Raw genomic sequence first — 112,530 nt, 5'->3', positions numbered from 1 at the left:
TGACCACTGAAAATACTAATATATATTAGATAGAACACTTTGGGTATCCCTTACTTTGGAAGATTGCAGTTTTTATATGACTTATTTTTCTAAGATTTGTTTCCTTGTTGATCTGCACTACATATTTCACTTGAGACAAAAGTGATTTCCCCTGAAAACCTAAGTGGGAGATAATTTCTCTGTTTACTGAACTTTGCTGAAGTTGAATCATTTGTCATCCTGATCGCGTTTCACCTGTTTTCCTCTCCTCACAATACCAACAGCAGCAAGGAAGACCCAAAAGATTTTCACTTGTAAAACTACCCTGGCATCTAAGCAGACAGGAGTGTCTTACTCCAAAGAGCACAACTCTCTTCATGCTCATAACCTGCATCTAGGGATTGAGAAGATGCAGGCACAGCAGCAAACTGTACATAAAAGACAACTGTATCCATCTCAATTAATATTCCTGCCACTATCAGTAAAGAAGTTGAAGCTCTTCTAGGTCCTCAGCTCATCATGTCAGTGCTCACCTATGAGACTATTCCAGGGGGTACAGATCACACCAAAGGGGTCATCATTACAGGGCAAGTCAGGAGAGCTCAGGCACTGTGGGTGTTTCTGGGTGGGGGCATAAGCCCAGATTCCTCAGTCAAGACTTGTGGAAAGTGAAACCCATTTGATAATAATCTGGGAGATAGAGCGAGATAAACAAAACATGTTTGTCTCTCGTAATAAAGAAAACACATGCAAAGGCCACCTTCATGCAAACATATGCCAATGACACACCTCCTCTAGCAACCTGTGGTGCCACTGGGAACTGAGGTCTCTACTTCTGGGGACATTTGCAGTCCAAGACACAGAATGGCTTCCCTTGCCCACACCACATCATTTATAAATCCCAGGGATCTCACAACAGACCTGGCCCAGCTCCCTGAAGCAGCAGGGCAGACCCAGCACTGGCACAACAAACACTGTACCCCATACAGACACGGGCTCAGGTCTGAAGGGAGGGGGAGTAGGATCCACAATTCCAGCTTAGGCAAACAGGAGGAGAGGGCCTCTCTGAAAGATCTGGCAGCAAAGCCCTTCCCTCTGCTCTCATTCACACTTCTGCAGCACCACCCAGCATTCAGACAAGGTACACAGGATGAACCTGACAGTGTGACTCTGCACAAAATGTACAATGAAAGGAGGGAAGAAAACAGAATCACAATCCCAAACACTCCTTTCACCCTCACCAGAGGTGCCTTTTCCCAGCCATAACATCAGGGCTAACCATGAACTAGAACTGATTCTATGAACGTGAACCAGAGCACACAGCTCTGGTGCAGTGGGGACATAAAGCAGTGGGGACACAGTGCCCCTTCAGGGAGGTGAAGGAAGGTGGATCTAGCAATTCCTCAAAATATGGTTGTATGGACACTGGTCTGAAATTAAGTTTACTCATCCTGGAAGCAGCCACCCAGGGCTGCCCCAGGACATCAAGTTCAAACTTTTCTAGAGCATGCTGTACAACTTTTCTTCTCATGCTGTACAAGAAGAACCAGCCACAGGCACACCTTGCAAGAGGCTACAGGGAAACATTCAGGTCACTGACCAACAGTTCTTGGGAAAGAACACCATGTGCAGTGTCTTCAATACTGAACACCTAAATCAATCTAATGTTCAGCCTAACTTCACCTCTGACATAACTGAGTTTTACAAAAGAATTGCCAGTTTTTCTAACAGTAGACAATTTCCAAATACCAAGCTGATAGGCTCTCTATTTACCAAAGCTTCCTGCAACCAAACTTTATCTTCTTATTGCCATCCATCAGAAATGTAGCTCTGGAATGCACAGGGTCAACAGGACAACAGGACATGGGCAACAGGAATGCCCTTTCTTTACAGTTCTCCTTGGAAAACCATTAGCTATCCAGACAAAATCCTTGCAGCACTGAAAGTGTCCCTTCCATGTCTGCTTCAGGATAGGATTGACTGAACAGTTCCCCTGAAAACCCTCCATGGCATAGACTCTATTTCATAACTCTCTCAGCCAAATCCAAGATAACAAGGTTGGTGTTTAAACACACTGGATTTTTGTTGCTTGCCCAAATCAGTCCCTCTTGTTCTTAAAGCCAGGACCAAGACCTGTTGTCTCACTCCACAGCCACTGGCACCAAGAGTGGTACTTCAAGGCTGGGAAGCCAAGCAGCCAGAATAGCCTCACAATGAAAGGCGGGAAGGAAAATTACATTACTGCGTTTGGGGGTGCAGGATGAGTGCAGGATACAAGTATCTTAGACCATGTCTAGACTTCCATGTCTAGGTTTGGGGTGCAGGAAATGCATCAATATGATCAATACCTGCCAAGAAAGTTGAGCAGAATGACAAGAAGGCCATCCAAACTTATCACGGAGTGAATAACTGCTGCATTGGCTGAACATTCCCAGCAGAGATCTAGGCCAGCTCAGAGCACTGCCCTGCCTCCTCAGAAACCCAGCCTACCTCCTCTGCTTTAGAGGAGGAAGGCCCTCCTGTCCAGCATGCCTCTTTCCAGGTACAACAGCCGCACGTTGGCAACCACACCTTCAGTTAATTTACGACCTTTTCTTCCTTACCCACAGCTTTCTCCGCAACGGTGCTAACATTGCTTCCCCTCAGTTAGCCCTTCCCAAAGTTCAGGAGAGTCCAGGTGAGGTGTGCATACCCTCCGGTACCCAAGCAGATAAAGACTGACTTAATGATGGCCGGGCTGACAGCGGGACCGTGGGAAATGCGGAGGGGACACATGCCAGGTGCGCTCGGACCATGCTGCACCCCAGCACCCTCTGCCCCGGCCTGGCGCCACCCACGCACGGCACCTCCCGCTGCCCTCGCCCCCGGAGCTGCGGGGCTGCAGCGGCGGCCGGACCCCGCAGCGCAGAGCGGGACGCGGCCCCGCCGCTCGCCCGGCGCGGCGCAGGCTCCTCCCTTCGCCCCGCACCGTGACACGGCCCGGCTGCGGCGGCGCAGGGCGCTCGGTCCCCGCCGCCACCTGCCCGCCCGGGGCCGCTCCCGCGCAGGGCGCCCGGGGCTCCGCGTCCCGGCGGGGCGAGGCGAGGCGAGACGGGAGGAGGAAGAAGAGAACGAGAAGCAGGAGGAGGCCCAGGCCGCCCCGGCGCTCCCGCCTTCCCCCCGCCCGCGCCTTGTCCACGGCAGCGGCCGCGCCGCCGCTCGCACGGATGCGAGACCCGGTAAGCAGCATCGCCCTTCCCGCTGCGGGCAGCGCGGAGCCGCGGGGCGCTGCCTCCCGCCTCCATCCGCTGCTCTGCGCCAGCGGCCCCTGCGGGCAGAGCGAGCAGGGGCCGGTACCCCTTCCGGGGCCGTGGCGGCGGGCGCCGGGACCGGCTCCATCCGCTCCCCGGCCCGGCCAGCGTCCCGTCCCCGCCCGCCCCGGGGTCAGGTGCGGCGACCCGCGGAGGCCTCTCGGAAGCAGCCCTGCTCCGGGCAGGGCGGAACTCCGGGCGGGAGCGGCCCCGGGCGGGAGCGGCTGGCGGGGCCGGGGAGCAGCGTGGGCAGTGCGGTGGCACCGGGGGCTGGGCGGGGGGCGGCGGGCAGCGAGCCCGGCCGGCTGAACCTGCTGACTCCGCTGCGTCTACGCAAAGAGCTGGTGGCAGCGTGGTGGGGAGTCCGGAATGTTGCCGTGTGCCAGAGACAAATCAAACTGATAACAATATTCTGGTTTTAAATGATTTCCATATATATGTGAAAGATGATCATCGGAACAGAAAGTGAAAGATTCTAAACCAGTAGAAATTGTGGCTGCTGAGCATCTGTAACTCTCTGATGAGCTTTTTCTCTTCATGTACTTGGTTTTGTACCTGCCTCCTTTTGACCTCTGTAGGATCTCAGGTGTCCTTCTGAAGTGCACTGAGGAATGTACCTCGCTCTTGCACATGCAGCCCGGTTTCAGAAGGATGCCAAAAAATCTCTTCTGGGGGAATTCCTCTTGATGTGGAATTATTTGTGTTTAATATGTACATGGTTCTGAATGCTCTGAGAAGTCATGGGCAGGAAAACCCCCACCTTCTACTGAGAATGGGAAGTAGTGAGAATATGAGATCTTGGATACACTGTGCTTCCCAGGACATTCATTCCCCAGGTGAAAACCAGCTTTGAGAAAGTTCTGCCTTCACAGAAATGAGGTTGCTCCTCATTGCAGGCTTAAGTGGATTACTATCCAAAACTGTAGTTAGCGTATATTGATTACTTGCCTTAGACAACCAAGTCCTAGAAAATAAGATATAGACCCAGAACTTCATTGAATATTCCCAGGAGAATGGAGCCCAAGTTCGTTGTTGTGAGTGCTGCTCAGGCAATATGCTCTGAAACAGACGAGTTTTCTCACCTACTAAATACATTGTGGCTGGTATATTGCATGTCTAAGTGCTAAATGTTTGGATAACCAAACCATAGGACAGTGTTCACAAGTCTGGAGTTTCACAGATCACAGGATACTGTAGGACTGCAGGAAGCATTCATCCAAAATTCTGTGTAATTCTGTGGGTACGAATTTCGTAGCTGGGGGTCCTTGTGTGGGTGTGTGTGTACAGTATTTTAAATGGCTGTAAGTGCAGGGGGGTATTTTGTAGCATTATGTTTAAAAATTGTTTTGATCAATCCTGCAGTCATTTCTATTACTTGATACTGCTCTGCAAACGCTGTGAAGGCATTTCTTGTGTGGGTTTCTTTATGAGCATTAAACATGCTGAAGGTTAGGCCTTCAGGCTTTTTCTGGAAGTTAATCACCAAGATCAGGAAGAGTATAGCTCTAGGTGAGGGATGTTGTAAAATCTTCAGCTGCTGAGGGAATGGCAAGGTGACTTGTGCATGAAGGCACTGAACAAATACTGTATAAAACTAAGTATTTGGTCTCTGCTTTCTGGACATGTATGTATAATGATTTTTCCTGGTTTTATCAGACTCCTGAAATTTTATTTCTGCACAGAAGGTTACACTTCCAGTTTGTGTTCTGAAAATTAGTTTGCTGCCATGTAAAGGAAGTCTTTGTCTACACAATTTTAATAAAATTAGAACATTTAGATTGTCATGCCAGGAAACATATTTTCTGGCCATGCTTTCCATTATTAATCGAAGTATCAGTCCATGAGAGAAAATGATCTTGCTTGTGCAGTTCCTGAACAATCCATGTGCAGTGGCTTAATACTGTTGTTGCAAAGAAATTCCTATTATAAAAATCCAGCCTTTTCAATCTTGCCCAGCTGCTGATGCCTCTCAGGAGTGCTGTGAATCAGGCAGCTCCTCAGACACAACCTGCTGCCTACCACTTCCTACTGGCAGCTCTGGATGAGTCACAGCTCAGCACACAACATACGGAATTGCGTTATGGAAGCTGTGGGCTCTCCACATAATCAGCGTAGGAAGTATCTTCCTCTTTTAGCATCTCTGAACCTTTAGCATCTCTGAACCACTGTCAAAAAGCCTTCAGAGACATCTACGGCTCTGTGTTGATATAAAAAGGAGCTTGTATAGGCTGCAAAGATCAATGGGCTCATCCTGAGGGGAAAAGCAAATAATATGAAAGGCTCAAAGGTGGACTGTGCATAGCTTCACTGGGATGAAGCTGTTGGCCTGCAGGGGTACAAAATATTAACCAGAACCATAGTGCTCGGCTTTGATAGTCTGGATAATTCAGCTGACTGTCAAGCAGCCCTGTGAGCTGACTGTGTTACAGCCAGTGCTGCTATAAAACATGTGCTTACCACTGTCAATCTTAGAAACTTAAGTAAGAGAAATTAAATATTGTATCTATCCAAGTAGGACAAGCAGTCTAAAGCTCACAGAATTCTTCTCATAGAGCCAGACATTCATCTTGTTTTTCCTGGGTTGTTCTTTGCTCATAGCATGTTACACCCTGAATCATCTAGAATAGGGGAGAAGGTCAAAGATTCCCTTACAAAATCAGCTGTGTTATTTTAATATAAACATTGTACAGTAGAATCATGCCAGATTGGTATTGTTCATACTGAATGGTAGTTGTTCATACTGATTGATCACACTTCATCTTCTAGGTAATCTCACTATCCATTTCTTACCTGACCTTTCCTTACTTAACCATTTGTGTACAAAACAGTCAGAATCCTTTGAACTAATGCCTCAAATTATTTTTCCTAAATTTGAGGCAAAAAAAAAAAACAAGCTTCATTCTTTATAGACACTTCAATAGGCTTCAAATAAACTGTGAATTTGTTTGTCAGAAATGTCAAATAAATTTGGCTCGCCTTTATTTTGTCCCCCATATTTCGAGCTATAGAAAGTAAGACAGCATAAAAATTTGTCATGTGATAGAGACAAAAATTGATTGTTGCAACCAGTTAGTCACTCCATCAACAAGTGTCCTTGTTAGATGCTATGGAGTCTGAAAGTGTTCTAAAATTACGCAGGATATATTTTGCCAGAAAAAAATAATTGCATTTTATAGGAAGAACCAGAAGATTCTTAACCCCTCTAGCCTAGTGGGACCTTGCCCCTGAGAGAAATAGGGATACAGACAGAAAAAATCTGTGAAACTTAAGGCTTTGCAAGGAATCATGCTTTCTTTGATTCTTGGAAGTCTATGAAGTTGCAGACCTCTGTGCTGGTTTTAACCTCTCATTTGTTTCCCTTAGCAACACAGCTTCTTGCCTTCATGGTGGAAGTTAGTTTTATTGCTGATGTAATGGACTGCAAATATCTCCTTTTTTTCGGTATTTCAGTAGAATCATCAAAGAACAAGCTGTGTACAACCAGCTCTTTCTTGTACTTCTGTCCTCTCCCTCTTCTGTACTTCCACGGTTATTGTGCCCTGGTGCAATTTTCTTGGGGAATTGTTGTGGATATCCCAAGGGAAGGAAATAGCACTGTTTTTCTACACCATGTCTAGAACATCTTTTTAGTGGGTCACTGGAAAGATGCTGTTCTGTGTTGCATAAGTATATTTCACTGACTGCCTAAGAAAGATTTCTAAATCCCAGACATTCTACCATGGTTGATATTTATCCATTATGTTAAAAATGCTTTTTTGCTAAAACTGAACTGTGTCACTAAAGAAAGGAGGGGGAGGAGGGATTGTGTTTTGTTTTAATATAAGAATCCACAAGAGAAAGAACTGTCAATTCACGAATGCACGTTTGAATGTTTAGTATTTCCAGTCCATTTTTGAGAACTTTCTCTTAAAAGTCACAATATTGTTGTAGGCAGAACTTGTTAATAAATGTGGTAGTGACCCGTCATCTATGTGTACAGCTCAGACACATAGGGTTGTGTTGTAGTAACACAACCATACTAGATGTTGATTTCAAAACAGCCTGCATAAAAAAGAATGAGAAAATAGTTGACAGTCAGAGGTCTCCTCTGTGCTTTGAAGCAATAGGAGAGAGAAGCCTGTAGGCTCTGCATTCACATACTCTGTGAAGTCAGGTTCTTGCACGTGCCATGCTGGACATCATCTGCATATTGTAGTGGTTTATCAGAGTCTTAGCAGAACTAGTAGCAATCTAATTCTATTAACGTACTTCTTCATGCACTAATGTTTGTATCTATGCCAAGAGGAATGCTGTCCTTAGAAAACAGGTAGTCAATGATATTCAAATAACTATGCTGACTAATTGCAGTAGTCCAAATATTTGCGGAACAACTATAACAGTCTTCAGACAGTTAATTCAAACTCCATTTTGAAGTGGGAAAACAGACCCTTGTGTCACCCATTCTTTTTTCAGATGAAAATAAAGCTCAGTTTCGTGATGCAAGGTACAGCACTGAGTGGCCTAAGCATAAGCAAGGCTTGGGTTTGGCAGTCCCTGTGCATGGAGGATCTTCCCTGCCCGTGATTTCTCCCTCTCAGGGCCCAAGCAGGTGAAGGTGCTACTGTCAATCCTCCACTGACACAGTTTGCACAGAGGCCTCTGGGCAGTGTGCTGGGGCATGGGAGGCACTTCACCAGTGAGAAAGAGGAAATGTTCTTGACCCACTTCTAGGAGAGATGGTTGTATAGCTCAGCAGCTGCTTCTGGGAGTTAGTGGTGCTTGGGAGGTGGTCTTGGAACTGCTGTTTCAATGGAGCTGTGGAGCTAAGGAGCACTGTCAAACTATGAACTGTTACTGAGATGGGCTTTTCTGGAGCTGAGCTTAGTAGTAGCTGTAAAGAGCAACTTCTCCGTTGAAAGGCACAGGGTTTTCAGGAACTGGCTCCCCGCAGTGATTCCTTTAATTGAAAGGCCATTCTGTTGAGTTTTGTTGATTGGGTATTTCCTGTTCACAAGAGAATCGTCTTGCCATGACATTCAGCGCTTTGTTGGGTTTTTTTCCAGAAGAGACTGCTTACTATACCAGCTGAATCACTTGCTGTGATGATGAATGCTTGTTACAAAAAGCATGTTGACAGATGAACGTGCTGTTTCTTTTTGGAGAGAACCAACAGAAGGCAGTTTGCTATTTAGGCTGGTATTTGGCATATTTATATATCAAACCTAAGTGTGTGTGTATAAATAATCATGTGCTGTGCCAATACATGGCCTGGTATTCCAAAAATAGCTGAATGAGATAGGTGCCTGTATTTCTAACCTGATTTTCACCAAATTCACTTGAGTATCCACTTCCAAGTACAGAATTTTAAGTATCTGCTTCATGGGTGACTTATTGGAATGGTTCTTTAACTTCATCTGGCAGTCACTGGTGTGACCTATTTCAAGTTTGCTGAGACAACTTAGTTCCATTATGGGTAATTGAAAGGTGTTATTTGCATTTGCTAATTTGGCTATTTTAGTGAGGACTGACCTCCTTATGGTTTGAGATGCATCTTTATTCTAGGATTCTGTAATCATCACACTTCCTAGTATAGTAACATGAAGTATGATTGTGTTAACTTCTCATGGTAATATTAAAGGAAGCTTTTTTCTTGCCATGGGATGGCTGCAGAACAGTTCTCTCAAGAACAGATTCAAAAAGTAGAACTATATTACATTTTAGCTTCTATATTAGCAAATATTTCTAGATATACTTTAAGAATCCTGATCCCATTGGAGTGAAGTGAATGATTTTGCTAGAAACCTCATCTAGGTTTTACATTCCACAAAAATATCAGACAAAAGGATGAGTATTTCTGGAATAACCCACCATTAAAAATATTCAGAGAATAAATCATTGCATAGATTATTTTTAACCTAATCTTTGAATGAAGAAAGTGCTTTGGAAAATTTTGCCAGTGATCTTTTTAACAAAGATTTTTTTCATAAGGCAAATAATCAAAATATTGATAAATGTTACAGACAGCAGTAGAGTCCGTGTTATGATTAATTCCCTTGAAATTTAAAAATGTGTTACAAAGAGGAAACTAATGTTACAAAGTAACTAATGTTACAAAAGGAAAACTATATATTTAACTAATTTTATGGAAGTTACTCAGTTACTTGTTTAAAAATCCAAAAAGCTCATTCAACATTTCTTGTAACCTCTTGAGAAGGAGCAACATTGCTCGTTCAACCTCTTGTAAAGAACTGAAGCCTCCAGACGATGACAAGGAGTAGAAATTCAATGCTAGCACTCTGCAGTCGGTTTCTGGGAGGTCCTGACACCCTGAGCTTCTCTTTGTGTCCTCTCTGAAGAGCTGGAGCAGCGCAGCTCCTGTTGGGGTGCCACAGTCCCTGTGGGCATCCTTGGGCAGAGCATGGTCCTGATTGGTGTCCCTGGCCTGGCTGGGACAGTCATCTCCCGGAGCCAGGTTCTGTCAGGGAAGGACATTTCAGGGTTTGTCCCAGCAAGGCAGGGAGACCCGCTCCTCGCGCCGGGCTGCGCCCTGGCTGCGCTGCAGGCATTGCAAACACCGCTGTGCGGCTCCAACCGCGCTGCAGCCGCGCTGTGCAGCCATGTGTGTCACCTCTGTGTCACAGCGCGCTTCTGTAACGGGGAAAGCCCATGTGTGTCACCTCTCTGTCACAGCACGCTTCTGTAACCGGGAAACCGTGCCTGTCGGGCTCTGAGCACAGCCAGGCTGCCTCGTTTGGCCACATGCAGCCAGCCTGGCAAGTGTTTGAAATGCCAGCGTGCAGCAAAGCGTCAGGGCGTTGGAGAATCTGTGGTGAATTGTGATAGTGCAGCTCTCAGAAGGGTTTGTTTGTTCATGCGTTCCCCGAGCTTCTCACACCACCTCTGTCTCATGAGCCTGCTCCTGAGGTACTTTATATGCTTATTCTGTCTTCGTGTACTACTCTTGGCATATACTTTCACTTAAAATTGCTCTCTCTGCTTTTCACTTCCCTGGTGCTTGGTACCATGCTTGTTAGCCTGAACAGAAGGAATCACTTTCAATGCCATTTAAAATGCTGCTTTTCTCAGTTTGCTCTGTTTTCTTGTGGCTGAATGGCTTTGATTTAATAAATCTGGATTTTTCAAGGATTAATACACATGATAATAAGATGGGACATATGCGAAAACAAATGCTTTTTGGGGAGGAAATGGGATTTGATGAGTAGTGCTATTCCCAATGAAATCAAGTTCCTTAACCATTGAATTGATGTTAGATTATTATTATTATCTGGTAATGACTATCAGAAAGCTCTTAATTAGAAAAAAAACTTAATTTGAATGCTAAAATCCTGGCATTTCTCCTCAAACAAACATTACCTAAGTCCATGTAAGTTAACTGGAATGCCTGAAATAGTGAAGTAGAAAAATGCATCTTCACTCTCAGAATTTTGAGCACTTTAGAGTATAATAGATTAAGACAGCTCCAAGCTAGCATTGGTATTTATCCCCTGTGGTTGAGGTTGGAGTATAGTTCACTGTATTAGTAAAGTATTTTGTATATTTAAGTGTAATTAGTTTCAGCTATATAGAGAGATTTGGTGTTTGAATTTATTTGAATTGCCAGAACTGGGCAATTTTTGTAGGAGCTATACAAACTCTTAGGGTGCCCTTTCAGAGCCAGCTCATACCAATCTAGGGCAGCACTGCCTCAGAAAGTGACAAACCTCTCTGCTTTGCTGGCTTTGTGGTTCTGCCTGCTCCTTTGCATTTTGATTTTGAGAAGGAAGTAAAAGTCCATTTAATTTTAATTTGGATCAGCTACAACTTGCCTTGAAGTCAGTGGAGGCAGCAAAGTGAGAGTCCAGAGAAGGATGGTGAGGGTGAGGGGAGCCCCGCGGCAGTGCCGTGCCCTGCTGAAGGTGAGTGTGAGGCTGTGCCGTGAGGAGCATTGTGCACAGAGGCGTTCCAGGCAGCTGGCAGACATGCCTCTGGTGGTGGTTTTAGTAAAGCTTAACTCTCAGCATTTTAATCATTCATAATTCTGCCAGCGCGTCCACGTGTTAAGGATAATATATGGGAGTGCAGTCATAAGTCAGCCCACATTCTTTATAGGAGTTCTTTTTCCTTAAGTTACACTGCCAGCTGCAATAGTGAATATATTGGAAATCTTAGATGACATTTTTGTAAAAGGGATACAAATTCATCTTAGTATTTCTTCCTTATTTACAGTGTCTCATTTTTTAGTGTGTTCCTGAAACTACATTTAAAAAGCCAGTTTCTTCTTTTATTTGCAGACATTCTTCTGCTAAACTCTTGCACTGTGACATGTCTTACGTTTTTTTGCAGAGTTTCTTCATCTTTTCCAGGCTCTGACACAATTTTGAGGAAGTGTGAGTTTCTGCTATTACCAGATGTCTCCTCTTTAAAATACCTGGTATTACACTTTAAAAAATTATATTAACTAATGCTTCTTTAGTTTAAAGTTCACTGAATTATGCTTATAACTTTAATATTAGAGTAAGTCAAGAAATATTTGCAAGTAAAGGGTTCCATTATGTCTTCCTGTGGCATTTCCAAAGAGATTTTGATGGGGGAACACCACTGGCCTCTTTAACAAAGACCTCTTTGGGAGTGCTGGCCCCAAAAAAACAAACCATACCCCTTATTAGTGGCTCTTGTGTTTGCCACTTGCTGCAGTAACTTTTTTGCACTTACCTAGCAGCTAGATTGAAAGCTCTCCAAGGAGTGGTAACAGCTGAAAGCATTTGATCTATATTCCATGTCTTCAGTGGGAAGCATCTCATGAGCCTGGTCCTAAATGTCCATTTCCTCTCTAGGCTTTGCAGAAGGACTGTTAAGGGAGAAAGCCTTGAAAAGCAGAATGAAAAACTGCTACAGAAAAGCTTTTTTTGCCAGAAGCTACTAAATTAAATACGAAATTGGAGAGAAATACATTTCTGCACCTTTACTTTTGAACAATTTTTCTTATATACATGAGTGACTAGAACATTTTGCAGTTTGCTATACTTGGATGCATACGTACTTTAGACCAAATCCATTCTTCCATTCAAGTATTTTAGCTGTCCCAGATGCTTCTAGGGGAAATAAAATTAACAATTCACAAGTGGTGGGTAAGTGAATGGATAAATATTTATAAAATATATGCTTTTTACATCTTTTTTTTGTTTGGCAGGTTGGTTTGGTTTTTGTTCGAGTTCCACAAAGCATATGAATGCAGAGTCTCTCACTGAAGATTTTATTTTTGCTTAGAATCTGTGCTGCAAATTGCACTGGGCAAACTTTTAGCTCTCTCCTTTCACAGCCTTCCACATCTACAGTGCTTCAGTGAAGAAGGGTTTTGGGTGGAACAAGCCCTAAAGCAGAATGTTTCTTGGAGTAGGCTAAAGCAAAAATATTTCCTTATCATTGTCCCATGGGGCCTTTCTACAGTTTGTGAATAGGCAATGAATAGGCTCTCCTGCCAAGGTGATAATTTACACCAGAGCTCCATGTCCATAAAATTAAATGGTTTGGAGAACTATTTTTATTAGCACTGCAACCACAACTAAGGTTGTTTTCTCAGATGTATAAGTCTTGCTTATATTTTTTGGTTACAAATTGTGCAAGCAGTTTGAATACCTTAATTAGCAAAACCTCTTGAAAATGAATTGCAATAATGGTTAAAATTAAGGCCTGATCTAATAGATGGTATTGCTCTTTGGAAGAAAAATGAGGAAAAAAATCAATACTTGAGAAATACAGCCATCTGAAAACACATTAGGGTTGTTTTCTTCAACCCAGAGTCCTCTGGCCTCTGGAGAGAGCTGTGCTGAGAAAATATCTTTGCTGAACCCACTCTATGCTTTTACAAAATCATGCATGTTTACATATTTTTGCAACATTTTTTACATGTTTATTGCAACATATAAAGCGCCTTTGACATGCAAGATCAAATCTGTTTAGACTGAGCACACCAAAGTGAAAAAACACGTTAGAAACTTAATTTTCACATTTCCTGTGTAATTTGAGTATTTCATTCCTCTTTCAGAGTTGGGTTTTCTTGTTTTGGTTTAGTTTCCTTTTGAGGGTTTTTTTTTTTTTTTTTTGATGACCACAACATCTACATTTTTTCTCTTAAGTTCAAAGCTGTGCAAGGAGGAATTTTTGTTAGTTGACCCATCAGAGTTGATTGTATTTTGAGTTTAGAAATCAGCAAGCTGTGCAGGTAGAACACATGGTGTTGGAAGTTTTTTCTTTCTGCTTTATATTACTGATACAAATTTGTATATAAAGTTTTATTTCTCATAGTCTTAGCAGAAAATAAAGATACCAGATTCATATTTTTATAAATAGGTTTGTAAACATATGCTCAAGGAAGTACAGATTCTGTAATAAGTCCTCAAACTTCTGTCTTTTTCATTTAATACTTGAAAGTTAGGGGGTTTTTAAGTTGCTATAAAAGTTGTAAAATTAATATATTGTGTTCAAATATGCTGAAATAACCTTAGTACACGTCAACTAGTCCACAACTGCACTCTAAGCCATTATGCATTCCCAATTTAAATTCTAGACATCTGGTAAGTCTTAAATTATTATTAAATGTGTAAGTACTGTGCCACCAAAGTAAGAGTGGGTGCTGGCATGCAAACTTACATGACATTTGAATGTATTTCTAATCTGAATGACTTATTTTTTCCAGCACACGACCACAATCAACATATCTATATTCCAGTTTCCCTTGGGCTATTAAACCCTGAGACAGCTGGTGGCAAATATTGAGCTCAGGATTGATACTGCCCTTTTTGTCAGATGGAGACTTTGGAGGAAAAGAGCAATCTCCTTGGTTTACAGGCAGACAACAGCATGGAGCAACCGTTCACTGTCAGCTCATTGGTATGTATTACAGAAAAATGTTTCAGTGACTGAGCAACTTCTCTTTCAATTAGGAAAAATTTCAAAAGAGCTGTTTAGCAGTGGTGGCTCTCAGCCCCATGGGTCTCTTCCTGCATGCTGCCTGACAGTTTTGTTGGAATTTATTATATTTCTGTATGTGTGATTTATGGGGTGTCAGCGACCAGATTTTTAAGAAGTTGAAATGAGCATTTTGAATAGAAAGAGTAAAAAATTTCACCAAAGTAAGAGGAAACAACCTGCAGTAGCCATTTATTTATTTATTAATTACCGGGAAGGTAATGACCATAATAAGCAGCTATGGTTCTTCTTCAGTAATTAGTTCGAACTTCTTAGTCTTTAACTGCCTCATTTAAAACTGGAAATGAAGATTTGAAATGAACTGTTGACTGACCAGAGGAGCTTATTGCTCTTTGTTTCCTGAGCTATTTCTAGAAGTCAAATGCTGTCGTGTAATAGGAGTCTGAGTATTCAGCACATCTATCAAATTATTTCAGTAATTTAAGACAGAACCTTGTAGAATTCATGTGTGGGATTTTTTTAAGAGGACACACTTTATACTGCCTTTGATAATTTCTACAGCAATTTACTTAATTGTTTTCCCCTCCAGGTGTTTTCCTAAATTTATCTTTTTTTGTTGTTGTTTTTGGAGGGAATAAGATCACTTTTCTTTTTGATCACAATTTACTTGCAATTGAGAAATATGTTGGAATGTTTCAACTGTGGCTAGAGGTGGGGAAACCAATGCCTATTTTCAGAAAAGACTAGCTGAGTATTTCCCTTGAGCTTCTTGACTGGGACCACTTACTGGAAGTGAAACGGAATATTCTCTTCGCTAATGAGACTGTTCTTTTTCAGAAAAAGCTGGTAGCTATTCCTGACCACACAGACATCTCTGTGACCCCAGAGGAGAGAGTACGTGCCTTAAGCAAGCTTGGCAGCAATATCACAATCAATGAGGACATCACTCCCCGGCGCTACTTCCGATCTGGAGTGGAGATGGAGCGAATGGCGTCGGTGTACATGGAGGAGGGAAACCTGGAGAACGCTTTTGTGTTTTATAACAAGTTCATAACGTAAGAAAGCAGTTGTAGCCATTACAGCTTATAATTCTGAGTAAACTGAAATGGAGAGCTGCACCGAGAACCCCTTTAGATAAGGAGAAATTTGGTTAATGTTCTTGCAGAACAGCTTTGTTCTCTGGAGATATTTTACCCTGAGCGTGGGCTTTGTTAAAACTTTGTTAAAACCCTACCACTTTTTCATGTGGTTGTCCTACCCATGTGTGAACAGCCAGGCATGAATTAACCTAACATACAGAGGTTTAAGTTTACTCTGCCAGGCCATACCATGAGCACTGTTGCCCCCAGATTATTCTTTACATGTCAGCATGTTGGTTAAACACAATTTTTGACTTTAAAAGCAATGTTTAAGTAAGATTTCTAAGCCTTTAGTAGTTATGTCCTATGAGCATCTGCTGATCTTAAGGATGGTAGTATTGCACAATACTTAAAAAGCATGAGAAAAGGGTTTTCTTGCATCCTTTTTACTTTATTCCCCCAAAAGGATTAAGTATATTTTATTGTTTCTTACAGGAATAAATGCAAAATCTACAATGTATGTTCATGATTATTCTCCTTACCACAAAAGAATAAATCTGGCCAGCTTTCATTACAACTCTCAAAATAGACAGCTGAAAAATATATCACTGGCAGATTTAAACTTTTAACCTAGCTAGTTTTGCTGTAGGATTGATTGGTTTGTTTTATTATTTCAGAAAGGTTTGGGGTTTTTTTAATGTGCATATTTTAAAATTTTTGTAAAGGAAACATCCCTCCTCCCTCCTTATTTTCCTCATACTTTGAAAACTAGACCAAACCTTTCTTAGCCCACCTGTTTTCAAATGTACCTATCTCTTTTATAAAAAGAGGGTCTGGAGGTGAATATTGTGCGAATTACTGAAAGAATGATACTAGCTGTACATTACAAACTCTTTGCAGCTGAGTATTGCCATAATTTATCTGTGCAGCTTGGTCTGGTAAAAATACCTGCTTTAGTGATAGTCAGTGTATCATTCTTGTCTTCCATTGGAGAGTCAGCATTTTGGCTAAGAACAGATAAAGAGAGTAGAAATAGGATTTACTAGCACTGACTAGAGTGGAGGATGTTTTTGAGGGATATTTTTAGATGCTGGCTGCTAGCTAGGCCTTTTTTTTAACCTAACCCAGTACTAATGGAAACCAAAATATATCAGATGTGGAAAATAATCTCCTGTCCTTATCCTGTGTGTCCCATACAGGTCCATACCATAATATGTTAGTTTAAACATGTGTATAGAGCCCTGGTCCAAGTCATCTGGAATTCAGTGTTTAACAGTTATGTGAAACTGATTTTTCTGCCAACATGAAAGCTATTGTGGGTATTCTACTGACTAAACACATGCATGTTTAATTTTCTAGGTTGTTTGTAGAAAAGCTGCCCAGTCACCGAGACTATCACCAATGTGCAGTACCAGAAAAACAAGATATTATTAAGGTAGGGTTATGGTTTCCTGGTATTTATGAAATATTTTACTCAGAACCTCTTCATTTTTCCCAGCACATATAAGCAACAGCTTCTTTTTCCCCAGAGCACCCATACCAGCCATCGCAGCTTCAATTTCTGATACTTTTCTCCACTACTCATACATGTTTTATTTTGGAAATTAAATTATTGATCTAAAATGTGAATGAGAATGGTCTCAGTAAGGTGGTAGGTTGTTGGGAGCCCAGGTACATCTATTTCTGAAAGCTTGCATATTAAAAATGCACATGTTAACAGTACTTAGTTTGATTCTGGTCCCAGTTATGTGAATGGATAATGGTCCAAACCGACTATTGCAAACAGAAGGAGAAATGTGTGGCAAATACTGTGCAGTATTTGCTTACTCTGCTAAATAAGTAAAGTATATATTTTCTTTCTTTATCACCAAATATATATTTGCTTCATTTTTACCAGATTTTTTTTCCTCCTCTTCCATACAAAATAGTTTTACTGTTGGTTTTTTCCCCTCTAGAAAATAAATCCTAAATAAATTTTAAGTATAGCCTTATACTGAAGTTAAAACAGCTGGAACTGCCCAGTGAGAATTGCTAGTAGGACCATGTCTCTTGCTCCATGCCCCCATGTTTGCTTGCTTTCTCTACTGTTAAACTGAATGTTTTACTCAAAACCAAAACAATTAATGCCAGAGTTTTGACTGTGGTCCACTAGGAGAACATCCCTTGGAAATGAGCATATTCAAACATATTTCTGACTGGGAAGTTTCAGAGAAAAATGCAAGTATTCTACCCGAAACTCTCTAAGTTGGCCTTGGCATTTTTTTACGATTTACGCCTACAACAAAAACATTGGTCATCACACACACCTATTAAGCAAGACAGAGATAACAGACTGCTAGCAAAAGGGCTAATCTTTGCTTGAGATAAGAAGCAGCCATGTCACATGTTTCACTAATGTAAATCAATATATTTATTGAAACCAATGTATTATAGAAGTTTCATAAACTGATGGTATAATGTGTATTTTCCTCTTTTGCTTTTTTTTTCCTGAGAAGAGCAGGTTTTTTCTGTTTTGTATTTTTTAAAAATCTGTCTTACAGATGAGTATGTTTTCCAGGTGGCTCTTTTTAAAAGTGAAAAATAAACTTATTTATCTTTTTCCCCATTCTACCTCAAAGAAATTGAAGGAGGTTGCATTTCCACGGACAGATGAATTGAAAAGAGATCTTTTAAAAAAATATAACTTAGAATATCAAGAATACATGCAACACAAAGTAAGTTTTATATGATTATTAAATGTTGACATGAATATTTTTCTGTCATATAAAAATTAAAAATTAAGCAGTAAAATACCAGTTTTATGAGAACCTAATAATTTCCCGAGCTACTTAGGAATGACTTTTCATTTCTTCTTCAGAATCAGCTGGTCGTTTAAAAATAAGTAATGCAAATGCACAAATGTGCTGCCATATTTACTTAATAAGTGTCTACAAAGATCCAAATAAGTTTTTGGTATGCTCTGAATCTGACTTATAAAGAAAATGAAATTGATACTCATGTCAATAAGTGGAAAAGATTCCTTGGCTCCAAATGTGCTCTAATTTGAATTGAGATTGAAGCTACTGAAAACAGGATCTATAACCCAAAAACTTGTCTTGGAAAAAGCATCCAAGAAACATCTTTTTTGTTCCATCCATCAGTGCTATGTTTTCTATCCTACCTTTGGGGATATAGTTGTATTTTCCAGTTCAGTAACCAGGTTCCAAGAGTTCCTTTTTAATGACAGGATTTTATGGTTTTATTGAACTGTTAGATTGCTCCTTTCCTACCATTTGTCGTAGCATTTTTGGTGTTCTGAGAATGTCACTATGTTGTGTATGTTTCAGAACAAATGTAAAACTGAATTTCTGAAGAAATTGGAGCACCAAAAGCTAATAGAGGCAGAGAAGAAACGAATTGCACATATGCGGCAGCAGCAGCTCGAGTCAGAGCAGTTTCAGTTCTTTGAGGATCAACTTAAGAAGCAAGAACTAGCTCGAGATCAGAAAATCAAAGAGAGTGTGGTTATGTCTGAACAGATAGATGGAAGTATGCTGTCTTGTATTTCTGTACCAGAGAACAGTTCCTTATCTGCAGCGCTGCTGGAGAAAAAAGAGAGGCGCGGCAACTCTGGCTGTGCTGGACATTCGCCGCCAGTGGAACGGGTCTTAAAGCCAGCAGCTACTCTAAGTGCTGTTCAGAGTAAGTGCAGATATTTCTTTTATCCCCTATTTTATTTTATCTACCTGCATATGTCTTTATTCACTGTGAGGCTGCCCATACTGAAATAACCATGAACAGGTTTGTGCAAATACAACAGTTCCTTGTAGTTTCTTCATTTTAAGAGAGAGTTGCACAGTTTCACATTTTCCAGTTGAGTACCAATGGATGGATATAGAGATTGAGATTTAGTGTTCCTGTGAAATGAAGTCTGAATCTTGCCATGGGTTTCAAGGGAAGAGAAACAGAACCTGCAGTGGTTCCACCTGGAAAACCCTGGCCTGGGAGAAGGTGGCAGCTAACTGTCACCTCAGGGACAGGCTAATGAGCATATCTTATGGCTTGTTGACTTCAATTTAGATTAAGTGCTTGTCCTGTAGATTAATTCTCATTAGAAGTCTATGATGTGGTAAGTATAATTATTCCACTTGTAGTAATATAGTATAATATACTGTGTGTATTTCCTTATTTTAGGGATCTTCATTGTGTTAGCTGTAAATGCCTTTTTATCTCTCTCTCTTTTTTCTTTTTTTTTTTATTCTTGGTTAGCTCAATTGGCCGAAGCACTCAGAGGTGTCATTTTGCCCAGGGATCTCTGTCACAAATTTCTGCTGCTGGCAGAGGCAAATACAGTAAGAGGAATAGAGACATGTGGAATTCTCTGTGGAAAACTGGTACAGTTTAACCCTCACATTTGTATGGGGAAGACATACTTGATGGTGCTGTAATATCCTGTGATGTATTGATTTCAGAGCAAAAGCAGATATAAATGGTTAGCCTTCCATGTAATGAATTCATATTATAACCTGAGTGGTCATTTCAGCACTGTGGGCTTGTTTTATTGGGGAAACATCTGCTCAAAGTACACTGCTATTGTTGTAAAGCCTAGCAAGTCTTTCAGCATGCTGTACAATACAGGCTTTTTCAAGTACTTTCTCTGGCATTCATCTAAGGTAAGTGAGGTTTAGTTACAGGACAATGAAATATAAAGACTGCCAGAATCCACTGGAGTCATCAAATTAATAATGGCACAACAGAACAGAAATCTCCCCATCAGGCTGTAGAACATCTGATTTTTTTTTTCTCTTTGACCTAGATAACATTTAATGTCCTTTGAGAGCAGGGAAAGATGTCATGGCTGATGCTGACACGAAGAATTTTAAAGATTATCCCAAGTGTATTTGAACTGCATGAAGGGAAAGAACAGCAGTATTAGTCCTTTTCCAAGTTTCACAGAAAATCATGATAGTTTTCTCAAAACCGTTTTATGTGTTTTTAATTATTTTAAAGGACAGGCTTTTCACACTGATCTCTGAGAATAGTTCAATACAACAGTCTTGTGTTGTGACTAATACTACCCTGCATGCTTTCATGATAAAATGCTAAGGCATATTTTTATGTACAGTATGTTGGTGAGCTGCACTGGAATCAGTGGAGCTGGAATCAGTGGAGCTATACTGTTTTGTTTTAGCTGATAGAATGATATCTTTCAGATTTTGATTCAGCATTTATTCCTTAGGCACTCTGTACCACCCTAAGTCAATGTTTGTTTTGCAGACTCATAATGAATTTACTATTACACATGTAATAGTGCCAAAGCAAACTGCAGGACCAGACTACTGTGACATGGAGAACGTGGAAGAATTATTTGGTATTCAGGATCAGTATGATCTCCTCACTTTGGGTTGGATCCATGTACGTATGACTCATAGATTCTGCTTTTCCTATGTTGGCTCTACATACTATGTGGGAAAAAAACCACAAATAAAAAAAAAAAAGAAACAACTGGAGTAATACAAATTTGCTTACTGAATTCAAATTGTAGTGACGTAAATAAGCACTCTTCTCCACAGAGAACTCCTTAATGCAATTGAGGCATCCTGTTGACACAATGGGCCTACTTTTGCTGGTGCAACTTTACTTGTGTTGATTTGGGGGTATTTTATTACTTTCTAATGCCATATTCAAAAGTCAGGGAAGGGTATACTGTGTTGTTTAAACTTTATATTAATTTTTCTCTTAGTGATTTTGGACAATTAAGTAATTTCCATTTGTCTTGTGCTTTTTCATTCCACTCTTCTCCCCATGATCAGAAAATTGCTTGTATATCTGATTGTGAACGTGCCTCCATGAATCTGATCCTGAAAAGCCTTCTTTTCTCCAGGTTGAACAATGTAGAACAATATAGACCCTGGGCTAAGAAGAACTTTAGAAACCAGCCTGGGGAAGTACTGATGCTTTCACTTGTAACAAATTATTTTTCCTTATGTTGACCTTGACCTGTAAGAAATATTTCATGATGTTGAGTTTTGCCTTTCTTTTTTGTAGACACATCCAACACAAACTGCATTCTTATCCAGTGTTGATCTTCATACTCATTGCTCTTATCAACTAATGTTGCCAGAGGCCATTGCAATTGTTTGTTCACCAAAGCATAATGAGTAAGTTCAGATTTTTTTAAGTAATATTTTGGTATTTTTCCCTGCTTCTTGTCATAGAATCTGATCAAATGCAAAGGCTACATGTCAACTCAGATGAAGGGCATGAACACTGTGTTGTGACTTTGTTTTCTGTAAGTTGCCTAGACTTGCATTTCAGTCAGTCTCTGTGCACAGCATTGTTTCTGGCTTCTCTCTCCTTCCCCCTTGACAGACCCAGGTTTTAAATTTTATATTTTTTTTGTATATTCTGCTCAACAAAGTAATAATTACAGGCACTATTCTTTTGGAGTACTCATTGCCAATGCCCTACCACAGATCTATCTTCATTCTGTCTGCTTAAGAATGTGGAGGGAGGTTAGGCTTATTTCTGTAGAATGATATGAAAATTGCAGTTTGCAAAGCAGAAGGGTAAAAGTCACTTTTTTTGATAATAAGGGTCTATTTTTGTATTTCGTAAGTTACAAACTATGTATCTGGAAAAAACTAGAATAGTACAAATATTAAAGTGAAGGTTTGTAATGGAACAGGTTTCCCAGAGATGTCATGAAGTCTACATCCATGGAGATATGCAAAACCTGACTGGACATGGTCCTAGCAACCTGCTCAAGGTGATTCTGCCAGAGCAGGGGGACTGGACCAGACAGTCTTCAGAAGTTCTTTCCAAGCTGAACAAATCTGTGATTCTCCTTTGGTGTGCCTGGCATTTCAGGTTGCCAGGGCTAACTCCATTGTTTAGAATGTGCATGTCTTCAGCCTTTCCTTTTGGCCTTCTGCCTCAGTAGAGTGAATCCTGTCCTGGTTGCCTAACTTCCTAAATGGGCCCTTCAGATTACAGAGCTGTGAACACAGATTGAGAGGCAAGGGCACAAGCACTAGCATTTCTAACCCTGAGCATGCCTGCTTACCTTTCCAAATTTCTGCTCTTACAAGCCTCTCTCCCAGTTGCTGCTGATACCCTGCAATCGACTCTAACCTGTAACATTTGTATTGTCAGGTGCTGCCCTGTGGTTAATAGGTCCTCTTTACAGAAGGATGGCTTTGTAAGGTTTTATTCAATACCTAAAGAGTTGCAGCAGTGCATTTTCTAATGCTTTGTGTTACCTGATTACCTAAAAGAGTGGGGAGGATGTACTCCTACTAGTCATTTACACAGCTGGTTTAAAGGCTGTTTTTAAGTTGCCCTGGGTGAAATGCAATCCAGAACACGTAAGTTTCTGGTTTGCATCTGTTCCTGTGTGAACTAGCCTTATCCTTCAGTGGCCTAACCTGCCTAACAGGAGCAGCACCAGTACTGTGATCCCTTTTCTCCCCTTCCCCTCATCATCTCTTCCTTTACAGGAATACAACTCCCCTTGATTTAAAATACCTTTAAAAACCCAACTCAGCTGGAGCTCCTGTGTATTGAAGGTCACCAAGCACCTTTCTGTTGTCCTTCTTTTAAGCTAAGCAATTTGTATGTGAAACCTTGGACATGTACTATGGGAGCAGTGTGTAACAGGAGTTTCCTGTTCTGCTTTTTAGCACTGGCATCTTCAGACTGACTAATGCTGGCATGCTAGAAGTTTCTGCTTGTAAAAAGAAAGGATTCCATCCACATACAAAGGACCCTAGGTTATTTAATGTAAGTATATAATTCAACTAAGTTTTTACTATTCAAACTCCTGACCATGGTTCTGCTGCAAACAGAAACTTGAGATTATATTTCTTAATAATTTTCCCCCTGTTTTACTAATCTATTACCCTTAGTTCACTGACCAAGGTAGGCATCAGGAGACTACTTAAGCAGTCATTAGAACCATGTTACAAGCTGCCATTCAAGTGGTGGTTAACCAGAGGTAGTTACTATCAGTCACCACTTTTACCTGCTTTCAGAAGGAGAAAAAAATACATTTTCAAATGGGATTTATTCTTGAGCTCTTCAGTTTTTAAGCAATGAATCAGTTCATCTCTCCAATTTTAGTGCCCCAACAAAACATTCCAGCTGCTTTAAATTGCAGCTATAAGTAGGTTAAGTCCTATTTCCTTCATTGCCAAAAGTTTGCCTTGGTTTCTCTAAGCATTTCTCTGTAACTGCTGTATCTTTTGATGTTTCAGTAGCATAATGGTGCATGTATGGCTGGGCAGAACTGTCTTCCAGCTAACACTGGCATTTCTGATAAGAGCCTTTACCTTTGAGTATTAAGGGTTTGGGTTTTTTCAATGGGGTTCACTTCAAATACAGAAGCATCTCCTATAGCTCAAAATAAAATGATCCAATACAGAGAAGTCATGCTGAGAGACCTTGGAAATTACTGTGTTGTCAGGCTCTCTGAATGTCAGCATTAGTCCTCAAAAGGAGAGGTCAGAGTTTTTTGTTTTGTTTTGTTCTTTCATCACTGAGTGTAGGGATAATTAAAAGGTAGTCCAACTCTGAAAAGTGTTAAGATTTTTTGTTCCATGTAGGCTCTTTTCAGTGAACTTTTACAGACGTAGTTCATGGATGAAGTTACTGGGTGTTTTACTGAGATTTCTGAGAGTAATGGGTTGACTTCTTCTGCAGCCATGTACCCATGTGGTTGGGAAAGACATAAAGATAATCGTGCTGGATCTGAGGTGATACGGATGAACCACACCAATGTACTCTACAAAAGGCCAAAAGAAAAAAAAGGATTCCTGTTTTTTCCTACATTTTCAGAAATTACTTTTATATTTATACATTTTAGATTGAATGGTTTGATATTTATTGCTCTAGCTTGTTTTGAAGTTATTTTGTTGCTCTGTCAAGATGGAGTTCAGTGGCATTAACCCTAAATCTGTAAACAAATCTCACCCATAAAACACAACAATAAAATGAACTTCAAACTACAGTAACTGTGTTGAAATAAGTAATGTTTCTTTTGTCACTTTTTCCCATTTACTGCCTTCTGAGAATTAGGTATTTTTAGCAGTGGTTGGCTTTTTGTGACTTCCATCTATGTACGTCTCTTACAGCTTCAGTAAATTTATGTTATATGTAGTAGAGGCAAATCAATCAGTTTAGGTGATTTTTTTTCATCTTTTTCTCCTGTACAACTTCTATAGCTCAAGTTTCAGCTGTTAAGGAGACGATACTTAGAAATATCCAAATCCTTTACCTGAGAGCTGATCCTCACCATTTTGGGATAACAGGGATGCATCAGAGTCCCTTGGAGAAATGTGAGACTTTAAATTGAAAGACACTTCTTATCCTGAAAAGGATTTCCTCAATCTATCTAGAGTTAGATAAAAAGATCTAGACAGAGTTAGAAGGAAGAACCATACAAAGTTATTTGCTTTTACAAGAGTTTATTTAGTCACTGTTCCAAGAACCTAGATGACTTATACTTTAAATAATAAGGTTAGTACAAAGAGGTTTGCAACATGTGCTAACAGTCAGAAGCTGGACAAGATCTGGAACCCTGGCGTTATGAAGACATGGTAAATAACAGGTGCTGTTGCAAAGAGCTTACAGTTTGAAAGGTAACAAGTAACAGGCAAGTGAGGTAAACTATTGAGAGAGGAAAATAGGTTAATGAAAATAAATAGCATCCTTTATTCTGAACTCTAATGAATATAGATTGCAGCAAGTTCCTTAGAAGTGACCTTTTCCAGGTCTGTCTCAGTTAATTCTTTATTCATATATATATACTTCTAAGACAGTATTACTGGCTTCAGCTTCTAAGCATATTCTAGCTGATGTGTTGAAGATTATAAATGGAATCAGAAAAATCACAGGAAAATAAAATTGTCTAAATTATTTTAGCTGCTTTGAACACATTACTCCCCCCCCCCCATTTAAAAAAAAAAGTTCTGAAGAAAAAGTATATTAAGCCAGCTTAATTATCCTTCATATCTTGCTAGAAATCACAAAATAAAAATAATAGGCTGCACTCATCCTGAGGGCATACAATAGGAAAGTCATATGTTTGACCTAGTGTTTAGATATGCTCCCAAAGGAACAGGTTTTATTTCTTTTAAGAAAACACAGGATTGTTGTGGTACGTATCATACACCCCTGGGCCATGCACTGTAAGAAATTAGCTTTTTCAGCATGACAGCTATGAAGTAAGAAGTGATGTGGATAGATAATATTTCTGGATAGAGCAGATACAAAGCAGCGTGCCCATGCTCATCCTGATATTGAAGAGATGCTGTACTCCTTTGGTACTGCCTAGAACTTTGTAAGAACCACAGCTGGTTCTGTCTGCACATTAAAATGTTTTCTGAGGCTAAACTTTGAGAACATGCAGCCTGACAGGTGAGCATCTTCTGGCATTGGTATCATCGAGCTAAAAAGGTATCACCATTTCTGTTAAGCCCAGTAGAGTGTAATAATAAATTCATGTCACAAGATGGAGCTTCAAGCCAGCTGTAATGGCATCTCCACACATACTCATGGCATGGCTTTTGTTTTTGTTTTAAATAGGAGCAGCAATTTCATAGCATATTTAAAATTTATTTTAAGAAATACACAGTATCCAATTAATTAGATTAATTATGATGAAGGATTTATGGAATGAAATTATAAGAATGTACTTTCCTGAATACATTCACACAAAGGAGACATATAAAGAAAAAACAATTTAAAAGCATTTGCGGTGAACAATGGATGGGCCAGCTTCATCATATTCCTGTTTGCTGATCCACATCTGCTGGAAAGTAGAGAGGGAAGCAAGAATAGAGCCTCCAATCCAGACCGAGTACTTGCGTTCAGGAGGAGCAATGATCTGTTTAAAAATAAAACATTAAGTATGACTGTTTACTATGAATACAATACATTTTTATACAAAAATACTAAAGCAGTGATCTGTGATATTAACAAAAACACTGCATCTATGTGCTAGTGCTATCCATTGCTGCAAGCAGGAAAGTTTAGAATTTGTTATATAAATCTATACCCTCAAATTCTTTGCCTGACTCAGCCTCCTCAGTGACCCCTGTCCCTGGTGCACTCATGTACTCCTGAGCATATATGAGAAAAGGGGAGATAATTGCTCTGAAAACACATAATGACAGTCCAGGTGGACTTGAAAAAAATCAATGACGTATGGAGTACTCCTTTTGGTATAGCTGATAAAATGTTCGTAAAGCAAAGAACAGAAGATTTGAAGCAGCAGAGCAAAGATTAGTTTGTCAGGGTGTCATTCTTTTTCAAACTTGTAAGTCAAAGACAAAAACAGCATTTCCTCTCTTCCATGTCCATCAGACTAGAAGGGCTGAAAAGCTCACATACAGCCCCAGAGGAAAATTTATGCTTCTGGGTTCATGCTGTTCTTTGGCCACATTAGGACATTTGATCAAAATCAGCATGAACAAGGAAATGAGAGAGGCTCTCTTCTTCCAGCACCGAAGTTACCAATTGGTGATTGTTTGCTAAATAATTCAGATATAAGTCAAAATATGTTAAAATCACTTACTTTGTAAAGTGTTGCATGTTTCACTAGATCTTTGAGGACTTTGTAAATGCCAGCTCATATAGTCTACAAATGACTGCACCATACATACCTTGATCTTCATGGTGCTAGGAGCCAGAGCAGTTATTTCCTTCTGCATCCTGTCTGCAATACCCGGGTACATTGTGGTGCCTCCAGACAGCACGTTGTTGGCATAAAGATCCTTTCTGATGTCTATGTCACATTTCATGATGCTGTTGTAAGTGGTTTCATGAATGCCAGCAGACTCCATGCCTGGGGAAGGTACAGAAGAACACTGAGGAACCAACTCCTCACAGAGACTTAAAATTGTTAATGCAGAACTGACATGCTGTTTAGTGACTCTTTGGAAGACATCATTCTCAGAGCTTTGGAAATCTGGAAAGTCATTTTGCAGTTGCCTAAATTATTTGCTTAAGAAGTTCCTTGGTGTACAGCCCTCCTCTCCCCCTTACACACAAGAACTCCTCCTTAACAAGAAAGCTGGGGTGTGGAATAGTAGTTTCCACTAGGCTTCTGCAGGCAATCTCAATTGTCCTAAGAATTCCTTATATGGTCTTGGAATAATTTGTTGGGGTTTTTTTTCCTTTTTTTTTTTCTTTTCAAATGTAGTCAACTCAGAGACAGAACAGTCAAAATATGTCCTAATACCTCTAGGTATGCAACTGCTTTATCTCTGAGTTGAAATTGTGCCTATTGGCAGAACTGACACTGGATTTCTGTGTGACCTAGTTGCAAGTCTGCCTTCATGGATGTTGATTAGTATGGCATTGTCTTGGCTTTGTTCCAGAAAGGTGATGAACCGTGGATTCAGGATTTGGAGCAGTCTTTTGGAAAAGTAAAAGTAGGTCTCGCTGCCTGCATGCCCCTCCCACCTCTTCCCACTCCTGGCAAGCACATTCACACATACAAAATGGCACAGGCACAATGCCAGAAGGCAGGAATAAACATAGTGGGTTTATTTTGGGAAAGCATTTTGGCTAATTGTTTAACGTGAAGTTCTTCCCACCACATTAATAGACCTGTTCTAAAAGATTGTTTTGAGTGCTAGGATACACTCATGTGTAGGTCTGTGTGAGTTAGTAATGGAGCACAAGCAAAAGGAAATAGGGACTTGGTATTTCTGTGCAGTCTACCAAGGCAGAACAGTCACTGAACCTACCAATGAAAGACGGCTGGAAGAGGGTCTCTGGGCACCGAAAGCGTTCATTTCCAATGGTGATCACCTGACCATCAGGAAGCTCATAGCTTTTTTCCAGAGAGGAGGAAGATGCAGCAGTGGCCATCTCATTTTCAAAGTCCAGGGCCACGTAACAGAGCTTTTCCTTGATGTCACGGACAATTTCACGCTCCGCTGTAAAGAGGATTCGATCTTTAAAATGGCATTCAGGAAGGACCCAGACCTGTTGACTGGTTGTTCCCTTTCATCTTCCAAAACCCTCCCCATATTTTAAAAAAATCCTCTGCTAGTCTTTCAAGGGACTTTCATGTTGGAGACCTTCTCATGCCTATTCAGCTGCAGAACCGCTGCTAGTCTTTCTGAGGACAACACTCCTTTTTGGCCAGCAGCGTGTCCTTACCAGTGGTCACGAAGGAGTATCCCCGCTCCGTCAGGATTTTCATGAGGTAGTCTGTCAGGTCCCGGCCAGCCAGGTCCAGGCGCATGATGGCGTGTGGCAGGGCGTAGCCTTCATAGATCGGCACGTTGTGGGTGACACCATCCCCAGAGTCAAGCACGATCCCTTTGAGATGGTAACACACGGTTCATTCCCATCATCCCCACGGAACTATTTCAAACATCTCTGCCGTGCTCCCCTGAGGCTTACCTGTGGTACGTCCAGAGGCATAGAGGGACAGAACAGCTTGAATAGCTACATACATGGCTGGCACATTGAACGTCTCGAACATAATCTGAAATGCAATTAAAATAATTGTCTTTAACACTAGAAGGTTTAGCTTAGTTGAAGCAATTTACTGAAAAAGAGGTAGAATACAGGATTTTCATATTTCTCTACGCTTGGTAAAAGCAAGAAAGGAAAATACAAAATCTAAATCAAAAAATATTTGTCCGGTAAGGACAAAACCTGTATTTGGCCTATATCTTTTTCACATTAATATAGCCACATGCACATATTAAAGATAATTTTGTAATAGGCCTGGGCATAAAAACAGATTAAGATGACATAAAGTTTGGACTGACTGGAGTGCTCACATTCAAAGTGGATACAGTGATTTTCTAAACTATATGTAATAATATGTAAATATGACAGGTGGCCACTATGTACTTTCCATCTTCCATAACTGAGAGAGACAGACTGCTGGACAGTGTGACTAATGAAATGTGTGACTCTGAACGTGACATTCACATCCTATTGAATGAAAAGGTTGGACTATTCCATAGCTTCAGTGTGAGCTCACCTGTGTCATTTTCTCACGGTTGGCTTTGGGGTTCAGCGGTGCTTCAGTCAGCAGAGTTGGGTGCTCTTCAGGTGCAACCCGGAGCTCATTGTAGAAAGAATGATGCCAGATCTGAGGATAGTGAGAGAAGCCAAGGGAAAGAAACACCATCAGTCAGCAGCTCAGCATCACTTCCAGACAGGTACTGAGCTCCAGCACTCTGCTTACAGCTTTAGATATAGGCTGGTGGTGTTTCTCATGCAGTTATTCTTACTGCCTCCACAGAGACTACCAGAATAACTGTAGAAAGAAAATCACATCCTCAGGCTTTACTACCAGTAAAATATGGCTTACTTTAATGACACATAAGGAAAATTAATACGGTACTCTTACAGTAGAAAAGACAGAGCAGGTCACACTTGCTTCCAGCAATGCTGTTTCAATAATGACTGAAAGGGAAACAGTTCCAGAACAACTCAGAGAACATACACAGAGTTCAATAGATAATGAGTCTCTTGACAGTTTCTTCTTTTGGTTTGTACAGGCCAGACCAAGAATTCATGAAAAGAAATGAAGATAAATGGTTTGTGAAGTTGAAAGCCAACTTGTGTTTATCACCTCCACATAACTTGTTCCTACTGTAAAAATCTGAGGCCAAATTAGGCAGTGAGGAGGTTAATACACTGATAAGAAGTAAAACAACCAGAGATTTCAGTCTGAAGGCCAAGAAGTTTTTGCTAAGCTTGTTTCCAAGCTAGTGGTCATTAGGGACTGGTTGATATGTTTGGCATCTGAAAGATTCTGCTTTCATGCAAATTCTACAATACTGAGACTCATTAAGTGCTGGGTGACTCCACACATTTGCAGTGTGTTGGGATGTCCAGACTGTTCCAAATATCCCTATTTTCACACAACAATATTAAATGGAGATACCATTTTAGAATCTTTGAAATTATATTATCTGTACAGACTATGACTATAAACATGGTTCTGGAAGCCTTTAAGTCAAATACTGGCTCTGAAATGGATGCATTGCACTGCAATATTGCTGATCTTCCAAGCATTAAAAAGTATGTGTATAAACACTGCCCTTCTCATCAGAATCACATACATGCTTTGCATTTTTGCAGAAACAGATACCTTCTAAAATTCCATTTTTTACTGGCAATTTGATCTATTCCTTTTCCTTTCTTCCTTCCCTTCTTTCTCCCCCTGCCCCCTTCTCAATAACTAGCAAAGATCAGGCTGGAGTAAAAGAACTCCTAATTACAATTTTGTTGTACTCCTACTGATACTCAAGCTTTTGTTGCACGTTAACCTTGGCTATTAACAAGCTTCTCCTTGAACAATACTGGATTGCATGACACTTTCATCTAAAATTTAGTGGATATTCTGTAAATATTTGGATCAAATAGTTCTGTTTATCAGTAGTACATATGGGCTTTTCAAAGCTGAAATACCTTCTCCATGTCGTCCCAGTTTGTAATGATGCCGTGCTCTATGGGGTATTTCAGGGTCAGGATTCCTCTCTTGCTTTGAGCCTCATCACCCACATAGCTGTCTTTTTGACCCATACCAACCATCACACCCTATAAAATAATACAAATTGTGTTAGTCTCTCAGAAAAAAGTGTCATAAAGTAGACAGAACATTAGCTGGGAAATAAATCCAGTTGCCAGTTACGCTAGTTACAACATAATTTACTATTACTAACAAATGGAGTATTATGTGTTGTTCTTAAATTGCCAGTATTAAATGTTTGATTATTAAATCTCTGGAGTTCATATTTCCACTACAGTTAAGTAAACAGAGTAAGTACAATATTAAATGTATCAAGATAAAGTTGGAAAACTGAGTTGTTTTAAGTTTGTTATTATTTAGGGATGAACAGTCTACTAAATTATAATAAAGTGAGGTAAAAGCAGAAAGTGATATTGTCAAGTGACAGGGTCAAGATGGAGTGATACACACTTTACATTTCCCAAAACTTCAGTTTCAACATTTTTTAATCCTCTATTTGAATGCCATAATACTGTAATTAGGGATGGACAATTTAAATCTACTGTGTGGACTTCTTTACAGATATTTTCATGGATCCTGTAGAAATTATTAAAGGACCAGAAGCTGGAAACTACTCTGGATATACACTAGTTTCTATGTTAAAATCAGAAATAATGAAAGAAAAATAGAATATAGTAGGATCCCTTAAGTGCATAATACTCCTATCAGAGCTTAGTCATTGCAGATTCCAAACCATGGCATCTCTAAATCCATGTCTTAAAAACAAGCATCCCAGATTTGCAATTTTTAATGGGATGATCTCTCCTAAATGATCAGGAAATAAAGGTTCTAGAAATCTGTATTTGTTTCCACTGTAACTATATGGCTTGGTTTTGAGCAATTATTATCATTTACACTAGCTACAGATGATGGTATTTGAAACCCCTTTTCAAATTGTCATGCTAGTTCCCAGAGGCATCAATTAGCCCTCCAGTGCTTATTTCTATATTGAAAGGCAGGTATTTCTCCAATCCTGGCAAACTTAAAATGCATTTGCTGGGTATATAAAGTCTTCATCTTGCAAAGAGCTTGCCTCTTTTCCCCCAGGGCCTTGGGTGACATAGAAGCAATTAGGTGGATCTGTTAATTACGTGGATTAGTTTGTCATGACCTAGAAAAGCTGCTCTAATTTATGCTTATGGTGATCTGTCTCATAAACTCTCTATAATTAACAGCTCAGATAATAAATGTATTTTGCAAACTATTAAAATATAGTGGAATGCATCATATACTCAAATATAAACCTTGAAGCTAAAGAAACTCAACCCTGGACAGGTACCCATATCTGGTACTTACTCATTAATTAATAAAGTCAGAAAGGTTAGGAGGAAGCTAACTGAAAACTTCTGCTTCCTCCTTTAGTCTTCCACACATTACCTATTATCAGCTTTAAGGGCAGTCAGAATTTCTACATGTTCCTGTGTTGGGCTTATTTGGATTTTGGGTTGGGTTTCTTTAAACTAGTTTTATTCACCAAGTTCTCTAGGTGATTCAAAATTAAGGGGCAGATAAAAGATGGCATAGAAGAGAGTGAAAAATTTCAAAAGGATTTCTTTACAGGGCAAGAGACCTCCTTTGATTCAGGTGAGTGTGCTGCTGGACTCGTTTTGCCTGGAAATATTGCGTTACACAGATCAGCCTAGGCTGGACTAGCCCCAGGCACAGATGGCCCTGGCTGAAGAGCTGGGGACAGGGCAGCAAAGCCTTCTACAAAGTAGTTCATCACCTGGTGCCTGGGACGACCCACAATGGATGGGAAAACTGCTCTTGGAGCATCATCTCCAGCGAAGCCGGCTTTACAGAGCCCCGACCCATTGTCACAAACAAGGGCAGTGCTGTCCTCTTCCTCACACATCTTCTATGGCAGTGCCTGCTGGCCTTCCAGACAGAAAACAGCCCTATGAAAACAGCAGGGAAGAATTAAATCAGAACCAAAAATCACACTCAGGTAGCAGAGCCACCCTGGCTACCAGAACCTGCAAGGAGGGGTATGGCCCCGGGCTGGGAGTCACAAGGACTGCGGGGCTGTGGGAGGGAATGGGCTTCATTCTGAAAGCATGAGAGGTATCAACCACGTCTGTGTGCACTAGAGATTATCCAGGGAATTCCAGAGGAGACTTCCAGCCCTGCAGCACGGGCAGAGAGATCAGGGAGCAGCAAATGTTTATCTAAATTTGGTCTCAGAAATCCACGGCTGGGGGAGGGAGATAAAAGAGAACACTGGACTGACAGCTGCAAAAACAAAGATTCATTTGCATTGAATTCAGCACAACTTCTCCTGCTTTTCTATCACCTTGACAAAATCCTGACACATGTGGATAGCTGTTAAAAGGTAAGAGCACTTCAGCTTCTCCTTCTAGTAATGGGTTTCCCAAAAACTAATTACATTAAATGCTATGCATGTACCAGGGGTGTTTTCCTGATTTCCTGATGCAGATACTAATCCACTGGTGAAGATGGCCAATTAAGTTTACATTTAACCTTTTAAAAAGGTAGAAATTTTCCAATAAAAAAGGGGAAAAAAAGAAGCAAGTCTTTTACAGTTCTCCCCTAATCAGTCAGAAAAATAAACCCACCTTTAAAATTAAGCCAGAGACAGTATGTGTTTTAAAAACAGGCCATAACGTCTGCTCTATCATCATTTCAGAGCAGCTAATAAACTACATTTGTAGAGTGACAGAACAATTTATGTTGGCTCCTTGGCTCAATAAAAAAAAAAACTGTTTTCTTCCTCTGGCAACAGGAAGATAATATGGGTAATAAAAATGCTTTGAAGGCTTTGTATTGAAGTCAATTACAGAAACAAGCACTGAATACCAGGACTCAAGAAGAACTATTTGCTCACAATTTATAATGTGGCAGGGAATTACTTGGCCCTCTCCAAGCCTGGGCTTCCATGCAGAGTTCAACAAATTGCAGTGTGTTAACAGCTAAGGGAGACAGCTGTCATCCACAGACCAGCTGGCTCCACGTGCAATCTCCAAAACCTTGTGCTGCAGGAGTACTGGAAGTGCAGGCAGAAATGAGAATGGGGCCAGCAAGAGCCATGGCCAATGAGCAAGGGAGGCCACAATCTGTTTAGCCTCTACAATGGATGGAACAAGCACAGACAGTTCTCCCAAATGCTTCATTTGAGGTCCTCTGTCTCTCCCCAGCCAGGCAGCCACGAGATGTGGCTGCAGCCCTGCTCCTGCAGGCTGCGTGGGCAGAGCTCCCAGGAGAAGACAAGGATAGGGAAATCCTAACTTTGTCTTCCAGATATTTTATCATTATAACTGTGGAAGGAAAGTAAGTTGCATTTTTTTCATTTATTAAACTCCTTAGGCTCTTTATATTAAAATATTTACTGAATGGAGTACAACTGTTATCTAACATGAATGAACAGACTGGTTTGGACAAACCATTTCCTAATTAGGAAATATGCTTTTCAGCCGTCTGTTTTTGGAACAGCGTTTGAGGTCAGGGGGGTTGCTCAAACCAATGCAGCTAATGCAATGCCAAAAATCACTTGGGGGAGGGGAAGAAGGGGGCAGGAAAGGCTACATTTCTGGGCTTAGTGGACTGTAAATGAAAACCATATTTAGTAATAAAGCACAAAAAGTTGAAAAATCAGACAGAGGGCTCTGCTACCAACCAATGAGTTACAGCTCAGGACTGCCATGGCAGGCAAATGTCACTGAGACTGTGGAAGAAAGGAAATTTTTCTCCCAAGTAAACAGAACAGTCTTTAGCCTCTTTCTTCTCCCTGTTTTGCATGCAAATATAATCAATCACCTCACCAATCTCCACAATAAATTATAAAGGGAACTCCAGCTCCACAAGTGCTGTGTGTAGCCTGTTAGTTAATGAATATTTGGCATTTTACAGAACAGTAGTTTCATATACATAGAGACAAGGATGAATACACATGCATCCTCATTTTATTCTACTAGACACTGCTGATTTGCATACTTCCAGCTCTTCCTGCAGTCACATTCCACAAAACACTCTTTCACCTCACACTCGATTGAAAGCACTGAAGCAAATCTGCTAAGAAACACTATTACACACCCCATCAAGAACTCTGTCCCAAACTAACACCCTAATGTCATACAGGTTCATTTAAACCACAGTATATCTGCAATTCCAGTGGTGGCATTACACAAACTATTTTTTTATTCAGTTGCTGAAGTGCTGGTAGAAGCAGTAACATTATTAGGGTATTTTTTTTTTTAGGGTAAATAATTAGGGTAACTTTTCCTTTCAGAATATAAAATAAAGAGAACTCAGTATAAATACTACAAGTATTTTATCAACTCAATTCCAATAAGCCTTTTAAGCAAACTACAGCACAGCAGTACATCCTCCTGAACAACTTCCACTTGACATTATTTAATTGAAATCCTCCAGCAACCTGTAAATCATGCCATTGGTTCCGTGCCACTTACCCTGACAGCGCTTGGCTGAGGATGGCTGCTCTGGGGTGGTACACTCCGTATCTGAAACCTCAGAGTTATATAGCCCCTTCAGCTCTTCTCCTCCCACTAGCCTCCCAAACAAGGAGCAGAGACAGACAGAGACAGAGCTGAAGTCTCTAACAAAACCATATAGGGACCTTAATACAAAAAACTCTAATCTGGGTGGCCACAGGCCCTGGGTCTCTTCCACTGCATTCCAGTGTAGAGCTCATGAAACAGGAGGAGACTTTCAGCTGTGCAAGATAAACACTTTAAAACTTTAGGAGAGTTGCTAAAACACAGAGAGAATGTGCCCACAGTAGACATCCTCTGGCAGGAGGATCATGTGCTCAAACAAGAGAGGTCCAGGACTCCACAGTAACATCCAAGAAGCAGAATGAGAAATTGGAAGAGCAGTCATTTATAACAGGGAAGGTCTTTTTAAACAAACACCTTGCTGTCATTAAAGATTTTGATAAAAACAATGAATAAATATTTTTGGCCAGCTAAACAGCTGGTCAAGTTTTCTACAAAGTCTCTTTAAAAGCTTATAATTTTGCTTGTATAATAAATGTTGCCCACAGGCTTAAGGGTAGTAAAAAAAGTGCTGGCTGTTGTACAAGATTCACAGAGAAGTCTTTGAAGGTTGTGAAAATGTTCAGTTAAAAGATTGTTATGATCCTCTTTGGTCTGTGATGGGTTAGAATCCACTCTGTTTCTCTGAAAGCTTATTTTCCAGCTCTAGGCTCTGCAGGCCCAATTTGCCCTAGAGCTGCTCCACTGATGCCCACAAATCTGGACTGTCAGAAACTCACATCCCAAATTGTTCACAATAAAGTTGTTGAATTTTATAAGCCCAGCTATCTTTTTCACTGAACACATTTTTAGCAAACAAAGGAACAGTTCTCACTATACAAGTTATTTTCAGCATAGGCCTGGATTTCTACAGCTGTAGCCAACTGTTCTGTGGACAGATTAATTCTAGTGAAGCAGCCTTTTCACAGCCAACAATGTTTTGTCATTAAGTTTGTACAACAGATGAGAAACAGCATCTCTTAACTCCAATAGCAAACCTTACAAACCTCTCCAAGCACACAAGCCAAGAGAGATGTGATAATCCAAGTGAGAGCCTTGCTCTGCAAGTCTTGTTACAACAGGGAGAGGCACCGTGCATTTGTTTATGGAGTGCTGGCTGCCTAACTGAGAAGCTTTCATGCAAGAAAACCTCCCAGAAAACCACAGTGAAAGTTTTTCTGATGTGAAAATTTAAGGAATAAGCTTCTAGCAGAGATAGTAAATAGGCAGAATTATGGATTGAACACCAAAAGGAATTTAACTTTTAAGGAAAGGAACTTTTAAGGAATGTAACTGCTTTGGAGAGTCAGAAACAGAAGCTAACAAGTGTTGGAACGTGAGCCATGCAAAAACTATTTATTATTTCACTTCCATCATCAGGGCAAAAGACAGAGATACTTAAAAAAAAAAAAAAAAAGGGGAAAAGGGCAAGAAAAAGGGCAAGAAAAAGGGCAAGAAGAGAAAAAGAGAAAACCCATTGAGGTAAGCAACCCAAAACTGAAGATCTAAACAGGCCCTTTTTTGCATGTCTCCAAATGACTTTCAAAGGACAGCCAAAACCAAATTCTTTGTTTTTAAACAACACTCAACAACATAGCTGAGAAAACTTGCATGCCTCATATAGAACATATGGTATTAGATCAGGGAACCTTGGTCAAGGGCAAGGGGAATTTCACACAGCAGAACCCTTCAGTGCAGTACCATGTCTGATTTCGATACAAGCATCAATTACATTCTAGATCAGAAGAAACACACTCCAAGGTTTTCAGAAACATCATCCTTGAATATCTAGATTTGGACAAAGATTCAAATGAACACAAACTTTTTGTCTTACTGAGCAGAAGTTCACAATCCCAAAAAAACTTGGTGGTGATTGTACTATGGTGGCTACAGCACAAGTGAGATTGCAGAGCCAAGTAAACAACCCTTCAGCAGAGCTGGTACATCACCCACACTGCTCCTTGGCACAGCTAGAAATACAGGCAACAGTTCTGTACCTCTGTGAACATGAAGGAGACAGTGGCCCCACAATACCAGAGACTGGACCTCTCAAGCTTTGTCACGATTGCTGTAACCTCACCCTGGTGCGCACCACAATTACTGCTGGGGGCAGTGGTGGCAGCAGCACCCCCTTGGCTGCTTTGAGGAATGATTATTTGGGTGGGGATCACACATCACCTTCCCTGTCATGGGCACTGAAGATTTCAGGGTGCTCATGAAAAAGATACAGCTGACACAGTCTCACTCAGAGCAGGCAGTTGTTGATATGGTGATACAAAGTAAACACCAGTTCTTTGGAAGGAGCTGCCATATGAAGAATATTTGTTAGGCACAGGCAGACTAGAAGGAAGAAGGAAGCCCAGAGGCTGACTGAGCAGTAGTGAATGGATACACAGCAACAGCACAGGGAAAATGCAGAGGTGCTGCCCAGCCACAGCTCCAGAGCACAATGAAGAGCAGTGCTCAGCAGGCAGCTCGTCTCTGCAGTGAGACATGATGGAAAATGCCAGGGCAGGAAGGAAGGAAGGCAAACAGGTGAACTATACAAGGAAATTAGGTCAGTCCAGCTCCAGGGACATTATAGAATAAAAGAATTTCTTTTCTTTTTAATGGCTCCATGCTGAAGTCATGATCACACAAATATTTCTATACATAAAAGCTCATGTGAAAAAAATTACATTAGTAGCTTACACCTTTCTTCTCAGTAACTTAGGTCATTGCCAGAGGGGCGAGGGGAGAGGGAAGAATGAACTCGGCATGAAACATGAATGAGAACCTAAAAAGAACTGCATAGAAGAAGTCTGAGATTCAAGCCTAGGTGCTGGGGATGAAACCTCTGAACCCTCCTCTGCAGCTATGGACATGTAAGACCTCATCTCAAATATATCTATATAAATGGAGCGGAGCTTTGGGTTTTTTGTGTTTGTTTGTTTTTCAAGGAAAAGAACAAGACACCATTCCTGAAAGTAGTTTAGCTTTCCCTCTGGAGGACACTTCCAACACCAGCTTCTGCTTCTACTGCCTTTCAGTCCTTATCCCACTCATTTGTACAGAAACTGCACAGCACAATTTGCCTGGTGTGCCTTTACCCCAAGGTTCTTGCTCTTTCTTTGCATCCATAGCCAAAACCTATGGTTTTTATTTAACTCCCCCTGAGAACTTGTTAGGTTTTTCATGCTAAACCCTTTTGCAGTCTGCATCACAGGAGTATGTCTGGAGTATAATCACAGAAAGAAAAATAAAAGGATAAACTAATTTTGCCTCTCTCTTTAGTATCTTTTCCCCTGATCTCTTAATAGAGATACTAGCAAAGCTCCAATGCACATTGGGAACGCTCTTGACTTCCAGCATCTTTCAGCATATCAGTGGAAATTTAGCTACACCTTCTTTAGTTCTTTCTTTTCAGTAACTGTGGATTGCCATATGGACACAAAGTGTGCCTGGGACCACACAGCAGCAGGGGCTGTAGATCCACCCATGCCTAGGAAATGGCTCCAGCTGGCCCAAAGAATGCCAGCTCAGAGGCCCAGCACCAGTGGGCAGATGCCATACTTTTTTGGTAAAGGAGGACAGAAGCTGCAGGCTTATCCCAGTCTATAGAAGACTGTGAATAAAGTAATCCTTTTGCTTTACTTTATAAGGGAAAACAACTTCTGAGATATGCATGGAGACCTTCCTGCCTCCATCCAATTGGCTGCTTAGGAATGAGGCTCTGCTAAATATGTCTCTGGCTCCTTTTTATTTGGGGATTCCTTTCATCTTCGTAACATTAGCAGAAGCTCTAAATGTTTTGGTTTGTCTGGCTTCAGGCCCTCTCCTCTATCTCATTGATAGGCTTTACACATCCCCACCCCCTATTTTGAGAAAGACAGGAATAAATAAGCTTTAGGGAGCAGAAAGTTGCTCTAATAACCTGATTCATTGCAGCTGTCACACAGTAAGCATCTGTAAAGTGTCAGATTAAGCATAAACTGTCAGACCCATAGATTAGCTTTCTCTGTGGTTGACAGGCTCCTGCACTGGTCCCTCTCTAACAACTAAGACAAAATAGTTCTAATCATTTTCAAATACAGCAGTTTTCAACCTTCAAAGTTTGGAAAGTAGTTCTGCCTGTGCTCTTCAAGAGCTAGAGGAGACAGGGTTTGCCATCTGGGCCTCTTAAGTCGGCTGATGAAGAATATTAATTCAGAACCTTCCTTCATCTTCTTAACAAGGTATCTTCCTCTATGGTAATGTGGTAAAATTATCCTTCATTCAAAATCAAAGGAACATGTTCAAAGCAAAAATGAGATAATGTCTCCCCCATCATCCTTCTTAGATAAATAAACAGCACATAAGCACAAGTCCTGCTGGGTCAGGCTGATATCCATGTAGCTCAGTATCCTGTGTCTGAGATTTCCTGATAGCAGATGCTTGGAAAGAAATGGGACACCTACAGTGATAATTTCTTCCTATATCCTCTCTCCTTCCTTAGGTAAAGCAGAAGTTCTTGAGACAGGAGTATGTACCCATGTTCTCATTCCTAATAAATGTAGATATATTTCATATTTTCCCTCCATAAATTTGACTAGTTTAAATACATAGTTTTGAATGGCTTTCAAGATTTTTAGGGTGGGTTTTTTTTTGGTTTTTGTTGTTGTTTTTTTTTTTTTTTTTTTTTTTTTTTTTGCTTGGTTTGTTTTGTTGTTGTTTGAGTTTTCTTTGTTTTGTTTTGTTTTTTTTGTTTTGTTTTTTGTGGTTTTGGTTTTTGTTGTTGTTGTTGTTTTGGTTTTTGGGGGTTTTTTGAGGGCTTTTTTTTTGCTTTTTTCTTTTTTTAGAAATAAACTCTGCATTTTGTCTGCAAGGCATCTCCCATAGCTCACAATCCAACTGGTGTAGACATGCCTAATGTTACAAGGAAAACAACAAACACATCAGAAAGATAGTCAAAGGAACACTGTCTATACTAAGGGCTGCAAATCCAGCAGAGATCCTGGGTAAGCCCTCGGGCCACTGGCCAGGGCAGAGCTCTGACCCACTGCGTGCAAGCTGTCAGCAGCACCTCAGTAGCCTGGTCACAGTTCATACTGACATAGCTGTCCAAAATTACTCTGCAGATAAGACCTCCCAATAACGTTACATTGGAACATCTCTCAAGAGCCAGATTCCCCACGATGATTAGAACCTCTGCAGCAACAAGCTATCCAAACTTGTCAAAATGTAAATAACATCTTCCCACCACACCACTGTGGAAAACAAGTGCTGTACTCTAGGGAAGTCAGACCTACACAGCGTGTGTGTGGGGCGAAGGGGTCCTTCCTCCACAAAACCTCCCAGCTCCACAACCAGCACATTCCCAGACTGACAGCAACAAGGACACCAGTTCCCCCCACGTTTTTGCAAGTGGTTGTCCTGTTATTATCTCACCAAGAGCAAGGTTTCAAGAGGAGCTTGCACATTTTAAGAAATCAGATGGTTCCCATGAGAGAAATTTGCTGGAAGTCAGCTTCATGGAGCAATTACTTACAGATTAAACCTGTGGGCTCTGATTGCTTGTTTCTATCACAGCTCAACTCCTGTATGAGCCAATATGCCTGGCTCTCCAGCAAACCATGAGGAACAACCAGGTAATTTCTTTCACTAGCAAATTTAATAATTTGCTGTAGTGTCACAGTTTCACTTTTTGGCTCTAGATGATGGCAAATTGTGGAGTCACTCTCACCACAAATGTCACCAAGCTGGTACCTGCCTTTTCCAAAGGCCCAGCCCTGGTCTTCATTTCTTGCTCCTGGCACTGGGTTTAGAGCATTCAGAGTTTAAGTGTCACTGCTGGGCAGGACAAGGAGATGTGGCCGCACTGCAACTTCCTTGTCTTCTGTATGACTCACTCAGCACAACCTACAAACAGCTGAAAGCACAGCTGAACTTTTTTTTTTTTTTAAACTTCACAAGAACCACTAAATAACAGTAAAGGAATGAGCGTTAAGTGGCAATAAGCCAAAGAATGTACAAAATATACAAGGAGAAATCTACCACCTTTGTGACTAAAGTGAACACATACTTTTAAAAATACCTTTGGATAAAAAGGAAACCCACTTTTGGAATTGGCATGCCATTATATCAAAGTGTATGCTGTTATATGCAAAAGTAAAACAATAATGTAGCAAATGCAGTCATATTTAATACATGTGCATTTTCTGTATCAGAAAAAAGAAGTCAGAAGTCAATTCGAAAGTTTGCAAAAACTTTTGGGGGCTTTTTTGGTTTCAACTCCACTGCAAGAGGACGTTAAAAGAGCCATCAATAAAGTTGGGCATGGACATTGCAGCAGGCATGAACAGCCTGCATCCACACAGGTGTTACAAATTGGCCAAAGTGCCTCCAGAAAAATCAACACTTACTTTCATTAGCCCTTTAAAATGCTTGTGGGGTTTTCCCCAGGAAGAAAGGCAGTTTAAGAAAAATTTCAAACATGTAATGACAAGAAGTAGCTAATTACAATCATTCCAGATGAATACGCCACTCTAAGTCAACCTATCACAGCTGCAAATACAGAATTCAAACAACAAAAAATAAAAGGAGAAAATATAATAAAAATTGAGAATAAGGCTGTATAAAAATGACTTCTTGTAATTTTTTTTGAGGAATATTATAAACATAGTTGTAAAAGCCTTCTAAACCCATTTACATTCTAAAATATTTTTAAAAACCAAATAACTGTAGATTCAACATATCCAGAGTAGCATGAGGGCTATCTCTGAAGCTGAAGCCTTACAGCACAACAGTGCAGGAAAATCTCTGCTGAGTGGGTGGAATTCTGTGGGACCCAGCACTGGCTATACATTGTAATGCTGAACAATATCTGAACAATAACATAAGTTACAGAAAAAGGTCACAGATAAAATCTGTGTGAGCATGTATGTATTTTTATAACTTGCTACAACCTACATTATAGATCTAAGATAAAACAGAGTTCACCCCAACAGAATTCTGTTTATAATAGGAAGCCTTGAGAAGGCTCTTTGCATTGTGACCTGTGCAGAAGGATTCTTACCCCACGCCCCATGGCACTTTTGCTGAATGCTATTTTGGCTGATGAAAACACACCCAGGAACGTGGTGCCTAACTCACTGCAGCTTGCAGGAAGGACAGGACATCACTGGAGCTCTCCTGTGCCCCATGTGCAGTGCCAACCTGCTCTGTCACACCTCCCTGCACTCATCCTGGCTGCTGCTCAGCCCTGGGAAATCCTCCTGTTACAAACTGTGGTGCCCCAGGAGACAGACAGCTGATGATGGCTGGTCACTTAGCACAGAGCTGTGCTCTAGAATATTCAGTTTATAAACTGCTCCCCAAACGATGCTAGAGCCTCACAAGAAAACTGAAGCAGGCAGGCTTTTGGTCCTTGCTTTGCAGATGCATCTCTGTTACATAAGGTTATTTCTTCTTCCTCTTTCTTACAGGCAGCCATAAGAACTGTGGAAAAGTACAGATAACGTGCTATTTTTGTTCAATAATTTCATTGGTTTTCTGAAAGTGTAAAAGCATTTTCCAGTCAAACTTAGGGTTTTCTTATCCTCTTCCACTAAATGTGTTTTACATGCCCAGTTTTAACTGCTTCCTCAAATTCCCTTACAGGCCGAAGAATAAAATTTTGTTCCTTTCCTTTTATGACTGTAAGGAAGACTTAGATATATAATTCCAAAACAAACATAACCATCCTCCTGAAACATGGAAAAACTCAGAATTCTCTAAAACTTTTCCTCATTCCAGCCCATTTCAGGACCAATTATTGTACCACTGGTCTCAAGGGGGATGAAAACTGTCAGGACTCAGGTCTAAACTGCCAGTGGGAGATTTCTGCAAACTTAACTGCTTTTTGATCCATTTTTGTTCTTCTTGCAAGCCAGTAACATCACTAAAAAAAACACAAGTCTCAGAATTATAGTTTCTACCATGTTGTCCTGTAAGTACTTCCTGAGTTTCCCTTTCTTTCAGTTCCTTGCTAGCAACTTGTTGAAGGCATAGTAACTCCTTTCACAGCTGCACAACACTGCTGTACAAGGATCCTGAAAATGTCTGGAAAGTTTCCACATCAGGATACCAGAACTATGTACAACTCTTCCAGCTTCCTAATTAAAGCCCATTACTTACTGCATTGTATTTAGCTGTCTCTGGGAATTCATTTACAAGGTCAAAAGCTCAGACCTCTTCAATATAATATAAATCATTTCCCTGCACGCTGATTACTCTGCACTGCACATTGTTTAATACAAGGAGAAAATGATGCAATGTACACATTGTTTAATACAAGGAGAAAATGATGCAATTAGCAGATCTTCAGCACAAACACATCCCCCTTTCTGAATCACATTTAAATAAAACAGTGTTGCTATAGCATTTTATTGCATTAGAGACTAAACACCACTCACATTGCAAATGTGTGAGGCCTTCTCAGGAAAAGGGGCTGGAAAGAACAGGGGGCAACCACACTTGGGAAAAAGGGCTAACATCTGTGTTCTTTTACTCTGCATACAATACAAGCTACTGTTTTCATGAGAGCTAAACCTTCCCTATCACCTTGCTTTTAATAACTTATCCTTTCATAACTTGTTTTTGTCAGATCCTGTTTTTCAGGTGGGGCCCTGAAGAGAAAACGTGGGGTTTGGTACCAGGTCACTCAGAAATAGTTGGGCAGTAGCTGCGAGGGCAAGGAATAAGCTCCATGTACCAACAGCCTTTCACTGCACCAAGCTGTGACACTCCAGGCTCTGCCATGGACCCAGTGCAGGACAGACCATGCTGCCCCTTCAGGGAGCTGATGGACAAGGGGTTGGTGGCCAGCCCTGCCTCCCTGAGAGAGGCAAATCCCCAGGCATTGATATAAAATATCTTTACCTATGCTTTATGCATAGGTAGTGAAACCTTAGCTTCAGTCAAGACAATATTTAAAAAAAAAAATTTAAAAATCACGACTCTCTGAAGTGAATAACTGAAAGATGAGAATTCAGTCCAAAACCTCTACTTCCAGGAGGTAAGACCATTTCCCTACACTAATAGCAAAGGCATGTGAGTTCCTCTTCATTTCTAATATGGAACTAAAGAACTGCTCTCCTCTCAGCTGGCTGCCTGCAGGCAGGGAGGTTTCTGAGCATCCCCAAGCTGGGAGAAATACATGGGAAACCTGTGGCTTTAAGAGCCGTGGCCTGCACTACCACTTGACTCTGCTGCCCATTCCAGGGAACCAGAAGTGCATGTTCTGCTGTTCATCTCTCTGCAGTCCCTCATTCCATTCCTGCATCTGAGCTGGCTGACAGCAGGAGAGACAGCTACTGTGCAGTGTGGAAAGGATGCCTCTTTCAAAATACTGGCCTCCAAAAAGTATTTGGGAAATTATTCAGCTGAAAAATAACACTGATGTCTTATCTGGGAATTGAACAGACTGCTTCAGACAGCTAACATCACTGCATTCCTTCTCATTATGACCACCTTTAGAGATGCACAGCTATCTAAGCACATCATCTAATTGCTGATGAGAACCACCGACAGAAAACAATCCACTGCATTTTGACAGAAATATAAATCAGTCTGTACTACATACTCAATCCATTTGCTACAGCTCACAAAACCTTACTATGCAGTGGGCTGTGCAGCTGAATAAAGAAGATATGACTCACTCCTGTAGCTTCAGCAGCTACCCAGGCCTCTCTTCTGTTTGTGCAAATGTGTGGTAGAAGTGGGGGAGCTGGTGAAGGCAGGGAACAGTGATAACTCCCTGACCTCCAAATTCTGTTCCTACCACAACAGCCCCTCTCTACCAGGATTTAGCTGTTGAGCATCTACCTGAAGCACAGGTCCTGCTGAGAAGCACAGTGCCCAGGAGACAAACATCCAGAGTAAGATCACTGCATCCTGTTCTGGCTCTGATGTCGCGGCGGATGCCAAGCTGTATCTGAGATGTTAGTGGGAGGGATGAGGCTTTTCACATCACTGTTGTGTCTTCCCCACCCCCAAAGAATTTCAAAGGTTAAGTGATATCAAAAGAAACGAAAACAAGAGCGTTTGGAGTCTCAGCCACAAGACACTGCTTTTATCTAAGCCCTCTAGTCTCACTTGTCAGATGCTACCCCAGAAAGAGAAGCATGACAGAGCACAGCAAAAGAGTGGAGCTGAATTCCAAAGATGTAATATTTCTTGCAATATCAGAAACTACAGCATGCTAAGACCCTTTAAAATGTTTCCTTAGCTTCTCCTCCTCACTACCACATTTAATAAGATTTGTTGCCTTTAAAATTATAAAGAAAACTTCCTTGAAGGGTGGCTCTTTGAGCATCACTTACTCAACATGGGAAATGAAGCCATCTGGTGCACCTGTTAAGGCCACCTTCAGATTAAAGGTCAAAAGCAGAACTAAACATCTCCTTTCATTCACATTTACCTTTTAACTCCAGATATTTCTCTATAGATCTTTCCTCTCTCATCCTTAGCACAAGGATTCAGCCTTGGATTTATCTCACAAATGGAAGAAACACACAAATTAAATCAGCAGTGCTCTGTTCAGGCAGTACCTGGAGGGAAAAGGTTTGAACACTTCCTCACTCACCTCTGAAGAACATTTAGCATCCCTAGCACATTATCTCCAAAGCTTTTACAGTTGATCTCTTACACATTTGACAGTTAGCATTTGCTGTACACCAAGCTTTGAAAGTATAAAGCATAATCTTAGTAAGAGCATCTTCAAAAAACTGAGACCAATTTGAAAAAAAAAGAAAAATTGAAAAATAAAAAAAAGAAAAAATATCACCAGCCAGCCTCTGAAGCAAAGCTGCCTGCTGCAAGATCTGGATGGATACAGAGCTCTGCAAAACAATTACAACAGATGCATTTACAATCTATCAAGTCACAAAGTCAAATTTTATGTCAGCCCATGTAATATGCAAAATATTTGGTAAATAATGAAGCATTTAGAATCTCAGCACTGCCTTGTACAGTGGACTGGGACAGGATGGTCCCATGTCTAAAATAAAGTCAATAATCAACCCTAAGACAGAAACACATCTACATTTATGGTAAGGTTATGTTGATTGGCTGTAGGAGCCACCAGGCATCCAGCCAATTTGCTTTTCCAGTCTAAGGAAATGCTCAGTTTGTTTGAAAAATGCCTTTTTTTTCCCCCTGCTGTGAAGAATGCATTGATGTCATCAAACTGGGTCTGTTGAACAAAAGCATGGATCCAGGGTTGTGTCAGGAAGTTAAATTATGAGAAAAAGGACACACGACTGTTTCAATTTTCTTTTAGAATGACAGAGTTTATGGCCAGTTCTCCTTTATCACCTTCTCCAGAGGAGAACTGCTAGAGGACACAAGTGACTTGCTACAAGTTTCGGTTTCCACCCTGTTTTGTTCTAGGCTGGTTTTTTGTTTCCATTTTGTTTTTTCTTGCTAGTGTGGGGTTTTTTTCAGATAAACAGTATCATCTATGGCTCCATGGGCAAGTATATCAGATCACTGTTACCTCTAAAAGAAATGCACTGCATGCCAGAACACCCTGACCTGCAACACCAGGCAGCACCCTTACCAAAAAAACCCACAGGGCCTTCATAAACCTCTCTGGTCACACCCTACTTTCCCTCTCCTGTGCTGTCATATCAGCTGCTCCACACACAGAACACGGTGTTAGGGCCAGCAAAGCGCTTCACTGCCACATCAGCTGACAAAGAACCTTTCACTACACCACAAACCCACAAATCACTTGGTGATTGCAAGTAGTGCATCGTGGTTTTTGAACAAAGGGAGAAGGGCAACCTTCATTTGTCAGAATCTGGCCACACCACACTGTAACAAATAGCCAATAGTTACAATGGTTAGAGATCTTCTCTGGTCTACAAGACCATAATGCAAAGGGTGCAGCAAGGTCACTGTTCCAATGTTTCACAGAAGATCTGGAAAATAATACAACCATCGTAAAACTGTACTGGGCAAGAGCTGATTATTTAAAGACTGATGCCACTCTGATAATTTCCCAATAGTGTTAGCTGATGCTTGTGACAAGAGTCATATCACTGAAGAGGTTTGAATCAAAGATGAAGGAGATACCATCGAGCTGCATGAGTAATGGACTGCTCACTCTAGTACTTGAACAAAAAGTCAAAAGTAGCTTGGTTGTTCTCGAACATACATGAGGGAGGGGAGAAGCAAAACAGGAAGGCATAAGAAAACAAAACACAGAAACTGAAACAAAGCAAAAAACAAACCAACAATGGTCTTCTAATGTGATTTTTAGGTCAAAGGAGAATTTAAGCTTGATGGAACTACTTTGGTTAAGTTATACTACACGATTAATCTAATTGCCCAATCTTCATATGAAAGAACTGCTAAAGACTACCAATATGCCAAAACAAATCAAAACCAAATATTTAAAAACAATTTGTAAAATTAAAAATCTCTAATAATTTAACAGAGAAAATGTAGTACAAAGCAAGTCAGATCTTATGCTTCCTCGCCCATTATCTTCCCTCTGTAATATAAATATGGATTCAATATTCTGAGGTGAGACCAATACAATGCACAGGGCTCTGGGTCCTCAAGCATGTTTTATTGTACCTTGACAAATTTTTCTTCACCTGGTGAGACTAGCTAAGTTAACCTCAAAAACTTAGCAACCCACAATATCATAATACATCAACAGAATCAGCTTCTTTAGGTGCAAGCAGCTTTCTGGAGAAGGAAGAAAAGGTTTGATGCCAGTTAAGGTGTGAATAATGATTCCAACTCAGAAATACTAAATGCAGGAATACTGTGACCATATGTGTCCAAAATTATTCATTGGGTGGTTTTGCTCAGAACAGAATTTCCTATGACCAGTGTACTTGTGTAGATATAGGACAACAATTACAAGGGGGGGGAAAGAAACACAACACACACAAACACAAATCAAATTGTCACAGAAAAAAAAAAAAAAAAAAATTCACTTTAATACCAGAACCTTACATTTTTAAAGCTAGAATTGCAAAGGAGCAAAAAAGTGTGTGTTAACTGTTCCTCGAGTTGCATCCTGCCCCAGTCTGATCCCTGTTCCCACATTAGGCGAGGCACAAGGCCATCTGCTGGCAGAGGCATACTGCAGAGCCTGTACTGCTGAGCAGGCCGCTGCTGACACATGAATTAAGCTTTAGATGAAGGAAGAGTGAGTAAAGAAAAGAGTCAACGATGCCACTTTTACCAGCTAAAAAGAAGCTGCTGCAACACAAGGAACAGAGCAAAGATGAAAACACTGGCCTTATAGTCCTCACTGATACCAACTCAGAACAGTTAAACTGTAGGATCATATTTACAGGACAACAGACGTGTACTAAAATGAACCAGCCTAACCTTCTGGAACTAAAGAACAAGGTCATCTTTATGGATAAAAAAGCTGATGTTGGAAGAAAAAAGAAGAAGCAGAAAAGTTGCTGACAAACTTAGGGGTGTCAACTCGAGTAAAATGACACAGCATCTACCAATTAGATTAAGAAAAAGATGCGTGCTTGCCTCGTGGACAAAGTAGAGCTACAAATCAAGAGATGCATGGACAAAAGAGAGCTACCAATTAAACAGTGTGTGACTGTATAGACCAAGATAAGAAGTAAACATAAACAATGTTTAGAAGCACAATAAATGGCTTTTGCTTGATTCACATTAAATTGTGCAGTCCTTTGTCTTCTCTCCTCATGAAACAACAAAAAGTCTTCCAAACACATTTCTCTTTCTCCATTATATATATAAAAACCGCACACAACTGCAGTTATTAACTACACAAGGTATGACTTCAAGTCACATGCAGACACTGTTGTTTTGACATGAACCTGGTGGCTTCTCAACCATCTCTCAAAGCTCCCTACCTACGACAAACCACTGCAGAGCGCTACATGCACACAGTCATCACACCCTGGGGGCAGGGAGGAGTGCAAACCACATGCACCCAACAGGCTCCAGTGACATCAGCGGAAGGTATTGGACAAATAGTGCAAGAGGCACACCGAGGTGTCACTGAACCCTGAGCAGTGCCTGCTGAGGGCCCAGCCACATAAAGTTTTGATTTTAGGACAAAACACAATCTCCTCGAGTGATGGATCTGGAAACAATTCTACCAAGCTTTCTGCTGCAGAAACGATCCAGATCTGGACAACATTGCCTGAAGTCCCTACTCCACCCCTACCCGCACGCAAATTTCCGCTAAAATTAGCAGCCTCACAGACATGCTGATTTGGGTTTGCCCAGTAGGAACTAGAGACGTGTAACCCAGGCACCGAATCCAAGAGAGATGCCTCTCCTTCATTACATTCCATACTGCCACTGGGAAGGCAAAAAGTGGATTGTTCAAGGGTACTCCAAAGGCAGCATCTCTCAAAGTGTGTCAGCGGTACCTTTTGGTTTATCCGGAAGTGGTTTGAAAGCCTGAAGTATTTAAAACAGTAGCTACTTTTTGTTGATGTTATGTACTGCAGCTAAGAGCCATACTAGCAGAAAAGCTGAAGTGTTTTTGGAAATCTGAGTCATAAACCACTGAAAAATGATGTTTAAAATGAAAATGCCAGCTCGATTGCAAACGTGGTCGCCCCAAGGCAATCGAATCATGTCAAAACCTGAAAGATGAAAACACGTATCAGTAACTAATACCATCATATCATTTCTAACTCTACAAAGGAGGCCAGATTAGCAGCATTTCAAACCTCTGAAAGCTTGCAGGAAAAACACAAGAAGTGACTGGAAATAGGTAGAAAATAGAAGTCATGGGCTTGAACAACCCCTGCAATAAGACAGCAAAGGGCTGCAGTGAGTTTAGCCTGTTCTGAGCGCCTGCTCCATTCTACCCATACGAGACTGCCTGCCACAAGCCCGTCCTTGGCCGTATTACAAAAGCAGAGTTCCTGCCCTCGGTGGGGAGGCAATTGCTCCGCCCAGCACCTGAAGCACAGGAATCCAATGTCTCATTCCCCGGCACTAAGGCTTGGTGACCTCGGGGCCGTGCCTGGCATCCCCGAGCTGCCGAATGGGTGTCCCCGACCAAGCACCCGCGATGCCCGCGGCGCCCGGGACACCCGAGCGGAAGCTCCGTGCCCTCGCTCCCTGTCACCGCGGGGCGCTGAGCACGGGGCAGTCCCGCCCGTGTCTGCGGCTCGCCCGGCGGCCGGAGCCCCTGCCCGGGGCCGGATCACCGCGTCCGGGCTGCCGCGGGGCAGCGGCAGCGCTGCCCGGCCCCACGGCCGGCCCAGCCCCCCCATCCGTGCCGTGCCGTGCCGTGCCGTGCGGTGTCGGGGGCGGGCCGGGGCGGGCCAGGCCGTGTTTGCCGGGAGGAGCCGGCGGGGCAGGGCGCGGGCAGCTCCGGCTGTCCCACAGGGACGGGGCACTTCCCGCCGGAAGGCGCCGGGCAGCGGCGGCATGGGAACGGTGCGGGACGGCGGCGGCGTGGCCCGAGGGCTCCTTGCCCTGCTCCTTGTAAGTGTCCGCCCGAGCGGGGCAGCGGGCGGGCAGCGGGGCCGGGCGGGGACGAGGAGTGCGGCGCCGCCGGGCGAGGAGCGCTGCCCGGTTGCTGCTCGCCACCGGTCGTGACAAACTTGTTACCGACATTTCAGTCAATTCGTTAGGCGATGTTTTAAGTGGAAAAAACCTCACCTTCAAGTTCAGGCACTTCTGAAGGGTGCTCAGTGAAGTGCGTGTTGTGTAAAGCGGACGGAAGAAAAGGGGGATGGATGCAGGTGGCTGTCGGATCGTGAGCTGTAGGTGGGGGGACCCAGGGACAGCTGGCACTGGTCCGCAGGCACCCATAGCGGCCGGAGACGCGGGCGAGGCAGATGGAGAGTGCCCGCTCTGCCAGCAGGGGAGGTGCGGGACCTGCCCGGGCTAAACCCGGGCTTGGTGGGAGCCGACCTGCGCTGCACCTCAGCGGATCCCTACCAGAGAGCAAATAAAAGCAAATGCCTGTGGGAGAGGAGTTTGAAGCGCTATGACAGTGACCCAGGAGAAGCTAGAGGAATAGTCCAAGCCTGGCGTCGGTGTGCAGCATTTACTGGAAGCAGTAGGGCAGGGCCTTCCCTTCTTGCCTGAGCAATGCCTGTGCACACAGTGAGTCCCTGCAGCTTCTGAGCGCTTCCTTCTTGTAACTCTCATCAGTAAAGTTACCTTGGCAAAGCTCCATTTTGAACGGCTGCCGTCAACAGGACAAGTAAGGCAGTGTGTCAGTGGCCAGCACAGGGATCTCCGCTGGTACAGGTGCATTGCTGTAGCGGCAGGAAGCTCCAGGGCAGGAGACCTGGGGAGGTCCAGGGACGCGTGGATGCCCTGCGCTCAGGTAGAGCTGCCCCGAGGCAGCCCCGCTCCCCGAGCCCCGGGCTGCGAGGGGGATGAGGCGGGTGGCAGCGAGCCCTGCTGTACGGCAGAGCCACCACCTGCCAGTGTGGATGCAAAGCACATTGCTCCCCCAGCCCCAGTTCTCCCGTTTCAGAGACAACGCACTGCAGCTGACCTTCGAAGTATCTTCACAGTGTGGTTTTATTGCTAACAAATACAGTTTGTTTTGCAGTTTGTCAGGTTAAAATCAAGTCTTAATGTATAAACCACTCAAACTGTGATCTGATCAACTGCATAACAGGTAGTAAAATATTTAAAGTATTTCAGAGAGCTCTATCCATGCCCCTGCACAAATCGTCAAAGCATAATTAAATACAAAGAAGGATTCTCATCTGCTGACAGAAGTGTGTATTACCTCTTCTCTACAGGAGCAGCCAACTAGTGACAGAAATGTCAGTGTAGCTCAGTATATTGGAACTATTCAGAATATATATCTTAAGATTAAAAATACTTTAGTTTATAAGACTGCTCCAGAGAACATATAATTTCTGTTCTTATTTTCCAATTGTTTCCAAATTTCAGTATACCTTAGAAAGAGTAGCATTCCTACATAATTTCTATTTTTAAAATGATTTTGCTTTAATTAGCATGTTGTTTCAGTACTTATGAAATAGTAAACCTGGTCAGAGTTTGGCATATTATTTGGTTAAACCAGAACATGAAAACAGTTTGTTGAATGAGGCCTCAATTTTGCAAGGAACTCCATGCTGCACTCAAGTAAAAGAAGATTTAAGGATAGTCATGCAAAAATAGTAATGGTCTATGAAGTTAGAAAACATCTGAGTTCTCCAGGTAGAAAAAGCTACAAAACTATGTCCCACTGAGAGATGCACTTTTCTCCGTTTAAGGACAGATTTTAGGAGAAAATGCTCTGGAATTAATGTTTCCTCTAAAGAGAAGGGCTCCAATAATCCCTTTTTGCCAGTGGTGAAAGTGAAAAAAAAAAAAACCCTGTTTATTAACAAAGCAAGATACCCACAAGGCACGGGAAAGAAGAAATAAATGGAACGCTATACCCCGTGCCCCCAACCCAGCCACATGGCCAGGAGGCAAGGATGGTGGCTGCTCCCTTTGTCTCAGGGAAGGGAAGAAAAAAAATCCACACAGCAGCTCAGGCAAAAAGTGGATAGGAACCTGTTGAGCTTGTGGTGTTGGTCTGCTCCTCACAGCAGCTGAAACTGGTGGGTTTTAGTGTCCTTTATTTGCTGGCCTGGGTCTTTCCCACCACCCCTGCAGGTTCCCTGGACTGCAAGCCGAAACAGATCAAGCAGAAAAAAACAAACCAAAAAGAAATCAGTGAAAGATCTCTGCTGAAGTCCAGGGGAAAAGGTGGAGAAAGACAAAAAAGAGCTTCTTGCCCGGGCAGGCAGGGATTCAAATCGAGCAAAGGCAGTGAACTATCAGTCCGAGTTGTAGCCCAAAACACACCAGAGAGAGCGAGAGAGAGATGAACCGAGCCCGTGCCCGGCGTTCCCAGGCTCCAGCCCAGCCTCCTGCTCCATCCTCAACCATTCCTGGCCATACAGCAGGCCATTAGGGAATAAAGTACCACCATAAAGTCACATCAAGACAGCACTCCAAAGGAATAGGCCAGAGCGAACTGTTAGGTAAATATTTTGTAATTATGATATGACTGCAGAGCAGGCAGTTTTCTGGAAGTTCAGAAAATATATCTTTGAAAAAAAGGCTCTTGCATTACTACATTGACCTTTCTTCCTCATATCACAGAAAACTAATACACACATTTACATATACATGCATAAATAGCCATAAAAAGATGGGATGACCCAATACTCAAGTGAAAAGTATAAGGGCCCCAATTCTGGAAACATGTCTGTGCATGTTCCACAGTAATCACCTTTATCTTTGCAGTAACTCACTGAACAAAGAGAAAATCATAAGAAAACCATTTTGTCTCACAAAAGGAAAAGGGTAAGAGTTGCTAGATTTCTATCTGTTAAGTTCTAATTCATGCTTAGCCTCAACAAAGTGAGGTGAGAGCTGTTAATATCTCTCCCAACTCTCCAAATAATGTAGTATTTACTAGGTGCTCAGTAGTACAGTACTTCTAAAAAGCAAAACACAACAAAATAAGCAATCATACAATTCCCAGCTCCAGTATGTTGTTTTAATTTGCATGAGAGTCAGCTGAGATATGAAAGGGTAGTGGATTGAACTTGGACAGTAAGTGTTTTGAGGTGCTGAACAGTCTGAGGCTATTTGCTCTCACAGGCACTAAACACATGCATTTCCCTTGGAATTTAACAAGCTCAGGGTGCTTCTAGTTGTGGGGAAATACCAACTCCCATTGTTGGGCTTTAAAAAGTAGAACTGGATTATTTTTGTTCTTTTTATAATAGATTTTAGGATGTGAAATGCTATTTTTAGTGGTTATTTTGGGGCTAATTGAGATTCAGCCTTGGTGGGAGGAAAAAAAAGTCTTGGAGGAAAAATGATACTGGAGGTTTTAGAAGAAATTTCTTGTCATAGTGAAAGAATTGGAATAGAGAATCCTCTTAAGATTACTCTTTGAGTGAAATTACTCTTTGAAAAGGCCAGCCTGACAGAGTTAATACAAGGGAGATTAATTACAGAGAAAAGCATATTAAAATGAAGCTAGTTCTAGTAACTTAACTTCCACAAGGCAAAAAAAAAGCAAGAAAAATCCCTCCTCCTCCTTTTTTAACACTTAGAAAACCCCTGATGAGCTCATTCACCTAGGTCCATGTAACAAATGTGGAGTGGAAAAAAAAAAAGGCCACATGCTGTGGCCATCAGTCTTCTCATCCATCAGCATTTATAGATTAGAAATGGGAGAAGTGGCTTGCTAAAAATAAAATGTGTTATAAAGATAACAGGAAAAAACAGAGATTTTTTTTTTTTTAGGGTTCACATTGTAAAGTTTTAAAAAGTCCTGTATGCAAATTACACGTTCACACACTTCCAAAGCTGAGAATACATACCTTATATCTGTGTCTTGCAGAAGCTTTTCTGTTGAAATAGATTGAGATGTCATGAAGAATACTTTGACAGAGGAAAAACTGGAGGCCTGAGAATCCCAAAATGACATGAGTATCCAAAGAAATTAAAGTTCTAGTCACTGTGCCCGGGAAATGCAGATGAAAACAGGTTTCATAAAAGTGTCCTTAGCAAATACCTGTTGGTGAAAGCATTTTGGAGGACTCTGTTGGAATGAAGGAGAGGGAGCAGGTAGAAAACTCTTTTCATTGTCCGGGCAATGTAAATGCAGCAAAACCAGAAAACGTGAGCTCATATGATATTTTTTATGGGCTCTGCTTAGGGTAGATGTCCCCAGCTGATTGATCTTATTCCCATTGACTGCTTAGTGCAACCTAAGTCTTCAGTTTAGATAAGAAAACTATTTTTTTTAGGTTGAGAAAGTTAAAAGAGAGTCTCTGTGAGTCATTCTAGGCTGAAAACATACAACCACTGCTTGAGTGTACGTGTCATAAAAAAGCACCTATCATCCCTGCCTGTATAAAAGCCCCTAAACTGCTTCCTTTCTGATATTAGTGTTTTCTACTCAGTGACAACAGAAAAAGCAACAAAGGTGTGCACAGGAAGCTAAATTACTATTGACTCTTTTCTGGTTTTTTTTCCCTGTGAGTCACATCAAAATTTGTAAATAGCAAATTGATTGCTTTTAAGAGGGTGCAAATCCAGGAGGAAAAAAGTTTGAAAAAATTAGGATGTTGCTTTGAAAAAAAGTTTTCACAGTTTTATCATTATTCCTTCCACAGGATGATGTTGTAAGACATCCCTGCAAGCAGAGCCAATGTAGGTGTTTGGTGCTGCTTAAATGTCAAATTCTGAGAAGTGACCCCCACTTCTTGTAAGCGTACCAGGAAGTTCATCTGTGAGCAGGAGCAGAGGGCATCCATCTAAAAATGTTCTGTTTCTGTAGCCTCTCATGCCAGCATAGCCCATTTGTATAAAAGCATAAACAAGAGGCAGAGAGCTTTGCTGGTGTGAGGAGCACATATCTCTGCACACACTGTGTTTGCAGGCATCTGGTAAAATAAGCAAGGTTTTCCTAGTATTAGTAATTTAGAAATATCATTCCTTCTTTGATTATATTCTATTTTCTGCCTGACTCTCTGGACTTTTTCTTCATACTACTTTAGGAAAAACCAAACCAGACTGGTCATACATCCCTCACTATATTTTAGTGATTATTTTTTAATTGGACTTTCTAATCCAGTGTTTAGTGAGATAGTTCTCCTAGACAAAAGGAAAATAAATCACACTGGTTTGACACATCCTCTTGAAAGCTTCTGTGGAGACTTAAATTTTTTAACATCATCACACTGAGATTCAGAGGAGAGCACCCTGAAAGCTTTGGCAGCAAAAGAAGAGAGAGCACCAAACAGGGGAAGTGATGGGCTGAGCATCCATACTCAGAGTTCCTCCAGTGCTAATTATGCTCTTTCAGCTGCTGGAGCTTCACCTCCAGTTGCAAAGAAAGGCCTTCTTAATTTCAGTCCAGTAACTAATATTATATACATTTTAAACAGACAGGCGCTAAGGAAATAAAATTCTTTCCACCTTCTCACTTGTGAATAGACTAGAGGATCAAAATAAGTGGCTACCTGTAGAAGGCAGTGGTCTTAATGGTTACATCAGTTAGTTAGCAACAAATAACACTTCCTTCACTTTAGAGCAAAATGTTTTTTCAGTAATTTAAAATAAAGGGTTTTCTGCATCTAACTGAAATTATGGTCAGCATCCATAGCTCCATTATATAGACATCTCATATTTAGTGCATGCAGAGTAAATATAGAATTCCCCAGAAAATATTGCTGAGCAGAAGACAAACTATACAAGGTTTGTCTTTATCATTCTTCTTCTTCCAAAATATTAAAAAACTAATGGTTTGGCCTCTGGGCCACAGTGCTTTATTATTATCATGAAAAGAAGCAGGGCAGGGGCCACTAGTAAAGCTCTAATGCCTGATGACAGAAATAAAAACAAACAAAAAAAAAACTCCCATCACTATGCAATTTAACTTGACAGTGCAAAAAAAATCAAATAAATGGATCTGTTGTAAATTAATTTGAAAGGAGAGTGTCTGTAGTTGTAGGGTTCATGGCTTTAATATGGGCCCTCACTGTCCATTAAATCTAAAGTAATGAACAGTTTTAATAAGGGAGTGAATATCAATATGTTTAATTATAGAGTAACACTATTAATATGATTCTACTAGTACTAAAACACACCTACAGTCCTAAACAGTTTTTTTATTTAATTTTCTGTTCTCTCCTAGGTGGCTCCCTTAATTATCGAAACACAGTGCAAAAATGATACAGAAGCTCTGATAACATCCAATAGGAGGAACATTTCTAGGAGGGAAGTTAACTGCAAGGAGGATGAATACAATTTAGATACTGACTGTTGTAAGAAATGTAAAATTGGTGCGTATGATTGTAAGACTGCGTTGAGAAGCCATTAACAGGGGACTCCACAGCATGTACAATTGCTTTGTACTGGGATACTGAAGTGGCATGAGGTGGTTTCCTGGATGCAGTGCTTCATCCCAGCTGAATATTTTTTTGTTACAGGACATAAGCCACTTCAAGGATATTTCTTGAGCTCAATGCACCAATAGCTTCTCACTACAGAGATTAGTTCTCTCATAACCTATTTGTTACAAAAGAGCCAAGAATTAACATACACATATTTGAAAGAGGTTGAAAAACTGAAAACACATGCTTTGGCCTACAGGATTCCATACATTTGTGGGTTTTCCAATTTTTCATGTACAGTTTTGTTTGGTGCGTTCTCCTTCAGTATTAAATTGGAGGAAGAGTGGGGATAATCAAATGCTATGTATACTACATTCCTGAAGTGCATCTACACATGCACAAAGAATATACATTCCATATTTGGAATTAAAAAGTATTACGGATTTAAAATGAAATTCTGATGTTAGTCTTAGAGATGGTGTCTTCTCTTTAAATTGTTGGTTTTCTGTCTTTACAGGTTTTGTTAAAAATGTCTCCTGCCCAAGAGATATTGTCAAACACTGTGCTCCATGTGAGAAAGGAAAGGAATTCATGAATCACCCCAATGACTTGGACAAGTGTTTGAGATGTAAATTGTGTGACAACAACTTTGGTATGTCTATAGAAATAGCAACTGTAGCAATGACTCTTCTTTTATACAGGATTTCACTGAAAAGTCTCCACAATACCTAATCGTGGTTAGCATGTAGAGTCAAAACTTTTTGTGGTAGGACATTAATGAATTTGTGAGAAAGCAGTAAGTTCATCCTCCAGTTCCCTTTCATCAAGCACAAAGTAGGAAGAAAATAGTTGGTCCATTATTTCTCCATATATGTGCCCTTGCTTAGGCAAAGTCCTTGCAAAGCAGACACTGTACAAACTGGTTAGAGGCAAGGAAGGCAAGTTCTCCCTCTTTTCACCCTCTGTTTAAAAGAGGGGTGTGAGAAGTAATGTTTTTTTTGGTAGTCTTTCACATAATTGATAATGTTATTTAAAGTTGATTGTTGTCTTTTGAAAGACACTCAAGGTGCTGTGTGGGATGCATGTGTCAGACTACAGGGCAAGCCCTCCTGGGGCAGAGCAGTGGCCCACCTACCCCAGTATTCTGCATTCAGCAGTGGAGGCAAGAGGTGCTATTTAGAGATAACACAAACAAAGCTGTCTGCCTTCTCTGCTCTGTTCCCTGCAGTCTGTCAGCATCCACAGCTGAGGAAAAGACATTAGAAGATCTATCCCTACCTAGTCATTTCAGTGACTCTATTTATGAGCCCTTTGTTCATGAACCTGCTGGGTGACAGCAGAAATTCACCTGTTGCATAAATACCCATCACAGATTTTTTTTTTTTAAACCATTGAACTTATCTCCTACTAGTTCCACCAGGTGTCCTGTAAATCTGCTCTACTTGGATTTAGAGAATGATAGTTCTTCATTCCTTATACCCAAAATCAAGTTTAGTCAATGGAGAGACAGTTCTCAACTCCAATATAGTTGTACTCAGATCACCTGCTGGAATATCAATCTTCAGTGTTCTCCCCGTCCTTTAGGACCTCAATATGGATAGAAAACTTTCCTCTCATTTGCTACTATAAAAAGCATTTTTGCGTGGGTGATGAAATTGGTAAGAGCAAAACAATTCAGTATTTTATGTCACAATTATTAAAACTGAAGGGAGGAAAAGGGTAATAGGATGGCTAGTCACAATATTCCACAGATGATAATCTAGTTCACAAGAAGTCAGTAGACTGACAGTAGGCAAGAGGAAAATTACCACTGAAGTTCCATGTGAACCATTCTTATGATCATTCATATCTGCTATTTCCATGAGTTACTTCAGCACTGGTTTCACATTAGAGCTTAATCAAATTTTGAAACATAAAGTAGTTTCAAATTACAGCAGGGCACTGAACGTAGTAACTCAAAAGTTTGTTCTATTTCTATATGCCTATGAAAGTAGCTTTCACAGTAGGTAGATACACTAATTTTTAATGCAGAAGTATTTTTTTCATAGATGGAGATAGCATCATCGTATAAAATGAGGATAGGAGAAAATTAATAATTTGTTTTGATTCTTAAGAAGAATACTTAACCTGGATATGTTAGCCAAAAAAGAGAGAGTGGAATTCCTCATCATTGGAGGTCTTCAAGAAAAGGTAAAACTTCTTGTCTGTCAGGGAGTGCAAAGAACCCATCTCCATTATCAAGTAGGGAGATTGGCTGTGTGATCTTCTGAGTTTCCTTCTGGCTTTACACTTCTGAATGGGAAAAAGAAGTTGGGATTTGGCTGTGCTGGATGAGTCCTCTTCTGGCGAGAGCTGTATTGTGTGTTGAGTTTTCTGAGCTCTCCTCCAGCAGAGGTCTCTCTGACAGCTCCATCAGCCCAGCTCCTTAGAAAAGCTCTGTGTGTGTTGTAAAGTTAAGCCTCACCAGTTCCAGCAGAGGTGGAGCTGGCAGCGAGTCTGAGGACAAGACTTTGTGAGCAGAAGCCTGCTTTTTCAAACTAATACACTTTAAGAAAACTATTTTTAGGTTTGGAGGTTGTGAAGAACTGTACCCCAGAAGAGGACACGCAGTGTGCCTGTGCAAAGAACTATTTTTGCAGTACTGCAGGATGTGACAATTGCATTCAATGTAGCATGTAAGTTCATGCCTTCATCACTACATATGAAATTGTTAATACGCAGTCACATTTTTTCCAGCTGGTTTCAAGACGGGCCAAGGTAATCTGTAACCTCAGGGAAAGCATACTAATTTTCCTTTGCACCTAAGCTGACTGAGTTCAGTCAGCTCAATTTGCAGCCATGAAGGCTTTCCAAAGGCATGCAGAAAAAATTATATATCCACCGAGTCTGTATATGCTTTTCAAAAAGTCTAATAAGGTATATGAGCTTTCCTGTTGTCTTTTTGTGATCTACTCTTACACTGAAAAATAATTTAATATGTTTTCCCACTGCCACAAATTTCCATGCCACTTTCATACCTATTAAATTCCAAACTCCAAGATCAGGGATTTGGAATATGAAACCAGCATATTTGTCAGCAAAATGTCAAATATTTTGCTGATAAAACATCTTAGAAGATTTTGATTTGCTCTCTCAACAGCTTAAGAGAGAAAAAAATCCCCTAATAATTTGTGTTCATATTTTCTGCAGATGTGAAAGCGGTGTAATTGAAAAACAATGTACTCCAGCTTCAGACACTGTATGCGGAACAAAAGGTACCATTTAAAATGTAGCACGGTCCAGCACGTGCCGTATTTTGAGAGGCAATTGCAATTGTCCTGTTCTACACTCTGGCCATAGTAATTCCTGACAGTTCAGGGGGTTAGTGCTTCTGGGCCCTCTGCTGACCTGCAGAGTGTGATTTTCCCTTGATCACTGTGCAGGTGTAGGAGCTGTTACCCCTTTTTAGGGGCAGCTCACCATAGGTACGTCTTTAGCATATTTGTCTTTTGTCGTTAGGAAACAACAGGAGGGCTTTTAAAAGCTGACACAGTCTTGTTTAAAATTTGGTGTGCTGCTGTATTGTATTTCTTGACTTAACTTTCATGCAAATTTTCCAATGTTCCAACAGAACCAGAAGCGCTGTGGTGGATCGTTGCTTTGGTAGTTTTGCTAATAGCTGCAGCAATAGCTGCAGCAATAATCTGGTGTAAGTGATTCCCTACTTACTCCTATTATACTCTGAATGAGATATTCATATGCTTATTCAAATTTTATATTCTTGGAGTTCTAAGGAGAGACATTCTGCCGTAGATTTTAAAAATGCTTTTTTTGTTTCAGACAAGAGAAAACAGAAGGGTCTTACAATCAATGATCACCCAATTAATGGAGTTTACAAACCAGAGCCTTACGTAAGTATTGTTGCTTTGATCATAAAAAACTCAGCTTTATGCAAAGAACTTTTTTCCATTTAAATTGCACTGTGTCTCCCCAAACATTTGTGTGCCTCTCTTCTATGACGTGAATGAAGTAAATTTCACCACAAGGACTCTTTTGGGAGAAGTAAGAGAAACCCTGTATTATTTCATCAGGATTGTTGGAATGCTTCCTAAGTCACATGACCACGATCAAAATTTCATAAATCATCAGGCCTCCCCAGCCCAGAATATTCCTGTGCCCGTGCATAATTCTAGGCATTAGGAGGTGATTCTTCAAACTTACCCAAGTCAAAAGAGGTCTGTCTGTCTGGTCTGACTCTCTCACTCATAAAACAGGAATCGTGGAGAAAACTAAAAGAAAATCAAAGTATCATGAAATGTATTTATCCTCTTATATAAGCATGGTGTTTTACAAAGCTTGTTTCTACTTATTTCTGTCTTGTTTTTTTTTTTTTTTTAGGAGAATGAGCATCTCATATATGCAGGTAAGAGACAAGTAATTTCTCAAAATTCAGTAGACAGAAAAAAACAGATACAGATACAAAAGTCCTAAACTAAAATAAAAATAAAATAAAGAGCATTTTTGTGTAGACTTTGCCACTGTCCAGACCTGTCATTCCAGCACAAAAACGAACACTTGCTGAAGTGCCAGTTCATGTAATGCTCATCAAGGCACTTAGTGGCATCATGGAAGTCTTGCCTCAGGAGGAATTTCTGTTGTATAGGGAGCAATTACGCATTGTCTGCAAGTGAATTTCAGTTCTGCATGTGGTACAGACACTAGGAAACAGCAAACTGTGTTTCTGTAACAGTGGATATTTATGATAACAGAGCAGTCCCATGGTGGGATTGAAGATTCACAAATCTACACTGTGTTCAGGGGAAAATCCACAGGAGTGATACACAACAGGAAAAAAATATAAGCTCCCAGACTGTATCACAACAGAAGACATGTCCTGTTTCATGACCTCTCCCAACACTATTTTGAGAAAAACAGGTACGTGAGAGGTGACCACACTTCCATGATAGAGAATGACAGAATAGACTACAGAGGGAACTGATACTTTGTTTTAGGTGGCAGAAAGCAATATGGCTGCAAGCCTAAATCTTTGAAATACCTAGCATCTGGTAGGAACATGTAAAAAGAGACCTGCCATGTACTGTAAAAAATCACATGTAAACCATACTGAGTCACAAATACCTGAAGCTTAATCTGGTTTGGATAGAAATATCAAATGTGAATGCAGGTGATAAAACCCAGGAAGATAAAAATGACAGGTGTATTCATTTCCTTTCATGCTCCTAGATGTTGACCTGAGCAGCCACATTCCGGGTATTGTGGAAGAGATGACACTCAAAGATGTCAAGAAATTTGTTCGTCACCACCAGATAACAGAACCTGCCATAGACCAAAGCATTCAGGATTTTCTTGGTGATACATCTGAACAGAAGATTAGGCTGTTTCAAGTCTGGTATCAAAGTCATGGGTTGAAGGGAGCCTATACAACCCTAATAAGCAGCCTGAGAGAGTTAAAAATGTGTACTGTAGCTGATAAAATTGAGGGAAAACTGAAGGCAACTATTTCCAGCTCTCAGGAAGGGGGACAGTCTTATAATCCTGACACTGAGCAAAGCAACATTTGCACTCAAGAGGGTAGAAACTCTTACAATGAGAGTGCTGAGCTGAGTAAATCCTGTACTGCTAGTTTGGAAGAGACCTAGCACAGAGGAATTTGAAATTTCTGAATGAGTATTTTTCTAATATAAATAACAGAGTTTTAAAATGGCATTTTCATTGGCAGTTTCGATTGAACTCAAGTAAGTTATTATATGCAACAGGAAAAATTACAAAATTTGGAGCAATGTCATTCCTTTAAAATAAAGTTTTAGCCTTTTTTGGTTGTTAAGAACTGGAAGAAGTTTTATGCCTTGTTTACTAAAAGGTGCAATATAAGACTCCAGCTATAGGATGCATTACAACAGGAAAGAAGTTATGCTTTGAATAAAATGAATGGTTTAAATGCATGGTCCTGCATTATTTAATCAATGTAAGGTTCTGCTTACATTAAAAATGCAGGATGTTCCTTTTGTTTTTTTTTTTTTTTTTTAAGAGAAAGCTCTGGTGTGATCAGTCTACAAAGTGTACCAGGAAGAGTACTTGAAAAATAAATTATCTGCCTTACACCTGATTAATTTGAAATACAGGTGCTGCTGTGTAGATTCTACTCTGCTGCAAATGCAATTTCTATTTTTCATAAAAGCACTTCTGTGTGTATATGGAGTTTTGTATATGTGTGCAAGTTTTCTATACAAAAAGCTCCCAGTTCTAGGTAAAAATAATGATCTCTGTTGTTCTCAGCAATGTTTGTAAGCCTCTTCTAATGTTCAAAACCTTCAAAGAAATAGGAGCTGAAGGGTTAGCAGCACAACAGAACCATTATTTCTGGAAGGCAACCTTCAGAGTGTATGATGCTTTTCTAATGCAGAAACTGATACAATGAAAGCATCTTTTTCATTAAAAAAAACCCCTGCATAATACATGACTTTTGTCTTTCTTATTGTGCAGTATATAGATGTCATGTTTAGGTTTGCTTTTACTCAGGTTAGCAAATCAGAATAAAGGAGATCGTTCTCATGAGAAAACACCTTACCTTTCTTCCATCACCGAGTGCAGAGGACTCAGCTCCTAAATTCAAAGGACCAGTATAGTGCTGGCAGCTTTGCTGTGAGGCCTTTCCCTCTCACATGCCCATTTGTGCAAAACTCACAAAGTCTTTCAACAGAAGGGGGAACTTCACTGGAAAGGTTTGATTTTTCCAGATTAAACAGTAAGAAAAATTACTTTATTTGGCTCTGTCATCAGTTCCCTAGAGGAAATCTCCAGCCAGTATCAGGACTCAGCCAAAACAGGCTCTCGCCTGCCCACCAGTGTGTTGGGTGTATGGGGTAGGGTCCCATGGCTTCCACCTGACCACAAGACCTGGAAAGGGCAAGGTAAGGCTGGCCACAGGGTGCCAGAAGCTGGCAATCAACCCCTGCTAATGCTGTGTGCCCACAGCTATGTGGAGTTCCTCCAAAATGCCACATAGTTGGAAGTGAGATGCCTGGGAAGGCAGTACATGGCCTTTGGAAACAGCTAAAATCTGTCCATGGCATCAGGCAGGAGCCTGAAAGGAAAGGGAGGATGTAGCTTTGAACTCATTGCACGTTTCATGGACTTGACCTGTTAAAGGTCTCAATGACACAGAGCACGTTTTGCCCAGGCCCAGTGTATGTTGTACAGCTCTTAAGCACTATCCATGCTAAGCAGTCAGAAAAACCTTCCACCCATGCTAAGCAGTCAGAAAAACCTTCCACCCCACTTTGGAGCCTCTAATCTAGCTGCATTTGCTAAGTGTCTAATCCACCGCTTATTGCCAAAACCCCCACACTGTGCTGCTTTTTGAAGGAAAACCTTCAGGCTGCTGCAGTCAGATGATTTGACAGCCATGGGCCAAATTGTGCACCCATGGACTGATTAACACCTAGCACTGTGTGAGTGGCCTGTGTCTGTGCTATCTGTGCACAGCTCGGACACACTATGACAATGTGTTGCTCCTTGTCCTGTTTTGGCCAGGGTCCACATACCGAAGAGAATAAAATATCTGCCTTTCAGAAAAGCAGCACAGCAGTGCTGTCTTTTATAGGATGCAGTTGTGTAGAAGCACAGCCAAGACAGGAAGGAAGGCGAGCTCCATGCTCTCACAAGCCCTGGTAGATAGGCTGCTCCCTATACCATGTCCCCTCCAGGAAGGTATGAACATAGCTTAAAGCTGTGTTGGCAGATGCTTGACTTCAAATTCTTCTTCCCTTGGTTTCTGGCTTTGTCTCTCCAAGTGAAGCATCTGACCAGCAGAAATGAAGGTGGTACACCTTTCAGGGTTTACTTCCAGTGGAGCTGGGAATTGACCAATCTGAACTATACTGATCTTAAAATGGAGCCACCAAACCTCATAAATTTCTTACAGTGAAATAAAATTATATTTTTTCTTTCATCACACTGGACTTCCCCAACCTCAGTATAATAGGGATGGTTTAAAAAAATTCCCTGAGCAATGAGTCACATTTTCTTTAGGAGAGGTCTGGAGGGCTCAATTCAGACTGCCATTAACTCTGGTGGTTAGCATACATCATGATTTTTTCTTCTTAACTGTAACACTGTGCATCAAATAGGAGGATTGATTATACTGTGCAGTTAGTTTTCCAAAAGAGTCTGTATATGTCTGCATTGCAGTCAGCACCAGAGTAGAGCTGGATCATTAGAGTAATTGGAGCTTAGAGTAAAAAAGCTTAGAGTAATTGGACCAGGGACTGAAAGTGATTTAGTTCTGCTGGCCTGCAGTAGCACATTCAGATTTCCATTGCCTCCTGCTGCTGACATAATTTTCAAACTAGGGCTGCATAAGAAAAAAGAAACGAAGCCCGAACTCCCCTGTTTTATGGAAACACAGCATCAGAAAAGCAAGTGAAAACCGAAACAGAAACTTGCCCAGGGAATGACTTGTCACATTTTGAGAAGCAGATTACAAAAGAAAAGTTCTCTCTTCAGGAAGCCAAAACTTTGCAAAACGATCCCACGTGTCATGCAAATAGTACACCCAAAACAATTGTTATTTTAGAATAACTACAATAGAAGAACAGAAACAGAAAAAAAGAGACCAGAGGGATGATCTTACTCAAGTTCCCTGCAAATTGAAAGTGACCACGTGTGAGATGTTTGTTCAGAAATTCCAAGGGCTGTTTTGCTGTGCACACCCACACCAACTGCTCATCCATGCTGCAAAATGCAGTGCAGTTACAGCTGCTCTGCAAGCAAACCAAACACCTGAAGATGACAGAAACAAAATCAATATTGCATTGTGGTACCAGAAGAACACAGGAATGGTTAAAGACAGCTCCAGTATACAGGACTGCTGCAATATGAAATAAATTATTTTCGAAGTTACTCTGCAGGCTGCCAGTTCTTGAAAAGATGTGGCTGAGAAATGAAGTGCTCAGTACAAGGAGTCTGAAATGTTTCTGCACAGATAACATGACGAGCATATTGAAGTGTGAGATCTCAGGTTTATTTCCTGTATGAAGGAGAGAAAAGAAAACAATACCAATATATTCCTGAGAAGAATAAAAGAGTACTGGGAAAAGCCTTGGAGATAGGCAGTTTTCCTGTTTTGAGGGAAGATATAACCTCAAAACTCACATCCCTCTCTTACTGTTTGTCAATACTTTGATTCTGGATATCAAAGGGAAGCTTGCATTCCTGCTATCCCACTGCTAGCAAGAGCAAAAATACTCACCATGTGTATCTAGCCTCTAGCACAGAGCTGTGGTTGAGAATTATGGGGGATGTGGGAACAATCACAAAACAACATACAGTCAGTGTTTTCTGAAGAGCTTTTCAGTGGTTTTAGTTGAAATTCCTTACCAAACTGAAAGCAAGATTTTTAAAGCTTTCAGAGTGCTAGAGAGCCTTTTCCCATTGCTTTACACGATGGTCTCTTGCTCCCTCGATATACCAGCAGCTGTGATAAAGTGCAATTTATTTTCAACTAAGTGAGGAATCAGCAAAAAATGCTTGTGACAAAAGGGATGTTGGAAAAATAGGTTCTGAACAAATACAGGAGAGGAGAAAGTGACAAAAAGCATTGGCAGGAGGAAACCAAAGGCACAGACCTTGGAGAGACAGCACTAAGCATCCCACAGCCCCGGGGCGTGCAGAACACAGAGATCACTGACCCTGCCTCCCATACATCTTCCCACAGTGATGTCCATATGACTGGCTGTTTGTAGGACAGGACAGATCTACCTGTATGTGTGTCTTTGGGATATGAACAAGAAACTGGTGAAACAGAAGTACCCAGTTTCATTTCCTGCATACTTGTCCTACAGTCAGTGATGGGATTGATACATTCTCCAGATTATCAGTATTAGAAGGTTTATGTTTCTTGGTCCTTTCATAGTCCTTCCTTAAAAAGATCCCTCTCCAGACTTATCTCTGGGATAGCTGAAGCTGCAGGGAATGTTTTATGATACTCCTCAAATTGCTGTGAAGCACAGTGAGGCCCCTGGCATGCCATTCTCTGTCCCTGTTGGGGCTGGCTGTGCCCTGGCGCCTGGCTCTGCTGGGTGGGGACCATGGCTGTGACTGCAGCCCATGGGAAGGTTGGCCATGATCTGGGCTGTCTCAGAGCGACTTGAGGTTCCAGGTCTGTCTCTAAGATATGAGGACAACACCTATTCCTGTACTTTGAGGGAGTGGAGCAGCAACTACATACCAGACAGTGTCCTCTCATTTATCCAAGAATGAATAGTGATCACTAAGTAACTCAGTATTTTTAAACTTCCCAATCACATCTCTTCAGACTTAAGCTCCTTTAAACTTGTTTAAACAGCCACGCTGGGCGGGGGGGGGGCGTGTTTTGGGCTGTCCTTGCCTGTCCCCGCGGGCAGGTGGCAGCCTGTGTCCGCGCTGTCCCACGCGTGTCGCCGCTGCCGTCCCCCGGCTGGCTCAGCGGGGACAGGGCGCCTGCGAGCGCTGCCTCCCCCGCTCCGGGGGAGCACACAATGACACGCAATGGCAGCTCCGGCTGTCGGCATCCCGGGATGTTTTACGCCCACGGCGAAACGAGCTCGCACACGAAGCGAGCCGCAGACGGGTTCGACGAGGGCACGAAGCCTCTCTCTGGCAGAGCTGAGCCTGCCATTGTGCTGAGCCAGCTCTGGTTTTGCATGAGATCCCCCGAATCATGTTCCACAAGACTTAAAAGGACACCTACAATGTCAGGAAAACTCTGTGTGACAGCTTTGTGACACTCCCCAGGTGTGAGGATGAGCACAGCCTGACTCCCTTCGAGCAGCCCTGGGATCAGGCGGCTCAAGGAGGTCCCACGCTGCGACGCCAAACTGCGCTGCAGCGCGGCAGAGCACTTGGCACCGCTAGTTTTAAACTTCATACCACATGGAAAAACGCTGTCATAACAACACATCCAGGCTGCAAACAGCTCACTGAAATCTGCAATTGGCACTGCGACTGAAGTACGTGCTGCAGTACCTGTGCCAACAGGAATGTGCATTGCCTTAAAAAATATTCACTAATAAATTAAATCAGTTGAGACATAGACATTCACTATGATTCTAACTTACACAACTGCCAAAATACAATCAAAGGTAGGCGTTAGCAATGCCTGTGAAAGCCTAGGGAAGACAGGATGGCTGTCCTAAAGTTTGGCCTTCTGAAGGGTAGTCTTTGTATCATCACAATCAAGTGAAAAAGCAACTGGTGAAGCTGAGGGAGGAGAAGGAGTGGGTGGTAACAGTTTAGAGGCTTTTTGGAGGAACTGGCTTATGAATAATACCCTTAAGTACTGCAACATGCTATTGTAAATGGTCTTGTCTTCTTTCTTTTCCAGGCTCACAAGTTAGCCTATCATTTTAAATAACTATTCATTAAATGCAGTCTTGACTTCTGTTCTAGCTACACAAATGTTGAGAATAACCACCTCACGAAGTTTGTTGCCAAGATTTTTTTAATCTAACAAAATCTATGGCTTTTGTGTCCATCAGAAAAACTGGAACAACTATGAGTGTTTGCAAATATATAATCTTGTACCAGGAGACATCAGACAGAGGTTGCAAAGTACTCCGTGTCCTGTGCTTTTTTGTTAAGCCTATTTATGTATCTTTGGGAAACAACAAATCAGCAAGGAGCTGTGCAAGGTACACAGCTGAGATGTCTTTCCTGAGAAAGCACCTTCTTGTAGGAGCTTTATTCAGATCACCCTGCAGCACTCAAAAGCTTCTCTCTGACATCAGACTGGTATAAGGAACCCATAGAGTAGAGAGCAGCCCATAAAGATGCTATAAGGAAAGCAATGAGCAACGTTACTCAATGCCACCCAAATCATAATAATAGGTTACATGGACAGGTACTCATAGGCAGCCTTTAGGGAGCCAGAACAAGCAGTCTGGTGAACAGTTACATTGGCAAGTGCTTCCAAGGATTCCTGAGCTGTGGCCCCACTGCAAGGTCCCTGTGGCCAATGACTGCAGTTCAATTACACTTATCAGGTGACCCAGGGAATACACACTGCAGGGAACAGCGCCATGCCTGGAAAACTCCTGGGGTTATATGTCCTCTTATCATTGCTTGCCTTTACAACTGTAAGGTTGTTAACCTGCTGTCAATGCAGCTTTTTAAGGTCTCTTCTTATTTGTAAGTGAGAACAGATGAATAAATGAATGAGCTGGAATATGGGGGCTGATAAAGATCAAGCTAAAAGATCTGTTCTGCATAAGTCAACAGTCTTTCAGAGACCAGCTTCATTCTCCCTCGTCCAAAGACATTCCTACACAATCACAATAAAAATGCACAGATCTTCCAGGAACTGCTGTTTTCAACATCCCCTAACTCATCCAGCTGTAAACCAACGACCAGCAGAACATCCAAAAACATTTCTCAAAAAGAGATATTGTTTTCCTACTTTTTTATCTCAGCTGTGGATGTATTTCAAAGAATGATAGTCCTGTATAGATTGTTTCCCTTAAATGCAGGAAATGGTTCTTCCAAATGTAACTAATTGAAATTAAATCAATACATTATGTTTGGACAGCAACCAGCTGCAGAAAATTTTAGCAAAGTAAGTGTTAGAGGCTGTAAGTAGTTCAAAATAGGACTTCAAGTGCAGTCCTGCTGTACTTGGTTTCAAGCTAGCTCTTAGGATTGAAGAAGAAGCTCTTAGATTGAAGAAACTATTATCACTAGAAAGCAAGCAGAATTTTTCTTTTCTAGGCAGCATTCCACCTGAGGATCTAATCAGTCATCAGCTTACACTCACTGCTTAGTAAATCTAGGCAGACTTACAGAAAACCTTAATACAGGTAAGTCCACAGGGCCATCCATGACAGAGTCAAAAAGCAAAGTGAACTTTTAAAATCTAAAACTACTAGAACAGCACTCTTGGAACTAAAGGCATTACTTAAAATGCAATGATGCCTACCTTTTTGGTGTCTTGGCACATTATCAAACACAGAAATGCAAGTTCTTCCTCCTTCTGCTCTAATCTCATATTAATTGGTGCTGGAGATGTCAACACTAACACGAGCCGTAGCAGCACTTGGCTGGAAAACCTTCTCTGCTCTGGAGCAGAAAATTGGAGGCAAGTTCCCCACCTTCCAGAGATAAGTCTGGGCTATTTGAGGACATGTCTTTACTCATCACTCTCATTGAGGCTGTTCCACTGTGTGTGCTGAAATATTCATTGCTCTGTAAGTTTGAGATGGATTCTCACTGTTCCAGGGTATCCTAACAGATTAGGTTAGCCACATTGGCTATCAGGTGGGCCACTTGTCACAGGAAAGGCAGCCCAGGAATTGTCGTTTGTAAACCCAGCAAATGCTCAGGGGCTCAGCACTGAGAACTCTCTTGTTGACACTGGCATCTACCAAGACATTAGGTACCTAAGTTTTTCTGTGGAACTGTTTTGGGTTAGATTGCAGGAATTAGCAAGAATAAAAAACATTTTGTGAAGACAGTGTTACACTGTAAAGTTTCTTACTTGGTCACACTACACTAACCTTTGGGATTTTTCTTTTGTATTGTTCTTTTTCCTAATAAGGTGTCTGGGACTTTCTTCTTTGAGAACACAGTTCTGTTTAAAATATCAAACAGGAAATTAGGTCTTCCAGCTAAGGTGAAACCCGGGAATTTTTCCTGTTGAACAATGGACTCCAGAGAGAGTTCCTATTTAGATAAGAAAGGGCTGGAAATTCCAGCCACCTTAAAATAGATGAACCCAAGTCCTTCTGCTCCAAAAGCTACTGGTACTTTCTGAGACTTAAGGTCATTTATGCCAGTCCTTTGCCCTGCCAGTCCTTTGCCCTGAGGAAGGATTAACTAAATGTTTTTGTCCTATCTCAGAGATGGAGATTCCAAAACTCCCCATATTGATATTTCACAACCTCTACTCTTCAAAACTATGTCTTAATATCAAAATGAACTCTTAGTGTATTTCCAGCCCTGTCATACTCACTACAACACAGGGAAGAGATGGTTCCCACCCTTTTAACAGCAGCCTTTTGCAGATTTGAACATTATTGTCATGCTTTTTGGCTCTCCTATTTTTTTCTTGCACCTTTAGTTTACATAGCACTAGTTTTTCCAGCATTTCTTTGAAGAGCATGTCTTGTATCACAATGACAAGCACACAGAAATGAAAGGAACATTGTTTTTCTCCTTTTTTGCATGAGGACACTAGCAGGATTAAGCAGGCTAATTCAGTTACCCTTGAATTTCCCTATGGTTTAGGGAATGAATTACCCTTGAATTTGCCTATCTCTGAAACTTGCTGGTTCCTCTCCAAAACAAGAGTGTGCTTTTAGAGTATACATTCATAGAGTGTACATTGCAATCTACAATTCAACAAGTAGGGACTCCTGACTTTCCCTCACATGGCAGTAGGTATGCTTAGGGATATACAATGTCTAATTCAGGATTCTTTTCAAAAATCTTATGCTCAATTATTTCAGTCTAATTCTGCTAGATCTCCTGTATTCATTACCACCCCAGCAAAAGAAGCAGAAATGATGCAGTTAGTGTTCTAGTGCCACAAATACTTGGCAAAAATATAACATCTGAAATGAATTTCCTTGGCTCATAACCAGGCATGCTTTGCAAGTGTGAATGTATTTTACACAGGACCAAGTTTGCTGTCACAACCAAACCTTGGCTTAGTCTGGCTCTTTTTTCACATATCCTCTGGGAGAAGTCCCATGGAATTGGGCTCTGTATGAAAAGATTGGGTATTACTATGCTTTGGATTTAATTTCCAGAGGAAATGTTGCTTTCATCAGACTGAAGTCTGCATTCACCTAGTTTAGAGAAATAATCTAAAAGAACTCTGTGTATCTGTTTCCTTTATTCTGCTGTCATGCTAAGGGTCTGCTGAGGAATTCTCTCTTTTTTGCCTCATCCTTATTGTAACTGCCACAAATATACAGTTTGTTTCTTTAAATGGATGGTTTTCTGTTACTGTGTCAGGTTGTAAATACATTTCTTAACTTTCTATGGAATCATTAAATCACTGGAAATGTTAGGATTTATCAGATCAAAATTACAAGAAAAATACTTTAACATTTTATGCTAACCAGAGACCTTTAACCCCTGCCCTTTGCTGTCATAGCTTTGCTGCTTTACCCAGCTTTTCACTATTTAGTTACAAGATATAGCCAGACGAGTACCAGGAATTGTGACCAGTCAAAAATTAGCTCTTTCCTGGAATTAGTCTTTAAAATTTAATTTCAACATAACTCTTATGCTCTTTATGACTGCAGCTCTTTCTGAATCATTGCAATGGCTTTCTGAATCATTATAATTAATCAACTCCTTCCCTGCTGTTGGGACACTGCAGGCAGCCAAAGAAGGTGCTGACTTTTAAGACATGACTCTTGGTGTGCCCTGCCTGGGCTGCTGTCCCCACGGGCAGCCAGCACACCGTGCTCCACCACACATCATTGCTCTGCAGCAGCAGCACAGCAACGGGAGCTGTGGAAAATAACAGTGAATGAGACAGAAGAGCAAATGAAATAAATACAATATATTTATTATTCAAAGTTAAAGTTTTCTCTTGAATATCAGTAGCAAATGGTCAACCTCCTAGGAAACAACACCTTCCCTAAATACACAAATTCAGGTGCTCGTTCAGAGAAGGTTTTAGGATGTGTGTAGATAAGAACTTCATTGAGAACACTGCTGAGTGCCAGAGGAAAGTATTTTTAAAATACTTTATCACTAAAATAAGATCTGAAATTAAATTAGATAACTGGATATCAGTAATACTAAATGCATTAAACCAAGCAAAGCAAATAGGTACTTCTGTCCCTAATTCAAAGGCATAACTTTATACATAAATATATAATGGGTTATGAGAACACATGCAGTAATTTAGATGAACAAAACACTGAAGAATACTGAGAAACAGGCCTCATGTGCCCTAAATCTCACATATCCATGTGTCCTGCATGCAATTCATTACTGGTGGGCTTCCTTTCAGGCCAGGGGTTGCCAGCATCTTTAGTGTATATATCACACAACTAACAGATGTAATTATTTTGCTCACTGTATCCATCACTACCCTGAAGAAGACCCCTTGTCAGATGACAATGCTGAACCAGTTTATTACCAGTATAACTTTGGATTCCAGATAATTTTTGGAGCTCAAGCCCAGGCAGACATCTAATCCTCCCTTTGTGTCTACATCCCTAGGGATGCTCCATGACTTACCAGCTTGGAGGGAAGCTCTGTGACCCAAGCTGTGCACTAGCTCCTTTGGCACCTTTCCCTGCACAAGCAGTCAGACTTGCTGCATTCTGATGAAGTGAGAAGGAAAAGAAATAGAAATACAGAAAATGTTTAACAGAAAGCCCATTTGAATGCAAATAAAGTAAACAGCATGTGCCACAGCAACAGATAAATGTTTGGAAGAACACAGTGCTAGAGGGCTGCCAGCGGTCACTCAGCCGAAACAGCTCCAGGATCTGGGACATCAGTCACAGTGTTTACCATAAGCCAAAACATAGCCCAGCTCAGCAAACCAGCCAAGCACTGAACACAACCAGTATCCAAAAAGTCATTCTGAGGCCTCTCAGGTTTGTTGCAGTTTGAGATATGGTGGCATCTGACAGAAGCTCATCTCAGCAGCGTCTCTGCACGGCCACTAACCTCCCAAAGCTCTGTATTTGTAGCAGCATTTGAATATCCATATTAAAATACATGGAGCACTACTTGCAAATGCACTGTAATTGCAGACATATAGATATGTCATATTTTGTCCTTTGCATGCAATCTTTTTAGTGGCTGCAGTGGTACAGATGTTCAGAATATAAGCAACAGATGTCAAAATTCACTTTCTTCTTCTAAATATCTGATTTTCTTCTTCCATCTGCACATCTGTTGCATTTAAATATATCAGATAACAAAAAGCTACTGGCACCTCCAGAATGAAAGCAGCAAAGACAATGGTTCATCACAGAGGCCAACACCTCCCCTGGTACCACAACACCAACCTAAAGCCTTCCTGCCTTCCCAAGGGATTAGCAGCACTGCTCACAGACAGCAGGTTTCTCTGTGGATATACTGAATTGCATTATCACAGGGCAGATATAGGGTAGTCTGTAGGGAGACAGCCCAAATAAATAGGAAGAACTGTAAATACATGGTAGGAACCCAGCCAGCAATCATAGCTGATTGTGTATGGGATGCACACAGGAACCTAAGATGAAGCAGGAAAGGACCTTGCAAGAAACCAAGCTGAGAAGAAGACAGACATGGTGATATGGAGACTGTATGGGAAGAAAACCATAGGTAAATTATTTCCATTAAAAAAAGTAACTGTAAATAAAAGGAAAAAGATCAGGGATGCTACCAAAGCACAAAACAATGCATCTTATGGCTGCCTGTATATTTGTTTGGCATTTTTCTGCCTTGGCCTGAACAATGTCTATATAGGGTGTTTCCCATGCCACTGCTGTAGGTAACACACCTCAACACACAGCTAATTTTGGTTATGTAGCTACAGTCAAAGAAAGAGCTTCCTTGTTGACTATTGGCACTAATCAAGCTAGGCCTATTAGAAGAATCCCTTGGAAATTAATAGATTGAATTTTCCTTACATTTAGATGGCTGACATAACTCATTCATTTCGATACAATTATTTTTTAACTTCTACCAGTGTATGTAATACTGGAATTGCAACAGGATGATGTCTCCTTAGCACAGGACTCAGACCAGACCTTCCAGACAGCTGGTCTGGAAGGCTGTCTGTCACATTGTGCAATGGTTGCAGAAACTTTCAGTTCCATCCGTGTGTGGAAAGAATCAAAATAGAGAACTGAAGAAGAGTCTGGTTTTGAGATGTGTAGTAAAAAGCCCAAACCAAGGGATATGATGTGTTGCATTATGTGATACATCACAGGAAAAGGAATTCCTATTACCTAACAGGCAGGAAGAAAGGAAAAGGAACTATTATATGTACAAGTCCGATACTTAATGAGATCTTACTCCAAAATAATTCCAGGACCTAAATTTAAGTAGGTAGGTGTACTTGGCTTCTGCTTTTATTAACTGGATAAATATCAATATTCAATTTTGCCATTTTCAAGTTTTAAAAAGTGAAACAACATAAATATTTGACTTACTTTCAGAATGCTAGATTGTTTCAACAGCTGCAGCCATACCACCACAAGTGCAAGTTAAAACTTTTGCATGTCCAACAATGTGACAGTAGCTTCACATAGGCTCTATCTGCAAAGATTTGGTTTTCTTCCTTCACTGTTAAATGAAGGTGTCAATAAATAATAGCCAAACTGCATAAATGGCCATCTACATTTCTTCCCATCTATCACCTACCTATTCTTAAACCTCTTAAATTTATTGTCAAATCCCTTTTCTTGGGTTGCACTTGAATTTCTGTCATGGCCTCTACCATCTCCAGTGTTGAGGACAAGAAATAAACTAGAATATCTCTTTTTTTTTGGTCTGCCTATTTCCACAAGAAGAGTGGATCTGCTGCTATTGAAAAAAAATTGTTTTGTTGCATGCACACAAACTGGGTGTGCAATGCACAGACTGTCAGTGCTCCTTGAAAGCAGTGGAGCTACTGTTCAGGCATGGCACAGGCCCCCAGTGAAGTGTGTGCATGCCTGGGGAGGACAGCAGCAAGGAACAGCAAGGAACACTGTGTGCAAGCTGCTGCCAGCCAACTTCTTCCTCAGGGGTAACCTGAGAGCACACAGGGATTGAGCCAAAGAATTGTTCTGGCAAGAGAAATAGCTTGTACCTGGGCACCCTGAGCTCCTCAGCCCCTCCTATCTGATGTTTGCCCATCCTCTTCTAGCTTGGAAACCACCATGTGCACTCCAGGATGACTGGCAAAGAAACAGTTCCCAGCTTTGTTCCCATAACCCACTAATATATTTCTGGACCAAGCAGGAAGAAAAACATTGAATACTTTGCCTGGTCTTGAGGGCACCTGCTTCTCACCTGGCAGAGGTGCATTCTTGCCAAGGATCCTGCTCTGCACAGAAACTTTCCACATGCAAGACTGACCCTGGAAGAAAAGGAATTTTATCAATCTTTCCTTGAGGCTTGTCATTTTCTCTCCTCTGTCACAGAGTATGTTCTAGGACAGTGACAGGGACAGAAAACTGTGGGCTTTCTAGAAGTGTATTTTCTTCCAAACCCACAGCTTTTCTGTCCTAAATAGCAGAAGGAACCAGAAATCCTACATTTCAGGACACATTGCTTCCAGCACTTGACTCCTATCATAACATCCACATTTCAAGCACATTTGTGAAGAATTTCTAGATATTTGCTGTTCCACTGTGGCAAACCTAGGGTGTCTCTTTGCTCTCCTCCCTCAGGGAAAGGCAGTGACTGTCTGTGCCTGGTAAATTTGCCATGACATACACCATAATGCATCTCCCAAAAAACACTTCACAAAAAGAGCTTATTCCCAGTACGGTTGTCCAGACTGAGTTTGCTGGAGAAAAAAAAAAAAAATAGCCTATTTCCACAATGTCAGAATGGTTTTGTTTCGTGCCCTCTTAATGCAGACCTCTTAAGACTGCTTCACTAAGTAGTAACAACAAGACTAGCACCAATGAGAAGAAATAAAGACATATCCAGGATATGTCTGAAGCAGCTCAAATTTATGGCATCAACTGAAACATGAACAGAGAAAGCATATTGGGACTAGAGATGGGGAGAAAATGAGTTGAGTGAACAGCAAAAGCTGCCTGATTGTGTCATGTTTCTGTGTCAGTAGCTAACAGAGATGCTGTAGAAAGGCATGTGCCACTGCAGGAAAGAGACTCAGCAATATCCCTTGACAGAAACAATTCCAGACTATTTGGACCTCTCTGCCATTCTGATGAACAGCTCCAGGATGCTCTCTGTTCTCATTTTGCCCACAAGATGCAGGGTGTTCACCCATTAAGCAGCAGCACGAGACATGTTTATTCTGCTTTCATCATTATTTCATGACAGGGGAAGACATGGATCTCAGCCCAAGCTCCTCCATTGCTCATCTGACCCAGCTCATCTTCCTCTTCCTTAAAAGATGCAAAAACAATCTTCTGTTTCTGTCCCTTAAAAAACCCAACATCTGGTCAGTCTAACCAGAGCTAAGTCCCTCTATCTTCCTATTCCACCACTTCTCACTTCCCTTCCTGCAACAGGGTTTTATAATTGTCTCTGTTCCATGGTGCTGGTGGTAAGGGCTCATCCCCCCCGAGATATTCCACTTGATATGACCAAAAAGGAAAGAGAAGAACATGTCTCACATGGAACCAGTGTATGAAAATCTTGTGATCTGCCTCTTCCTCTGAACTTGGCACGGCACAGTGCCTGCAGTTTCCAGAGTGTTTACATGGAAGTGGTTTGGTTTTGTCTGGCTGCTTACTTGTCATTTGCTATCTCTGCTTGTCTGTTTTCTCCACTCTGCATTCTCATCCTGAGCAAAAGTCTTATTGTAGTGGTGGGAAAATCCTTTTCTGGCCACTATAAAAACCATGCATGTGCTGTAGCCCCTTCCTCCCTAGTGTGGGCTTTCTTAAAGTCAGGTGCAAATACAAACATTAGCACTGGGTGTAAGTGTCATCTCGATGTTACAGGAAGTTATTTTTTGGTTTGCTTTTCTTTGGTTGGTTGGGGTTTTTTTGTTTGTTTGGGGTTTTTTAACTGATCTTGCATGAGGACATTCAAGATCAGGGAACATTTGCTTTAGTTCCTCCCACCACATGCCAAGCAAGATTTCTCATTTCATTGTCCTGTGGGGTGTGCTAGCTCCCTGCCCCAGGATGCTGTGCACCTGGAGATGACACCAAAGCCCCTGGCAGGGCATGAAGACACCAGCCTGGCACTGCCACACCCAGATAGCTCTGGCTCAGCGACTCAGGAAGCAGCTGCCAACAGAACCGATGCCATTTCTGAGTCCCTCTGGCTTTCCTTGTCTTCTGGGCTGGCATTGTCCTCCCACCAGAAACTGAGGTACCAACATGTCCCCAGGGTCACTGACAGAAGCTCTGATAGAAGCTCTCAAAGCAGTTTCTCACCTCACAGACCCAGAGGGACTGTGGATGCCAATGGGGTTGGGGATCTACACCTGCACATACAGAAGAACAAAACTATGTAGAAAAAATCCCCATCAAATTTGGAAACTACAGAAGCAATTACTTATATGCAAACTTTAATCTCATGTGTGGTTTGAGCTTTCAGTGAAATCACTAGGATTTTTCAAGCAATCAAGGCCAGTAGTAAGCTCAAAACCAATTCAAAGTTTTCCAGATTCAGAAGAATCTAAGTTTTCAGCTGGGTAAGTGGGAGAAGGGTTGAATTCAATACATCCACATTGATGAGAAAACTTGCTGCTCACATTTCTTAAAACTGTATGGTGGCACTTATCTAAATCATCAGAATCTAAATATAAATTTTTCCTCCAGCCACTGCTGAGAAAATTGTAGTTCTCAACAACAACTCTCAACAGATCAAACTCAGTGATCACTATAAAAGTTGCAACAAGCCGCCACTGGAGCTTGGACATCCACAATGTAGAGATGTTTTCAGAGACTCAAGAAGAACTTCTGGTAGCATATTACAGCCAAAATGTTTTGTTGATTAATGTGGCAATTCATCTTTTGTGCTACTTTTTTTTTTTCCTCATAAGAGAGAACTCTCAAGAGAATTAGAAACAGCCTCTGAGGGGGGAAAAATTAGACCATGCAAACAAAAAGCCAAAATATAATCCTTGTTACAAAGTTCCATCCAAAACTCTATGTCTGGCTATTGCTAATAGGAAAACTATTTGAACATTTGGTCAAAAGTCAGGGGGTCAGTCAGTCAGCAGAGGTTACTCAGGAACTTTGCCACAGCAAATTAATAGATTCAAATGGAAACATGATGGGAAATTACAGTTTTTATCTCAAATAAAATCACCTGACCCAGAAGTCTCATCAGAAACAAAATGTTCTGCACTCTGCAACAGCCAGCCAGGTGAGTCTGATCTTGCATATGCTGAACTCAGTGGGAGAAGTTCCAGTAGGTTCCCTGGAAGTAGATCAAGCCTACCTTGACTAATTACAATTAAAAATAAAACCTTTTTAATTATGAATCCATGACTAGGATGCATTAAATTATACTAATTTTCAAAAAACATTCAAAAGCCTGTAGGAAAGAAACTTATCTCCCTTCATCAAAATGAAAAAAAGAATTCCTGTTTGGCATCAGTGAGGATTCCCTTGGTGCTGACTGCTTGGAGCATTGCCGTAGCGTAGAGAGGTCCATTTGCACTGGAGACAATACCATGAAATGCCCAGGTTTGGTTCTGAACCACAAATCAGTCACCACTTCCATAAACACCCAGTTTCACTGAGTTACAGACAAATCTCCTCCAGCTCCCAGAAGAAATGACTGGGGCTTACACAGCCCACAGCTCACTGAACCTTAACTTTTGCACTGCACCCATGAGAGGCACAGCCCAGAACTTCACCTTTAGACCTTCCTGAAGCTGTTGTGCAGCCAACAGCAGTTAAGAGGCTGGAAATGCTCCTGCAGGTAACAGGGTGCCCATACTTGGCAAGGTCCTTAAACTTGCATACGTTTCAAAATTCTGCCTCAGTAAGTTTCTCTGGACATAACATTCAAATTATAAAAATAGCTGCAAGTATTTATCTTCAAAGATCCCCTTAATGCCATCTAGCTTAGATGCCCTTAATGGCATCTAACAACATCAATAATGTTACATAAGAATGATAAAACTGCCTATTTGACAAAAGAAAATTAATTGGATTTTAGTTATTGTTCTGACACCAAAAGGGAAACTTCTCCATTCCCATTCAGCCGCTCCAAAGAGAAACTGCCTGTAGTATTGGCAGGTTCCTGGTCCGTGGAGCTCTCCATAGGTCTGTTGTGCATATAAATGAACATTTACTAGACAAGGAACTATAGACTGTATGGCAGAGAAGCAAACAGATACTACTATGTCCCTCAATAGATTTGTGGAATAAGAAACTATTTCTACATACCACATTGCCTTTTCAATTACTGCCGTCAGAAAACTTCTAATAAGTGTTTAATTTTTACTAATCTCATGCAAGTTAAGCAATAAAAAAAGATAGGAACCAGTTATTAAGACAAGCCAATAGGGTCCTATATGGATTCAGAGTTGACCCAAGGGTTAGGCTAGAGTTATATAAAAGGATGTTGTTTGGCTTTTTCTACTTTACCCAAATTAAATCCAGCCAGATACTAGCAACATACTCTTTAATCTCAAAGGAAAACATCAAGAATTAAAGAAGAACAGACATTCAGAATGACTGTACTTACACTGCTCCTGAAGGAACTGATCTTGTGGCTGCATTCTCAAGGCAAGGGCTTCTGGGGATGAAGAAATTCCATGAAGTGACATTTAGATTCTTTATTTCTGGAGAGATATAGAGGGAAAAGTCAGAACACCAGCTTTCCTCTTTATAGCAACAAAGGTTTAAGGGCTCTTGCTCTTCTGCAGATGAGGGCTGTGCAGTACTTGGAGGCCTCTCCAGAAGCAGAATGACAGAATGCTCAGTGCTGTTTGCATGGCTGGGGCACCTGCTCCTGCAGCCCACAGCAGTGACCTGCTCAAGAGGCTTATGGCATGGACAACTGAGCCACTGGCACAGGCAGACAGCTCACAAAGGTCCTGTCTGCCTTGGGCGAGGAAAGCTGTGCTCAGCAGGCTGGGCATGGACTAGAGAATCCCCCAGCACCATTCCCTCTGCTCCACTCTCCTCCCTTTCCTGCCATCCCAGGGCAGTATGACAGCCACCTTCAACCCAGACTTCCCTGTGATCACTCTGACCATGTGTGGAAGTCAGTCTTCCATGCTCCTGCCTCCTTTTCCCACTGGCTTCACAAGCTCTGCCCAGTCTCAAGCAAATCTGACAACAGGATACCAGCCCCAGAAAAGGTGTTCTCCAGCTTGCAAATAAACAGATAAGGAGGATACAGATTTTACAGTGAAGAAAGGGGTAGAGTGAGGATATCACCTAGATTAAACACTGAGGAATCCAGGCACAAGGCACGACTGCACAAGACCAGCAGAGCATTAACTCTGTGCTTGTGCAACACTCTGTCAGTCATGCCCGCAGGAACATTCAGTCCTTCAGGGATTCATCTGGGGAAAGTGGAACTGTCATCAGCACAGGAAGTCAAAATTAGCTCTTATCTGCACTGTGTTTTAACACCTGGAGAACCATGCTGTCCTTGAGACTGCCAACCATCAGGCTGGCTTGAAGGCAGCCAGAGGCTGGGTAGGACATTCATGGGAAAAGGAAACAAGTGGATAGCTGACAACTGTATTAGTCACTAACATAAATCTGTTTGGACAAAGAGTACCGAAATATAACAAAAGTAATTGGCAAAAATGAAAGCTGCTTCTATAAGTGTTTACTTATGAAGCAGCTTTCATAAACTTTCTCAAACCTGAACATAATGGAGATTATTTAATTCTCAAGGCAGTACAAGTGTGTTATGCAAGCAAAGATTTTTCAAGAGTTCTCTATTTTAAACATGACAGCATTAGAGAAACACCTAGGGAAAAATGAATACAAGATTAGAGAAGTCTTGGATTGCACTCTATAGAAAATTTCTGTTTGTGAGACTTCTGTCTTCCTCTGCATTTTCTGCTCTACCATTCAATAACTTATCAAACATAAAATCGGTTCTTTTGTGCCTGCAAGGCATTCTATGTGAAGGAGAAATATTAATATAATGATGTAGTAGAAACAGAAAAGCAGTGTGGTTATCCAGCAGTGTGGTTATATCACAGCCATTGTGGCATCTGTAGAAAAATTCATATTTTGATTATGGTTTTGTTACACAAGAACTATGTAGCAATACTGCCTTAGTGCCTGCTAGCTATTTAATTCTGGCACACTGACCATGCCAGACCATGGAATCAAGGAAGAGATCTGACTTTATAAAATAAACCAAAGATGACCATTTCTCTTTTTCCCCCCAGCATTATTTTCTCAGGGCAGACCACTTCCTGAGGCAGCTCACAGGAAAGCTGGGCAAACATTTGCATCAGTGCTCCTGAAAGACCAGCAACATTCCACAGGTGCCTGGGGGTCTGGAGCTGGAGCAAGAACATCTTTGCTGATGTGACATTTAGGACTTCCTGCTGTAAATCTTCAGCCTCAGGCTCTGCCTGGGCCACATGCAAAACCCAGCCGTGTTCTTCTGTTGCCAGACTGGGCACGCCACAGGCAGACCAAACAAGCTGTTGAGCCTTTCTAGAAACATCCCAGCATATCCAAAAAGTTCTGCCCGTTGGCAGTGGTGCCCGCAGGATTTATGGTAACACGTGCTGCCAGTGGGACATGGGGTTCCCCTGCGTGCATTTCCGTCAGCCCATTCTCTCTCCCTGGTGCCTTCTGCTCTTCTTTAAACAGGGGTTTGTGCCCAATGGTTTTCATTTGAAATTTTCAACCAGTTTCTACAGATCGCAACCTTATCTTGCCCTCAGGTTTCATCTTCAGCTATGACTTTATGAGTAACTTGCCTCAGCCCCTCCCCACCCCCTTGTTTTGTGTCTGGCACGCTGTGTGACAGCTTCATATCCTATCCTTCTGCTGCATCTCATCCCACACCACGCTCTCTGCTTGGGAACTCAGTGGAGCTGACAGGCCTGTGAGCACTCTCAGGACACCTCATGGTGGCTGAGGGCCTCAGGGAGGTGTAATGTCACACAGGTGGCTTTGTGTGTGCTCCAAACGGGGCTGGCAGGGAGCAGAGCCCAGGGTGGGGTTGGCTTGCAGGACAGCCAGAGACAGCAGCACGGAGAGGAAGGTCTCTTGCCCATACTCCTGGGAGTTTATCCATGTCCTGAGCAGGAGTGTATGTCCTGAAGAGCAGGACTCAGGAACCTTGCAGGTGATGTTTTCCTGCACTCAGGAATAGTTTGTCTACCTAAGAGAAGCAGAAAGGATTTATAGGAGAGACCAGAGAAGGAGGAAGAAACCCCTCATAAAACCAGAACTCCTGGAAGTCAGAATAAGCTCAGCTCCCCAGTAATTCTAGGAGATAATTGAAGGGCATTCTAAGCTCCCACCTGGCTAGTAAAGAGCTTGTCCTTCCCAACTATTTAAGCTTCTCATTAATTTTTAGCTTTATAGCTGGAAACAACTCACACAGAGAACTGACTGGAAAGCACTTTTTTGGACCATGATGTGACTGCCATGAATCAGAACCACACAAGTGCCCCAGGGTCTTGCACAAAAGCATCACATGAAGCAGCACAGGCAGACCATGCTGAAGGCTGATGCAGTGCAGTGATAAGCCCACCCCAGGAGCAGTCACCTCTTCACCTCTCCAAGACTTGTACTTATCTCTGCTCCATGCACCCAGCCCCTCCAGCACACACTGCAGCATAACAGGACCCATGATCTGGGGGGTCAAAAGCAGGCTGAAAAATATACCTTGTGTCTGACCATCAGCAAGACTTTGCCCGGGATTTTATCCAGTACTGTCACTCTGCAATCTCTATCTTGCATACTGCCTAACACTGAAGGAAGATCAAAGACAGCAACATATTATTTTTCTCTGCACAGAGGCTGCAGAAGCTTAGCCAAGCCAAAATCCATGCTGCAAGGGCTGCTGCCACATTTCTTGCTAATTCTTGGTAGGAGGCTAAAGGAGAACACTACTTTCACAATGACAAGATCCAACTAATGACTAGCTCTGACATTGCTTAGAAAAGCTACTTCTCCAGACAGTAAATTATCCAAGAAACAGAAGGCTGAACCACTAAATTGCTCCAAAATCCCCACAAGGGAACAGACTATACTAACAGAAAATCTGTGAGACAATGGTAGCTTATGCCAGCATAAAAATCATCATTTTCTTATGATTTTACTTACCAGAGCCAGATCTAACTAGAACCATAGTTTAAACTGTCTCAAAACTTTTAACCAGAAAGATCTGCCATGTCCACATTTTAAGTACTCCCAAGAGCACATCTCACTGGTATGGTATGGTATGCAGATCCTATCATACCTCCTCCAGCTACCCTTTCTCAATTTGGCAAGACAATCAACCATTCAGTGAGTGTTCTGTTATCCCTCCAGGAACTGAGTTGTAGATCAGATCAGGGTATTTTATGCTGGTTAAACCTGCATTAACAGGCAGGAGTTCCAAAAGAGAATGTCTGGACTCGCCAGGAATCAGAACAGGCATCAGAACTGTCACTGACCTACAGTGATTCTTCTGCCCTTCAGAGCCATGGAGCCTCAAACACAGAATGTTCCTGCTTGGTGCCCTCTCAGTCAAGTAGGAGGGCCTGTTCTTCTACCTCAGCCAGTTTTGGAAAGGTATTTGTATTGTCTCAATTCTCACCTACAGCACAACAAAGCAGCCAGATGACCCAGCCCAGGGTATTTAAGCAATGAATGGGTCAGTACATCTCCTTAGGCTGTCACCAGAGCATTGCCACAGCATTTTTACCCATCCTCTGCCAGAGGCCCATTTTGCTATGCAGAGTTTGGTGACTTGCGGTAGTTGCCCCAAAATTAATCTTTTATATTTTTACATCCTTTTGGGGCAATGAGAGGATCTAGGCTGGGAGAAGAGTTAGTGAAAATATATTCCACTTTGGAATTCAAGTACCAACTTCATAGAGGTGAACAACAAATTACTATTTAGCTGCTAAATATTTAAGTGATTTCAGTGGGGGTATAAGTGCTTAAACTCCTCTGTGTGATTCAGTTAGGCTTTTTAAGACAGACCAAAGTTATTTTACCAAAGGTAGGAGAATAAGGGGATAAAATCATGTGACAGGGGAGAACAAGAGAGAAAGGCAATGAGAGAACAGAGTGTAAAATTTACAACTGACTAGTCTTACCAAAGCCAAGAAAGATAACTTAGAATGTGCTACATGGATCTAAAAGAAATATGTCATTGTTAAGTCAAGAACTTAAAAGCTGAGATTTTCTCAGTCTGGCCCATCTGCATGTGGGCAGCAGAAAGGGCTTTCCAACCCTTGCTGTTCAAGCATGGACACCAGCACTGAGCTGCACACTGAGGAGCTTCCAGGGTATCCCAGCCCTTATCCACAAGGCTTACAAGAGTTCACCACTTAAAGCCTGGTGACTGCATTGGAGAAAGGGGATAGTGGAGACAAGGCCATGTCCCAGCTCAGCAGTGCACTAAACAGAGGGATGAGGAAAGCCTCCCTATTGGATAAAACCTTAAATTCTGAGTCAATAAAATAAATAAAATAAAATAAATTCTGAGTTAAACCAATAATGAAGACTAAAGATAAAATGCAGATAAAATACCATTTGTTCATCTTAGCCAAGACAGACAGAAATTTTTAGCTTTTACAGAAATTATGGAGGGAAGAAGGAAATTCTTGAGCTGATATCCGTATTATTTGTTTTTCAAATGGGTTTAACGTATGGCCTTGATTGAGACCAGATAAAAGCAACCGTTCAGGATGATGGTTAGTTTGGGATGACTGCCCCAACAATCGTTAAAGCAAGCTATACCACACTTCCACAACTCTGTTTCTTGACATAAGCTCCACACCATACTTTGACAAATCGGTGGAAAACACACAGGCTCCCTCAGGATGCACTGAGATACCTTTCTGAGACAGAGAAGGTTAAAGTGGGGAAAAAAGTAAAAGTTCTCTCTTCTTCCCACCACCTGCAGCCTTACACTCTTCATGCCACTCCTGCATCTTTTCCCTCCTCTCCTGGGTCTGGCTCTTGACTCCTCACAACCAAGTCAGGTGTGGGGAATCATCTCACAGTCCCTTGCCCTCATGAGTCAGAAAGGACTGAGCATGTTCTGCTGTGAGAGACCTTCAGAAAAATTTGATCTTCTATTTTAAGAAGCTGGAGCTGATCTACTTGTCCATAAGCCATATCTGGGACATTTTTCCTTAGAAAAGCAACATGTACAAACAGATTCAAAGGTCACCACTCTCTGTTGATATCTGAGGCTGACATACAAGGGCAAGAAACCACCTGAAAGTTAGTATCATCAGAATAGTTTTAGCATTGCAAAAAAAATAAATCTCAATCCCTAATGTAAACTTAGCCCTTTTTATTTGTCTACTATAGGACTTAATCCACTGTCTTTAATTATCCTCAGTTTTATCCTCCTAATCTTACAGAATGATTGACATTGAAGTATTTAAAGCAGATTTTGTGTAGTGACTTCCGTGGGGAACTGGCTCAGAATTGTTACTTTTTATGGTTTCTACCAAAACCAAAGCTGCCCTTTGCAGTGTTGTACAGTTGGTAAGAGATCATGTATCCCATGTAAACCTGCATGCAAAGATACAGGATTTTGGATGTCCTTTCTGACCAGATTCTTGCTCTCCTTAGTTAATAGTATGTCAGGCACGTTTGCAGACATTTGTGTACATTCCATGTACACAATATATATTCTTGCTAAAGTAGAATTGGTTTTGGTGTGTGGTCTGCAGAGACAAGCTGTTGAAATTTGGCCTCAATGAAAATGTAAAAGCTTCATGTCAGATAGCAACTATGATAGTAGATAGTCAACCACACAGTCCTTTTTGACATCAAAGTGTAGAAATCCTAATAATTTTCGTAAAAGAAATCTGAAAGCATTTCCAGCTTTCAGCAGATATTGTTTACAGTATTTGAATAAAAGGAAGGTCAAACACACTACACTTGACACTACTGAGAACTGGAAAAATTTTTGAGGAAAATCAAGAAAGGTCACTTAAAATAAAGCAACTGAAAAATTCCCATTATTTTTACTACATAATAACAGAGGTTTCAGAAACAGTCACATAAGAGCACAGGGAATTTCCCAAGGTTTCAGGATTTGTTGCCTATTGTTCATATTTAAAAGCAAACACATTTTGTAACAGAAGGGAGACAACTATAATATATATCATTAGCTAGCAGTTCATTTCTAGCTGAATATGAGATTATAAATGCAGAGACCCAGCACAAGAAACCTGCAAAATTCAGCCAGTAGAGAAAGTAACTTGAATTCACCAGAGAACATTGCTTCAATCTTTCCAAATTTTATCAAATCTGTTTGCTGAGATCACATTAGCACTCATGTAACACAGTTGGGCCATCTTCCAAACCATTTGAGCTGTCTTTATCTGAAATACTTACTTTCCTGGTTTACTAACAGTTCTATTTATAGTTTATACATGCTTTCCTTTTACACAGAGAGAATGAGTTCACCAGGAGCTGGACTGAAAGTGCCCGGAGGAGGAGAGGCAAACACGTGAGCGCAGAGGGGAGTGGGGGTTCAAGCCCAGGCTCACAGGGTAAGCTAGCAGTGGGCAGCTGACAGGGCAGAAAGATGCCCCACACAGCATTTGACAGGTCGGTGCCACTGGCCTCCACCAACCACATGCTTCTGGGTTTCCCCAAGGACTGTACAGAATTGAGCAACAGGAGAACTCTGTTAATATCTGCTAACCAGCACTGCCTGTTTTAGGGCAGAATCACCAATCCACATGGATCTTAATGGATGTCACTGAACTGCTCTTTCTGATGATGATGACTAAAAACTCACCACAGAATCATCTTCTGGACTTTCATGATCCTTACCGCTCATATGTCTCCCTGACACATTACATTTCTTTAACGACTAACCAAATCTTCCTTTACTGCAGCTGAAACTCACTATTTCTATCCTACCTTTAGTAGATATAGAGAAAAAAGAGCTACTGCTTCTACCTTTGAAGCAGCTCTTTGTGCATCTGAAGACCAGTATGTTTCCCTTTAGTCTTCCTTTTTGACCAAGAAACTCAAGTGCCAATTTTTTTCCATCTTTCCTCATAGATCATGTATTCTAAAAGGCTCCTTATTGTTACTGCTCTTCTCTGAACTGTCTCCAGTCAGTCTGCATCCTTCTAAAGCCATATTGCTCTACCACTACTCATTGAGCTGCAACTAATATTTCACTAATGTCAAGTGGAAAGTCTTGATGTTTCCTGCAACCTTGTTTGCATGGCCCAGGAATTGTCACTTGCAGAATAGCAGCACTCTTGATGCCTTTTCATGTTTTCACCCACTCGGTCTTTTTTCTGCCACTTAAACTCTAGTTCCCCATAAAAATCTGACAGACTGCTTGATTTGTTTTAAAAACACATCCTATTTTTATCAGACCATTTCTTCAATTAGTCAAGATCATTTTGAATTCTACGGTCCTTCAAATTATTGAAAATATTATCAGACACAAGACATGATCATGAAGCACCTGATTCTTCCACTTTATTCGTCCTGTACTAGATTTATCTACATCACATTTCCCTGATTTGCTTATCTGAGGAGCATCAAAAGCCTTAGTAAAATCACAAACATCTGAAACCTACTCCTTCCTCCATTCTTACAAGGTCAGTTAAAGGGAGCCGAAGAAGGGAAATAGACAGATCTGTTTAGAAATCCTTTCCTAGTTATAATGATGTGAATTTAAACTAAGCTGATGAGTCTTAGCCTTCAGTTCTTCTTTCCTACTTCTCACTGATATAAAGAAAGTACAAAAAGAGCATCTGAGCAATAGACACAAGTGTATGTTCAGCTCAGCTCAGCAGAATTTTGCAAATGAAGTTGCTGAAGTCAGCAGTATGCAAAGAGATAACAGGAAAAAAATGATTATGTAACTAAAAGTACTACATTTATTATACATTTAAATTAAAAGGTATGCTCATTTCACTGCAGTAACACAGGTTCTTCCAGAAGTTCAGACATTTCTGTAGCTTCCTACTGTGATGACAAAGGAATATTTTCATACGTTAGATCTCATTAAATCACTGAAGCTATCAGTTAAAATATCAGTTAAGATATGGATAGAATCAGTAAAGTTGGAAAATACCTACTTCAACCACCTGCTCAGGGCACAGCCAGCTTTGAATTCAGATTGAGTTGCCCAAGGCCTTGTCTAGTCAAGTTCTGAAAATCTGTGGTTCATATTAATTTTCCGGAAGTTATTCACTCTGAAAGCCTTTCTTGGGAGTGCTGTTGCAATGTCCCACGTTGGCTGGCTTTAGCACACTTACTGCCTGTGCTCCATCTTTGGTTCTCTCACATTAGATGTGGCCAAAGGCAATGATGTAAGCCACCACTCTTTTTTATTCTTATTAAATCGGCATTCCTAAAGAAATGCTGCCAGCAAGTATTACATGAACTGAAATGGTTAAGTAGCAACCAGTTAACATGAGGAACTTATTTTTCCTCCCATAATATCTTTGTGGTTACAGAATCACCTATTGAAATCTTCCAAAATGTATCAGAACTCCAGCTTCCACCCATATTTATGGTATTATTTAACGTAGAAAGAAAACTTTTAGGGACTAATAGAGAACAAGGAAGTGGAATTTGGCATCAGCAAGCTATTTGAGAGGATTCACAGGTTTTCATAATGAGAAAGGAGAATTTGTCTGTGAAATTACCACTCTGCATGGAGCTATGCAAATTGCCCTTGGAGTGGGGTAAGATCTGGAACACCTCAGTGATGGAATGGAAAGAATGAATGCCTCTGAATGCTGACACACAGAGCACGTAGGAGTGCAAAACTGTTCTCTTTCACTGAGTGAGAGTCCACAGCCCTACTCCAGTTTCAACCACCTGACATTATCCAGTAGTAACAAGTCAGCTGCAGGTAGGTGTTCTGGTCATGGCACTGCTGGAGCAAAGTGTGAGTAGATAATGATTCTCATTACCAAAATGCCCCTTCATCTATTCAGCTCCAAGAAATGGGAATCCCTAATAAATAGAGAGGAATGTTCTCACATTCTTTCCTCTGTGTTAGGGCACGCAGGTTGGCATAAGCTTAGAGCTCTTGGATTGAATTAATTTAAACTATTTCTTCTCTGGAAAAATCGTAGCTTTTATGCACATGCTTAATGGGAAAAAAAATTATGAATTGACACATATTTATCTAATCTCAACACTATTTTCAGCCAACTTCTTTTGTGCACTATGGATTCATAGCAAAAAAAGAAACCCTTCAAATAAAATTAAACTAAAAAAGGAAGAAAATTACAAAATAAATATAAACTTTTCAAAATTACAAGTTTAATGTTGACTCTTCTGAGGAACAATCCTATTCTTAATATATTTCTTACTTGTTTGATTCTGTTACCACTTTCCATGTTGAAAAACAGAGACCCCAAAAATAAAACATGATCTATCACAAAGTAAATAATCTGGTGGAATTATTTTCTGGGAGAAAAAGAAGATTTTCAGCCTGCTTCAGCTTGTCTAATTCCCACTTGTAGTCATGCTAATTTTACTTCTTATATCAAAAAAACAGTTTATTCTCACCACTGAACCTTCCTGCCATTACTGAAACCAAAATCTGTGAGATGCACTGATGCATCCAGCTGAGCTTACCATGGCCCAACTTCCTCAAACAAGTGAAATGAACTTGCTGATCTTGCTTCCATCCATCCATGTCTGCTTCTTGCTCTCGCTGTTCCCAGGAGCCCCGTGAGCTGGATGCACACTGGAACCCTCAAAGGGAGATTTCCTGCCTCTTAGCCAGTGCTTCCTGGCTGACAGAACACCACTTCTTTCCCAACCAAAGCACTACCCTTAACAGTGATGCAATTATCTTACTCCTCAGCTTGAATTTGCAGAGAGACAATCTCTACAAAGGCTTCCAGCCTAATGGTTCACTCAGACCATGGATTATGAGGAAGAATTTGGGAGGATTACTTTCAATTTAGAAGTGATTGCCATTTATTAAAGCTCTGTGGGAAATTGGTACTGTCCTGGTGCTGTGTTTTCACTGCCATCATGTACCAAAGTAAGATTTCTCTCCTGAAAAAGCAACACTGGCTTTTTCTGTCATACCAAAGCGTTATTTCAAGATGGGAGGTGGATGCTCCACCCCCAAAATTATCCCATCATTAACTCCATTTCTTTTTGCCAGCCGCTGGTTCAGAGCTGCAGACAGTCGCACACAAGAACTATCAAACCCAAGTTCAGGGGAGAGCTATGCTCTTATTATATGACTTGAGGGAAGCTGTAGGGCAACTCAATTTTCCCCAAAAGATATCCTATCATTATGTCAGGTGGTCTTGTTTGGCCCCCATTTACCTCATCTACTATTAAAATGATGTTATATAACTGATGTCACAGAAGAGAGTTCCAGATAATTCCTACAAATTTCCTAGAAATGCATCAGCTTTCCTTGCCACACAAATACATGTTCTGCAACATGAAGAAAGTGCTTAGTGTGAACTACCTGTACCTAAAGAAGTAATATGGAAACCAAGACTCAGTCTCAAGATCATAGTGTTTGCCTCTCTGGACCTGGCCAGCTCAGGTAGAATACAGACACGAGCAGAAAGTCTTTGACCTTTTGAACATTCTCATTTGAAGGAAGACACCCATAGGGACCACCTAAGGAACAGAGAAATCCTGTTTCTCTGGGAAACTGCTCTGAAGGAAAGGGTAGAAGAGGAATTAAAGCAGACTAAGGGTGAAAAAAACCCCAGTATAGATTATTTTCTTGGATAAAACCTCTAAGGATGTGTGCATTTTTAGCTGCAAAAGTTGAGAGAAGAGGAATAGAGGAAGACCTAAAGGTTTAGTGTTAGACAAAATCTGATACCTGAGAAGTGGTGTGAGATCCTGAAAGCAGGTGTCAGATGCACTGATAGTGAAAACTCCAACTAAGGAAATGCTAGACTGCTAATGCCTAAGATGAGGAAACTTCTCATTAATAACCTTACGAGAATAAACATTTGTCTGGACTACAAAAAATAACTCTCATCTGTGTACTCCACTTACTCAGCTCTCACTAAGAAAGGAAACCTTCAGTGTTTGAACAAAGGCATGAAAACTGAAAAGAACAACTTAATGACTCATTGCTAATGTTGAAATCCCAAAGAGAAGGGCATGTCCCTAGAGGAAACATCTGGATAGATCAAGGGCTTTTTACCTTGTTTGTTTCTGGAAAACATGATCTTTTAAGCCTATTTTCTTCCCATAAGTACACAAAACCCTTAGTGGAAGGCTAATTTTCACAAGAAGTAATGGATTAGTTATATTTGGTGAAGAAAATAAATATATATATTACATTAAATGAGTGGAATGAAGAATCTTCTCAGAGAGATAAACATACTGTAGAGGAATATTTCATTATCAGAATTAGTTAATCTAAAAAACAAAGGGTGTTGGGTTTTGTACAGTGAAAACTGAAACCAAATTAATCACATTTTCTAAATCTCAGTATTTCCCAAATTGCATTTTGGCGGCTCAGGCTTGGTAACGTTTCATAAGTGATGGAAGAAGCAGCTGGGAGCAGGCTGAATCTTTCAAGTCAACAAATGAAGCAAATACATACAAATTTCTCTGACATCATAGAACTTGCTTCCTAAATTAAATTGAAATTGGCCTTGACTTACAGCTGCCCCAAATGTTTATGCAAGGCTGATCACTCTTCAAGTACTTTCTGGGATTAGATCCCACTTGTTCTGCTGTTTCTCAAAAGGAGCCCTAACATTTTCCTTATCCTTGCTGACACAGAGCACCATGAGATGTCTGACGCTGTCGGTGGAATTGACTGGCACACCAGGACAGCACACAGCTCCACTCTGCTCATATCAATGAGTATCACTATAGGAAAAAAAACCCTTATTCTTACCCTCAACTTGCTCAATAAAAGGCACCATGGATTTTCAGCACACTGTATTCAACAACTGACAATTTTCAGATGCCCCTGCAAGATGATATCAATGCAGAGAGCAAGTATTTTCCTAAAATACTTCCCTGGGTCTCCTTTTTTACTTTTGACTTTACTCTGTAGCTGGCTTGAGTGGGAGCATAACCACTTGAAAGATCATTCCAAGCTTGAAAGTGGTCATCTCTACGGTATGCAGTGGAGAGGTGCACCTTCAAATGAATAGGAGGAAGTTTGGAAATGAAGCAACTGTTCTAACAAGTTGGAAAATATGTGTTATCCAATGGTATAATAAAAGAACAAAATTTCTGGAAAAGCTGCTTTGAAATACACAGTTGGAACTCATACATGAACTTGGCTACAGCTTCCTCAAGTACTTGCTGTGCTTGGGGGAAAGCATCATAGAAATACAAACTTCTACAGTATTTAATAGGTTTAAATGTTTAGTCACAGCATAGGTAATTGTTTCATGCAGTACTTGATCAAAAATATTATGTTCATTTACCATCCATGTACTTTATAATTTAAATAAAGATGTCCAATTTGTCAGTAAATATTGTCTTTATAGGAAAATGCAGCAAAGTTTAGCTTTTCCTGTGTTTACATAACTGTTCACTGAGATGAATTGCTGTTACTGGCTTTCCTAAAACCATTAAAATAATATATCTTGTCTAACTTAAAAATCACATATTAGTCTTGATTACACACATTGCTCTTGCAATGACACTAGCACCAGGGAACCAACATAAAGAAAATGAGCCCTGCAGGGACCACAGGAAAATGAATACAAGATTCTGCACAAGTTTCTTAATCGGACAACAGGATCGAGTGGCACAACACATTTCTGAGGAAAAGTGGCACTCTGCATCCATATCTTGCCAAGAGGAAAGCAAAAAGAAGAAGGTTATTAAATTTATATTTATATAAATACTAATGTTACCCGAGACCACAAGCCTAAATCCAAAACTATAGGTCTTGCATTTAGGCAAGTAGAGGCAGTAGACCTCTGACAAAGCATGCCTTTGTGATTATATCTAGCATATCACCAGAAGGTCAAATAAAGACATCAGCTGTGTCATCTGCTACTGAGAGGCCCTTAAATGGGATACTTTTGATGTTGCTAAGTAGGAAAAAACGGAACATGATAAAAATTTAAGAATAAACATTTAAGAATAAACATTTAAGAATAAACATTTGCTGTCAGTACTCATGCTTTTAGTTTTCCTCAAGACTTACTTTTGCCTATTCTGATAGCCACTGATACAGTCTGCAGAGTCCTTGTGTCCAGGAGGTAACTTAGTTTAACGGTAGGGGATATTCTATAAGAAGCAATAAACATGAATAATACTGTAACTGATATTAAGCATATGAATACAGTCTTCAGGAAGAAATTGATTATAAAATAGAATAGCAATGGTAGTGAAACATTCATCACTAGAAAAATTGCAAAACAATGCAATAATTTGTCCAGGGGCATCTGCTAATAAACTGTTCTCTGCAGAGTTGATTATTTTTAAGTAAATTGCTTCTCTAGAAATAAGAGGGGAAAAAAGCTTGCTGCTCTCTCTACAGCTTGCTTTTTCTTGCAAAGAATATATTAACAAAATATTGTTTACCCTGTATTTATTAAAGATGCAATTTGAATAACCTTCTGAATGGCTCCCAAAATAGAAAACTTCTGTGGCAGAAGGGTGTTGGGAATATCTGTTATACTTCTCTCAGAGCAAAGAATAAAAACATTGAAAATGCAGGAACCAAGGTGTGTGTATGACAAGGTGCCAATGTAGTCATAGTAAATCAATAGTAGTGTCCTGCCTTTTATCCCCTGCCTAACATCCTCAAAATGAAGCTCATCAGGGTTGCTTTAACATGTTCATGAGAACAGAAAGGTTTACCATGACATTTAAGTCATGCTTTTTTTCCCTCTGTTAGGAGAAGTAACTCTCATCTCCTAACTCACCCAGCTTCCCCTGCACGTTTCTCAGAAGTCAAAGGCCAGCATGAGGTCCCAAAGCCTCCTTGTCCATTACTGCTAAGTCCAAATTAGGAGAGAGTCAGCTGAAAGGCAACAGGCACCACATTCACCAAGAAGACAAAGCAAAACTGGCACCCAATTGCAGAAGTGCTTCTCCATATTTTTAGGGATAAGTGACGCTGGAGAACTTAATCTATGCCTGGCTTGAACTAAAGTGCTTTCTCCTGTGTGCAAACAGAGAAGAGCACATAAACAGCCAGATTGCTGTCTAGTTGCTAATTGACTGCTGACTAATTAAGGCTAATTGCTGTCGTTCCCATTGCCAATGTTGGAATGAGTTTAAAATAGACCAAACCAGTGTCTGTTCTCTCTCATGTTCCTCCCAGCTGGCTCCCAGAATGGAAAGGCCAAAGGAGGGGTCAAGAGATGGACCAGAAAGATTAACTGCTTGAATAATCCACAAAGCAGCCAAGAAGCTCTGGCCTAACAGTTCTCCCTAATGCTTAAAAAACCCCAAACCCAACCAAAAACAAGACCCAACACTTGACATGCAAAATTATTTTCTCTGAAATAGCTGCTGTTTTGAGGTGAAGCTGAAAAACAAGCTGTCATTAAAGTCAATGAAAATTTTGACACCTGAGTCCTGCTGGAAAAGAACATTACCCATTTTTTTTTTTTTTTGGAAGTTCCTTCTCAGCAATATTTTAAAAATTGTTTGTGTGGCCTATCTCCTGATGAACTAAATTTCAGAAGTCTCAAGAAATTAATGAAATTGTTTGCTCAGGTTAGCCATGGCTCTTCTACAAGAGCAGGCAGCCTAGTTCACGGCCTTCACTGCCAGAAGGACCTTGGAGGCTGAGTCCTTGTGTATGTTCTGAAGAAAGCCCTAAGTTCTGCTTGCAGCCAGCTGAAACAAGATATACACACTCCTCACTGTTCATGGATTCCTTGGAAGTAGAGCTTTCCACAAAAATCTGTTTAGCTCTAGAAATGCTCTCTTCTGTGGAGGAAGTGTTCACCTATTACTTGTTGCACATGTTTTGACATAGTAAATTAAATATTTTCCAACTCTTTCTGGAAAACAAATCAGACAGATCCATTGTTAGAGGGGTACCTTTCTATCAAGGACATGCTCAGGCATAAGTGGTACAGACCTCTGCTGAAGGAACAGGTCAGGAAGCACACTGCAAAGTTCTCATCCTTTTCTTCCAAAAGGCATGTTTTCAGCTTCTCAGAGATTAAAAGAAACTTGATTTTCCTCAGTTTGTTATTACCCTTCTAAACAGTCAGATAAACACTTAGATGTATGTAGAGATTCAGATATTTAACAAGAATGAAAGGAATAAATATCAAGAAGCCCAGCTGAGTGTACACATCATTTAGGTGTAGATGGCTCTGACAATATACAATTCCAAAAATACACCAACTTTAATTTTTGGTGTGCTTTTTTCCAGCTCTACTACCTGCACTTGACTGAACAAATTTTTGTGACAACTCTGTCTCAGGAGAGAGGTCTGTGTTATTCAAAGACACTATGTTAAAAAAGGAATCAAAAGTATCTGTACAGAAAAAGATTTATAGTCTGGGATTCTTTGAATTAGAGTTAGTTTCAATATGACCAATAATGTGCAAGGTCAGCTTTATCAGAAACTTGTCAGCACTCCATATCTCAAGTCTGAAACAAAGTTACAGTTAAGTATCCCATTTCTTCCAAAGCTAAAAACCTCTGTTTCTTTTTGTCCTTAGACAAACAAAAGGTCAACATAAAATATAAACAATATAATGTTTATATTTCTGAATCTCACAGAAATAAAATGATTCATATTCATGTCATCGTGTGCTGTTCTCTATAAGGTAATGGATCCAGGACTTGAATCCAACATTCAATGCAACACTGATCCCTGACCACTTGAGATGCTTGTTCTCATTAGGTCCATTGAGATCACTGGGCCAACCTGACCTCTTATATGTCACAATCCATATATTTCATTCAGGTTGGTGCTGACCAAGAATGCCAGTCGTCTAAGACAACCACTAAAATGGGTGCAGAGAACAGGAGAGCTCAGGTGTCCTCACTGCTGCTTCAAATGGTGGCACCAGGCAGCTGCAGGGGCAGACAGGCCTGGGAGTGATCAAAGCAGCAAGGGGCTCCCCAGGCACAGCAGAGAGAGCATGAAGGGAGACAAAGGGAAAGCAGAAAAAAATAAAAGACGACACTGTCGCCATCCAAAAATGACTCTATATTTATCTCATTCTCAGAACCCCCTTATTTCCTTTCATTTCATCCCAAGCTCTGCTTTGCTGCTCCCAGCCTTCCTTTTTTCCATTCTGCTAAACCTTTTTTTTTGCTACCACTAAAACAATAAATTCGAAAACCTCCAGCTTTCTCAGCATAGGAACATGCAAATTGATCTACCCCACGAAGAAGATTTTGGCTGTCTCTGTCAGCCAGGAGTTTCCCAGCATATAAAGATCTGATTAATGTGAGATTTGAAAGTAACATTCAAAACTACATTTTCAAAACTGATCTAAAAATACTAAGAGAAGTTATTATTATGTTTCCACAGCAGAAAAATTCCCTAATTTCCCATAATTATAGCTAAGCCTCACAAAGAGAGGGTATAATCAGAATAATAAAACTGTTTGTTGAAGCATTCTCTTGGTAGGACTAAAACTGCAGTTTCAAGCAAGATACTTGTTCTTTCTGAAAACTGAAAGCATCAAATATTTTAACAACAATATGGAATAAAAATAAATTTAACATAGTAATATTAAGCCAGTTTTATATTGGAAATTAGCATTTTCTAGAATGAATTGCTTCTTAGCCTATTCCCTATTAATGTCAGCAAAGGCTGATGCAAGCTCTCCAACTGAAAGAAATCCATCAACTGAAGGAGGCTCCTCTCTCATTTGTGCAGAAATGAATTTGTGCTTTATTTTATTAAATGGGAAAAAGCATATTTGCAAATATGTTTGTAATCCTACTCATGCCCTATCATCTATAATGAATCCCCTGGATTTATTTTTCAAAGGAACAAATTACAAATGGCAAGAATAGATTTGAAATTAGACATAGATTCTACTGCATTATATCTAGCCAGGCTGGTTCTCATCTTAATTTTAATTACTTCAAATTATTCCTGAAAATCCTCAAAATGAAGATTGGAGCCCCACTCCAGTATCAGAAATGCTATTCTTCCAATGTGGAAGGAAAACTATCTTCTAGATGTTCCTCCAAAAGCCTTGGCTATAGAGATCACAATGATAAATCTCATCATATCCGATGAGTTGCACAACTTGGGAAACTTCCTTATTCAGTAGGAGTTACATCAGCTCCCACACACTGCCAGCCTCTTCCGTCCCTCCCACACAGGCACTCACTGGATTAGCCTGACACTTTCATAGATCATGGAAATATTCCTACTTCCATGTCCCACAGATATGCACAGGCTTTTTGTGTTGGTGAAACTGTGATGCCCAAGAAATGTCAGGGCTGACAGGAAACAAGAATCACAGTAAGAAGAAGCTAAAGCTGAAAATGTTATTTTGTTAAAAAAAAAAAAAAAAAAAAAAAACAAAAAAAAAAAAAAACAAAAAAAAAAAACCAACCCTGCACTTTGAAATCCACTGAATAAGTGAGTTATGGACATCAAGAAAATTCTGTCCAGCTGTACAAGCTGAGTCAGCTCAATACTCCAGAGTTAACTAAGGCTGTAGGGTTGGTGCTTGTGAAGCATATTGGTTTGATCTGCATTTAGACATCACTCATATTTCTCTTACAGGTTATCTGCATCCTCCAGAAACTCTTGGAGATCTAAGGACTTTGAAAGCTCAGATGGAAACAAAGTCACATTAGGTGCACTCAGCTAAAAAGGAATTATCAGCTATCATCCCAACCAAATTCACCAGGATCCTCCCAAACCCTACACTTATGCCTGGTGCAGCCATCTCCGAGTCTCTGAAATACAGCAGGCAACATGGGCTCTCATTTCTACCCTGGCAGTCACTACAGTTCCAAACAGCCAATATTGTTTTGTGGGGTTTCCTTGCTGGAAGGCTATTTCTAATCCAAAGCCCACCCTAAGCCTTCCTCAGCAGACCCTGAATTCAGCACAATCTTTACTGGCCACAGAAGCTCTCTTACCATAACATTCCATGATGAAAGAGCAAGGCCCTTCCGAGACTTCATTATGTACCACGTGATGCTAAAGTTACCTTGAGTATTTGGACTGGAATTAACATTTGAGAAAGCAATGAAAGGCACTTGCATTCAGAGATCACAGTATTCCCTCTTCTCTTCATAGGCATTACAATAACAATCAATAACAAACTTTGCTGTCCCAGCCCTTCTTTCTCAAGTGCTGTCCCTGAGCACAGTTTTATATAAACATAGCAGATATTTCAACTTCTCCAAGAAACAAGCATAAGGTATTTGTTCCCAGGTGCTTAGGATTCCACGCTACATGGCAAAATCCAGCAGAAAAACATCCTCTCTGGATGATTTCTTCAACCACCTCTAACCAAAACGCTATTTTACCCATCTCCATAACCAGAGATTAAGCACTTAAGTCACTACCAGACCTAGAGAAAATATTTTCTGAAGCAGTCAGTCAGCTCTGTTTCTATAGCTCCTGTAAGAAAAACCTTCCTCTCTGTCTCCAGCCTCAAACACTGACCCCAAACAACAGACCACCCCTGGCTCTAACACAGGTGAGCCAGCTGGCCACTGAATTTAGGGTAAGCATTTTCCCTGCTGTGGCGCAAGCTCAAAGCCTTCTGCCATGTGAACAAGACAGGCTTGAGGGACCAAGCTGTACCTGCAGCAGCTGGGCAGAGCCATCGAGGGCCACGGAAGGAACAGCAGCAGCTCCAGCTTTTGAGAGAGCATTTTGAGGGATGAGAAACAGGACAGGAAAAGGGTTACCTCATGTACAATGGCATCAATGGTAACTTTAGTCAGATGATGTAAGAATGATGTCTTGCTCACGAAAAAAGGAGAAAGAAATGCTATTCAGAAGTTGTAAGACAATAATTTCACTTCCTCATTAAGGTTCACTTTGCTGATTACATTTTCCCCATTATGTTTCCTGAGCCAAGCTTTTATGCTGCACTTGAAAGAAAACGACTGAATGAAGGAACATACATGTTAGGAGACTTCCTGTCAAGTCATTAATGGACAAAACCCAAAACACTCATAATGTCTGAGCATATTTTTTCAACATAATTTTTTGCTATTTTTTTGTTCCTTTACCTATCATAAATGGGTCACCACAACAATTTTTAAAATCTCTCCTTATGTCCTTATGATTTTCTGGAGTTAAACATGTAAAACATGCTCTTCCTATTTTCTGCTTTCACCAAGTCTAGCAGCTAGTAAGTAAATCCTCACTAAGTGAACTATTTAATTAAAATAAATTTAAATATTACAATTATAAAGTACAATATTAATATATATAATTAATAAAACACCATCATTTTATATTAATATAATGATCACAATTAATTTTATATTATGTATATTCATTGAATATTATAAATTATACAGTAATGGTCTAAATAAAGTTAATTTTAAAAATGCAATTAACTATGAAATCCATGCTATGACTCATCTAGAAATATTGCAAAGATGCCCTTCCTTCTTAGGTTTTGTAATACTAATGCTTTGAGTTATCTATAGTTCCAGACCTAAAAATAAAGCCCCCAAATAATGTTTTTTGCAACAACTGAAATCAATAACCAATTTCAAGCAAGAGCAGTGTCAAGCAAAGAAGACCATCAGCAAGGATCCTTTCTGGAAGTCAAAAAGAGCTGTTAAGAGTCCCAAAGCCATTAAAAAAGTAAGTGAAATTGTGAGTTCTATGTTTTTATATTATTTTGATATTAAACTGTTACTTGAAGCAATGTTTATTTTTATGCTTGAGGGACAAGCCCTTTTTATTTATTATCATCCTTAAATTAAATATTTTGGTTTTGAACATGCTATAAGAATTAAAAAGACACAGACAGTATTTCAAGTATTATATTCTCTTAGGCAATCCAATATTGCTGAATAAAACCAGGCTATAGGTGTGTTACTGTCCAGCAACTTTGGCTGGTTTAGCAAAACATTATACACTTCCTACAAATGCTGTTATTTATTTTTATAATGGTTAAATTGCTGTCTAGTCTGCTTGGCTTCCTTCCTTTCTTCCTTGCTAAAATTAGTTGTTCATGCAACAATCCATCAACTCCATCCTTCCTGAACCCTATAGTAAAAGCAGGTTTGGATTTTAATTCTTCTCTAAACCAATATTTGATGCTTCTCCTTTTTGAGTGACAGCTGTTTTCCAAGATCATAAATATGCAATCCTTTCCACTTCTCCTTTATACCTTAGATCCAGTAAATCAAAAGATTTACAAACTCAGATCCCATGTTTCATCTGACAGTTTACAGATCCACCCCTGAACACCAGATACTTTCTTCCATGACAAAACTTTCTTTCATATGTCAGGGATCTTCTTGGAAATGTTAAGATTACTCCTCAAACCCAGCAAAATCTAAAAAAAACCTCAATTTCCTTCTGAATGCCTTTCACCATTTTGCAGGCACAATGAATAAGGTGCAGTGACATCACTAAAACATTCATTTCCCTATTTCTGACACTGCCTTGTCCCTGAGTCCTCAGATTGAGGTTATGCCTAAGTCTTGTCAATTCTTTTGTACACCATCACTAAGAGGTGGTATTCTCTTACGTATCTAGACTTGCTTTTCAGGCAGTCATCTCATCACTATAATGTCTTTCTCCCCCCAAAAAATGTGGACTTTTTCATACAAAATTTACATGTTATTTCTAAATTAGTTTATTTTCTGTATTGAACATCTTAGTCCTCTTTGCATCTTTCCTTTGCTGCAGCACATCAAATACAGACTGTTGATCTTCCCTTTCAAGGTTTTTCATAACAAAATCCATTTATATGCAGCATTTCTCATACAAAATCAAGGTCAGTTACAGCTTCCACTCCCACCCATGCTTGTTGCCTAGTCATTACATTTTACATTTTAAACATCTGCCCTTGTGTTTATATCCATTCTGCACTTGAAACGTGGAGGATCTTTCCTCTAATACCTGCAACGTGAAAATAACTACTTCAAGTCCTGCTACAAAACTTTCCCCCACTGTGATACTTATTGAATATTGAAAGCAATTTGGATGACCCTCATCCCTCTTTGTGATCACTGCTCTTCTTTTGTCTCTGCACATGGGTCCTCCAGACACTTGTGCTGTTTCATTCTTAAATGGCAGTCTTTGTGAAGCAGAAACCTTTTACCCTGTGTTATGGACAGAACAGAACCCTTTTCTGTAACACATTTTTCTGGCATCGCAATAATACTGGCAGTATTATTAATAATAACAAACAAAATGTAAATTGGAAGATTTGTGAGCTGGAAAAGAACAAAGTCAGCTGAAGAAATCATTCACAAGATAGTGCTGTATTCATTGAGCTTGAGCTAAGTAATAGTTAATCTCTGCATTGAGACAAACTGGGTGTCTTTTTCTGTTTAGATTTCTCAGAACTCCATTGTCAAGAAGTTGGATGTGATGCAAAAGGAAGACTCAGGATGCAACCACATTTCTCTAGGAGCTATTCTGGGAGAGTATGGTAAAAGCTGTTTCACAATTCAAGTGATGATTGATAACAAAACTGAAGGAAAAATAAATCTATAGGGAAGAGAAGTAATTTTGGTACTGGAATTAGTGATATTCACAAAAACAAGGAACATTCAGGAGAATTAATTCAGTTGCCACGTGCACTATCCTCTCTTTCTTACACATCTGAAATCTGATATAAGAGTGAGGAGCATTTTCTCTTAAATGAAAACAGCCTCTAGGAAACAGGGCTTGTTTGGTTTACATTTTTTAGCTGTAAAAACTTTACTTGTGAGACACTGTGGTTTTGACAACTGCATTATTACTAATCTGTCTGGAAATTTTTCTATTTTTAGCCTGAAAGGGTTATTTTTGCATTATTTTTATTTTTCCAAAACTCTAAGAAACTCTAAGGTTAGGGTGATAATTAAGATCTTACATAACAAAACAGAAGAAAATTTTCTGGAACAACAACTTCAAGATAGGAAATGAGCATGTATGACAGACACATTTTTAAAAATTTTAGTACTAAGGAGCGTTTTGGTATGTCTTTAATACTAACATGGTACTTAAGGAAAACAACATCAGAAAGTGGAAAAGGCATAGCTGAAATAAAACTAGAAATGTTGACTATCATGAATTACAGTTCTATAGTAGCTAAACATTGCAGCAACTAGCAAATGAATGCTGCTTTTTATTCCATGTGGATTTTGGAAATGAATGTTTAATTTGGAAAAAAAAAGGAAAAAAAAGGATTAATAAACCGAACTATTTGTATTCTTGAAAGAAAAACGTGCATTTCTATTTTTTAATACATGTCTTTCCAAAAGCCAGGATCATCCGATATACATCAGGTCAAAATAGGAAAATCAATAGAAGGGGAAAAGCAGCTTTGGTTACATTTTTTCATGCTATACGTAACAAAGACTGAAAAACAAGGGAAGTCTCAGGAATTGGTAAGACCCCTTTGAGCCTGGGAACTGGTACAATTACACCAGTCACATTTGCTTTGGCACAACACTTGGCCTGTGGTGTCCTCTTACAAGATAAAAGTTTTTAAACACTAGGATTGCAGCAATGAGGTCCATAAGCAACATTTCCAGCAGGAATTCTTCAAGAATTCCACCCCTCACACTTCACTTCCATTTCCCAAGGTGCTCTTCTCAATTACAGTGATAATTAATTGGTGGATGAGAGGCTGGACATGGGCTGGAAGGTGCCCGCACAGCCCAGAGGTCCAAGAGTGGCCTGGGCTGCATCAAGAGCAGCAGAGCAGCAGGCTGAGGTTTCCCCCCTGCCTCTCTGCTCTGCCTCTCTGCTCTGCCCTCATGAGCCCCCACTTGGAGCACTGTGTCCAGCCCTGGGCTCCCAGCATAAGGAGGACATGGACCTTTGGAGCAAATCCAGAGGAGGGTCACAAAGGTGCTCAGGGGGCTGGAGCACCTCTGCTATGAAGAAAGGCTGAGAAAGGTCAGGCTGCTCACCCTGGAGAAGACAGGGTTCTTGGGGGGGGACCTTAGAGCACCTTCCAGTACCTAAAAGGGTTTCAAGAGAGCTGGAGAGGGACGTTTCACAGGGGCATGTGGTGACAGGACAAGGGGTAATGGTTTTAAACTAACAGAGGGTAGTTTTATGCTAGATACAATGACAACCTTTTTACAGTGAGGGTGATGAAACAATGGCACAGGTTGCCCAGAGGCCTAAGAGCAGAAAGGTATTGAGCTATACCAATTACTGGTCACTATTTCAAGATACACCCCTCTCTGTCTTAGGTGGAGACTTTATTTTCAGACAAGTACATAGCAATATAATGCTGGGCAAAAAGAAAATTTAACAGCTTATGTATCAGAATTAAAGTATATGTAAATCAGGGTTAAAGTATATGTAAATCAGGATTAAAGCTCAGGCCCTTTGCAGCTCATGTTCTGAGGAACTGCAGTGATCTTGAGATCTCAGGTTCTCTGAACTACCAGGAGCTCTCCAAGAGCTGTCTACATTAATTGTGTACACAGGAGCTAAGGCCTTTTTGGCTCCTTGCCTGAGATTGGACCATTAAATCCCCACACACTGAAAGTGGTCACAGATCTCACACCCAACACTGTCCTCATAGCAAAAGCAATTCTTCCCAGGAATTGCCTATTAACACTAGAGGAACCTATTAAACCAGAAACTCAGAACCTATTAACACTAAAAGATAACACTAAAATAAAGATAAAATTAAGCTTTATTACAAGACTTTTGTATCCAAGGCAGCTCATTTCCCATTCTGTGCTTCTCAAGGCACTCTGATGCCAAAGGGCAAATAGAAAAGGTGTAGAATTGTGCTTAACAGAGAGGAGCACCAGGTTGTGAAATTCTGCTTCTGAAATAGCAATTTCTCACTGTTTTGTACAGCATACTGTATCTTCAAGTGCAGCCCAGAAGAATTTTTTGATGCAAATGAACTACTGGGAATTTTTTCTCAAAAAAGAGCTCCTACAACTCACGCACTGAAACCCCTAGCAGGAAATATAACATAAAAGCAGCACGGTCAGTAAATACTCGAGTCAAGGTAAAACCAAGGAAGAAGAAACTATTTAGATATAGTTCTATGAGCTATACCTGCCAAACTTCCCACATGAGGTTTCATGTGTTTATGCTCATATTTTCCTATAGAATAGATTTTCTCCTTTCACAGTAAAGAGGCTGCACTGTTATCAGAGGAAACCAACCAGACAGAGCACCCTCTCTATAGTCAAGCTCACTCTGAAGTCAAACTGAAAAAAATACTCTGATAGTTTGGCTCAGTAATATCTCCCATTCAGATTACAGTAAAAACAGGTAATGCAAAGTTCCATTGTTCCTTGTGGTTGCTGAGCTGATAAAGGTTAGAGTCTCTATTGGTAGATTTACCAATCTCTGTAGCAAATGGCTTTACTAACAATCTGGTTTGCATGGAGTGTTCAGGTATCAGTGTTAAACATGTCTAAAGATATACTTTGGGTTTTTTATACTTTAATGTTAACCTTTAGCACTGTGAGGTACTTCTTGTGTTTCTGTGCATCATTCTACTTGAGAAACAAACTCAAATATCTGATTGGATCAGAATTCGACCACTGTTATGTGCTTTGCACTTAATGGGACTTCATCATCATTAAACAAAAAATCTACACTCTGGGTCTAATTCTGATCAGTACAAAATTTTCAGCTGTGAAATTAGGTTTAGACTCAGAAGGTTAAAAAGGAAACCAGATCCCCCAGTCACTGGGAGGGGATCTGTCCCTCCCTCCCTCCTTACCAGCAACTTGGAAATGGCAGGCAAGAGACTCACCCATGGGACTGCTGAGCGTGCTCACGTCATTGCTCTGACGAGCCCTGGTCTCCAGCACAGGAAAGGAGCAAACGTGCTGCCTTATCTGACTGCCTCGTGTCATCGTCCTTCCTTGAATTGTCGCTGGGCTCACCCACACGTCATCCAGACAGGAGCCATCTCCTCTGGCAGGAACAGGAGGGATTAGCTGCCTGCCTGGCATCTGTGTACCAGATGAGGGGAAGTAAAATTTCAGCTCACCTGTGGCTGAGCAGATGTTTTTGGCTTCACACCACTACAACTCACACGTGCTGCTACTTCACCAGTGGATATGTCTATGACAGCACCACATTCTTCAATTGCCAGACTTTCTCATGGGCTTACAAGGGATTTTCTCATGTGGGAAAATTTACAAACTCTAGTGTAAACATCCCAGCTGCACAGGCCTCTGGTTATATTTCATCTCTCAAAACTCTAGAAGTCTCTAATGCATCTGGCAAACAAACAATCACACTTAAAAATCCAATATGAAAGTGAAAAAACTTCCAGGGCTACAAGACCTACTTTTATGCTTTGACCAAAACAAATTTCTTAAAAATATAACACTTAGGTTCTTGACCTGAAAAACAATTTAAATGTTTTATAAAATCACAGCAATTGCCTCTAAATAAAAATCAAAGACTGATGTTTTCACTTGTGTTGTGTGTGGTAAAGATGATGCTGGGTATTCCAATACAGGAGATGCAGAGAGTCTGCTTAACTCAAGAGATTTCCCTCCAAGTTTCCTGCAGAACAATTTCCTGTAAGAGTATGTTTGTCTGTGGGAAGCTATCATCCTCTCAGCAGTGTTTCTGATGGAGACAAACCCTTGCTAAAGGAAAACTGAGCAAGACAAGAAGACAGTCATTGCATCATTCAGCACTGATTCATCTTAGCCTTGACTGGTATCTGATAAACTATTAATAGTCAATGGTACCACTTAACACTCTGATCACTTTCACTCACTATATTTGTTCAGATCAAACACAGAGAAACAAAATGTGATAAAACTAAACATTAAAACCCACCTGCTTTAGACTTGCAAGTGGAAACTCAGCACTCAAACAAACACTACACATCCTTTTTCAGAATTTTGCGGGCTCACAGAAGTATATTTAACCTTGGTTTTGTTCATTACTGGAAAGCAGATGCTCCAGTGTAGTCCAGAACTCACTTTCTTCATCTTGTGATTTCCACTGTTTTCTCTAAACTGTCTTACACTCTGTGATCTGTTTAGGTCTTCCCTCTGCTTTTGACCTTATTCTCAGTGGAAAAACATGAAATGCTTGTTACAAAATTAGCCTGCTTAATCCACCTACATATCAAGTTCTCGACATTTTCTATATTCCTACAAATCAGTATTTTAACTACAGTCTATTTTCAACATATCCAACTGTTGGTATCCATTCCTTTCGTCCCTCGTTCCTTTTCCCTTATGTACAAGGCACACCCTGATAACCAGTTTCTATCCTCTACCTCTAAGAGTTGTTATCTGTTCTCAAAATTTTACAACAATTTAGATAACAGAGGTTTTTTGGCAATCTGAAATCTAGTGTACATACAACTGAAAAGGGAGTAACGTACAATGGAAGAGGGAAATTACTTAAAGGCGAGCTCCCAATAAAACCAGCTAGGAATGTGCCATGCTAGTGTGCCAATGTACTGCAGTGCAGACCATGGGCATGACTATTTAACAAAGAGTTATAAAAACTCCTGTAAAATAAGAGCTCCAATCCAACCGCTTACTTTTATCCAGACATTCTTAACTTTTAATCTGAATCAAACCTGTATTTTCCCCCTGTTCTTTCCAGAGCTAACAACCACTTCCCCCACTAACCCCATGTAAACACTCCAGATCACCAGTCATATAGCATTAGATGTTACAGAAATTTTTTCTTCAACACTACAAACTTGCAGCTTCTTTAATGTTAACTAGAAGTACAACATTAATTATTGGATGTCTGCTTTTGACAGCAAAAAGAAGTAGCTTCAATAAGTAGCTCACCAAATGGCTGATTTAGGTTCATAAACAGTGAAGGAGCTATCATGAAAAGAATAGTGAAGTTCAGATGTCTGTTCCAAAGGGTTCCTAAGCAAGCAAAAAGAATATTACCATATTTGCATATTCAATACAGCTTTTAATTCCTTTTATCCTCCAGTCTCCTCGCTTGAAACTAAGCTTTTTTCCTTCTCAAAACCAAGGGAAGAGACTTGGAGACTGGCTTCTCTTTGAGTCTTCAGGTGCAGCCCACAGATAAATCACAGCAGTTGTTTCTATGACATTTCCTGCCCCAAAGAGCCAGCCAAAAAATCCTATCCACATTCTCATCATGTTGAGTATTGCAACACCCTTTCAAGAGGAGCTATCAAGCACGGTCTTGTCTTGCTCCAGTTCACCTAGAAAGCAGCTGACAAGATCAACGCTCATCTTTTCTCCATCACATCCTTTCCTTGTTGGCCCCCACACAAAACTGAATTTTTAATCCTGCCTTTCAAGGCCTTCTTGATTTCTGCCTGTCCATCTACACAGAAGGATTAGCACCATTCAGTCTCTTCATCACCACTGTTCTTCTCAGGAAGGCACCTCTTGCAAAAACTCATGCTTGCAAGGAGGATCCACTAAACAGGAGCAAAAAGCATTTTGTTGTCCTTTTCCAAGGACACACAACCCTTTTTCCATGGTACACAGTTAAGAAACTGCTTCCCTACCTACTTCCAACTGCTTGACCTTCCTGTTACAGCCAGTGCATAGACTGTACAGGAGGGGGTGTGAGAAGAATGATGTTTGTAGGTACCACATGTTTACACAGTACCAGCCACAACAGAGATCTTCATCCATCAGCACAGTTCCTGCACACTCTGACAATAAACAAACACCAACAGTCTATTTGATCCAGGCTGAGAATGCTGACTCCCTCCCCAGCACAGCACAAATTTCACAGCTGCTCTACTTCCAGCTTGGTGCCCCTGAAGAGGATGCTCCTGGTGTTTCCAACACTGAGCTCCACTCCCATCTTTCTCACAGGAGCAGCCAAAGCTGTGACAAAGCTCCCTGGGCAGCTGGGGACTTGGAGCAGAACCCTACATTGATACACCCCAGCTGCTAAGAGGGCCCCTTCCTGGCTGAGTGGGTGTCTGGATCCCCAGTGCTTGTGATAAAAAAGGGAAATAGTGACAACCGCCCCAGAAACTGATTAACAGTTTCCCAGGAAGCACTTTCCTGTCGAGATGACTGTGCTCACTGTCCTACCCACACTCTGCTGACAGACTGGGGCAAGGTCAAAGGGTCAGAGACATCACAGCCGATGCTGAGGGAAGGGAAGCAGCAGAGCCCACTTCACGTACGTCAGCAGAGAGAAGGAAGCGTGATGCCACTGCGATGGGATCACACTGCGATGGAACGGGGAGAAGGGGGCAGGGCTCCTCTTGGGAAGCACCCCCTGCCAGTTTTGTGATTCATGAAGAACTAAGGTTAAAAAAAATTCAGCTCCCTGCTAGCAGAAAGTAACAAAAAAGGCTCTGCACTTGGGAGAGAGCCCTGCTGGGGTTCATCGCTCCTCTTCCAATTGTGAAGGCTGAGCACAGGTAAGGGTGAAAAATACTGGGGCGCAGCAGAGAACTGGAGAAAATTTAGAAGCCACCTCTCTCCCCTAGGGACCAGAAGTGCCTGGCACAAGCATCATTAGCCTGGCTGCCTCAGGCCCCTATGGAAACAGAGGAAACCATGTCATTCTGGAGGCTGGCAGAAAATTGTAGAGCTCACCTAGTCCAGCCCTCTTCTCACAGCAGGGCTAGTTTCAAATAGCACTTATAGACCTCAGGGAACTCTTGTCCTTGTGCCAGCCTCAGAGAGCTGATGGGTTTCAGGGCCTGAGCTGAAGTCAAATGTTTGTAGTAACTGAAACAGAAGGTGTCATTAACCAGGCTGAACACACCACGTGAATGTTCACAGTGCCATAATCAAAGGGACCTCCACCACACACACACATTTGTTCCTCCATCCTTTTGCTTTCTCTGTATCTTTGGCAAGATGCAGTTCACTCTCTGCTGGAAAGCCAAGCAGCCTCTTCATCTGTGTGCAAGAATAAAAAGACAAAGTGCCAAGAGTCATTTGTACAATGAAGACATTGTGTCACAGACTTCTTCATTATCTGTACTGCTCATGAAGGAACGAGATCAAAAGCGTCAGTATGGGAAGCATTTGAGTTGACATTCAAGTACCAATAGCTTTGCTCTATTAGATTTTCTGCCACCAGAAGTGATTACATCAGTTAGAATTTGAATACACAGTGACCTAGATTTTCAGAAGCCCATAAAGAAGGCAATCCACTTTCACAGATGGATACTGAGATGCTGTTCTAATTGTTAAAAAATAAAGTATGTATTAAAAGTCAACATGTAAAGACAGTGGGTTGAGAGCTGGACTTTGGGTGAGGATGGAAAGAATCTGAGTAAGGAGTGCGAGCAGTGGATTTTTTTTTTTCTTTTTCAACAGAAACATCTGGGTATTTATATTTCATATCACTGTTTGAATATCAGCAGGAATGTTGTATGCCAGCTGACCCAAGAAAGTCAGTTAATTTCCTGGTCCTGCTGCTAGGTTTGTTATTAGCCAGTGTCTACCAATGTTTAGGAAATGAGTAATCTCATAGTTATTATCAGTAATATGTTGTTTTTTCCTTGTCATTATTTCTAATTTCACCTCAAAAGCAGAGCACAATGGAAACCTTACAGAAGTCTTCTATTGCTTCTCTTGGGAAGATACTGGCACACTTGGGCCTCATGTCAGGTTCAGTCAGAGATCTACTGTTGTCCTCCAATGATTTATGGAACAATACACAATACAGTGTGGAGCCATAAAAAGCCATATTTCTTATAATACAAAGATAAAAAGTTATCAAAATTTTCTCCAGGAAGCAATAATTCAGAGCTTTATGGTGGCAAGGAACTTAGAGTTTTTAGCAGAGAGGACAAATAAGATGATGGTGATGATCTATTTTATTTTACAACTTTAGTATCCTCCTTTAAGTTTTTAATGTACAACAGGAATGTTTCTAACTAGGCTGAGTTGTTAGGGAATGCATCTTTAACCCCTAAGTGAGAAAATGCTTCTATAAGCACTCAATAATTACTCATTGTTGCAGTCAACAACAATGAGTCATAAAGGCAAGTTTTTCTTAGGCAATTTAGCAATAAGTGATTCTAATCAACTCTTACAAGCCTCCTCCCCAGCCTCTCTGGGCATCCAGCAGCTCACCTTAAAGCATCTTCCTCCCTCATAAATCACATCTGACAGCCCTGCTATTCCAGCCTCTTTTCCTCTGCATGGTGCTCAGTTCTTCTCCCTGTTCATGATTTTCTTCAGCTCCACATTCCCTATAGTTCAATTGGTTTCCCAACCAAAAAAACCGGCCAGGATTTTGTCTCTTTCCTCTTTAAGGAAAACCACTCCATCTGCCTTCACAGAAGCTTGCTTTTCTTATTTTTTTCCCTTTCTTTTATTTTTGGGTGAGGGTATTTTTGTTGGCAAAGAAAATAAAACACAATGATGCCAGAACGCACTGTTGTCCTTCAGTTTCACATTCAAAGCATTTCTTAAACTTGCAGAGCACCATTAGGAATCTCAGCTGTGTTTCTGACTGTGCTTTTTGCAGAAAGCAGTGTCCCAGACTGCTGAACTCTGCATGACTTTTAAATCCTTTGAAATACAGGCCACCCTCCACTTCAGCCCATTTCCAACAGGCTGAAGTCCTACATCTCTTCAACTGAGCCCTGCCCAGCATGTTACTGAGGGATTCTTTGCTCAGTCTCATTCTTGTTTGTGGGATACACAATTAGGGATTACACTGGCCTTCAGCTAAGAACAGAGTCCAACAAAAGAGCATTGTAGACCAAATTGATACAAGTTTTAGTGACCTCTTCAGTAAAGAACTAATAATTAGCCCGATTCTGAATTACACGTGATATTTTCTACAGGATCTAGCACCCATGGTTATGACTCCTGTCAAGTTAGAAGACATGCAATCAGAACAGGATTTAAGCCATTTGAGCAAGAAGGAATTAAATTGCTTTGTATGTGGCAAAATAATTCTGGGGTATGAAATAACCCATAGCAATTAGAGTGAAAAAAACCACAGAATGCCTGTAAAATAAACACCCAGGGATGATTCAGCTGCAGAACTGCCAGCTGCTTTTAGGAGTTGAGAGATGCAGAGTCTTGCTCACACTGCTAGAAAACAGAAGCTGCATTTACAGGCTTTGCTTACAGATAAACCACAAAGTCAAAATGTGTCTCAAGTAAAATGAGCTCCCAATGGCAGAAATGTCATTATTGTCAGCATCTGCTTTATGTAAATTCAGTGCACAGACTTTGCACAGCACCTTCAAAGTCCACTGCATTCTTCATTCCCTCCTGATATCAAATCATCCATTTGAATAAATTAAAGGATTAAAATATCCAATAAACCATAACAGACACTGTTAGTAGTGCCGCTAGGAAGAGCTTACAAGGTTTAGATGAAGTATGCATAATAATATACAAAAAAAAATAGATGTTTTGTGCACATTCCAAGTTGTTATACCATACCAAAAGGTAAGTCAGAGTAAAGAAATGTAAAGAAAGAAAGGAACACACTTTTTTAAAAATTGAAATACAAGAACATATCCTCCAGAAATGATGTCATGCATTAAATGATCACATAGAAGCTAGGCAACTTTCTTCAGAATAAAACTAAATTTTTGTTGGAAAGATGCATATTTGGACTACTAAAAACTATTTGGAAATT

The 112,530-nt window shown here is 40.9% G+C and overlaps 3 protein-coding genes across 6 annotated transcripts; 2 read left to right on the top strand and 1 right to left on the bottom strand.

The window, feature by feature from the left end:
* Window positions 1–2,997: 2,997 nt before the first annotated feature.
* STAMBPL1 (STAM binding protein like 1) lies at window positions 2,998–24,242 on the top strand. 4 transcript variants are annotated; one of them, XM_053983718.1, is made up of 11 exons: window positions 2,998–3,197; window positions 13,945–14,138; window positions 15,015–15,232; window positions 16,616–16,691; window positions 17,875–17,970; window positions 18,583–18,937; window positions 19,505–19,587; window positions 20,513–20,650; window positions 21,284–21,396; window positions 22,918–23,017; window positions 23,936–24,242. In XM_053983718.1, exons 2-11 carry the CDS (start codon window positions 14,055–14,057, stop codon window positions 23,990–23,992), a joined length of 1,320 nt encoding a protein of 439 aa, XP_053839693.1. In that variant the 5' UTR covers window positions 2,998–3,197; window positions 13,945–14,054; the 3' UTR covers window positions 23,993–24,242. The 4 variants fall into 4 exon arrangements, with proteins under 4 accessions (XP_053839693.1, XP_053839692.1, XP_053839695.1 ...); XM_053983717.1 differs by having other exon boundaries at window positions 19,505–19,629; XM_053983720.1 differs by lacking the exons at window positions 22,918–23,017; window positions 23,936–24,242 and adding an exon at window positions 21,120–21,183 and having other exon boundaries at window positions 19,505–19,629; window positions 21,284–21,355.
* A 437-nt stretch (window positions 24,243–24,679) lies between these two features.
* ACTA2 (actin alpha 2, smooth muscle) lies at window positions 24,680–35,277 on the bottom strand. Its single transcript, XM_053983547.1, has 9 exons — window positions 35,210–35,277; window positions 32,509–32,680; window positions 30,683–30,811; window positions 29,244–29,354; window positions 28,652–28,736; window positions 28,406–28,567; window positions 27,988–28,179; window positions 26,899–27,080; window positions 24,680–26,120 (listed from the first exon to the last, which is right to left on the bottom strand). The coding sequence occupies exons 2-9, from the start codon at window positions 32,635–32,637 to the stop codon at window positions 25,977–25,979; spliced, it is 1,134 nt and encodes a 377-aa protein (XP_053839522.1). The 5' UTR covers window positions 32,638–32,680; window positions 35,210–35,277; the 3' UTR covers window positions 24,680–25,976.
* Window positions 35,278–50,661: 15,384 nt separating this feature from the next.
* On the top strand, window positions 50,662–63,599 carry FAS (Fas cell surface death receptor). The gene is made up of 9 exons (XM_053983548.1): window positions 50,662–50,749; window positions 56,946–57,093; window positions 57,662–57,796; window positions 59,711–59,819; window positions 60,334–60,398; window positions 60,755–60,832; window positions 60,964–61,034; window positions 61,522–61,546; window positions 62,368–63,599. The coding sequence occupies exons 1-9, from the start codon at window positions 50,693–50,695 to the stop codon at window positions 62,781–62,783; spliced, it is 1,104 nt and encodes a 367-aa protein (XP_053839523.1). The 5' UTR covers window positions 50,662–50,692; the 3' UTR covers window positions 62,784–63,599.
* The last annotated feature ends 48,931 nt before the right edge of the window (window positions 63,600–112,530 follow it).

This window comes from Vidua macroura, chromosome 8 (assembly GCF_024509145.1).
Source record: "Vidua macroura isolate BioBank_ID:100142 chromosome 8, ASM2450914v1, whole genome shotgun sequence".
Lineage (NCBI taxonomy): Eukaryota > Metazoa > Chordata > Aves > Passeriformes > Viduidae > Vidua > Vidua macroura.
Note: the sequence above shows the minus strand (reverse complement) of the source record. Positions and strands in the feature narration are given on the sequence as shown.

What these genes read in the sequence shown, in the direction of transcription:
- STAMBPL1 (XM_053983717.1), top strand. Translation starts at nt 14,055, where the DNA reads ATGGAGACTTTGGAGGAAAAGAGCAATCTCCTTGGTTTACAGGCAGAC. An exon ending in TACTCTAAGTGCTGTTCAGA is followed by an intron (nt 18,938 to 19,504) that starts GTAAGTGCAGAT and finishes ATTCTTGGTTAG; the next exon opens with CTCAATTGGCCGAAGCACTC. An exon ending in GAATTCTCTGTGGAAAACTG is followed by an intron (nt 19,630 to 20,512) that starts GTACAGTTTAAC and finishes TTTGTTTTGCAG; the next exon opens with ACTCATAATGAATTTACTAT.
- ACTA2 (XM_053983547.1), bottom strand. Translation starts at nt 32,637, where the DNA reads ATGTGTGAGGAAGAGGACAGCACTGCCCTTGTTTGTGACAATGGGTCG. An exon ending in TGGGTCGTCCCAGGCACCAG is followed by an intron (nt 30,812 to 32,508) that starts GTGATGAACTAC and finishes ATTATTTTATAG; the next exon opens with GGTGTGATGGTTGGTATGGG. An exon ending in ACTGGGACGACATGGAGAAG is followed by an intron (nt 29,355 to 30,682) that starts GTATTTCAGCTT and finishes CACTATCCTCAG; the next exon opens with ATCTGGCATCATTCTTTCTA.
- FAS (XM_053983548.1), top strand. Translation starts at nt 50,693, where the DNA reads ATGGGAACGGTGCGGGACGGCGGCGGCGTGGCCCGAGGGCTCCTTGCC. An exon ending in AGCTGCAGCAATAATCTGGT is followed by an intron (nt 60,833 to 60,963) that starts GTAAGTGATTCC and finishes TTTTTGTTTCAG; the next exon opens with ACAAGAGAAAACAGAAGGGT. An exon ending in TTTACAAACCAGAGCCTTAC is followed by an intron (nt 61,035 to 61,521) that starts GTAAGTATTGTT and finishes TTTTTTTTTTAG; the next exon opens with GAGAATGAGCATCTCATATA.